Source organism: Eumetopias jubatus, unplaced genomic scaffold (assembly GCF_037043125.1).
Source record: "Eumetopias jubatus isolate StellerSeaLion01/CBP00866 unplaced genomic scaffold, mEumJub1_p1.0 scaffold_3, whole genome shotgun sequence".
In the NCBI taxonomy this organism is placed as follows: Eukaryota; Metazoa; Chordata; class Mammalia; order Carnivora; family Otariidae; genus Eumetopias; species Eumetopias jubatus.
The window spans coordinates 193,335,420-193,465,131 of record NW_028274809.1 but is presented as its reverse complement, the minus strand read 5'-3'; the positions used below and the strand labels follow the sequence as shown (position 1 = coordinate 193,465,131).

At 47.9% G+C, this 129,712-nt stretch overlaps 1 protein-coding gene across 1 annotated transcript; it reads left to right on the top strand.

The window, feature by feature from the left end:
- Positions 1–24,137: 24,137 nt before the first annotated feature.
- TUBGCP3 (tubulin gamma complex component 3) lies at positions 24,138–97,528 on the top strand. Its single transcript, XM_028087365.2, has 22 exons — positions 24,138–24,339; positions 34,931–35,038; positions 38,491–38,558; positions 42,743–42,820; positions 44,304–44,521; positions 46,670–46,842; positions 48,829–48,947; positions 49,587–49,712; positions 50,661–50,729; positions 51,067–51,199; positions 52,993–53,159; positions 66,185–66,295; positions 66,596–66,704; positions 69,696–69,885; positions 72,261–72,396; positions 73,057–73,125; positions 76,697–76,832; positions 85,544–85,632; positions 85,758–85,889; positions 89,699–89,839; positions 93,818–93,934; positions 96,414–97,528. Exons 1-22 carry the CDS (start codon positions 24,264–24,266, stop codon positions 96,570–96,572), a joined length of 2,724 nt encoding a protein of 907 aa, XP_027943166.1. The 5' UTR covers positions 24,138–24,263; the 3' UTR covers positions 96,573–97,528.
- Positions 97,529–129,712: the final 32,184 nt, after the last annotated feature.

Below are 129,712 nucleotides of genomic sequence, written 5' to 3'. Positions count from 1 at the left end.
CTTAGCAAAGCATAAAGGGAATAAACACATGGGTTCAGGTGAATGGTGGGGAGAGGTTTCCTCCAAGACAGGCTTGCTGGATCCAGGTGTCATGAAGGAGCAATTCCAGTAAGAATTGAAAGCCGAGAAAGACTCAGGGTCACCTTCCTCGAAGGACTTCCAAGGTAGGGTTGCTTTGTCCTGCCTGGGTCAGGGACATATTTCCTCCAAAGGAAAGAAAATGGGTCAGCGTGATTGTCAAGATCCTTCCTTGCCCTGTGATTCTATAGTTCCTCCGCCACTTGGACTCAGGAAGGTTCGACTCAGAGTGCATTTTGGAAAATTGAGATGTCCAGGTGGGCTCTGCCAGGTCTCGGATGCGATCTGTTTGCACATGTGGTTGCAGGTTGTTCAGATGGCAGAAGACGCACTGGATTTGGTCTCGTATCACACCCCAGCTTTGGAGTACACTGAGCCCAGCAGAGGACTTCAGGTCATCCAAGAAGGGATTGAAGATACATGCAGCACGCTCGCACACTCGAGGACAAGTCAGGTGAGGTCCCCGGGGAACTTGGGGGCACAGTTCCGGGCGCGGAGGGTGCAGGGCAAGCGCAGACGGAAGACTCGTCCACCGTAGCTGGCGCTTCTTGAGCAAAGTCGACTAGAAAGAGAGCATCATCAGGCTGGAGGTGAGAACTTTCAAGGGCAAGATGGAGTCCTGTAAAACCATGAAGATCAGAATAGAGTGGATAGACTGTTGACCCAGGATCTCTGAATCGGGGGAAACTTCCTTTCATTTGGAAGAGGCACATTTAGTACTTTTTGAAAGAGGCGTTTGCTTTCACGGTAAGTAAATTCATGAAACTCCCTATCCTATAATTAACAAGAGGGAGATTGAAAAGTCTTGAATCAGTGAATTGGTGGCCAAGACACAAAATGCAGTGAAGACAGAGGGGATTTGCAACCATCTAATGTCAGCAGTGAGGCCCGGCGCACCGGCCGCAAGGTGCCCTCAAACCGTCCTCGTGGGATGGGGCTGCGGGCTGGCAGCCGTCAGGCGCCCGTGACCGGGGAGCTGCCGCAGAGCCGGCCTCCACCAGCAAGGGCGCTGTGTGTGTATTTATGGCCCTTGGAGTCCTGGTCCGTTTGAAGCAGCAGCCATTTTCCAGTTATTGGTGTTAGGCCAAACAGGCGAATATCACTCGTCACTGAGGTTATCTCACAAGGCCAAATTAGGGGTACAGGTTCCTTTTCTTAGCCCCGTAAAGTGCCCCAGTATGCTTCCTCCTTGGCCCTTCCTCTGAATATTTATGACTTACGAATGGTCTCTCCCCTAAGTGCCTTTTGGATCATATTTAATCAGTACTCATTTACTTATTCATAGCGAACACTTATTGAATGGCAATATATCGGGATTGGGTTATAGGTATTAATAAAACGTGGCCTCTGTCCTCCAGGACTCACAGTCCACGGATAAATCACAGGAGCCGTGGGCCGGGGGTGGGGGATGCTGTGTGCAGAGGATGCTCTGGGCCCCTGAGACCCCGTCCACAGGCTGACAGAAGAGGGAGCCACTGAAGGAGACAAAAATGACAATCAGCCCGTTTCACAGAACGGGGGGGAGATGTTGCTCCTGACACAAGCCAAGAGCGTTTGTCCAGTGCGGGGACAGCTCGGGTTGGCCGAGAAGCGAACACAGGCTTCCAGGGGGGCAGCCGGGAGCCCGCACTCGCCTGGACAGCGCCAGCAGAGCGGCTGTGTGGGAGGCTGGGAGCAGGGTGAGTCTCACACACACCCACACCTCCGCTACGAAGCCTGTGGGTGGCTTGTGCCCTGGAGTGCGTGCCACGGCTCAACGGCCCAGCATCCTCCTGCTCAGACGTTCGGCATGCACGGTGCTGCGTGCTCTTCACGGCCTTACGAGGTCGACAGGGCAGCTCTTTCTCTCCCCAGTTTCCATGGGGGTGGCCCGCCATAAACCGAGAGTGCCAAATAAAAACAAGAAGCTCGCTGGCTATCACCTTAGCTGCATTTTGCATTTGTTTGCCCAGTTAAATATCAATGACCTACCCGAACATGGAAGGACGCCATGGGAAGGTATTTGAGCTTCACTTCACAGCCATCCCAGGGAGAGGAGTGGGCCTCCGAGGGACCTGAGAGGCGCACCTTGGGCCAGGGCCCTGGTGGGAGCTGGGAGGGTTCCATGGCTCCATGGGTGACACCCAGGGCCCCTGGACAGCAGGTGGATGAAGACGAGAAGCGTGCAGGTTCCTCTTTAGTGACATGAGTCAGAGAGTAGAACGGTAACCAAGAGTCAGGTGAGTGCAGGGCCCCATGAAGGAGAGAAGCAGCTCTTCCCCCGGGCCTGAGGTGGGCTGGGCACAGGGGGCACGGAGCGTCTCTGTGCTCTCCCCAGGGCTGAGGCTCCAATGCAGATTAACGTCAACTGCGGAGGTTGTGTAATCACCCAGCCTGGGCCCAAACCGTGGAGATCCTGACGGTGTTTGAGAGAACTCTTCAAGCCAGCACTTCAGAGCCGGGATTAAGACGCCGGCTGGCACCTTCTCAGGCGCTGCGGTGAGGATAACTTACGTACGGGTACACAATCAACTGTGCTTTCCGGCCTGTCGCTTTCACCTCCTTCTACAACATGTTTTTAAAGATTTTATTTATTTATTTGAGAGCGCAAGCACAAGCGGGGGGAGGGGCAGAGGCAGAGGGAGAAGCAGGCTCCCCGCTGAGCAGAGAGCCGGATGCGGGGCTCCATGTCTGCCTTCGGCTCTGGGATCATGACCTGAGCCGAAGGCAGACACTCAACCGGCTGAGCCACCCAGGTGCCCCCCACCTCCCTCTACAGTATTTAAACATATGACACTGGCTTCTCTTTTCCACCATCTCCCATATATTCTGCAAGAAACATGTCCTCAATTTCAGTGTTGTGACCTATGAGATCATTGCCGAAGAAAAGCATTTTTTTGACCATCATTTTATTTATTTTGCCAAAATGGCACTTTTGAGTCTATTGTTGGCAGGGAGTGCAGCATCATTTTTAAGCATTATCGCATTGTCGACATTGGCATTACGGAAACCTGATATAAAACACTCTTTCTATCCTGCTTCGATATTGATTTAGTATCAGAAGACCATTTTCTGTTCATCTCAACCAGATGGTAGGAAGAACGTGGGGTGGATATAGGATGCACATTTCCTAACAAGGTACTTCTCATCTAACCTAAAGTAAAAGACGTTTTCCTTTTGCTTGAAATATTTTGTTGTATTTTTTATATATAGAAAAGAGCATGTAACTGTGTTAAGAGATGGTAGGATTCTAAAGGATAAAAATAAATCTGAAGGACACATTTTGCCTATTTAATTTATGCGTATCCTTTATTTTCTCCAGTTTTATAATTGATAAATAGCATCGTGTGAGTTTAAGGTGTACAATGTGGTGATCTGATGTACGTTGCGAAATGCTTACCACATCAAGGTTAGTTAACACATTCACCACCTCACGTAGTTCCTATATTTTTGTGGGTGTATGGCAGGAACATGTAAGATCTCCCGCTTAGCAAAGTTCAAGTACTCGTTACGGTATTGTTGCCTGTGATCACCTTGTGGTGCGTTAGATCTCCAGAACTTATTCATCTTGTAGCTGAAGGTTTTTATCCTTTCACCATCTCCCCGTTTCCGTGACACCCCCAGCTCCTGATAACCACTAATCTACTCGTTTCTACAAGTTCAGACTTTTTTAGATTCCACAAATAAGTGAGATCATGCAATATGCAATATTTACTCTTCTCTGTCTGACTTACTTCACTTAGCATGATGACCTCCATGTTCATTCATGTTGTTGCAAATGGCAGGACTTCTTTCTTTTTCGTGGCTGAATAATATTCCATTGTGTATGTGAGTGTGTGTGTGTGTGTGTGTGTGTATATCCACCACATCGTCATTGTGCGTTCATCCACTGATGAGCACGGAGGCTGTTTCCACGTCTTGGTCATCGTGAAATGTCGCAATGAACATGGGGTGCAGATATCTCCTTGAGAGAGTGATTTCATTTCCATTGGAAATATACCCAGAAGTGGGATTGCTGGATCATATTGTAGTTTTATTTTGAATTTTCTGAGGCACCTCCACACTGTTTTCCAGAGCGGCTGCACCAGCTTGCATTCCCACCAACAGTGCACGAGGGATCCCCTTTCTCCGCATCCCCGCCAACACCTGTTGCCTCTTGTCTTTCTTATGATAGTCATTCAATAGGTGTGAAGTGATATCTCCTTATGGTTTCGATTTGCATCTCCCTGATGATGAGTGATGTTGAGCACCTTCTCATGTACCTGTTGGCCATCTGGATGTCGTCTGTGAAAAAAATGTCTATTCGCGTCCTTTGTCTATTTTTAAATCAGGTGATGATGATGATGATTCCTTGCTATTGAGTTGTACCAGTTCTTTGTATATTTTGGAATATTAATTGGTTATACTGGGCCCACAAAATCTTCCCTTCTCTGCTGTTTCTAGAGATAATTTTGTTATTTTCTTTAAATGTTTGGTGAAATTTTTCAGTGAAACCATCTGGGTCTGGATATTTCTTTTTTGAAACTTTAATGGCAAGTGGATTCTTTTTAAAAAGGTTATGTGCCTCTTCAAGTTATCTATTTCATTTTGGCTGAATTTTGGTAGTTTGTGGTTTTCAAAGAATTGGGCCTTTTCTTCCCAGTTTTTATGTGTAAGAATGGAAGCTGCTCACAGCGTTCCGTGGTTATCCTCTGATGACTGTAGAATCCGTAGTTTTCACCAGTTTCATACCTGATGTTGGTGACTGCAGCCTTTCCAGAAGTTTATCAATTTTTTTGATTTTTTTGAAGAAGTAACCGGCTTTGTGTTTCACTGATTTTCCCTGTGTTTCTTCTGCTTTTAGCTGTATTGATTTCTGCCTTTATCATGATTATTTTCTCCATTTTTCTTGCTTTGGATTATTTTGGCCCTATTTGTCTATTTTTTTGAGTTGGGAACTTACAGTGTTGATTTGACACTTATCTTCTGTTCTGAGGCGGGCACTTGGAGCTCTTCCCTTCCCCACCAGCACTTTTCTATCTGCCTCCCACAAGTTTTGATATGCTGCATGTTCGTTTTCATACAACTTTCCATATTTTCAAAATTTCTTTTGCACAGCCTCTTTGGCTCGTGGGTTATTTACAAGTGTGTTGTCTGGCTTCCACAGGTTGGAGATTATGCGGTGGACTTTCTGTTGTTACTGATTTCCAGTTTGATTCCATTGTGGTAGAGAACATGTTCTGTGATTTCAGTCCCGTTGAGCTGGTGACCTGGATTATTGCTTGTGTATCGTGGTGATTGAAAAGCATGTATAGTCTACTGTTGCTGAGGGCAGTGGTCTAAAAATACTAGCTCGGTTCTGTTGGTTGATGGGACTGTTTAGTTCCTGCACATCCTTCCTGATTTTCCCTCTACTGGCTCTGTCCACTTCACTGAGGAGGGTGTTGGAGTCTCCGACTTCAGTTTTGGATTTGGCTACCTATATCTATTTTTAGCTCTGTCGGTTTTTGCTTCATATATCTTGAAACTCTGTTTTTTGGTGTCTGCATATTTAGGATTATATATATTCTTGGTTGATGAATCCTTTGATTCATTATGTAATGTCCCTTCCTACCCTTAGTGATTTCTTTGTTCTGCAGTCTACTTTATCTAATATTAATAGAGCCTCTCCTGCTTTTTAAAATTAATGTTTTCATGGAATATCATTTTCCATTCTATTCTTTCCATCTACCTCTGTAATTACATTTGACTTGAACTTCTTACAGACAGTGTGTGATTGAACTGTGTTTTTATTTACTCTGATAATCTCTGTATTTAATTTAATTTTAATACTCGGTATTTAGGTCACTTACATTTAAGGTCATTATTGATTGTTAGGGCTTTGGTTTGCCATTTTATTATTTGTGTCTGCTCCTTCTGCTTCTTGTTCCTTTCTTTCTCTTTTCTTATGTTGGGTCACTTGAATATTCTTTAGAAATTAATTTTAATTTATTTTTAACTTTTTTTGGTGTATCACTTTGTACGGTTTTCTTAGTGTTCGCTCTAGCTGTTACAGTATGTATCTATCATCTATCTATCTAATCTATATATAGATACAGCATGTGTGTGGATACCTTGCATGTGTACTTGGATACACGTATAAATTATCTCAGGCTACTGCCATTATTTTTATCACTTCAAGTCAAGGGCTGGAATCTTGCTTCCATTTAGATTCTTTTACCTTCTCCATTAAAAAATATGATTGTTTTAAATCTTTCTTTTACATGTGTTGAATATCACGTCGGATGATGTTAGAATTTTTGCCTTAGCCATCAAATATTATTTAAGACATTTATGAAGTAAAGGATAGTTTGTTATATTTACCTCTATTATTACTATTACTCTTACTGTCCTGCTTTTCATACTGAAATTCTCAGTCTTCTTTTATCATTTTCTTTCCATTTGCAGAGTTTCCTTCAGCCATTCCTTAAGCTGGGTCTGCTGCCGATAACTTCCTTTAGTTTTTCTTTGTCTGTGAATGTTTTCATTTCCCCTTCATTCTTGAAAGATAGTTTTGCCAGGTGTAAGGTGTTAAATACCAAATATTCAACCGAGTTAATTTGGAGATCTAATTGGCTTTATTAAACGTTTCATGAATGGGGCAGCATCCCATCTGGCAAGTAGAGGGGAGCTCTGGGGATTTGTACAAATGGAGGGTTTTTATAGGAGGATAGGGCAAGAAAGTAACTAGCAAAAGAAAAGGATTATTCCAGGCAAAATCTTTTTTGGGGGGAAAAGGCAAGGGGTCCTATTGTGCAGATTACCTCATCTTCCTTGGAGGGGGATGGAGAGGCCAGGTGGCAGACTCACTGGCACCCATCAGAGAATTCTTGACTAAGACTACGTTCTGGGGGAGGAGAGGATTGGAACTGCAAATCCCATTAGATATTAAGCCCTGGTTTGGGGACGTGGCGCCATTTTCAGCCTGTGGTTTTCTCTTTAACAATTGCTGTGGTGGACGGTTTGCTCTCTCTCGGCTCTTCCTTTCTCTGGGCCTCCGCGGTTTCAGACATCGATTGTCACTCACATTGGTTCTTTTTAATAGGTTATGCGTCATTTCTCCTTTGTCTTTAAGAGGTTTTATTTTTATGTGGCTTGGTGTGGATTTTTTTTTTTTTAAGTTTATCCTGATTGGTGTTCACCTAGCTTCCTGAATCTGTAGGTTGATGTCTTTGGCCAAATTTGGGTAGTTTTCAACTATAAGTGCTTTTTTTCTTTTTTAGATTTTTTATTTATTTATTTGAGAGAGAGAGAATGAGATAGAGAGCACGAGAGGGAAGAGGGTCAGAGGGAGAAGCAGACTCCCCGCCGAGCAGGGAGCCCGATGTGGGACTCGATCCCAGGACTCCAGGATCATGACCTGAGCCGAAGGCAGTCGCCTAACCGACTGAGCCACCCAGGCGCCCTATAAGTGCTTTTTTTTAATCCCACGTTCTTTATTCTTCCCTTCTGGGACTCTGACAGTAGGAATGTCAGATCTTTGTTATTGTCCCACAGACCTTGAGGTTCTGTTCATCTTCTTCAGTCTATTTTCCCTCTGTTGTTCAGATTGGGTAAAAGTTATCCATCAGTCCTCAAGTTCACTGATACCGCTCCACTTTTGCGCTCCTTCAGCCTATGCTCATTTCTGTTATTGTATTTTTCAATCCTATAATTTCTACTTGGTCCTTTTTTAATATAATTTCTATTTCTTTGTTGAGATTTTCTATTCTTCTCATTTGTTTAAACCACTTATAATGGTTTCTTGAAGCATTTTTATTGTGGTTGCTTTGAAAACCTTGCCAGACAATTTTACTACCTGATTTATTTTGGTGTTTATGTGAGTTTTTTAGCTAAGATGCACCGGGAAGCTACTCAAATCAGAGGTTGAAAACTCTCAACAGAAGGAAGGAGGGGGAGGGACAGGAGCAGGGAGGGAATGTGGTTTGTTTTGCAGAATGGACAGCTCCAGCCAAGGAATTGCCTGGCTCCCTGTCTTACCTGATAACCCCCTGTGTGAGCCAGTCTGAGCGGGATTGGAACTGAGGACCTGCACAGAAGCCCCCCCAAGACATCCTGAAGCTGCCTTTAGTTCACTATAATACCAAGATCTCCTCCTGCGGGTGGAGTCTTCCACCACTTTTGAACAATGTATGCACCATCCTGTAGACAAACTCCCTGCCCCCACCCCCTAATACACTAAATAAAAGCCTCCCAAACTAACCCTGCAGGGAGACAGTGCTTTAAGAGCCATCTCCGTCTCCTTCCTTGTAACAAGTAACAAAAAGTTCTTTGCTCTGGACACTTCCTTGGGTTGTATTCAATTTGATGCACTCCAAGAGTTCGATTACAAGTTCATCCTCTCTCTCTTTTCTTAAATCACGTTGTTTTGTTTTTTGTTTTTCCTGCTTCTTGTTATGATAAGTGATTTGCACTTGTATCATGTGCATTTTGGATAATTTGTTAGAAGATTCTTGATCCCATTCAAGCCTCCTATTTGTTGGGTGGTCACTCTGGTTCTGTTCAGTATGCGGGGCCTGGCCCACTTTTGTGAGCTGCAATTCCAATGACAATTTAGTTTTGGGGGCTCTTTCAATGCAATTAAGGTCTGCTTCACAATCAGCAAGGCTCAAAATTTTAATAAGCATGAATTCACTTTTTAATTAGAAAAACGAAAACTCAGTATGGATGTGTATTTCATATCCCATGTGTGAGGATGGAGGGCACCAAGATCCAAGTGAACTCCAGAGTCAAAGTAATGACTAATGTAGCAGCGGTCTCTCCTGTGGCCAGGAAGGGAGGGTCCAAGTGAGCAGGTCAGTCTGACCTAACACCATGTAGCGCCAATTAGCTGGTATACAGCCTCTGTAGCCACTGAGTTAGGATGTGCCCATCTCAGACATGCTCCCCAGCATCTGAGAGGCGTTTGCTCAGCGGCCAGAGCTGGATTCAAAATTAGGGCTTCAGCCTACGAAGCTGGAATGTCCCTCTCAGGAAGGAAGATACATAGCAACACAATCCTAACAAATGAACTAATTAATGTTACACATGTAAAACATGGTTATAGAAGGTTTATATATGCGATCTCAGCAGCAACTCACGTTTCAAGTGGACAGTGATGCTCTAGAGGGTGGTTTGTGCATCACGTCGTTGAAACTATCTCTGCTCGCTGAGTCATGAATCTCTGCAGACCAGGCCTTTGCTCAGGGATTATTACTATTGAAATAATTTTATATATTTTGGCCTTTTGCTACTTTTCAATTTATCTTTGATTAAATTTTAATACATGAAATAATATAATTTTCACACACATGTAATGCTGAATTAGGCTTCATTTTAAAATAGATTCAGCATAATGAAATGAGTCTCTCTGCTGGTCTTTTAGTGTAATCCTGAAAAAATGCAAACACTGAAATCTACTAATAGACTTTCCATAGCCACTTTCATGGCTGTGATTTTCAAAAGCTCATCAGGTATTTTTAAACATTAGCTTGGTTGAAACCTTTCCAGATCTTGCAAGGGAAAGATGTTCTACATTAAGGACTAGAAAGCTGACAGTGGCAGAACTAACACATGCCCGGAGCCACATAGCCAGTGGTGGGCTTGAGGCCAGGCTTTCCCAAGAATTTTACCGGACCCTCTGCTGCCTCCTGCTTTCTCTTACCCTTGGCGGAATGGGACAGTCTTGCAAACATTCTGCAAACAAGACGGACTCTTCCAACAGTAGCTTTTCTCAGGAAGGCGAAGATTGTGGGCCAGTATAAAAGAGACTTATCTGTGGAATTATGAGAATTCTACTAATGATGTAATGCTTACTAGATTTATTCTGTAAAACCGGTTGATTCAACTAAACCTGCAGTTCCCCTCTCAGGTAGCAATTCAGCCGTCTGGCCTGCAGAGGGCAGCACGAGGCCGGCTCAAGGAGGATGCTCCGCGTGGTGACCAGCATCCCCAGGCCTCCTTGGCCACCTGAAGCCCATCTTGGGCCTTGAGGGGCACGGGTGTCCTGGCACCAGGAAGTCGTGCAGCGCCTAGCGACAGGGGGCAGTTCGGTCCTCTGTGTGTTTACAGAATGGAGGTGAGAAAATTCTGAACGGAATACACATTTTCTCAACTACTTTTTCCATCTGGAAATCCTGTCCATAATTGGGAGTGTGTTTTTTCTGCATCAAATATATTGAATGCTAGTTTCAAAAATATTTCTGACTGTATGTCCTGCAACAAGAATCCCAAATCATTTCCTGAGAGACACTCAACGCACACACACACAAAACATACAGAAATAGCAGCTTTGTGACATTGTAAAAGTCAATTGGTAAAGATTTTTTTAAATATACAATTCTATACAATTGTATATTACAATCTTACATTGAGATTTTTAATATACAATTTTATATTGCATTCTTAATCTCCTAATTTTTTGATAGTGTTAAAGTAAGAAGTATGAATGCATTTCATAGACCATTACTACTCAAATAAGGATTTTAAATTTAAATTCCAAGTTGTACCTTAAATTTCTGTTACAAAGGTACAATTAGGTAGTGAGCTGGTGAGCTGTAACAGAAAGACCATCAGCTTGGAAGACACATGAATTCTAGCCTCTGTTTGGCCATTTCCTGCTATGTGAGCTCGGGGGCAAAGCACAACTTCTCTGAGCCTCGGTCTCCTTATTTCTACAACAGAGACCATAGTTCCTGCATCAGGGAGGTCTGCTGAGGAAAATTGTCTCACTTATAACTCTCCATTATGAGTGTAAATATAATGAAAGGCAGATGCACGGTGTTATTTATAAGAGTTTAGTTTGTGTAGCATTTTATCCAGGATATTTATCTTCTCCATCCATGGTAGGACCAGGAAGCCACAATTTAGAGCATTTACGTGCCTTTGCAATAGTCACACAGATGGTCAATGGCAGAGCCAAGATCTACAGCTCTTCTCTGGCTCCAAATTCCGTTCCCTTTCTACCTCATGGTACTACCCAGTCAAATTTGTGAAGGGTCATATGGAGACATAAAGACTACAGTCATCCCCAAACCACACTAACTTTTAATAAGATTGGCTGAATGAGAAATTCAGCTTCATGGAAACATTTTTGGTAAAGACTTAGGGCAATTGTTCAATCCAAATTCTTGGCTTTACAAATAGGCTTTGCCAATGGTTTGGATCCAAAGCTATTTTAAAATGGCTTTAATGTTTCTTATATGTAATAAAGAAAAATTTGAAAACAAACTGGATGTCCAAGAATATGAAGAGGGAAATTAATAACATAAATTATGATGTATCCATTAGGACAGGTTATTATGCAGCCATTAATAGTCTGTATCCTGTTTGATGACAGAGAAAGACATGAAGTAGAATATTGAGTGAAATGGGAAGTCGCAGAAGAGTGTGTGTAGGATAATTCTAGGTGTATGTTCACACATGCACGTGGCGGAGAGGACTGGGTGTGTAGATACTGAACCATTTGTGGTGACTACACCTATGGGTGGGATCATGCCCCATCGTTATGAATTGGTGTTTTTTTCTGGTTTCTCAGTTTTTCAATGTACATTCTTATCTTGGAAACAGAAAAAAATTAATTATTTTTTATTATTTAAGTATAGTTGATATACAATGTAATACTAGTTTCAGGGGCACAACAATCCTACACATTACACAGTGCTCACCGCAATAAGTGTAGTCGCCGTCTGTTGTCATACAACGTTATTACATATGATTGAGTACATTCCCATGCTGTACTTTTCATCTCCATGACTCACTTATTTTATAACTGGAAGTTTGTACCCATTAATCCCTTTCACCTGTGTACCCATTCCCCCTTTGCAACAGCCAGTTTGTTCTCTATACTTATGGGTCTGTTTCTGGTTTTTGTTGGTTCATTTGTTTTGTTTTTGAGATTCCACATATAAGTGAAATCATGATATTTGCCTTTCTCTGGCTTATTTCACTTAGTATAATCTCTCTAGGTCCATCCATGTTGTCACAAATGACAAGATCTCATTCTTTTTTATGGCCGAGTAATATTCCGTTATATATATATATACACATACCACATCTTCTTTATCCATTCATCAATTGATGAACACTTGGGTTGCTTCAATATCTTGGCTATTATAAATAATGCTACAATAAACATAGGGGTGCATGTATCTTTTCAAATTAGTCGTTTCATTTTCTTTGGGTAAATGTCCAATAGTGGAATTACTGGGTCATATGATAATTATATTTTTAATTTTTTGAGGGACCTCCATACTGTTTTCCACAGTGGCTGCAGCAGCTTGCATTCCCACCAACAGTGCATGATGTTTCTCTTTTTCCCACATCCTCACAAACACCTGTTGTTTCTTTTCTTGATTCTAACCGTTCTGACAATTGTGAGGTGATATCTCACTGTGGTGTTTTTTTTTTTTAAGATTTTATTGATTCGAGAGAGAGAGCTAGAGAGAGCTCTCTCTGAATGGTGAGGAGGGGCAGAGGGAGAGGGAGAAGCAGACTCCCCGCTCAGCAGGGAGCCCGATGCGGCACTCGATCCCAGGACCCTGGGACCATGACCTGAGCTGAAGGCAGATGCCCAACCGAGTCACCTAGGCGCCCCCTCACCGTGGTTTTGATTTGCATTTCCCTGATGATCAGTGATGTTGAGCATCTTTTCATATATCTGTTGGCCATCCAGATGTTCTCTTTGGAGAAATGTCTATTTAGGTCTTCTGCCCATTTACCATCAGATTATTTGTGTTTTTTGTTCATCTGTTTTTTGGCAAGTGAGTTGTATCGTATCAGTTCTTTATATATTTTGAATACTAACACTTTTTTTAAAAAAAGATTTTATTTGTTTATTTGACAGAGAGACAGAGAGAGAGCATACAAGCAGGGGGAGGGGCAGAGGCAGAGGGAGAAGCCGGCTTCCCGCCGAGCAGGGAGCCCGATGCGGGGCTCGATCCCAGGACCCTGGGATCATGACCTGAGCCGAAGGCAGTCTCTTAATCAACTGAGCCGCCCAGGTGCCCTTGGATACCAGCTCTTTATTGGATAAGTCATTTGCAAATATCTTCTCCCATTCAGTAGGTTGGTTGTCTTTTCATTTTGTTGATCATTTCCTTCAGTGGGCAAAACCTTCTTATTTTGGTGTAGTCCCAATAGTTTATTTTTGCCTTTAATTTAATTAACTAGGTAATTAATTAAATGAATTAAAGATTAATTTTTAGAGAATTGTGTGTATATAACATTGCCAATAAAATCAAAACAATTTTGTAGGTGAATATATGGAGACAGTTTTTCAGACTAAAAGATGCCAAAGGAAAACCTTAGAAATGTAGAAAGACTGTGTGAGCTGAAAACAAGAGGCCTCAGAGCCCAGGGACTCTGGGTGGTGGGGGGGGGTGGGGAGGTGGGGGAGGTGGGGGAGATGGGGAGGTTGGAGAGGTGGTGGAGGAGGTGGGGGAGGTGGTGGGGGAGGTGGGGGAGGAGGTGGGGGAGGTGGTGGGGGAGGAGGTGGGGGAGGAGGTGGGGGAGGAGGTGGGGGAGGTGGTGGGGGAGGAGGTGGGGGAGGTGGTGGGGGAGGTGGTGGGGGAGGTGGGGGAGGAGGTGGGGGAGGAGGTGGGGGAGGTGGTGGGGGAGGAGGTGGGGGAGGTGGTGGGGGAGGAGGTGGGGGAGGTGGTGGGGGAGGAGGTGGGGGAGGTGGTGGGGGAGGTGGTGGGGGAGGAGGTGGGGGAGGTGGTGGGGGAGGAGGTGGGGGAGGTGGTGGGGGAGGTGGGGGAGAACCTAAGGAAACCCTGCAGGAATTAGAGCAGAGCATTGGAATTTGACTGGGTTTTCTTCACAGAGGAAGATGGGGAATCCTATTAGTTCATCACTAAAATGCTTTTGGGAATTCTGGAAATAGAGCTTAAGCAGTGGGCTTTTTACCGGGAAATCTGCTGTAGGTCAGAGAAGGTGGACAGTTGCACAGCTGAAATCAGAGTTGGGATGTCATCCTGGAGCAAGGCGAGCCAAACCCAATCCCCTGCAGGAAGCCGAAGCGGACCAAACACACTCCCCTCCCCTCCTTTCCTGCTTCCCTTGCCTGCCGTTCCCGTGACCTCTGACCCCATCCTGTATACCATAGATGAGGTGTGTTAAATTTGTGGATGTTATTAGCTTTTAAGATTGTTATGTTGACTTAATAGTTTCTGAATTTATAAACAAAGCAAAACAAACCTACCAAATATAGAGAATTAGTTATTAAGTAAAATTGTCAGGAGAGAACCAAGACCCAGTTTTGGATGGAGCGAACGGAAACAACCCACTTCCAATGCAAAGGGTAACATGCCAGTGCTTGGTGCTGAGGGTTCCCAAATCGGCGAAGCAGCAGGATAATGGCGAGGCGGGTCAGATTTCATGCGACATGATCATCGGGTTCTTCCAACGAGAATCAGAAATTAATAAAATACCGCAGTTTTGGTTTTCGGGTTAGAAAGAGGCTGGGGAGTTGACTGACTTGCCCTTGTCAGCAGCAGACGGGCCACTGCTGTCCGTGGCTCCGTGGCTCTGGGCGGTCATCGTTTTGAAACTGTGCAGGGTGGCTGTGTGGGGACCCCTGGTTGGGGGTCCCCACGCAGTTATCTTATATTTACCTTATGCACCAGGCATTCCTGCGGGCAAGGAACCGCGTGACAGGGTCGCTTGTGTAAATTAAAGTGTTGGTGTGTAAAACACAGGATGGGCATTTTCTTGGTTTGGCTTCTGTGTCTTGTATTGTGTAGACTTGCCTTTTCTAGACCAGCTGTGCCTTTAAGACTGCATCCAAGCTCCTGCTCTGTTCAAGGGCCGAAGGGCCGTGGTTGTGCCCGCCAGCCAGGGCTGCATTTAGCTGTTTTGTGAGGCCCAGCAAATTGGAGAATGTGACCGAGAACAAATGCTCTTCTCCCCTCTGCAGAGATGAACAGAGTTCTGCTGCCGCCAAGGGAATTTATAATAGATATTTATAGAAATAAATGAGCCGTCCAGTGATTCATGTGCTTCAAATCAATCACTGAGCACAAAGCTCCCTGATTCGAAATGCCTGGGAGGCCTCAGGCGGCCGCGGCGGCTCCTTGAAGAGCCTGCAGCTGAAGGTTTTGTGGCCGAGAGAGGCTCATCGCTGCATTATTAACTCGGGCGAAGCGTTTGTTCAAGCAAAAGGGGAATAAGCACTCTAATCATCCGGAAAACTAATTAACTTCTTTTTTTCAAAAGCCTTATCAGATTTCTCCTGTGCAGCTTTCCTTGAATTCCTCAGGACTGAAGGGCTGGAGACATTGCCGAGTGGTTATCGAAATAGAGTAAGCAGTCAAAAATGTCTTTGAAGCTGGGGCGCCTTTGTAGCCCTGAAAAGCAGCAGTCCCGGGGTCTTCAATGTGGACTTGAACTCTGGGTCTCCCCTAGCTGTGAACTTGGGCAAGTTATTTGTTACCTTCACATTGCAGCTTCCCTTCCGCCTCCGTGAAGCCGAGCCCAGGACTGGCTTGTGGGTTGTGGAGGTGAGCGACCGCACAGCCCCGGGCTCGCAGAGCTGTGCCCGGGCCACCCCAGCGCCCGTGCGGGAGTGAGGATGCACGCATGAGGTGGCTGGGGCGGCCCAGCGGAAGCCTGTGACCCCACCACTTCAAGGACACTGCATTCTCTGTGCACTGACCCCATGGGGCTTGGGGGTCATGAGTTTGGACAGAGCCCGTCTGGGTCCTAGAAGCTCAGCGCACTCACTGCACACATGGAACCCTGCCTTGGAGATCAAACCATGTTCTGAGGTGAGCCTGGCCAAGCAAGAGCTTTAGCTAAAGCTCTTTAGCAAAGCGGACCAGTCAGGCGGGCCAGACCCACTGTCACCTTCAGCCTGAAAGGTGCCGTCCTGTCTTTAATCTCTGAGGTAGGTTTAATCTTCCAAATACATCAGCCTGGTCCCCCCATCCCTTTCTTCTCTATGGCTCCCCATGAAGCTCATTTTAGAATTGCTCAGTCTTCCACCAAGATAATTCACCTATCCCCACCACACCCCCGGATGACAGAATGGCAACGTTCAACCCGTTTATGAGTAAAAAAGTCCGTGGAAAGAGCGCCATTACATGGGGAATTGTGAGGAGCAGCAAGAGAATTCTGTGCTCAGATGTTCCATCCCCATTATGAAAAGCCATTTATATTCCCTTTCTTACAGCGTTTTAAAATTAATTTAGAGTACGTTTAGAATCAAAGGAGCAACGTTCCAGTTGAACACCATCCTGAGAAATTTAATATGCTTCAAAAACTGTAAATATAGACCCAAGTAACAGGATAAAAGAACACAGGCAAAAACAATTCTAGGAAAGAGGGGAGTAGAGGTTCCTGCTAACGTGGAGAGAGGCAGACACAGTCTTCAATCCTAGTGATATTTATAGCAAAGCCTGTCAAATGTCAACCTTTGAAAATCAATTCCAATCTTTAAAAAGTGTAAGAAGAAACACTATGTGCACATAAAACAAGATAACAAAAGGACAGTGTCTCAAAAGACTTCTTGACTTCTAAAGTAATTTATCCATCTACTTACAATGGTTAAATGACATTTTCCTGAAATATATGAGTTTTCAAAGCCTAATTGGAGTTTCTTTCTGTTGATCTGATGTCAGAGCAATAAATCATTTTGATCTCAAAAAAGAAATGTGAATATCAGTTTATAAATTAATTGTAATTTGAAAGATTGTTCATGAGTTTCAGTCAATCAGGCATGAGAAGATCTGAGTAGCTGGGTTGGGTGCCGATAACCACATTAATCATAAGGCTTCCAATTTAGACAGCTTGAATGCATTTTTCCTACAATGTCAAATATGACATGAAAGAATAGAAAAGGACTTCACAGCTAGCTTATATCAGGGCGAAGGGAGACAGACCTGCCCTCCTCTTGTGGGGAGCAGCCTGCTCACAGGGGGCCAAGGGACCCCACGGAGACAGGCGGAAGCTGTGGGCCGCGGCATCCCGTACAGCCCTGCCTTGGACCAGGGCCCGTTTTACGGAAAAGATGAGACCGTGGTGCATGACCATGGAATGTATGGTCTCATCACAATCTCCCATCACCCAGGGCCCTGGACCCGTGTAAACTGTGGACTTCAGTTAATAACAGTGTGTCCATACTGTTCATGAGTTGTCACAGATATACCACGCTGATGCAAGATATTAATAGAAGGAGACACTGTGTGCCAGGGATGGTGCCTATGTGGGACTTCCGGTGCTCTCTACTCAATATTTTTATAAATCTAAAACGGTAGTACAAAACATGAAGTGTACCCGTTAATTTTTAAAAACTCACAATGATGAGGGAAAGTCAAAGGGAGACAGGAGCCAAGGGAAAGCGTTGTGACCGGTCAAGGCTGGAGCAACGTGAGCAAGAAAGGTAGTGTGGGACTGTAACCCAAAGCGTGAAATCCATAGCCATGAGCACATACTCACTGAAGTGAACTTAAATAAGTGGGGGAGAACACACAAATCTTGCATGTAGAACAATTTCGTATAGTTCACGTAGATGCACCATACTGAGGGATGTGGAGCGTGCACATGAAGAGAAAAAGACGGACTTTGCACGGGAGAAACTGGACCAACACGACCTCAGGCTCGCAGTCAAGGTCAACACCAGCAGTGAGGAGTCCGGTGGACAGAATGCATGCACGCAGCTTTGAGACTCGGAAACTAGAATTGTACCTGACATCTGCGGACCCAGGGCACTTAGACTCAATGTACTTTGTGAGATATTTTGGCTTAAATATACCATCTTCATATGTCTTCTCTTGTCCCCCTCCTGTTCTATGTTCATATTTATTTCTTTTTGTGGATGAAAATTTTTTATTCTATATTCTATTCTTTTTCAGTTTGGTAATCATCAATATATTCTTTATTTAGTGATTACTAGGTCCTTTATTAAATCTGATTTATTAAAGTCTGATCTAAATTAGTACTCTTGCCTCTGCAGGACATTTTGAAGACAGAACACTTTAAAGACTTATTTATTAATTTATTTGAGAGAGAGAGAGAGAGGAGGGAGAACAAGTAGGGGAGGGGCAGAGGCAGAGGGAGAAGCAGACCCCCCGCTGAGCAGGGAGCCTGATGCAGGGCTCCATCCCAGGACCCTGGGATCATGACCTGAGCCGAAGGCAGCCGCTTAACCAACTGAGCCACCCAGGCGGCCCTGGAGAATGCTTTAATTACATCTACTGCCTGGTTTATTTGGAAGGTCATTTTTGTTTGTTTGTTTCTCCAGTGCATCCTTTCATTCCTTCATTTGGATTATTTGAGTCCTGTGGAATTCCATTTTAATTTATTTGCTAATGAGAATATCTGTTCTAATTGCTTCAGGCAATCAAGGATTTCAAGGCCATTCTCTGCATACAGAGGGGAGGTTTTACACTCTGCTTTAGAAGGTCCAACTGGGGGCGCCTGAGTGGCTCTCTGCTCGGCGGGGAGTCTGCTTCTCCCTATGACTCTCTTCCCTCTCATGCTCTCTATCTCTCATTCTCTCCCTCTCAAATAAATAAAATCTTTAAAAAAAAAAAAAGGAAGGTCCAAGTGACTTGCAGTTTTACATTTACTCTAATGTCTCTGTCCCAAATCTCAGGGCCCCTCTTTTTCTCAATTAATGACCTGCCCTTAATAGAAGAGTCTTGGCAGGACTGCGTGTCCAACTTACGTGATAATTTACAACTTGAACAATTAAGTTTGGAGTCTGGTCCTCAGTTCTGACTACTTTTGCAAGTCCAAGAACAAGAGATTCCTTCAGTAGAGCGTGTGACTCTTGATCTTGGGGTTGTGAGTTCGAGCTCTATGTTGGGTGTGGAGATTACTTAAAGATAAATAAAAAAATCTTTAAAAAAGAGGGGCGCCTGGGTGGCTCAGTTGATTGGACATCCAACTGTTGGTTTCTGCTTGGGTCATGATCTCAGGGTTGTGAGATCAAGCCCCACTTTGGGCTCTGTGCTCAGAGCAGAGTCTGCTTGAGACTCTCTCCTTCTCCCTCTGCCCCTCCCCCCACTCCAGCACTCTCCCTCTCTCTCTCTTAATAAATAAAATCTTAAAAAAATAAAGGAATAAGCGCTTCCTCTTAGGGCTGCTACTGGAGCTCCCTGGCTCTCTGACTACACGTTAAGCTATACTCAGGCGTTCCAGACACACTCCCGTCCAGGCCGCCCACACTACCATCTCGGTATCATCACTGCTGCCAAAAGCTAGCTGACTACAGCAGCTCCTTGATTTCCCAGAGTCTTGCTTTCAGCCAGCGCTCTGTCAGGAGCAGCTACATAAATAATATAAACCCATTTTGTTGCTTCAACATGAATGGATTTCACCTTCAAAAAGATCCCAACAGAGGTGCCTGGGGGGCTCAGTCAGCTGGGCGTCTGACTCTTGCTTTTGGCTCAGGTCATGATCTTGGGGTCGTGAGATCAAGCCCCGTTGTCTGTGCTCAGCGTGGAGTCTGCTTGAGATTCTCTCTCTCCCTCTCCATCTGCCCCTTCCCCTGCACACTTTCTCTCTCTCCAATAAATGAAGAAATAAATCTTAAAAGAAATCCCAACTTATCTGAGCTCAGACATGGAGCAACCTAAGCCTGGAATTGCAGCGGAGGATCTCTTCTCTGGGATCATTCCTAGTAGCGAGAACTATAGAGTGAGGACGCGTCTGCAAAACAGAAACCACTCCAGCAATTTCAGCACAGGGGACCCAATACAGGGACTAGTTACATGGGGCTGGAGGAGGAGGTGAGGCACTCAGAGTAGCAAGTGCGGAAAGTGGCTACTTTTCATAGGGCTGAGGAGACAGTAAGAAGAGCTGATGTTACTGTATCCCCTGTTCTGGAATCTTCCAGCGGGAGTGAGCTCTGTGAGGAGAGTTGCTCAGGGGAGGTTGGAACATAAAGGAGGAGTAGGCTGGTAGCTGGTGTTGTTACAGAGGCTATCCAGCTGCTGGCATGGACAAGGCGAGGGCAGAGGCTCTAGGGCGAGACCTTTGGTCGTCTCCTTCTGACCTCCGGTTCCCTAGCAGGGAATCCTTTGGCTGAACCCACCAGGAGGCCAGCCGTCCCGGGAGCTGGCACGTCCACAGTGTTCTCTAGGATGCAGGGCAGACCAGGGCAGGGCAGGCAGTGGCTCTGAGAGCACACACAGGGGAGCCTCAGCCTGTCGGGTGTGCAGCCACCCTCGACCCCTCCAGGCAAGCAGCCCCAGTTGGTTAGGGAGCTCCCCTCCAGTCTTGTCCTTAGTGACCCCATGGCCTTTTAGTCCTATTCAGTTTTTAAAAAGTTCTGTCCGGGTCAATTCGAAGCTCTCATGTCAGATCCAGTCTGAAGCTCGTGGCTTTTCCCCACCCCTGTGCAGCCAGGCCTCACCAGCCTGAGGCGCCCGACGACGGGAGAGGGTGACGTTTGTCCTCTCTTCCTCCACCTCCCACTGCTCATTCTAACTCCCTGAATTGGAGTCCGGACAGGGGGTTCAGGACAGAGGTTAAACATCTTTGGTTAACTCCGCACATGGCCACTCTTGCTGTCAGGGGTCCTCACTGTCAGCCCCGAATGGCCATCGATGCCCTCTCTGTGTGGGCATCCTAGGCCAATCCTCTGGGGGACACACACATGACTTTCCCCGAGGGCTCCACGCAGGGGGTCTGGCCTCTGCAGTTTCCTGGCAGGACAGGTCCTGATGTCCCTGAAATTGCCTCAGGACCTCCAGAACCCCTCCCCCGATTCTCTGTGGTCAACTGCCCAGCCGTGGATGGACCTTCAGGATGCAGGTGCTTGGCTATGTCCTATTAATCCTGAAGCGGCAACTGCCTCCCATTTTCTGTGGCTTTCTTTAAAATGTAGGGTCCTCAGTTTAGTGTCCCAGTTGTCAATTCTTGGGACATCCTGTTATGTGCCCACTGATTGTGTTTCCATTTTCAAAGTGGAAAAAGGCCCATTCCTGTAAATTTCAGTGGCGGGGATGATTGTCAGCACCCCCCAGCACATGTCTGCTCTGCTGGGCCCGGAGTTCTCTAGTGTCCTTCCCTCTCTGTGCCTGGTCTGGGTGTTTGCGGCATTGCTGTCAGGACTGTGACCGGGTTCTGTTACCTCCGAACCCAGCAGGTGCAGCAGGACCGCTGGGAGGGTGGACAGCTAGCACCTCACCCCGCCCTATGACCCTGCACTTCTGCTCTGGGTGTGAGGTGCTGGCCTTCCAATGGCCTCACTCACGCTCTAGTCTGGCCCTTGCCTTGTGACTCTTCTGGTTTTCCTATTCCTAGAATTCCAATGGTAGAAGATGGTGTTAAATGTACGGCCAGGCCAATAGGGTTCCTTTAGGGCCTTGGCCCTTCTTTGGTGGACTCGGGTCAAGGTGTCACCTCCAGCGGGAAGCCTCAGGTGGCCAGGTTTGTAAGGCTTTGCTGTTCTCCTCCCGCCCGGGAAGGGAGGGGCTCGACTCTTCTCTTCCGCTCAGCTCACTAGCTTGTTGGAAGTTGCCTGTGTTTCTTGGGGTAGTTCAGGCCATCTGAGGATATAAACCCTTTTAATCTCAATTCGAAATTTTCAGGAAAGAAACAGGTTGGTCCAGAGTGGAGGACATGTTGCCCTGGGGCTGACTGTTGAAGCTCCTGGCTGCCAGATCTCTGACCAGTGGGTTTGTGGATTGGGTCCCTGTTCGGAGTGCCCGTGGCTCCTCCCTGCACCTGCTGTGAGCTTCCATAAGTGAGTTTAAAATGCCTTCTGTAACTGTCGATTTACCTTGCTCTCCCTAGGGCTTCCCCGGCCCTCCCGGTCCTCATCTGCCTGACGGGGTCTTCTGGTGACTAGTTTCCCGGGACTGGGGGAGAAGGGTCTGGGCTTAGGTGGCGGGCAGCCACAGAATGCTCTAATGAAAATCGAGAGAGTGTAGCAGGTGTCAGTGTCAGCCACGTGTTCAAATCATAAAACCTTGTACCCCTTTTACGCAGACTTCTTTCACCAAAAGTGTAACCAATAACATTAAAAAAAAAAAAAAGGACTATAAAGGTGCTCTTGGCACCGACCCAATCAGGGGCCGTCCTGACCTCCGGGACATGGGGGGACCTGGTCGGTCCGGACCCTCGGGCGGGGACATGGGGGCACCTGGTCGGTCCGGACCCGCTGGCGGGGACATGGGGGGACCTGGTCGGTCCGGACCCGCTGGCGGGGACGTGGGGGGACCTGGTCGGTCCGGACCCACTGGCGGGGACGTGGGGGCACCTGGTCGGTCCGGACCCGCTGGCGGGGACGTGGGGGCACCTGGTCGGTCCGGACCCTCGGGCGGGGACATGGGGGCACCTGGTCGGTCCGGACCCGCTGGCGGGGACGTGGGGGGACCTGGTCCGTCCGGACCCGCTGGCGGGGACGTGGGGGCACCTGGTCGGTCCGGACCCGCTGGCGGGGACGTGGGGGCACCTGGTCGGTCCGGACCCGCTGGCGGGGACGTGGGGGCACCTGGTCGGTCCGGACCCGCTGGCGGGGACGTGGGGGGACCTGGTCGGTCCGGACCCGCTGGCGGGGACGTGGGGGCACCTGGTCGGTCCGGACCCGCTGGCGGGGACGTGGGGGGACCTGGTCGGTCCGGACCCGCTGGCGGGGACGTGGGGGCACCTGGTCGGTCCGGACCCTCGGGCGGGGACGTGGGGGCACCTGGTCGGTCCGGACCCTCGGGCGGGGACGTGGGGGCACCTGGTCGGTCCGGACCCGCTGGAGGGGACGTGGGGGCACCTGGTCGGTCCGGACCCGCTGGCGGGGACGTGGGGGCACCTGGTCGGTCCGGACCCGCTGGCGGGGACGTGGGGGCACCTGGTCGGTCCGGACCCGCTGGCGGGGACGTGGGGGCACCTGGTCGGTCCGGACCCGCTGGCGGGGACGTGGGGGCACCTGGTCGGTCCGGACCCTCGGGCGGGGACGTGGGGGCACCTGGTCGGTCCGGACTCGCTGGCGGGGACGTGGGGGCACCTGGTCGGTCCGGACCCGCTGGCGGGGACGTGGGGGCACCTGGTCGGTCCGGACCCTCGGGCGGGGACGTGGGGGCACCTGGTCGGTCCGGACCCGCTGGCGGGGACGTGGGGGCACCTGGTCGGTCCGGACCCTCGGGCGGGGACGTGGGGGGACCTGGTCGGTCCGGACCCGCTGGCGGGGACGTGGGGGGACCTGGTCGGTCCGGACCCTCGGGCGGGGACGTGGGGGGACCTGGTCGGTCCGGACCCGCTGGCGGGGACGTGGGGGGACCTGGTCGGTCCGGACCCGCTGGCGGGGACGTGGGGGCACCTGGTCGGTCCGGACCCGCTGGCGGGGACGTGGGGGCACCTGGTCGGTCCGGACCCGCTGGCGGGGACATGGGGGCACCTGGTCGGTCCGGACCCTCGGGCGGGGACGTGGGGGCACCTGGTCGGTCCGGACCCGCTGGCGGGGACGTGGGGGCACCTGGTCGGTCCGGACCCGCTGGCGGGGACGTGGGGGCACCTGGTCGGTCCGGACCCGCTGGCGGGGACATGGGGGCACCTGGTCGGTCCGGACCCTCGGGCGGGGACGTGGGGGCACCTGGTCGGTCCGGACCCGCTGGCGGGGACGTGGGGGCACCTGGTCGGTCCGGACCCGCTGGCGGGGACGTGGGGGCACCTGGTCGGTCCGGACCCGCTGGCGGGGACGTGGGGGCACCTGGTCGGTCCGGACCCGCTGGCGGGGACGTGGGGGCACCTGGTCGGTCCGGACCCGCTGGCGGGGACGTGGGGGCACCTGGTCGGTCCGGACCCGCTGGCGGGGACGTGGGGGCACCTGGTCGGTCCGGACCCGCTGGCGGGGACGTGGGGGCACCTGGTCGGTCCGGACCCGCTGGCGGGGACGTGGGGGCACCTGGTCGGTCCGGACCCGCTGGCGGGGACGAGTGTGTCTGGGGGTCTGAGCACCGGGAGCATCGAGGGTAGCTAGAGCAGTGAGCGGCTGGGGCGCCGGTGCCGGAACCCTCCAAGCCTGGCGGCTGTGGTCCGGGGACCGCGCGCAGACGGAGCGGGGAGCTCTCGGGCCGGCGCACCCGTGCCCCAAGCGCCGGAAGAAGCGGAGCACTGTGGGAAGGCGCGCGGTTTCGGCGGGTTCCGTTAAAATGGCGGCCTCGTCGCCGGCGTTGCCCGCGGGGCCGTAGCCTGTCTGGGGCGTCGGGAACCTGCGGGCGGGCGAGGGCAGGCGCTCCGCAGGCTCCCCCGGGCCGCCCCGGGCGAGGATGGCGAGCCCGGACCAGAAGTCGCCGAACGTCCTGCTGCAGAACCTGTGCTGCCGGATCTTGGGCAGGAGCGAAGGTAGCGGGGCTGGGCCGGCGGCTCGGGGCACGTCCAGGAGGCCCGCCGTCCGCGTGAGGCCGCGGGGGCTCGCGGCCCCGGGCCAGGGCGGCCCCGGGCTACGCCCGCCCGCCTGCGGAGTGCTGCAGCCCCCGGGGCGGGGGCCGGGGGGCCGGGAGGGAGGCCGGGCCCTGGCGGGGCTGAGTCAGCGCTCCCGCGCGCCGCGGTCCAGGGGCTGAGGCCGGGGGCAGGCGGCGCGCCAGCGCGTCCGCCCTCTCGAGAGTCAGCGGGGCGACCGGGCAGGGCGCGGGCAGAGCGGTGGGCTGGGCCGGGCCACGCGGCTGGGACCGGGCTGAGGGTGGCGCGGCGAAGGGGGTGCCGGCTGGTGGCGAGCCGCACCCTCCTCCCTGCCGCTCGGCGGGGTCTGGCGGCTTCGAGCAGGGCGCGGAGGGCTGTGTACGACTGTTACCTGCTACGTCCTCCTTCTAAGGCCTGAGGGTTGCCCCTTGAACAAAGCTGCTCCTGGAGGGTTCGCCCTGCAAATACCGTTTCCCAAACCCGGCCCTGGACCGTGTGTCAAGACGTTATGTGCTCGCGGTGCCTTGAAAAATGGCACGGGCTGGCCCTCTGGGTGTGTGTTTGGGCGGAGAGGTGAGTTGGGGATGCACCGTGGAGGAGTTTGCTGGGTAATCGAAGGAACTGGGTTGCCGTTCCTTCACCACGATGTGGCAACAAAATTGTGCAGCTTTTGCTGGAAGACTCTAAACAAAATTACTTTTAAAATATTTAGACTAAATTTGGATCTTTCATGATTCATGACAAGGAGGTGCATAATTTATTTGATGCTCTGTGGTAAGGGTGAAGGGATAAAGATGGATTTTTTTTTGGCCTATTACGGGACACCAGCTCCACACAGTTCTTGCTCCATTTTACGAAGTTTAACTCTGTCACTTTGTTCAGCCGGCGGATCTGTGGGCTCGCCACCCCCAGGCACTAAGCCGGGTGCTGGTGATGCAGACAGACACAGACAAGCCGTTCCGCAGGGAATGTGCCTTCTGGTGGAGGAGACATGGCAAGGTAGATGTGTGTTAGCGGTAAAAGCCGAAATGAAGACAGGGTGGGGGGAGGGGAGGGGGAGGGAAGGCCTCCGAGGAGATGCTTAAAGAGAGCTGAGTGGCTGCGGGGGGGCCTGGGAGCGGCTCTGGGGAGGGGGACAAAGAGCTAAGCTTGTTGGTTATGACTCGCTCTGACGTCAGTGTTTTCATTGTACCGGCGGGTCCTCAGTTTCCACACCACCGTCTGTTCCCATTGTCACAGCTGGACTTTGAAGGCCATTTATTGTGAGGTAGCATGATGTTTCTCAATTAAAAAAATGTTTTTTAAAAAATTTGAGGGTCCTTTTGATTGTTTCATCCCTTCCAGGAGATTAAAGCACATTTGGTTAATTCTTTTTCTAATGTCATGTCACAGTTGGGCTTATACTTTTGTAATATTGCTTTCTCAGTGCTGTGGTATTGAGGAATAATTGGTACTTGTTGCTTTTTTTTTTTTTAACGTAAGCTCTCCGCTCATGTGGGGCTTGAATTCACGACCCTGAGATCGAGAGTTGCATGCTCTATGACAGCCAGCCAGGCTCCCTGAGACTTGTTACTTTTTTTTTTTTTTTTGAGAGAGAGAGAGCAAGCGAGCGAGCTAGGGGGAGCAGGGGAAGGGGCAAGAGAGGAAGAGAATCTCAAGCAGGCTCCCTGCTGGGCAGGGAGCCTGATGTGGACCTCCATCCCGGGACCCTGAGATCATGACCTGAGCCCTGAGCTGAAATCAAGAGTTGGACGCTTAACTAACTGAGCCACCCAGGCGCCCCTTGTTACTTTTAATAGGAGTTTCTTATGAATCAGTTTTTCATAAAGTATTTAAAATTTTTTTATAGTTGGCTTGAAGGGACCCTCAGAAACAAAGCACCTAACTCTAATGGTATGTGACATTTTTGTAAAGTTAGTATAACCATCATTTCTCAAGCTTTCCAGCCTGAGAATTTGCTTGAAATGCATACTGCTAGCCAGTGCCTGGAAAAGTCTCTCTATACCTCTGCCTCTCTCCCAGAGCACATTTTACTTATATCTTTAGATAGTCATTTCTGTCTTTGGAACAGTGTTCTTGGTATTACAGCGTTTCACCTCTGTCAGGGGCAACTTTCCTTTCCATACTTCGTAATCCTCTTTCTAACAAGAGATAACAAATACAGGAGCTTTTATTTGGTAAGTATTTCAACATAAATGCTTAGGTATGACGACAGTACGTGGTGCATTGAATTAAGATGATCGCCCTGATCTGTAGCAGCGCTGGGAGTGTGTCCTGAGCTGCAGTGCAGAGGAAGGAGTCTTGTCTTGCTGGCTCTTGAACCTCAAGTGGTACTGCTGTTGGTGTCATGATTTTCCAAAAACGGTGAGGAACTCTTGATGATGTTCCCAATAAGTTATGGTCTTCCCTTGATTATGTATACTTGGGGAAATCAGTATACATTAACTAGACATTAAAGCTTATGTTAAATGTATGTTGAAATGTGCACTAAATGTCTGTCAACATATTGAAATTTCAGAGTTTTAGGCTTCATTTTAAAGTTGTGCTTGGTGGGCTTATTGTTATTTTAAAATGAATTAATATATAAAAATCTTGGTTTAAATTTCTAATACAGTAAATATTGATAGATTTAACCTATATAAATAAACAAATCCTTTTAAGGATCCTCAATCCTGAGAGTGTAAAGGGGCCCTGAGACCAAACAGTTTGAGAACCACAGATCTAGAGCAATGTTTTTTGTTTTTTTGTCTTGGAGCATTGCTTTTCGTTCAGCTGGAGCTGTGCATTGGATCCCCTGTGGTCGGGGAGAACCAGATGGCAGGGTGGCGGTGGGCTCGCTGGTGGCCCAGCAGTGTATCTGTTGTGTCAGTAGGGTATCTTACTATAGCTAAGTCTTCACACCTTGTCACTTTGAATTGTTTACATGGGATGCTTACTCAGAATGAATCTTGTGGGCCCCGCCTGCAGAGATTCTGATTCTGTAGGGGTCGGTGGGAGCTTGGTACTTGCCACACTAGCATGCCGTCCCAGTGACCTGCGTCCGGAGGGACGCGGCGCCGCTGGCCCCAGAGCTCCACGGACCCCTGTGCTTTATTTTTTATTTTTATTTTTTTTTTAAGATTTTTTATTTATTTATTTGAGAGAGAGAGAATGAGAGATAGAGAGCACGAGAGGGAAGAGGGTCAGAGGGAGAAGCAGACTCCCCGCTGAGCAGGGAGCCCGATGTGGGACTCGATCCCGGGACTCCAGGATCATGACCTGAGCCGAAGGCAGTCGCTTAACCAACTGAGCCACCCAGGCGCCCGGACCCCTGTGCTTTAGCTGGCGTGTCGTCCCGGCCTGTAGGACAGCTGCGTTGTCTGCATGTGGAAGGAGCAGCGAGGCACAGACTCCGACCTTACCAGTCCGTTCACTGTCTGTCCCCGGCCACCTCGGGAAGCCCTCGAGAGCTCCCAGCTGCAGTGTTTGCACTCCCCTGAGCCGCGAGGATTTCGTGCATCTCTCCGTTCGGTTTTCTTTGATCTGAGTGTGTGTGGAACCCTTTTGGGATATAAAAGGCAGCAGTTGTTTAAAAACTCGTGGTCGCACGTCTCAGTGCTCTCGGAGCCTTCACAGTTGAGACCATGCATTCCCAGTGCATTTCTTGCCCTGGTGTCGCACCTCTTCCAGCCCCTCTTCTGCACTGCCGCCAGACGGTCCTTTCTAGAGAAGAAAGCTCATCACATCAGGTGAAGGAATTCATCTGTTTCCTACGTGTAATCTACAAGATGAAGAACAGATTATCTTGCTGAGAAGTCAAAAGCTGGGTGCTTTGTTGAGTTATGGTTTTAATGGCTGTGGTAGACATAACATGCATTGAAATGACATTTTCAGATTAATAATAATAATAAAAATAGCTAACGTTTTCCAAGTACTTGCCAGACACTGTGCTTGCACCGTGAGCTAGTGGATGTAGCTCCCAGTGATGCTGGACGGTTGGACTACTTACTATTATCCTCACCTTGTAGCTGAGGAGACAGACGTGCAGAGAGTAAGTAGTTTGCTCGCTGTCACTGAGCTAGTGAATTGCAGGGCCGGGATAGGAACCCACATCTCTGGTTCCAGAACCTGATGTCTTGAATTAATTCCTTCCTGTTCTTCTGTGTAGCATCTGCCAGCTTACTTCCCTGTGTGCTGAGTGGAGGCAGCACAGTGCTAGCCCTGCCTGTGGCACGGGCTCTCGCCTCCATCCTCACCTGGTTTTTCTGAACACCTGCTTGTTTCAGATCAGCACGGTGTCTGCTCTCTGGTACTCGTCCGATGCTGTATCCTTGAATCCGCTGGTGCCCGGTTCTCCTCAGAGAGATCTCAGAGGCTGGGCAGCAGAGCACTGGCTTCCCTTCCGGGCTCCCGACACCCAGGGCAGGTTGGAGGTGGGGACAGAATGCATTCCTCGGGTGTTTCGTGGTAAAAAAAAAACTTGAGTACTCTTCTTTTTTTTTTTTTTTTTTTAAGATTTTACCTATTTATTTGACAGAGAGAGACACAGCAAGACAGGGAACACAAGCAGGGGGAGGGGGAGAGGGAGAAGCAGGCTCCCCGCGGAGCAGGGAGCCCGATGCGGGGCTCGATCCCAGGACCCCGGGATCATGACCTGAGCCGAAGGCAGACGCTTAACGACTGAGCCACCCAGGCGCCCTGAATACTCTTTAAATCTTGGACTGAGCCAATCATTAAAGAGCTACAGCCTGGAACTCCTCACCTGGGTGTCAACGGAATGACTTTAGCTTTTATGATTTGGATTTTAGGACCCATTGGCGTTGGTGTCCTTTGAGAAACAGAGTACGCAGTAGTGCTCTGCATCTCCTCGTGTCCTTTCACGTGGCAGGCTCCTCCCCGTCAGAGGGCAGCTTCCTCAGAGAGGCCTTCCTTAAGCAGCCCATTTCACGAGGTCCTCCCCGTCATTTGCTGTCGTGGCGTCCTGCTCAGTTTTCTGAGCAGCTCTGACCACAGGCTAATCACCTTGTGCAGTTACTTGCCTCATTTTTCGGATTCTCACTAAGACTGCCTTGTTAACCACTATGCTCTGTTCTGCTCTTGGGCCCATGGTGTTTGGCATAGAGTAGGTGCTTAGGAATTATTCTTCCAATTACTGATTGAGCTTAGATGTACTCTAGAAACGGAATAGGATTTAGGGAGTATTAAACTAGAAATTTGTGGTCAACATTGTTTGATATTTCGCATTTTAATCTTTGATGGTTAGGCTCACTAAACAGAGAAAAATTGCCACTGTGAATTTAATAGTCTGTATTCTATGCAACTACCCCTGCAACTTAGGTGGGTTTTATTTAAAAATAGCAGATGGATTTTCAAATATTTGATATCAGCAAGAAAGATAGATGGCAAACTTGTTTGGCAAGGAGATGGGGAAATGGAAGGCGGCCGATGAGGCCGAGGTGAGATGCTGCACGGGACCACAGGTGCCTTGTGCAGAGACTGGGGCCGGGGGGGGTGGGGGGAGAGGGAGAGCTTGCTTCTGGTGTGGAGGAGGTTTGAGTGTTAGAAAAGTCAAAACTTGATGAAACTTTGGAGCAGAGATAGTAGTCTGATGTACTTGAATAGGTTGTTAGTAAACTAGTTTTTGTAGAACTCAGGATCATGGGAATCTAAAAGTATTTTTTAAGTAGAATAGTTTTACAGGTACCCCTTTGTAAGCAAGTAGTTTCCACTTCCACATTTTTTTTTCTTTAAGCAGGCTCCATGCCCAGTGTGGAGCCCAACGTGGGGCTCTAACTCACAACCCTGAGATCAAGAGTTGGACGCATAACCAACCAACTGAGCCACCCAGGCACCCCAATGCCACTTTTAATATGTATTTATAAAATTAATATTTACCACTTAGAAGACTTTAAAAGTGTGGAAAAGTATGAGGAAGAAAATTAAAACTACTCGCTAATGTTAGGGTTCCACAGAAACACTCTGATTATTTCTTTTTGCTTTTGGTTTCTTTTGCTTTTTACCCCCTTTGTATTCACCAAGTCCTGAACACATTCTGTGCTATATGCTTGCCTTGCATGTGTGTGTGTTTGGGTGTGCTTGAGATAGGAAGGCCATGTGAGAAGGTGACATTTAAATGGAGAACCAAGTGACATGGAAGGAGTCCTGGGAAGATGTGGGAGAAGACGGTCAAGGTTTGAGCTGGAAGCAGGTGTCGTGTGCTTAAGGACTGGCAAGACCGCAAAGCATGGCCAGTGCGTAGCCAGAGCAGCTGGGAGGTGAGAGGCAGGAGGTGCATTAGTGAAGTGACAAGGGACCGGGTCGGGTAGGCTGTCCTAGTGAGTTTGGATTTTATTCTGTGTGTGTTCGGAGGGTTCAAGCAGAGCGATGATACTATTTACGTTTTAAAAAAAGATCAGTCTGACTTGGATAATTTAAGGGGGCAAAAGTGGGAACTGGGTGACCAAGCTACCGAGGAGACACCTTGCAGGTGGATGGCAGCTGTGGAGTAAATACCTACAAGTCGGATTGCTAGGCAACACGGAAAGTGTATGCTTCGCTTTTAAAGAAACTGTCAGAATGTTTGGCAGAGCGCTTGTGCCGGCTTCATGCTCACCGGCCAGTGTGTGAGAAGAGCTCCCGAGCTCAGAGAGCTCCCCGCCTGGGTGGTGGCCGTCTGTTTTTATTGCAGCGGTTCAATAGAGGAATAATGGCGTCTCGTGGTTTTAAATTGTGTTTCCCTGATGAAGAATTTCATTGAGCATCTTGTCATGTGTTTCTTTGCTGTTCATCTTTGGTGAATTGTCTGTTGAAAACTTTTGTTTTCCTGGGGGGGGGAGTTTTTGGATTTTTCCCCCCTTTACTGCGTTTTGAGAGTTCTATTTATCTGGATTCAAGTCCTTTGTTGTGTTTTGCAGATGTTTTCTCAGTATTTTCATTCTCTTAACAGTGTCCTTTGCAGAGCAAAAGTTTTAATCTTGGATGGACTCCAGTGTGTCACATTTTTTAATGGTTCACGATTTTGGTATTTTACGTGAAAACTCTTTGTCTAACTCCAAATCACAAAGACTTCTTTGTGAAGACTTCTTCTTCTGTTGTTTTTTTTCCCCCTAAGAGTGTTGTAGGCTTCTGTTTTACGCTTACTGTGACATATTTGAGTTAATTTTTATATGTTATACGATGTGGGCTGAGATTCTTTTTTGAATTTACCGAAGAAACTGTTTTCCCCCCACATTTAAGTTGCTTTATTCTTTAAAGTTTTTAAAACAGAGCTTTAAAGATTTTATTTACTTATTTATTTGAGAGAGAGAGAGAGAGAGAGACAGAGAGAGCACGAGAGGGGAGAGGGTCAGAGGGAGAAGCAGGCTCCCCGCTGAGCCGGGAGCCCGATGTGGGACTCGACCCCAAGACAACAGGATCATGACCTAAGCTGAAGGCAGTCGCTTAACCAACTGAGCCATCCAGGTGCCCCTAAAACAGAGCTTTAAAAACATAATTTTTAAAAAAGATTTTATTTATTTACTTAAGAGTGAGCTGTGGGGGGTGGCAGTGCAGAGGGAGAAGGAGAGAGAGAATCTCAAGCAGACTCTGTGCTGAACGTGAATGCGACTCGGGGCTTGATCTCACGACCCTGAGTTCATGACCTGGCCCGAAATTAAGAGCTGCTTAACTGACTGAGCCACCCAGGCACCCCCGGAAACATTGATACCATGGCCCCATTCCAGATCAATAAATCATGATTGGTGAAAGATGGGGTTTAGAATCAGTATGCTTTATTTTAGAATGAGTACAGATTTACAGGAAAATTGCGACTATCAGAGAGAGTCCCCTTATACTCCACACCTTTCCTTTTATTAGTGTCTTACATTAGCATGGTATGATTCTTCCAGTGAGTGTATCTAAGGATGCATTCGCTACATACTTTCCTCAGATTTTCTCACTTAATTACCTGATGTCCCTTTACTCCTGTAGGGTTCTTTCAAGGGTACCGTGTTACCTTTAGCTGTCATGTCTCCTTGGGCTCCTGTTGGCTCTGATAGTTTCTCAGACTTCAAAAAATTATTATTTTCTTGATGACCTTGACAGTTTTTAGGATTAAAAGTTATTTTATAGAATGTCTCAGTAGGGATTTAGCTGGTGTTTTTTTTCCCTCGTGATTAGACTGTGGTTCTCTCTGTTTGGGAGGAAGGTCCCAGAGGCAGAGTGCCCTTCTCATCACCTGGTATCCAGGGCGTATCCTGTTAAGTCACTCATTACAGTGGTCACTGTGGTCTTGACCTTGATTACCTGGCTGAGGTGTGTTTGTCAGATGTCTCCTCTGCCTGGTGCTCTTCCCCATTTCCACGTTCTCCTCTCGAATGGGAAGACACTGAGTCACCCACACTTACAGGCTGGGTGTTACGGCATACCAGCTCCTTGAAGAGGGGCTATCCACAGAAGTTATTTAGCCTTCATTTTCAAAAATTTCTATGGGGTCAGCGGCAATATCACCTCTTTGATTCCTAAATTTGTGTCTGTCTTGTCTTGGTCGCAAATTTATGTTTCTCCATTCCATGGTTTTTTTTGTTTTGTTTTTTTAAGAACCGGCTTTTGGTTTCACTGATTTTGTTTTTCCTATTTTTAAGTTTCATTGATTTTTTTACTTTTGTCTTTATTTCCTAATGGTCTGAGTTTAGTTTGCTTTTCTTTTTCTAGATTTTATTCTGTAGGCTGATATTATTGACTTGAGACCCATCTTCCTTTTTAATAAAAGCATTTTATACTCTACATTTTTTCTCTAAACACTGCTTCCGCTGCGTCTCAAATATTTTAGTGTGTTGTATTTTCATTTTCATTCAGTTCAAGATTTTTTTTTTAAAGATTTTATTTATTTATTTATTTGACAGAGACGCAGCGAGAGAGGTAACACAAGCAAGGGGATTGGGAGAAGGAGAAGCAGGCTTCCCACCGAGCAGGGAGCCTGATGTGGGGCTCGATCCCAGGACGCTGGGATCATGACTTGAGCCGCAGGCAGACGCTTAATGACTGAGCCACCCAGGCGCACCTGTTCAAGATATTTTCTGATTTTCTTTGAGACTTTCTCTGGCCATCGTGTTATATAGTGTTATGTTGATTGCCTTCCAGATGGTTGAGGATTTTTCAGATATCATTCTATTACTGATTTCAGGTTTAATTCTGTTATTGGTAGAGAGCATACTTCGAATAATTTTAGTTATTTTGTATTTGATAAAGGTCGTTTTGTGACCCCCGGTGTAGTCTTTCCATGTGTATTTGAAAAAAATGTGCATTCTTTAATTGGTGAGCAGACGTTCTGTAAGCATCACTTAGGCTTGGCTGGGCTTGGCTTGTTGTTGGATGCTCAGGTCTGCATCCTTGCTCATTTTCTCTTCGCTTGTTTTTCCAGTGACCGGCAAAGGCACTTCTGCACATGGTGCCTGTGGGACTGTCTGGGGATTTTGTCTTGTTAATGGTTTTTGCCTGGTGTAGGTTGGGGTGCACCCTGCGGTGATGGTGCTTCAGTGGGAAGGTAGGGGTGTTGCTAGTGTTACCGTGTAGGAATATTGACTCCCAGTGTCTGGGAAGGAGGGCTGGGATCCGTAAGTTCAGTCTGCTGCTTTTACTTCATGTCCTTTGCTGACCTAGTGTCTCAGCCAGACCCTCTGTGATTTGCCTGGGTGAGGTCCTCCGTGGTTGTCTGGGTTGAATGGGAAGGGGTAGAGGGCCCAGGAGTCTGTTTTCCAGCCAGACTTCCCACCAGTCCTCTTCTGCCCCAGTTCATTCACGTCTTCCGTGCTGTGGTCTTTCCTCTTCTCCGGAGCCTCCCTGGGCTTCTGCAGAGGGAACTGAGTTTCTTGTTGGCATTTGTGTTGTGTGCCCCTTCCGCCCTCCCACGCGGACATTGAACTTCAAGTCTCACCGTCCTGAACCGGTTCCCACCAATCCATTTGCCTTCCAGCTTTTCACACTGGTTGACTTCCCTTTGGTGTGGTATCTGCCTTGTTTTCTTTGCCCTTGTGGGTTTCTGCTTTTGTAAAAACAAACACAAAATTCTTTATTCTCAGTTTAGTGAGGTTGTTGAAGGGAGTGGAGGCAGACATCCGTATTTAGGTCGTCCTCTCGATCCGAGGTGCAAACATGGTCTGTTAAGTTAGTTGGCTCACTTTGTTTCTCAATACCCTCTTTGATTTTCCATCTTTGTGGACGCCAGTCAGCCTTGGAGCTTCTTGGGAGTTCTCTGGAGCGGGTCTGTTTCTCACGGACTGTGTTCGGGCTGTGACTTTCCCTGCTCCTTTTTTTAGGATTATGAGCCCAGCTCATTGTCTCCTAGGATTCTTCAGACTGCAGACCTGTTACTGTCTCCCTTTCTTGTTTTATGGAACTGTATTTTTTTCATTCATTTGCTTTGGTTTCTTAATAGCTCCTCTGTCCCCTTGGTTGAAACCTTAGGAAGGTGGGAGGTAGATAGCTGTGCCCAGCCCACTGTCTCCGCCTGGAAACACGAGGTGATCAGAACTTACCCTGACTGGCAGTAATTTGCATCCTTCTGTTCACCTTGCAGCTGACGTAGCCCAGCAGTTCCAGTATGCTGTGCGAGTTATTGGCAGCAACTTCGCCCCAACTGTTGAAAGAGATGAATTTCTTGTAGCTGAAAAAATCAAGAAAGAACGTACGTATTTTTCTTTGGTGCTATGGTGTGTAGGATTCTTGAACTTGTGTACGTGCATATATATACACACGTGTGTGCACGTGTGGTTCCAGGCACAGTGTAATTACAGGTGCTGCTATGTGCATACAAAAACATATATTAAAAACACAGACAACTTGTGTCTTTTATTAGAACATAGTGCAAGAGGCTTGCTTTATTTTTTATTTTTTTCAAAGATTTATTTATTTATTTGAGGTAGAGAGCATGAGGGGAGGGCCAGAGGGAGAGGGAGAGAAGCAGACTCCCTGCTGAGCATGGAGCCTGACCTGGGGCTTGATCCCACGACCCTGAGATCAGGACCTGAGCCGAAATCAAGAGTGGGACACCTCACAGACGGAGCCACCCAGGCGCCCCGAGGCTTGTTTTAAATGCCATGTAGCAGCTTAATGTGAGATGGAGGACACGAAGGGCTTAGGTGAGTTCCTGTGTGTCTTGTGCTTTTTGCAGTATTTATTATGCACATTTTGACCAGATAGTGTAGACCATTCTCTTGGCAGTAAGCAGCTCAGTATTACTTCTGTTGATTGTCAACATCCAGACTTCTAGTACTTTAGAACTTGTGAACATTGTCATTCTCAGCTGGTACAGAAAGCTTTTCATTCATTAGCATGGGGTCACTGATGTGTTTGTTCTCTGATGGTGTGAGGTGGGGCTCTGCCGCCTCCCTGTACTCGGGACTGTCTGAGGGAGGGAGGCTTTGCACAGAAGGATCCATGTAGGAAAATTCGTCTCGTGCCAGTTGGAGGGTGGTTTTTCTCTGGAGGCCTGCTCCTCACAGCTCTCCGGGCTGTCCACACCCCGCTTCGGCTGCCAGCAAAGCAGGCCTTGCCGTGAAGGTCAGCGCGCTCTCCCTGCTAAGTCCTGGCTGTTAACTGCCCAGACAAGATGGGCTTCCGACTGGCCTGTGACTGTGTTGGCCAACCCATAATGATGCCTTCCAGGACTTCCCTTCTTCCCTTCTTGGAGGCATGGTCTCCAGCCCCCACTGTGCGTCCTTCACTGCGTCTGACCGGCGGTCTCTGCGTGCCATGCTGCGAGCTACGTAGCCCAGCTGGAGGGGAGGCGGCCTTGCTGGCCAGGCAGTGGTGCTCGACTACCTTGCCTTGGCTCTGTTAGGCCTCTGAGCAGTCAGCCCCGAACGACCTGTCCAATGGTGTTCTTGAGTGTGATGCATTATTTATGGGAGGGCCACGAATGGAGTATTTATCCTGCTATTAACCTCTAAAATCTTATTTTTATTTACATTTCTTGTCTATAAAACTGAACGTAATTACGAACACTACTCTTCTTGAATCCTGATGACTGTTACATCTTAGATTATTTTTGTATTTCAGACTTCAGAGTATCTCACATTTTGGATTATTAGTGACAACTCCAGCTGATAGGTACTATACTAACAGATCATTTCCTTTGCAAATTTACATTTCAAGGCCTCCTGGTAAGCATATTACGCATATGTGTAGTTGTTAAAAATAGTTTGTCACGGGCATTAAGGAGGGCACGTGATGCGATGAGCACTGGGTGTTGTACGCAACCGATGAATTATTGAACACTACATCCGAGACTAATGTACTACTTGCTGGCTAATTGAATTTAAATAAAGAAAACAGTTTGTCTAAACTCAGAGTCACAGGACTGGCAATGACCTTGTTGGAGTGGTTATTGCAAGGAAGTCTTGGGATTTCCTTTAAGAAGAAAGCTTTAGCCATGCATAGTTGAATTGTGTGTATCTTCTGCGTTTTTAAGGAGGCTTGCTGTGTATTGACACAGCGCGCTCTTCTGCTCTTCCCACCAGGTGTCCATCGCTTCTTTTGGGTGCCCCTCACTGTCAGCACCCCCTCGTAGTCCCCGGCTCTGCGGTGGCTCAGCTGCTGTCGGTGGGGTGTTACTGATGGTCCTCTCATGTAACGGTCTCCACTCACTTACTGTATTTCATTAGTTCTTAGATGCAAGTTTTACATTTTAATATTTTTGATATTTGATTACAGGCTTTGGTAGATTAGTTGTTGAATAACACAAAAATAATTTTCCATTTTATATGGCTGACTTAAAATATAAAATGCTAGTATGTTTTATACTGAAACAAATTACAAAACTCATCATGTGTGACAGAATTTTAACACCTAACGATTTCTTAATTTTTCACATTAGTGAGTGGGGTACATTGTAAGTAAAGATTTGTTTTGCAATCTGATAGATAAAACATCACTTTTTGGTGAATATTCTGTTTATTTTTATTTGTATTACTTTTTTATTGTCCCATGATTATTTTGCATGTATGAATTAGTGTCGGTCTCATTCTATAGAAAGAACATCTCTTGCTTAACTTGATGATTGTATTTATTTGGAGTATTTTTATATGTTTTAAAAGGAAGTAAGTTATATTAGACTTTAATTGCATTAGTTTAGTTGAACGCATTTTGTAACAATACATTTTTAAAGATTGCTTTACCTATCTGCATAGGATGACTTGATAGTGCAGATGCGATTGGGGTGATGAAACTTCTGGTATGTGGTTCATAAGATCAGAACATGATACCAAGACCCGTTCCTAGCTGATGTATATGGAAAAGTATTGGCCATCAAGCCAGTTATTGTCGTTCTGCAAATCAGTTGGAGCATTTAGAGCTAAGTGAACTTCGCTGATGACATTTTAAGAAACCAGTCCTGCTGCTGTTAGCTAATGGTGAAGAAGGTGGTGCCTCTTCTTCCGGGGCAGGGGTGGCTGGGTTCCTGTGAGAGGCCCGCGTGCACGGCTGGTGCGTGCAGTGTTGCAGGTGTGGGTGAGTGGGTCTCCTCCCTCAGGGCCCGGGCCCAGTGTGTAGCCTCATCCTTCATGGAACGGATCAGAGCATGGGCTCCTCGCGTGTTACTGTGGCTTTCGGGAAACTAGTGAGTTATAGTGCAGGCGTCTGAAGACGTTTACTAGTATTTGCTATCCATGTTCACAGAAATGCTTATTACAACATGTGGTTCCAAGTCAGGCTCTCATGAACGATAAAGGTTTTGGTTATTGCCCTTTGAATTTACCATTCCCACGGTATTTTTACTTTACATCTCTCCTTCCAGGCAGTCATTAATGAGTTAAGCCGGTTGTAGTGGGCCTCACTGGACTGCTTATTCATATTTGTAGATAGAATCTAAACGGTCCCATCATTTCTATTGTTTTGGCTAACTTTCTCATAAACTTTGATTCCAGCCTCATATTGTCCATATTTTACAAACGTCAGAGAGATGAAAGGCATTGGCCAAATTTGTAGAGCTAAAGTGTCACTTGTTGGTGAGTTATTTCGATTCTTAGGCTCAGGATTCTTTTCGGACGTCAGTTACCTGTTACCGTGGGTGAAACAGGATCATAAGAAGGATTTCAGTGTACATGGTTGACACACCCCTTTCCTTTTCTGACTTTTCAGTTGTACGGCAAAGACGAGAAGCGGACGCGGCGTTGTTTTCGGACCTGCACAGAAAGCTGCACTCACAGGTACTGCGTCCGCGGGGCGTGCGGCATCACACCCCTCCGGGGACTTGTGCTAGCACATCTCACTGTTCTACCTTGGGTAATGGGTTTTAATTGTAGATTGCGTTTGCTTTCTAAGAGTTTGTCAATATTAAAAGTCAGTTTTAGCTGGATTTAATGCCACATTGCTTAGAAAGACGAAGGAGGCCACATGGGGAAAGTCATCAGAATCATGGGCAGCTGAGTTTATAGTACGGAAGCTCCCTGTCCTCCCGGGGAGGAAGCACGCTGCTGGGAGTTCTGACTGCATGTGACATCGAGAGCTTGTCTTCTGGAAGCGCGCTAGTGCTCTGATATCAGGCCCTAATCGGTGCTCTCAAAGTGAATAAATGAAAAAAGATTTTGGATTTTGAACATTTTTTGCTTGGATGTTGATAACTTGCACACAAGTGATTTGTGTTTTTTTAACACCCCCTTTTTTTTTAATAGAAGACTCTGCCCTCCTGTACCCGAATAAACTAACTGAGTCATAGGGTGAGAGTTTTGTGAGTCTGACAGGACAGGAGCGTAGTTCATCTCGCTGTCTCCCCCTGTGTCATAGAGAAGAGAGATCCACAGAAGTTTCGTGCTTTGTTCATCAAGTACGCTGGTTTTTACTGAACTGTGCCTAAAGCTGGTACTAATTAAACTCTTTAAGTCTTTCTCTTTATTTCTAATTTAAAATGGTTGTTTTCCAAAATTTTGTTTGGAACACTGAATGCTTATTCCTAAACAGTGTTTTAGACAGCCAGCTTCCTAGCACAGACCCCCAAAACCAGCTTGGCTCATTGCGTGGCTGAAGCAGGATGAACGATATTAGGACACAATAGTATAACACTAGTAATTAAACTAATTAGAAAAACATGTGCAGAGTAACAGCCATCTTTTTTTAAAGATTTTATTTATTTGAGAGGGAGACAATGAGAGAGAGAGAGAACATGAGGGGGGGGTCAGAGGGAGAAGCAGATTCCCCGCTGAGTGGGGAGCCCGATGCGGGACTCGATCTCGGGGTCCCAGGATCATGACCTGAGCCGAAGGCAGTCGCCCAGCCCGCTGAGCCACCCAGGTGCCCCCAGCCATCCCATCTTTTTGCTAAGACATGTAGTTCCTGGTTTTGATGTTTTATCTTGTCTTCTCACTGAGGGCCCTTCTCGGCTGTGCGTCCTGTGAGGCATGGGCAGGACTTGGGAAGTGGGGGGAGTGATGGCGGGGAAGGGGACCCGGAATTCCTGGGCGGGGTCTGGCCTGCGGCCAACAGAGCTAGAGAGAGAGGGGTGGTGGGGGGAGGCCCGCAAGGGCATCGTGGTGCGGGCCGGGAGAAAGGGGCAGGCGGTGAGGGGGTGGCGTGGGGGTGTGGAGGGTCACAGGGCTGGGGGGTGGCTGGCCTGTGCGGGAGGTGACCGTGGTCGGGAGGGTTTGGATACTGGAAGAAGCGCTGTGTCGCCGGCACGGGTCGTAACTGCTTTACGAGGCTGCTTGTTCTGATGGGCCTCCAGATCTTCTGGTGCCCTGGTACGTTTGGGGTTTTATGTCGGAATCAGCGTTCTTGAGATTTCAGAATCTAAGATAACAGGGTCTGAAATGGTTTAGAAGCATCTGAAACATATGTGATGCTGGAGTTGTTTACCCTGCTTGCCCAGCAGACCCCCCCCCACCCTTCTGTGCCCGGCTCTGGGCTCTGAGGGGCTGAAGGCTGTGGGGGGCCACCCCTGCTTGGCTTCACCTGGAGCTGGCCGGGCACGGGCAGCGAGGCCCAGCTGCTCCACCCCTTCTGCCAGGTAGCGGTTTGTGCAGACAGCCTCCACCCCCCCCCGTGCCCTGCTCTCTGGCTCTGGGGATCCATGTCCTCCCCAGGCCCTCAGGCTCCTTGCTGGTCACTGTCCCTGTTTCGGTGCTGTGTGCACACCTCTGCACAGTCCCCACATCACACGCTCTTCAGGCTGTTCTTCTCTTAACAGAAATGGTGCCTCCTCCTTCATAGATGCCGTTTGCTGGGGTTTTGGTGCACAGTTTTATTCGCTTTTCCAATTTCCTCTGCTCTCCACCCTGTACGTTGTCATTTTTTCAAGCCAGAGCTGTGGGTCTAACCCAGGACTCCTGCTGCGCTGGTAACACTTGCGCTGTCTTCCCGAAGCCCGTGGGCATCCGTACCCGCTCTCCCCCGGGGACTGGTGGCTCGGTGCCCTCAGACCTGAAAGGAGCACTTTTGTATTTTCTTGTTTCATACTCCCAGGCGGCCGTTCACAGCCACCCGTGCACACCCCTGCTCTTTCCTCTGGGTTTTCCTTTTTGGTGAATGATGACATTGTCTATTGCCCAAAATTGGAAACCTGAGTGTCACATTGAGTCTGCCTCTCTCCCCACGTCCACTGTGTCCCCAAGTCTTGTGAAATGTTCCTCTCAGGCCTGCCTCTCATCTGTCCCCTTTGGAGTCAGGCAGACCTTGGCTCTGTGATGTAGTAAGTGACTAAGGTTTTCACCTTTGCTTCTGTCATTTGCGGAGCGGAGAGAATAAAGCCTGTGTCCCCGCGTGGTTGTGCCGGTGGCAGGAGGTGACGTGTGGAGGATGTCCCTCGCGGGCCTCCTGTAAGTGGCTGTGCTGTTAGCTGATTGCCCCTACCCTTCCAGGATATGGGATCTGGCGAGGAGCGGCCCTTTGCAGGCAGGCGGGTAGGCCCCAAGGGTCCCTGAGCCCTGGGAGCCCGTGAAGGTTGGGTGCATGCTGGGTCACCAAGTGCCCACCTCGCCCTAAGCTGTGTCCTCCGAAATGACTGCAGTTTCCTGTGCATCTCGTTTTGTCTCCTCTGCAGCCCAGCCTCCGGGGGACTGTTAGCAGGGAGAGTCAGGCGTTCAGAGGCTTCCCGCTGTCCCATTTCTTGGTCCCACACAGGAGACCCCTTTGTCTGATGGTTCACTCCATTTTCAGCATCCATGTTCCTGCCTGGCTTTAGCCAGGTTTTTCTGTCTTCAGTTACCTGGAAAGGCTGCGTCTGCTCCCTCCTCTGCATGTGCATCACCCATTCTTCTAGGAGACCCTGTCCTCTCTGGGGGTCCTTTCATAAGTGATGGGCCACTTGCGTGACCCCCCCGGCCCCCATGTCTGAGATGTCATGTATCCACCAAAGTGTATCTGCTCATCTGTCTCTTTGCCACCAGAGTGAGGACTCTGTCAGGGCTGGCGAGTTTATTATTTCTGGAAAATTAGGTGTAAATCAATTTTTTAAGTTAGACCATAAGTTAAATACCTGAGATGAGCTTTTTCTTTAAAAAAACTTTGAAGGCATATTTTATGTAATGAAGAACTTGTGTAAGGTAAATAACCTTCCCATAGTTTTGTAAATAAAGGTATTTATGTATTCTAGCTTGTGCATCCAAAAGTTAAGGCCATATGAATAGAGTAGAAATGCTCTGTAAATTTGGGAAAAAGTGTATTGAGGGTGGGGTGCTATTAATGGTTGTGAATCATGGTGGAGTGATAGACAAATGGAAATTAATGAAATCCATATGATAACCTTACGAAGAAACCGAGGGGTTACTTGTTCTGGCAACTCTTACTTCAGAACTTTGAGTTTAGGTATTTGTGATGCTGAGACTTACATTGTGTGCTTTAGAATTCCTTTTTTTTTCTTTCTATAATGCACTTTTATGGCCTAACTGGCACTTTGTTAAATGGGGGGAAGAGCATTCACCTGTTTTATGATGGCATTTTTCTTGTAATCACTAAGGAGGGCACGTACTGCATGGAGTACGAAAACAATGAATCGTGGAACACTACATCAAAAACTAATGATGTATTGTATGGTGACTAACATAACATAATATAAAATTAAAAAAAATAATCACTATGTTTAGGAAGTTGGTTATTCTAAGAATTATTTTAAGTGGGAATTGCTGTTCCGGAATCTGAAATAGGGTAATTCAAAAACATGTTCTCATTAGGGACTTTGGAGTTAGTTTTCAGGGGGTAATGATCTACTGAGATGTTATTTCCAGACTTCTAAGGGGTAGTGCTGTTTGCAATACCTGAAAAATGAGCACACTTAGAATTGTTACCATGTGAATTTTAAAAATTGTGTTTCTATTTTAGAAATAAGGATAATTTAGGAAAAAGGTAGATAAAACTGGAGAGTAGTGCAAACTTGTTCTTTTAATGTTTTCTTTTTAAACAGGGAGTTTTGAAAAATAAATGGTCAATTCTCTACCTCTTGCTAAGCCTTAGTGAAGATCCACGCAAGCAGCCGAACAAGGTGAGAGGCTCTGTTCTAGCAGCTTAGTGCCTTTTTCTTTTAAAGATTTATTTATTTATTTTAGAGAGAGCCTGCATTGGGAATGGGGTAGGGGAGAGGCAGAAGGAGAGGGAGAATCCCAAGCAGACTCCCCACTGAGCAGGGAACCCGACATGGGGCTCCATCTCACGACCATGCGATCATGACCTGAGCTGAAACCAAGAGTTGGATGCTTAACTGACTGAGCCACCCACGTGTTCAGTGCCTTTTTAAAGCACACGTAGTGTCTTGCTGGATCAACTATACCAAATTTTAATAGGAATTGGCTTCTGTACTTAAGAAAATAATAAGAAAAAAATAACTTGTCTAGTGTTTTTGGTAGTCATGGAAGGTCAAGAGATTTTCTTTTCTTTTTTTTTTTTTAAGATTTTATTTATTTATTTGTCAGAGAGAGAGAGAGAACACAAGCAGAGGGAGAGGGAGAAGCAGACTCCTCATCGGGCAAGGAGGAGCCCGATGTGGGGCTCGATCCTAGGACCCCGGGGTCATGACCTGAGCTGAAGGCAGATGCTTAACGACTGAGCCACCCAGGCGCCCCTCTTTCTTTCTTTAGACAGGGCGCTCACTGCTTTCCTTAAGATGTTTTCCGGAGTTACATTATTACCTCAGATATAACAGTGTCCCATGGAATAGAGCATAAAAACAGTTTTCACAGGTTACTAATAGGAGCACAATTGCATAATTCTATATGAGTTAGAGGACCTTTCAGGTTTTCTTGTGTCTTCCGATCTCATTACGAACGTTAATTACTGTTCTACCAGTGTGAACGTCATTGTCCCGCGGGCTCAGTCTCTGGCCCATGCGGTGTTGGGAAGAGCTTTCTGGCTGCTGTGAGCCCGGAGTGTCTCGTGTGAGGAGGTGCTCTACACAGAGACTTGCGCACCTCCAGGGGCAGGAGTGGGGTGCAGGAGGCCTGTTTATGTTGAAAGCCTCTGTCTGAGTAATGAGCCCTCTTTGATCTTAGAATAAAGCCATACTTGCAAAAATACTGGAGTAATTATTTGGGATTTAGTTTGCTTGGATTCTAAAGAATGTGTTTAGTTGTCAGACCATGTGGCAATTTTGGAGTTTAGAAAACTTTCTGAAACTTTACCAGTTCTGCCATATTTCAAAAGTATAACAAATTATTGAGTACAAAATCAATTATAGAAAAAATTAAAATCTGAATATTCATTATCTTTATTGATTTGGGAAGTGTTCTGTAATTTTATATCTCTCTATTTTCTTTTTTTTAAAGATTTTATTATTTTAGAGAGAGTGAGCACACAAGCAGGGGGAGGAAGAGAGAAAAGCAGACTCCGCACTGAGTGTGGAGCCCGACGCAGGGCTTAATCTTAGAGCCCTGAGGTCATGACCTGAACCAAAACCAAGAGCTGGACGCTTAACCAACTGAGCCACCCAGGTGCCCCTGTATCTTTGTATTCTTAATGGACTTCATTTTCAGGTTTCTAGCTACGCTGCGTTATTTGCTCAAGCGTTACCAAGAGATGCGCACTCGACTCCCTACTATTGTGCCAGGCCCCAGACTCTCCCGCTGAGCTACCAGGACCGCAGCTCCCAGTCGGCCCCGGGCACTGCCAGTGTGGGAAGCAGTGGCGTCAGCAGCCTAAGTGTGTACGCCATCAATGGCCCGGTCCCGACGCCACAGTCTCTCCTTCCAGGGTAAGTCCGGCTTGCACACACACATCATTTAACCGGTAGCAGCAGCAGAACCCCCAGGCTTCTGATGAGGTATTTGTGTGTTCACTGAAACTCTTCAGAGCTCCGTGTGCCGGGAATGTTCTAGGCACTGTATCCGACATGCTTCCTCTCAGGATTTTATTCTTTCCAAGAACTCGTGTTTCACGTGGGAACTCTTCCACTTCTAGTCATGGTTGACTCTAATGATTTTTGGTCTACTCGTACCCTGTTAATGCAAGAACATATTAGTAAAGGCCCTGGTTCAGAAATGTGACAGGATGGGCCTTCCATTTTGAGGTAACTGATTGACATTTCCCTTGCTGTATTCCCGTATTTATCTCTCAGTGAATATTGTCCCCTTCCCTGATGTGTTCTATTCTCTTTATTGAATTATTTAAAAAACAAGTAAACTAAAATAAAGCTGTGTTGTTCTCAAGTGCTGATGAGGTCTTCTTCAGACTGATAATTACGGTGCCGCGTAGTGATCGTGAATGAAGAGGAGGAACTCCAGGAATGCACGGTCAGCGTGCTGGCAGAGCGCATCATGTTTGCAGGAGATGCAGTTTGTGGTTGGGAATGAAGCAGCTGCTTTTACAGTAGTGGACTTGGAACTTTGCTTTTCTTTGTCTTTTTACATATTTCTGTGTGTAATCATGTTAAAGCTGACTGTCATAAAATGGGTATTTTTCCAGAAGACCAGTGTCTGTAGAGATTCATGGTCACGTGTGTTCCACACAAGCATAGCATCATAGGAAGTTCTCATGTGACGTAAATACAGTTGCATCACATTAGTAGAACCTTGAATGTATGCATCACACACGGGTTATAGATGCAGTCTGGTGTTCTAGAAAGACAGCAGAAGAGGTTCTAGAGAATTAATCTCTGACTTGTATTCTGGCTAAAAGAGTCAACAGACTTTGTCATTTTTGCCTTAGAATTTGAAATAATTGTTCTGATATTAAAAAAAAAAACTGTATAGAGAACTTTGAACTAAAGTGGTCCTTTAGAATTTTTCTCTTAAATTTAGAACTGTATTGAAAGTCATAGTTTAACAAGTACTATTGATGACTTTTTTTCCCCGTTGAAGATAGAAAAGAGAAAGGGCTGTTCTCCAGTTTCTGTTTTCCTTCTCACTTCATCGATGGGTGACAGATGGGCCCGCCAGTGTGGCACCCGGAGTAAATCAGTCTGCCCTGTGGAGGCTCGTTTGTGGGGTGCAGTCCTGGGAAGCGATATTTTTGTTGGAATTGTCAAAACATATGTCCTCAGAAATCAGCTTCAGGTTCTTAGAATTTCAAAGAGCAGCTTTTTTTTTTAGATCTTATTTGTTTGACAGAGAGAGAACACAGCAGGGGGAGGGGAAGGCAGAGGGAGAGGGAGAAGCAGGCTCCCCACTGAGCAGGGAGTCCAACATGGGGCTCAGTCCCAGGACTCGGGGATCATGACCTGAGCTGGAGGCAGATGCTTCACTGACCTACCCACCCAGGCGCCTCGCAAAGAGCAGCTTTGATATATTCTCCAAATCATCAAAAGCTGTCTTGACCTTTGTGCTTTTGCCTTCGACTTTACATTTTTTTGTACATTTGTACATTTTTTAAATTAATTGCAAATTATATTTCTTTTCCTATTGAGCACTGCAAATGCTGGGAGACAAGTGAGCATGCAGAAGAGGGGACAGCGCACCAGATTTTATTAATTTCTCTGGTCAGCAAATGCTGAGCGGGTGAAAGATGTTAAGTTTGAAGTTAAAATTGGTTGTGAATTTCAAAGTGGTTTTAGATGAGTAACGTATGTTATGTGTATGTAAAGAAAAGTCAAATAGGTTTTGATTTTTATGCTAAGAAATATGTGGGAGGTGCCAGTAAGAGCCCGAATGCCAGCTTAAAGGTCCCAAAGAGCCCTCGGACTGGTCGTTTGCTGGATTGGGGTAGGGTGACGTCACTCAGCTGGCGCAGGTCTCTAACATTACATCATCTAATGTGACATGAGCAGAGTTCCCAGCAGTGGTTTGTCCAGGTCTCTAACATTACATCATCTAATGTGGTGACATGAGCAGTTCCCAGCAGTGGTTTGTCTTCCAAGTGAGTGACTGGGTGTTCGGAGATACGAAGTGCTCTTCCCTTCTTTCAGACAGCCTCATCACGCTCCCGGAGTGGGGGACTGTCTTCGGCAGCAGCTGGGGTCACGCCTTGCATGGACTTTCACTGCAAGCCAGCCTTCTTCACAAGCCACTACCTCAAAAGGTCTCCCAAACGCTGTTTCTCGCAACACGACGAGACCAAGGAGGGAAGGGGATGCGGGTGGTGAGTAAAGACAGACTTTAACGTGGATTCTCTTTGCGTATATTTAGAATTTACGCTTCCCTTAAAGTGCGGATGAGGGCCCTTGTCTACAACTGCTGAGTGGTGGTGGTTCTCGTGATGAGAGGTTGGGACCCTAAGTGTGGTCTGACGTGCCTTGGAGGTCTGGCAGTGCCTGGGGCGCTGGAGAGATGCACTGAAGATTTCTTTGATGGCTAAGTGGGCACGTGGAGAGTCTTAAAGCTCCACTAGGTCCCAAAAGGAAGTTTGAGCTTCTTTCAAGAGGAGCCCTGTGAATAGCAGCGTTGGGAACATGAGCATCTGAGGATAGAGGAATGGGCTTTATTGTCGGCGCCTCATCTGCAGATTCTGAAATCCCTCTGGCTGCTGTCTGTGCTGACGTGGAAGGCGAGGGCCAGGGCTTTCTCGTGTGCACCTGGGAACACGGCCCAGAGCACGGAGCCCGGCCTGTGCGGCTGCACTTACCGCTTCTGTCTGCCCCGTAACATGGGACAGCTTGGGGGCGCTTTGGCTGGGGGGCTGGCATCCAGACAGGAAGAGTGCCCTTCTCTGCTCCTCTCTGTGTGACTCCTGATCTCTAGCCAGTGCCTTCAAGCCTGTGTAGTGTATAAAAGCTAACAGATAAAAAGACATCACATTGTACTTACCCATCCAGGAGAGCAGGAGAGGACGAGCAAAGCTAGAAAGAAGAGCAGGGTGAATAGGAGACATGCTGCAGTGGTAAATTTAAACCAGTCATGTCCGTAGTCACATGAAATGTATGTGGGTTAGACACTTCATTTAAAAGACATTTAAAAAATTCTCTTTAAACAGTTATGTACTGCTCAAAAGAGATGGATTCTAAATACAGAGACCCAAGTAGGTTGGAAGTAAATGGATCGAGAAATACATCTCGTAGACACTGACTGCAGGAAGACGGTGGCCGTGTCACTATCAAAGGAGACCGTGGTGGGAGTGTTGCCAGGGCCAGAGGGACGTTCAGAACAACGAAGGGGTCAGTTCTTCAGGAAGGGATAATATTCCTGAGTGTATACTCACCTGCTGACAGAGCTTCAGTCAGACAAAGGAAAACTAACAGCCCTACAGGGAACACAGACCCACAGTTACAGATGGATATTCCCACTTCTTTCTAAGTAATTGGTGGGAGAAAGTAGATAGACCAGTCCATAATGATAGGTAGGTAACATTTGAACAGTTCTACCAGCAGTTTGATGCAATTGATATTTATGGAATATTCTCTCCACGACTGAAATACAAACCTGGCCTCACCTTCTGACTCACTACCCTGGTTCTGGGAGGGCCAGCCTTGCCTGTATACTCATTACATTTTTCCTCCCACTGATAACTTGAATTTCTGAGCACTGCCTCCTTGTCATTGGGTGACACCTAAATTCCGACTTAGTTTGTTCCAAGGTTTATGGAAATCATAACTTTTCCACTCTATCCGCTCCTCTTCATGTGGTTGAGAGCGGACCTACATCTGTCTGTGTGCCGTGTTAACAACCCAGTTTTCCAAGTGCTGCCTTACGACATAGTTACCCATCCCTTCTGATTGATTAGTGCTGTTCTTTTTGTGCGTGTGTTGCTCCTTGATGGTGTATTAAGCCCCCACATACTGCTTTGTTTGTTCATTTATGTATTTTTTAAGGTTTTATTTTTAAGTAATCTCCACATCCAGTGTGGGGCTTGAACTCACGACCCCGAGATCAAGAGACGGACGCTCCACCAGCCATGCGCCCCACTGCCCTTTTTTTTTTTAAGACTTTTTGTATAAGAAATTACATGCTCTCCATATCCTTTTCAGAAAATTCTTGTTTCTTAGAACTTCATACTTTTTCCATCTTAGGCTCATTTTTTTTAGTTTTAAAATTTTGTCATACGTAACGTAAAACTAGCTGTGTCCTAAAATTTATTCCATCTTAAAATATGTTGTTTGGTAATTGCTCTCGTATAAAAACTGTCTTTCAGGTGCTGGGGAAGTGACCGAAGCAGCTCTCGTCAGAGACATTTTGTACGTCTTCCAGGGCATAGACGGCAAGAACATCAAGATGAGCAACACAGAGAACTGTTACAAAGTGGAGGCCAAGGTACAATGAGTAGCCCCTGTCAGACCTGCTTGAGCAGGAGAGACCGACGTCAGCCAGGCCCGCTGGCAGCTGTGACAGGGTGGGATTGGGGCACCGGGGCCCGCATCTCCAAAACTGGCTGTGCCGGTCGGGTGCGTGGTCAGGGCCCGCGGTCTGTTTGTGCTCGTGGCTCGCGGGCTCGTGTTTGGGCCCTTCTCCCCCTGCCTTCTGTGCCGTGGCGTCGAGAGGTGCCCGAGGGACGGGCACAGCGTGGCATCTTTGCTGTCGACACACAGTTCCAGATAAGGTGCCTCTGCTGTCCTGCTTTCACCTTCCAGAACCTCCTTTCCCACAGCCCCTTGTTGCTGTTGTGGCCTTCTGCAACTCCCAGCTGTTGGAAGAGGTGGCTGAGGGCACAGGCCCCCTGCCGCGCCGGGGGCGCCGCCAGTCACCCCTCAGGGTGGTGCCGCTTTTACCTCCCTTCCAGTGCCTGGTGCCTTTGTTTCCCAGAATCTCGTTTTGTCTTTATTGGTCGTGTATTAGTCACTTTTAGGTTCCGTGTTGGAACCTAAGAATTATACTGAAACTACAAATGATTGAGAAAAATAATAATTGAAATTCTAGTGTTAATTCTTAACTCTTAATATATTTATTTTTTAGGCAAACCTAAGTAAATCTTTGAGGGATACGACAGTCAGACTTGCGGAGTTGGGATGGTTACATAATAAAATCAGAAAATACACTGACCAGAGGAGTCTAGACCGTTCATTTGGACTTGTGGGCCAGGTACGTTCATCGTCACCAGGACATTTAGGACACCATTCATTTTGGGGAGTGCTTAGTCTACGTAAAGTCTTATTATGAAAGTAATTTTTAAAAAGAGGGTTCTTTTTAAATAAAGGAATTTTGATGGTAGAACACTGTAGCCATCGTGTCCACTTAGGAAAGTAGAGGCCACAGTGTGTGTCGACAGAGATGGCCGAACACTGCACGTCGTTCACGGTAGCTGTTGGTGGAGTGTGAACCCAGAAAAGGACGTAAATGCGTTAAAATAAACCTGCACGTGACGGGTCGTGTATCGCTTTAAAATATGCAGAAAAGCGTGGAGGCTGATGTTTAAAGAAAACAGGTTTTATCCTTTGCGGGTTCTTCCCACTGAGTATGCCTGGGTTTACATCCTAGAGTTCATTCTAGAAAGTTCTTGTCTCAGGACTATGTGAAGGTCTTTTTTACAGCTTGTGATTTGACACCTTTGCAGTATTTAAGATCACAGAGGTACGGTGAAGTTTTTAATAATGTGAGTGTGGAAAATGAACGGTAAAAACCGCAACAGTGAAAGATTGGGAGGAACTTGCATGGAGTTGCGAGTTCTTAAATTTTGCTAATTAAAAACATTAGCGAAACTTAGATTTTAACTCTGAAGATTTAGAAGGAATGTGATCTTAAAAAGACTATTGTCTAAAGTAAATTCACTTTGAGCTGTAATCTGTTTTGTTTTTTTTCTTCATTTCTTTTCTGCAAAGTTCGTGCTGAGGCATAACACCTCCCTGACATTGTTGACTGTAGATGTGGTGGTGGAGTCTGCGGAGGACCGTTTTGACAGGAGTGAGACCCCGCAGAGCGCCCAGAGCGCGGTGATGCACTGCGCCTGTGCGCTCCACGCGGGCCGACGTGTGAGGCCGTGTCTGGTGTGAGGACGGTGTTGCGCTTCATAATACCTACTTTTTCCTGCAGAGTTTTTGTGCTGCCTTGCATCAGGAGCTGAAAGAATACTACCGGTTGCTCTCTGTTTTACATTCCCAGGTAAACTTTGTATTTTAATTTCTTTGTGATTTGCAGTGTTACAAACTTGCGACTACATAGAATTTTTGTTTCTTCATAAATACTTTTAAAAGATAAAAATTTGTTTGCTAATAGTGTTTGTAAGGTCCGGATATCCGTGAAGTTTCGGTGTATTCCAGAGGCAAGTACTGCTCATTGCCGGGGTCCTGTCTCCCATGTAAACATATCACTAGTAGCTTGAAGGAGCTGCTCTTCTTTCAGAGGGGACATCTGCTTCACGTGCACGTTACGTGGATTAAGAAACAATGGACCTCTTTGGTGACTTGTACTTACACATTATGTCTTTACTGTTTCTCAGCTACAGTTAGAGGATGACCAGGGTGTGAATTTGGGCCTTGAGAGTAGCTTGACACTCCGGCGCCTGCTGGTTTGGACGTACGACCCCAAGATAAGACTGAAGACTCTCGCAGCCCTGGTGGACCACTGCCAAGGTTGTTCTGTTGTTCTGCGTCTCGTGGACCTGTTGTATTTCAGAGAGATTTTAGGGAATGTCATCTATGTTTATTTTTGTGCCTGCTCTCGTGTATCCTTTCGAATGACAGCCATAAGTATGCCAGTTACATCCAAGCTAATAGGTAACTTACAGGGGAAATAACCAGTTGCTAACACGGCCCCGTCTTTGTATTTGTGGAAGCTTAGTATTTCACTGAAATGAAGAAAGGAAAGGGTCTAGTTTTTCAGGATTTTGTGGTCCTCGGTGCTGTAACCATTCATCTCTCTGCCTCTTCTGTTTGTCTCTGACCTAGCAGCCTTTCCTGGGGGTTTCCCCCTCCCAAGATTATGGCCCATGTCTAGGCTCACCCGCTGTGTGTTCCATGCTATCAAGTGTGCACGTCCGGCTGAAGCCTCTCCTGGGGTCTTGGTCTGCGTTTCTACTTGTCTTCTGAACATTTTTCTCACTGTGCTACCTTGGCCAAGAACCTCTTTGTCTTTTCTCTTTGTCTGTAATGCTTGGCCACTGATAGCCTCCACGTCTTAGGGATTGTGAGGGCTGAGTGAGACGTGTGAGATGCTGGTGGTCAGCCGCTAGGTCACGGCCCCGTGTCTACTGCCATCCTCCAGCTGGGTGATCCAGGACCAGAACTCTAGTATGTCTGGATCTGACATCACCATGCCCTCCGTGCCCTGCCTCCCCCACCCCCTGGCACCTCCCCTCAAAAAGAGAAAGCAGTGGAACACCGTGAATAAGCGTGTCTGTTTTCTCGGATGCTGAGCACCCCCATGTGGGTTCCTACCAGACTGCTCCTCTGTCTTCCCCTTTCAGGGTTCACTTACCCCTCCAGTCCTGGGCCTCCTGCTCCTTCGGCTGTCTGACCTCTCTGCCCCTCCCTCAGGCACTTCGGAAGCATCTCATTCACATCAGATCACATCAGTCCTTCCCTAAAATCTTTCAGCAGTCTATTAACTTCCTGAATTCTTAACACCAACTTTTGTGTGCTTGTGTTTTTGGACCTGATTTTTGCCACTCCCAGGCCTTGCTGCTGAGCTGTGCCCCCAGGACACAGGGCCCTGTCGGGGTAGAGCCGGCTGCCTCACTGTAAGCCGTGGCCTGACCGGAGGGTGCAGCTGCTCCGCACATTGAGATAGCATATCACACCCGCAGAGAACAGGAGGGAGACAGAAAGCGGGAAAGTGCGAGTATTCTTCTGTAGAACTTTTATGGATATTTATTTGTATCTGGGAATGCAGTATCAAGTGTGAATCTTCTTTTTTTAAATTTTTTAAAGATTTTATTTATTTATTTGACAGACACACAGTGAGAAAGGGGATGCAAGCAGGGGCCGTGGGAGAGGGAGAAGCAGGCTTCCCGCGGAGCAGGGAGCCCGATGTGGGGCTCGATCCCAGGACCCTGGGATCATGACCTGAGCCGAAGGCAGATGCTTAACGACTGAGCCACCCAGGCGCCCCTCAAGTGTGAATCTTAATGTGTGTCTCAGTCAGAAAAGGTGAAAGTTCATTTTGTAGATTGAAGAGCGAGTCAGGGTTTTGCTCTTGAATAGCTCGGGAGTGGCCATGAGGAGGGAGGTGAGTGCCCCGCTCGGACTCGTGCAACCCGGGGCAGACCCTCGCGCTCCGGGCTCCTAGACATGCTGAGCACTGCTCCCAGGTCCAGAGTGATAGTAAGGAAACAGACACACTGTCTGCATTACTTGGCCATGCTGGGGAGTGTTGTGTTAACTGTGTCTGGGGAGTGTAACTTGGGTGTTTTCCGTGTGTCCCACAGGAAGGAAAGGGGGTGAGCTGGCCTCCGCTGTGCACGCGTACACGAAGACGGGAGACCCGTACGTGAGGTCGCTGGTGCAGCACATTCTCAGCTTGGTGTCCCATCCTGTGCTGAGCTTCCTTTACCGCTGGATCTACGACGGGGAGCTCGAGGACACTTACCATGAGGTAAGGAGTGCCCTTCCAGCCTCACACTGGGCTTCAGGAGGCGTGGGCGCCCGTGCTCTCTTGATCTTGTCTCAAAAAACAGTGATGGCTGTTTTCCCTTCACTGGGAAGGCCAGCACGCTTCCTTGAACGCCGTGCATGGTTTGTGCAGACCTGTGAAAGCCAGTTCCCTCTGAGCAGCAGAGCTGTGTGTGCTCAGTGCAAAATTATTATCCCAGTTTTAATGGTGGGAAACTCGGGAGGTTCCGTCCCCTGCCCGGGACTAGGTCTCCGTGTGCCTTCCCTCATTCTCGTGGGGAGTGTCACATGCTCTGTGGCTCTGCAAGATTTTACCACACGGACTAAACTTGGACTTCTCTGGTGCCAGCAATTTCAGTGGAGTATTTGTATGTGCCATGTACCCATAGAGACAGTTCTGCTGGAAGGCAGCGTATGTGTTCCTGAAGACCCTGTGCTCTGTGGAATCACACAGTAATCCACAGGTCCTCTGACACAGAGTGGGGGGGAGGGGGGCAGCACACTCACAACCCTTGTCAGTGACACTCAAAACAGGACAGGAGCCTCACAGAAGGTGTAGTATCGTTGACACACGTTAAGTGGTTACACCGTCCTTGTGTTCTGAGTGAATATGGCCTTTACCTTGAAGAAGCGTGCTGTGGGCCTGTGGCCGTGGGTGGGGGGGTGCTTACCTGCAGCGCAGCAGGGGGTTGTGGCCGTGGGTGCGCAGGATGGATGGATGCGACTAGTGGAGTGTGGGGTGTCTGCGATTTGTGCACCCCCTGTGCTGGGTTCCTGGTCTCCCTAGTTTCTCGTGGATGAACTTGATGGAAGCAGTCATGAAATTCGCGTTGTGCTCCCGTAGTTTCCTGATAGACCAGTCGTGCTGGAGCCAGTGGCTTTTAAAACAAGCATGGCCGCACAGACACATGAAAAAGTGCTCCACATCGCTCGGCATCAGGGAAATCCAAATCAAAACCTCCATGAGATATCAACTCACACCCGTCAGAATGGCTAAAATTAACAAGTCAGGAAACGACAGATGTTGGCGGGGATGCGGAGAAAGGGGAACCCTCCTACACTGTGGGTGGGAATGCAAGCTGGTGCAACCCCTCTGGAAAACAGTATGGAGGTTCCTGAAACAGTTGAAAATAGAGCTACCATATGATCCAGCAATTGCCCTACTGGGTATTTACCCCAAAGATACAAATGTAGGGATCCGAAGGGGTACGTGCACCCCAATGTTTAGAGCAGCAATGTCCACAATAGCCAAACTGTGGAAAGAGCCAAGATGTCCATCAACAGATGAATGGGTAAAGAAGAGGTGGTATATATACACAATGGAATATTATGCAGCCATCAAAAGGAATGAGATCTTGCCATTTGCAACGACGTGGATGGAACTGGAGGGTGTTATGCTGAGTGAAATAAGTCAATCAGAGAAAGACATGTATCATATGACCTCACTGATATGAGGAATTCTTAATCTCAGGAACATACTGAGGGTTGCTGGAGTGGTGGGGGGTGGGAGGGATGGGGTGGCTGGGTGATAGACATTGGGGAGGGTATGTGCGATGGTGAGCGCTGTGAATTGTGCGAGACTGTTGAATCACAGACCTGTACCTCTGAAACAAATAATGCAAGATATGTTAAGAAAAAAAAAAGAGGAAGATAGCAAGAGGGGAAGAATGAAGGGGAGTAGGTTGGAGGGGGAGACGAACCATGAGAGACTACGGACTCTGAGGAACAAACAGGTTCTAGAGGGGAGGGGGTGGGGGGATGGGTTAGCCTGGGGATGGGTATTAAAGAGGGCACGTTCTGCATGGAGCACTGGGTGTTGTGCACAAACAATGAATCATGGAACACTACATCAAAAACTAATGATGTATGGTGATTAACATAATAAAAAAAATTTTAAAGGAAAAAAAAAAGCATGGCCGCAGAGCCAACCGTAGGGGTTGGTTTTGAGGGGTGTTTTCGAAGCACTCAGTGGCATCTCCAGGTGCAGGTGTGGGTTGCTCATCGCGTCTTGTGGCTCCTTCCGTGGTGGTGTTACCATTGTCCTTTAGTGCTACACATACTAACGTGGACATCCCACTTTCTACGTAGCAGCTCTTCTGATGGAGGTTCTGGTCTTGGTAGTTGTAAACCTTTTGAACGTCCTTGAAAAGAACATCCTTTTTCATGCCTCCCTGTATATATTGACCAGTTTCTCTAAGGTCAGCACTGGGAGGTGGGATTGCTCGCTGTTGGGGAATGCATCCTTTAAATTTTGGTTCTGCCCTTTCCAGCTCTGGAATGGCCCTGCCGGTCCCCCCCCCCCCCCCCGTCGGCGCTCTGTGGCTCCTGCTGCTCCAGCCTGGTCAGCACTCGCTACTCCGTTCTTGGAAGGGTTTTACTCCACTGTGTGATGTGCAGCATCTCCTGTGATGTGTTTTACTGGTTACTAGGGAGATTGGCCAGCTTTTCGTGTTTATTGGTTATTTTTATTTTAATTGCTGTGCCTGTCCTTTGCCCATTTTCCCAGTGGATTTGTCTGTCTTTCTAGACTTGAATCATGGGATGGTTTTATACACTTGGATATCTTGTGTCTGTGATTGCATTTTTAAAATTATTTTTCTTTTAACTGTTTATTTTCACATTATTTCAGACTTAGGAAAAAGTTGTGAGAGTTGTACAGAGAGTCACAGATTCGATTGCTGACCCTCCCCCAACATTCCTTTTGCCACATCTACCGTATATACCACATTCCAGCGTGCAGCACCTAATGGGAAATAGATGCATTCCCAAATTCTTACTGAAATTGGACTTTATCTCATTCCCAAATAAAAGAGTCAAGATTTTCCTGGAATGACATTTAGAAATAAAAGATTTATATAGGAAAAAAAGTCAAGATTATAAAAAGATGAAAATTGCTCCTTTTTATTAATAAAACATTTGTATTCCACCTCCTTCCCCACCCAATAATTAATATGTAAATTATATGAATTTGGGTGATACTAACTTTGAATAGCTGCCAGTTGACTTGAACCTGATTTTCTTCAGAGGTTGGGGTAGGAATTGTTGTCTGGACCCTACTGGCATATATATTGCTACCAATTAAAAGTTAGAGCCACAGACTGGCTCATTATCTTTTTTAAATTTAGTACCTGATTTCTAACTTGTAATACTTTTGTCTTTTTTTCTTGAGAATAATTTGGTTTACATTTTCTAGCAATGAGGTTTTTCAAGTAGTCCTTAATTATACCACTAATTCATTGTATGCATTTGTGTTTTTAAAATAGTCCTTGAAAGGGGTGCCTGGGTGGCTCAGTTGGTTAAGCGACTGCCTTTGGCTCAGGTCATGATCCTGGAGTCCCGGGATCGAGTCCCGCATCGGGCTCCCTACTCGGCAGGGAGTCTTCTCCTCCCTCTGACCCTCTTCCCTCTCGTGCCCTCTCTCTCATTCTCTCTCTCTCAAATAAATAAATAAAATCTTTAAAAAAAAAAAAATAAAATAGTCCTTGAAAGTACCACCAGTTCTTTATTGATGGTCTGCTTTCTGTGTGATTTGTGCTTATTTATTTATTTTGTTGATACTAATTGTGGGACCGGAGAATTAATGGCAAATGTAGATAGAATCAGGCACAGACTTCCAAACTGATCTTCCTGTAGACTGTTTTCTTTACTATTTTTGAACAGGGATTCACTGCAGTAAGACAAAAACAAACTCTTTACGATTGGGATAGCTTACATTTGGGATGCTCATTTTGAAGAACTCTTGTGGCATAGAATATGTGTAAAACCAACTGTAGGTTTTGTTTATTTAAAGAAAAAAATACTAAATAAGCATTCCTGTCTGTTGAATACAATGTTAGGATTAGTAAAACTATCACTTCAGCTGATCTCAGATCTTGCGTCATTGGTAAAGTTTTTCTTAAATGTTTTTCTTTTTGTATAATTTCACACTTCTAGAAAAGTCAGAAGGACTGTACAAAACACTCCTCAGACTACCTGAATACTAACATTGTACTATAGTAGATTTATCTTTTTTTTTTTTTAAGGTTTTATATTTACTGATATTCTTCTTACTTGGGGTCTGAGTTTAGGGAAGGGCTTAGGATCCTCAGGATTGGTATATTTTTTATTTGCTAGTTACTTTGCTCAGCTAGTCCTTTATGCCCCAGAAGAGCTTGTCTGCTTTACTAGTTGTGCTGGTAGGATTTCTCGAAAATGAATCGTGACTGGTAGAGCTAAAAGGAATCCTTCTTGACATAAAGTATATTACCTTCTTTGCTTTGAGCCTTCCATGGTTAGTACTGTGATGCCAGTGGGCTCATACCACTGAGCAGTGGGTCTTGTTATAACCCGGCTGCTTTATCTCTGTTGGGTAGAGCTTAGGGGCTCAGGTTCTGGAGTGTGATGACTCAGCTTCAGTTTCTCATGGCTCTGTATCCTGGCAAGTACTTTGGCCTCTCTCAGTCTGCCCTTCCACATCTTTCCTGTGTGTGCCATAGTGGTGCCAATCTCATGGGGTTGTGCCGATGTGCCGGGGTTGAGTCAGGCACATGGTAAGCATGCTTATGTTATTTGCTCTTAATTAATTAAAGAAGAGCATTAGATAAAATTTGAATGCCCACTGGCCCTAAGATATCTGTGGCCCTTCTCTTATTTGTGGTGATCTTCGACTTCTTTGTTTTCCGTTGAACCATGCATTTATAAATGTTCATATAAGTCTTGGATTAATTTTGGGAAGATTCTCTTTGATTTACTCTAAATAATATATTTACCATAAGAATTTGGTTGTTTAGACAATTGTGTGTTTGATCCTTAGATGACTAAAATTCGGGTATTTTTGTCTCCAGTTCCTACGTTGGTTAATTTCCCCTTAGCTATGTAATGAGTTATAACTTAGTTGTGAAATCAGATTTCTTCAAGTGTATGGTTAACTGTAAGTAGCTCTATGTGAGCCTTATAACCGCGCTTTTAAAAGTAGTTTATTAGGGGACGCCTGGGTGGCTCACATGGTTAAGTGTCTGCCTTCGGCTCAGGTCATGATCCCAGGGTCCTGGGATCGAGCCCCACATCAGGCTCCTGGCTCAGCGGGGAGCCCGCTTCTCCCTCTCCCTCTGCCTCTCCCCCTGCTCGTGCTCTTTCTCTCTCTCTCTATCTCTGTGTCTCAAATGAATAAATAAAATCTTAAAAAAAAAAAGTTTATTAAATACCTGTATAAGGAAATGCTCCCATTCTGTGACCAAAGAAAGCACACAATGTAGATAAACAGAAATTGTAAAAAACGACCCAGGGAAGAAATTCTGGAGCTGAAAAGTACAGTAACTGAAATGGAAAAAAAAAATCGCTGGTATCTCCACACAGCAGATCTTGAAAAAAGAACAAAGTTGGAGGACTCACATGTCCTGATTTCACAACGTACTACAAGGCACAGCAATCTGAAGTGGTACTGGCATGAGTATAGGCCGGTAGATCGAGAGAGTAGAATTGAGAGTCCAGAAATCAATGCATTCATTTTTGTTCAGTTGGTTTTTAGCAGGTGCCCCGAGACCACTCAGTGAAGAAATAATAGTCTTTTCAGCAGGTGGTGCTGGGATAGCTGGCTATCCACACACAAAAGAATGAGTTTGGGCCTCAGTTGCATCCCACGTGTAAAAAGTAACTCAAAACAGACCTCACACCTAACGCTGTAATGCTTGTAGAATTGACAGAGGTGTAAATCTTCATGTCTCTGGGTTGGGCAGTGGTTTCTTAGATACGTCACCAAAGGTTAACAACAAAAGAAAGAGCTAAGTTGGATTTCATCAGAATTAAAAACTTACGTACATGAAAGGACATTATTGAGAAAGTAAAAAGAATAACCCACAGAATGGGAGAAAGTATTTGCAAATCATATATGTGGTAAGGGCCTAGCTTCCAGAATATATAAAGAACTATCACAACTCGAGCAAAATGATAAACACCCCAATTGAGAAATAGGCCAAGTCCAAAGTAGAGATTTTCCCAAAGAAGATCTACAAATGGCCTTTAATAATAAGCACAGGAAAAGATTCAAAACATTAGTCCTCAGGGAAATGTGAACTGAAACCACAGTTGGATACCGACGTATCACACTCATTGGGGTGGTATTAGAAGAACGAACAAGCCAGAACATAACAAGTGTTGGTGAAGACTCGGAGAAATTGGAACCTAATGCAGTGCTGGTGGGAATGGAGTAGTGTAGCCCCTGAGGAACAGAGCTGGCGGTTCCTTGGGAAGTTACACGCAGACCTGGCCGTTCCAAGTGTGTCCCCAAGAGAGGCCAGCACACCCATTCATTTACAACTTGTGCAGGAGCATCATAGAAGCGTTATTCATTGTCAGGATAGTCCAAAGTGGAAGTTGTGCCACTGTCTGTCAGCTAATGGGTGGTCAAGCAAAATGCAGTCTGTCCATGTCATAGAATACTCAGCCTTAAAAAGGAATGAAATTGTGATGCATGCTAGGATATGGGTGAATCTTGAAACCATTAGGCTGAGTAAAATAAGCCAGACACAAAAGGTCATATATTGTATGCTTTCGTTTACATGAAATGTGCAGAATAGGCAAATTCATAGAGACAGAGAGAAGATTAGTGCTGTCTGGGGTTAGGTGGGGAAGAGAGGGAGAGGGGAGGTCATTGCCTGAAGGGCTTCTCTGCAGGTGTTGAAGATGTTCTAGAATTCGATAGCGATGGTGGTTACACAACCTTGTGGAAAATACTAAAAACCACTGAATTCGCACTTTAAAGTGGTGACTGTATTATGTGAAGGGGAGCCAGTGGTATCTGGCTCCTAAGACTTAACTCCTTTGCTGAGTTGCTTCTGCCTTGCTGGTTTTGGAGATGTCCTTGATACCTACCATGTATTCAGCCGGCCTGAGTAGAGCCCGGTCGTTCTCAGTCTCGGTCCCTTTGGCTGCCCTTGGGAACCTCGTAGGGAGGTCTGACGTGGGCATGAGGAGGTTTGGGAGGCACAGCGAAGCCTGGGCTTCTCGGCAGCACCAGCCGGACTCAAGCAGGACATGTGCAGAGTGTGCCGTTAAGGTTGGGGTGAGGAGACGGAGATGAATCCAGAATGCCTCCGTGGTCCATACCCCCTGTCATTTGTAGAATCGCATCTTGGGAGTTTCTCTGGGTTGGGGGGGTAGTTAATCGTCAATGAAGAATAGGAAACACTGCGTACAAGAGAAATTACAAGGTACAGAACTTTGTTTAACTTTATGTAGTGTTTCCAGATTTAGTATTAAATTAGCAATGCAGTAATAGATGTATGTTTCAATTAACGCGTTCAGTAAGAAGGATTAGTGACTTTGAGATCTGTGCACCAACTTTCCACAGGGGATGTGAGAACATCTGATTCCTTCTGGTGACAAAGTCACGGGGACTGTAGTTTGTTCTTTGCATTTATAATGGAAGGAAGAACTAAATTTCAGACAAGTTAGTGCCAGTCGAAGTGTGATTCCCTTCCTTCCCTTCCACATTTATAGACCTGCCTTCCTGCATTCTGTGCTCATGGACCCCAGCTCCAGAACCCCCAGTTAGAACAAGACCCCCAAGAAAAGTTGTGGACTGGGCCTGCTGCTGTGGGTGGGAGCTAGTTTCCTGCAGAGTCAGCACAGGCGTGAGCGTGTACAGCAAGCTCTTCTCCTGCCTCGGGACGTGTGGAGTGCCGGTCAGGTGTGGGACCCGGAACTTTCTCTGCCCTTGCCTGTCCCTGCTGGAGCTCTTGGACCTTCCTTCTCTGACCCAGCTGCCCACTCCTCAGTGACTTTCTTGCACGAGGCTCCTACTGAGCAGGAGATCTCAGTCTCTTTGCTGCTGGCTCTCGAGAGCTCGTGTTACCTACAGTCTAGTTCTGTCCTTCCAGGAAGCTCCTTCCTGTACCAGGATTTACCGTGTTCCCTGGAAAGGCTGCTCTCTCGCTCTCCTGCTGCTGAGCAGTGGTCAGTGTCCTGCCTCAGCTGCTCTGGCTTTGGCTGTTTCGCAGCCCCAGAAGGAGTTTCTTTTTCTTTTACCAGAAATGCCAAGTGGCCTCCAAGCTTCACTGTTTCTGGTATAGAATCATTAAAAACTGCCACTGGGTCCACCAGTTGGGATTTTACTGTGAATTGTCACAAAAATGTAGGACCCTTTAGCCCAACCAGCAGGAACTGGTATCCAACTTGCATTTTGCTTATCCTCTGTTAGGAAGTGCAAAGGTGGATAAAAATAGAGCACTCTAAGAATTTATAGATATTGTAAATGATTAGAAAGTACTTTCAACATTTGGGAAGAAGTTTCTAATTATTTTTGGCTGTTGCAAAGTAGTACAAATGAAAACATTTGGTTTTCATTTTGTAACTAGTGCTACCTAGAGAAACTGTATCTATTAGGCCTTTAGTAGCTCACATGGGTTTTCTCCCTAGTGATTGAGGTGAGCAAATTATGCCAGTTTAAGGTAAGAACAAGATAGTTCAGTGTTTTTTTTTTTTCTTTCTTTCCCTTTCTTTTTTTTTTTTTTTAATAATTTATTTATTTGAGAGGGAGAGAGCCAGAGAGAGAGCACGAGTGGGAGACGGGGAGAGGGAGAAGCAGACTCCCCGCTGAGCAGAGCGCCCGATGCAGGGCTCGATCCCAGGACCCTGAGATCATGACCTGAGCCGAAGGCAGACTGAGCCACCCAGGCGCCCCAAGATAGTTCAGTGTTAATTTATTTTTATTTTTTGTCTTTTGGATAATTCTTGTCAACAGGTGAGGGGCTTCAACTAGGAGCAAGAAAAGAAGGGCAAAGGTAAAAGTAAGGTCTTTTGCTTTCAGAAAGTTCGAAAATTTTCAAACTTGCTTCACATGTTTACTTAGATGCTCTAAAACTGAAAATCTACGTCCTTGGATTGGAAGGTCAGTGAATGAACCAGAGAGAATGCAGTGACTGCTTTTCGAGATATCTGTGGATGCATTCAGCGCTCTTGTTACTCTGTTTCTTTTATACTTTTGCTAAGAATTATTGAATTTAAAAGTTTACCATATAAAATATCTGGCAGTTCTGTGCTCCACCCCTGATGCGCTCGGTGATGCACCCACTTACCTCGCACATTACCTTTCCCCGGCTCGGGTCCTCCCCCGTTGGGGCCCAGAGCCTCTCTCCCTGTCTCAGGGTGGCGGGGGTGGGGGCTCCTGGGAGTTGCCTGCCTGTTGACATTGGAGGTGAGGGTCTGTGTGTAATAATGGATCTGTTTCTTAGAAACTGTGCTGCTTGCTAAGAAAATTACCCTCTTCATTTCTGGTTTTAGTAGGGAGGCCTTGGCATTTGTCCAACAGTTAATGAGAATTCATGGTACAATTATGTTATATTTTTTTCTCAGTTCTTTCTGTGTTTGACACATGGTGAAAATTAAAGAACCTTGAGTGGAAAATGCATCAATGAAATAAAAGCAATTATGTTCTGGCCTTGGTTTTTTTCCCTCTATAACTATATATTTTTCAGAGGATTAATTAAATGCTAGGATGTACCTATTCCTTTCAGTGTTTGCTGGGAGATTGATTGCACGCTGCTTTGCCCTCAGATGAAGTGATGTTTTCATAATTTCTAAAGATAACTGAATTGTCTGAGTTTTTTATCTTTTAAAATAAATTGTCTTATTGCTCTTACTGATAAAAACCCGGCTACACTCCAACTATCAGGGTAAATTAGTGTGTTGTTTGTAGAAACTAGCTCTTCTCTTTTAAGTGAATAACTGATAAATACAGTTTATATGCAGTTCATCTAATCTTTTGAACGGTAGGCCACAGAGCAGTCGGGTGACCTTTCAGATTACTCATGGTGGGCTTACAGTGTTTTAAAAAATTTGTCAGGAATAATTGACATGTATCTTCAGGTGGTGATAGCTTAATTATAGTAGTACCGATTATCCCTCAAAGCTGTCACTAGTTATGTATTTAAAATGAGAAGGGGAATATAAATAAAAAAAAAATCTTAAAAAAAGATCAATAAATACCTTGGTAATTTCAATTTGTATCTAAAGATAAGAAATTTGAGTTGAAAATAGTGATCTCGTCCTCTTGGTCATAAAAATACTGGCCTTTATTCACATGTCTACTTACAAGGAGATGGGCTGTGTGTAATTCATACCACCTAAGCTAGGCCTGACTTAACGGGGATCAAATATAAGACCTTAACATCACTAAAAATCTTGTTTCTTTAAATATTTATCCTGGGGAGTAGATTTCCATGAACAGAAAAAAAAACTTTTTTCTCTGATTGCCTTGGAAAAGTGATGTTACTGAGAAGTTTTTTTGTTTTTTTGTTTTTTTGTTTTTTTTAACTGGCACCCTATGTTCCCTCATTGGTTTGAATTACTCAGTTCTTTTGGACAATATTTTTTCTGATTTAAAAATATTTACTAATTAAAAATTTTTGAGCATATTAACAGAAAGTTTATTAGTAATCCCATCATGAGCAGATAACCTGTTAATATTTTTGGTATATTTCTTTATGTGTGTATCAGATACTGTGCATACATGATATTTTGTAACCCTTTTTACTTTATTTTAATTTGAAGTAAATAATGAAAAAGAACTTTTCAACCTTCATTGAATATATTTCTGAAACATACTATTTTGCATTCCTGCTTAACCAAATAACGTGTTTTTTTAATAATGAAAACTTCATGGCATTAAATTTTACTATTCTGCACCAAGACTTTTGTAAAGCATGATCTCTGAAACTCCTGAATATCAGCACATAAAAGTGTATTTTGTGGATATATGCACTATTTTTTTCCTGGGAAGAAAATCTGTATTTTTTTTCACCTGGTTCTCAGAACGGTTTGTGTTAGTTAAGGATGAACTTTATTTAGTTTTAATGACTACATGATACTATTTTATAATTTGTTACATATTCCCTTGTCTTTAGACAAGTAGTAGTATATTGGAAGTGTAGTGTACTCTGACGAAAAATACCTTACTCTGGTAATGCAAGGATACTATTTTATTCATAATTTTTTCTTCTGTATTCACAAAGGAAACTGGCCTATACTTTCCATTTTGGGTATTATTTTTTTTTAAAGATTTATTTATGAGAGAGAGAAGGGGCAGAGGGAGAGGGAGAGAATCCTCAAGCAGACTCCGTGCTGAGCCTGGAGCCCGACACGAGGCTCGATCTCAGGACCCCAAGATCATGACCTGAGCTGAAATTGAGTCAGCCACTTAACCAACTGAGCCATCCAGGTGCCCATTTGGGGTATTATTTTTATCAGGTTTTGGTAGTGTTATATGAGACCCATAAAATAAACTGAAGCATTCTGTATATTTTTCTGTGGTCTAGAATACTTCAACATAAGAATGTCTTTTTTTTTTTTTTTTTTTAAGTTAAGTAGGCTCTGTGCCTTAGTGATAACATTTTACCTTTCTGGTTTCAAGTTCTCTCTTCTTGGGTTAATTTTGGTTATTTATGTTTTGCTAGGAAACCATTAATTTTGTATTGCTATATAATTACTAAAAATATTTTTAAAATTCTTTAAATACATTTCGTCCCTGTGGATACACTTTCCTTAGTGAGGGTTGTGTGTTGTTCACCTGGTTATTTGGAACTTGTGTCAGAATCACCAAAGAGGCACTTCAGATATGTTATGACTTAACTGGATTTTACAGTCCCGCTAGGGAGCCAAGTTGCCATGCGTAACATGGCCCGTGCCGAGTCTCAAACCATCCAGCTTCTAACTTAAGACACTACCAAGTACTGAGGTTGTGGTCCAAGTACCATTTAAAAGGAACCTGGGGCTCCTTGGAGGAGGGGCTGAGTCTAGGTCTAGGGAGAAAGGGAGATGAGCCTAGAGCATCTAGAAGCAAAGAAGACAACTCGGCTCAAGTCTAAAGGACTTCGCAGCTTGAAGAGGCTCTCGTCATCCCAGAGTGGGAACCCTGGAGTGCCAATAAGGATAACAAGTGTATGGATTGGAACACAGATGCACTTAACTCCAGGTTCATGATGATGAAACAAAGCCCACTGGTGACCACTGGAGGCTGGGAAATAAAGATGCTCTCAAATACCTCCTCAGCCTCTCTTGATCTAGTCAACTTTCCTCCCTTTTGATCTGTTGATATAATTAATAACAGTGAGAGTGTCTGATGAGGTGTCCTAGTTCAGAGGAAAAAAATGGCGCACCAACTGGCAAAATCTGGAATGAGCAAGGATGAGAACATGGAACGTGCTGCTTGTGGGAGTGTCAGTGGACATGGCTATTTGGAAAGGAAGTCTGGCATGTCTGTAAGAATTAAGACTTGGCTTTGACTGAGCAGCTCTATTTGAAATCGAGTTTATAGAGATGAAAGCATGATTCTGTTAGGACATCTGCCTGAAAAATGAGAGTGGCCTCGTTGTGGGAGCAGGTGAGCTGGAATCTAGCAATTTAGCTCTCCCTTAACACCCGTGCCATTTCTGTTGTCAGAGGTCAGGCTGGTCAGTGGAGTCAGAGAAGGTGAAGAGCACAGTGGACAGTGGAGAAGCTTCTGAGCAGGGGCGGTTCTTGGGAAGGTCACTTCCTGCAGCGCTCTTGGTAGAGGGGTGCTGCCCACTAGTATGTCCAGGTCTCTCTGGAGCCCTCAGTCCAGGAGCGGAGTATGTTAGCTTCGGCCCCTCTGAGTTCCAGACTTGGGGGCTCTGCAAGAGCAAGCCTGTGGAGGGCTGTACACGGGCAGGAGGGGGCAGCTCCCCTCTAGAGGCCTGCATGTTTTTACTGAGGGAGGAGAACTCCACCCTCTCACCCAGACCCTCGAAGTTACACAGCAGAGGGTTACCACTGATGCTCATCGTGAAGACTGTACATCTTCGGGAATTCTTCATTTAAAAAGTCTGGGACATATGTGATTCCATTTAGAGAGTGATGTATCCAAAATGCTTTTTAAGGCAAGTTTTGCTGTATAAAGGGCGAGTCTTCTGCATCTCGAGAGCTTTGCTCCCAGGGGGACTCCTTTGATGTTGCCGTTAGCAGATAGTTTGCCGCGAGGGTCGCTGTCTGACATGGCTGTGTCTCTGCTCTCAGTTTTTTGTAGCCTCCGACCCAGCGGTGAAGACAGACCGTCTGTGGCAGGACAAATATACCTTGCGAAAATCCATGATCCCCTCCTTCATCACGATGGACCAGTCCAGAAAGGCAAGGCCGGGAGACAGACTTGGGGCTTTGTATCTGCCTGCATCATGTGACAGAAGCAGTCTTCTTAAACACAGTGTTACTGCATTTTAGGATTAGGAGTGTGTATGAATTGAATACATTGACCTATTAATATGTGTTTGTTAATAATGTCTTTTCAGTTCCTAGAATTTACTTGATACTATGCCAGACATTCTTGTTCTTTAGTTTTTAATTAATAGTTTGTTGCTTATGAATATTTGTAGTAGTTGGATGACTAATCATTTTTATATAAAGGTAACTCTAGGCTATTTTCCTTTTCAGGTCCTTTTGATAGGAAAATCAATAAATTTCTTGCACCAGGTTTGTCATGACCAGACGCCCACTACAAAGATGATAGCAGTGACCAAGTCTGCAGACTCGCCCCAGGACGGTACGAGTGTGATGGTGATGGAGGGGCTGCCTGTGTATACTGCCTGAAGCCTTCGTCCAGTAGGATTGACTGATTTTCTGAATTGTTACCCAAAATACCTTAATACATAGTGTGATGTGTATGAGATATTACTATGCAAATTTTCCATTCCTTTTTTTATGTGGAGTTAAGTATTGGACGAGGTGTAGCTGTTTTATACTTAGTAATTTATATTGCTGTTTTCTTTAAATGCTGTAGCTCTGGTTTGCCGAGCTAAGAAAAGACAGATGTTGCTGATGGTGGCCGCAGCTATCCCAGAGGCTCATTCAGGGGTCAGCAGGGATTGACAAGTGTATTCGGAGTGCTGTGTTAGATTCCGCCTGCTCTAAACATTGTCTGGTTCCCTCCTTGGCTGCTGCCCTCTTCTGTTTCCCCCATCGGCTGCCCCCCCCACGCCCCCGTAATCCCACAGCGGTTTGTGTGTGGCCGACTTAACGTGTACAGCTTCCTGGTCTTGGCTGCGTTTGCTGCTCACGTGCTCGTTCTGACTCTGTGCGTGGGACAGCACGGCAGGTGTAGGCGAGACGGTTCGAACGGTTGTTCGTGGTGATAGCTGTGCCTTTGATGAAGAGAAACATGTACAGTAAAATGAAAGGAAGCGCTAAGTGAGACAGACCGTGTATGGTACTGTAGGGTCAGCTGTAGGCGCTGGGTGTACGCTAGCCGCAGACCTTATTCACCTGGCAGCACTAGACCTTTGTCCCTTGGGACTGTCCTCCCCTCAGCCCTGCAGCCACCAGCTCACTCCCCTGCTCTGAGTTGGATGGCTTCAGATTCCACACAGAAGTGATACCAGCCGGTATTTCCCTTAGCATAACGTTCTCCAGGTCCGTCAGCATTGCCACAGCGGAATTGCCTTCTTTTTAAAGGCTAAGTCATATTCCATTGTGTGCGTATTCCACATTTTCTTTAACCATTCATCTGTTGTTGGGTGCTTGGGCTGCTTCTGTATCTTGTGTATTATAAGTAATGCTGCGATGAACATAGGGTGCACGTATCTTTTCAAATTAGTCTTTTCATTTTCTTTGCGTAAATACCCACTAGTGGAATTACTGGATCATATGGTAGTTTTATTTTTAATTTTTTGAGGACACTCCAAAGTGTTTTCCACAGTGACTGCACCGGTTTGCCTTCTCACCAGCCATGCCCAAGGGCTCGGCTCCCCTTTTCTCTGCATCCTCGCCAACACCTGTTGTGTTTTTGATTCTGGCCATTCTGACAGTTGTGAGGTGCTGCCTTTCTGTGGTTTGATTTGCATTACCCTGATGATGAGTGGTGTTGAGCATCTGCTCATGTACCTTTTGGCCCAATTTGATTTTTAGTGTCTGAGAGGACTTGCTGGAGGAGGTCTCCAGAGTGTACTGGAAAAACTATACTGAAAATCCAGATGGAGGTCAGGGCCAGCTGTAGGGCTTTGGGAAGTGCCCGTGTCACCATGCTGGTTAAGGACAGGGCTCCGTGGCATCGAGGATGCTCCAGCTGTTGGGATCAGAGGCCTCTCCTCCCTGCCCCAAGTGTACTTAACACACACAATTTAGCCATACACGTTTTAGGAAGTATAGACCCCAGTTTAGTTCTTAGAATAAGAGAGAGATGAGGTCCAAGAACAGATTTTTGGGAAGTACCTATGTTTAAGATGTAGAACAAGGAAGAAGAGGCAGGAGAATTGTATGGACAGATTTTGACCTTTTCCTAGTGCCTAGAGAAGACAGCCAGCCCAGGGCACGGAGCGTGGTGCCCGTGCTCGCGTGGTGCTCGCGTGCAGGGGGCGTGGGGGATTGTGGCCGCTGCCGAGGTGCGTGGCCGTCCTCTTGGTTGCAGTGACCGCCCTGTGCCACGGCCCCCCATGCTGCTGCGGTCTGCAGGACGAGGGTTTCTTTGCTGCTAGGCTAGTAGTACGGTTGGGAAACTGAAAGACCGCAAACCTGGAAAGACTGCTAGGAACACAAAAGCAGGGGGAAAAAGTCGATTTTCTATTTCTTACATGTGAAAAATTTTGAATATTTGAAAGTGTGACTGAAGAATAAAGAGTCCAGTTTTACAAACAAGAGTGTGGGAGAGGCCTAACGCATTAGGGAAAAAGGAGTGTTGCGTGTATGGTGTCTGGCCACGCTGGGCTCGAGCTGGTTAGGGTTACACCTTTCCTCTGGAATGTAAATCCTCCGTGACTCAAGTTGTGGTTCAGTAAAAATGTTTCTGGGGGGTAATATTTACATTTTTAAAACTACACAGTTCAACAGAAGTACGCTCCCCACCCTCCACGGCCCCTTAAAATGTGGTCACGGTTAAAAAAAAAAAAATGTCACGGTACCACTCACACGTCATGCCCTCCTGTTACTGCGTCATCGGACTCCACCTTGGTGGAGAGCAGCGTGCGCTTCCTCACGCCGCACACCCGCGGTAACGCGTGGTCTCACGCTGCACACCCGCGGTAACGCGTGGTCTCACGCCGCACACCCGCGGTAATGCGTGGTCTGCGCACACCTGCAGTAACACGTGGTCTCACTCTTACAGCCAGGCTCGCAGTTGACAAAGCTCATACTCACATGTGCTATCCTGTGTCTTCTTCAGCCCGCTTCCCAAAGTGTCCTGTAGGTGCATGTGGGCACTTGAATGGTGACCCACCCTGCACTGTATTGCTCACCGGCGTGTTGGAGTGTGGTTTTGGGTTCGTCATACTGCAGAGGGTGACTTGACCTTGAGATCCAGCAAGTGCCAGACTGCTGTTGGGGCCCCTCTCCCAGGGGTGACTCCTGGACACACGGCTGCACGTCTGCGTCCTGGGGCTGGGGGCTCACTCACCTTCCCGAGCACACGCGCAGCCAGTTGGGTCTGCCACCGAGGCCATCGGGGGGTTTTGGCAATGGCTTTTATACGTAGGAGCCTTTTGTTTTCTCTTTATTAAAAGACAAATTACATACGTCTGTATATTTCTCCTTTTGTTCTTTGTAGCCGCAGATTTGTTCACAGATTTGGAGAACGCGTTCCGGGGGAAAATTGACGCCGCATACTTTGAGACCAGCAAGTACCTGCTGGACGTGCTGAACAAGAAGTACAGCCTGCTGGACCACATGCAGGCCGTCAGGCGGTACCTGCTGCTTGGCCAGGGCGACTTCATTCGGCACCTGATGGATTTGCTCAAGTAAGTCTTTGGGGCCCATGGGCACAGGGTCTTAAAGGGTAAATGGTTTAGAGGAAAACTTGTTGAGTTCTTGGAGAACATACTGGTAGGATGAAATTTGAAGAGATGAAGTTGTCCCTTTGTGCTCATTCTGTGCCTCGTTCCCAGAGGAGCCTGTGGGCCTGGGGAATGCCGTGGCGCCAACGGTCCAGTGTCCGAGGGGCGTGCAGGGGGATCACACTTGGTTCCAAAAAACCTATTGTTTCAGACTGAACTGTCCCCCATAGTTTTAGTTTAAATTGTTTCTTGGGAAAAAAACTCCCATAAAACAAATATTATCACTCTTTTGGTTTTGTTCTGGGACATTATTCATGGCATCTTCCCTTCTAGAATTAGCTGTGTCTTTCCCCTTCCCTCCCCTCTGTCCCAGAGCCTGTCCTGCTCCGGCTCTAGACAGACCCTCGGGATTCAACCCGGGCTCCCAGCTGGTGCTGGCGAGCGAGCGTACCGAGTGTGGGTGATTTTCACTCAGACGTGGAAGAATGGAGATCGGGGTTGTTTGATGTTCCCTTTAGAACACTTAAAAGTGCATTGTCTTCCAGCCTTGGCTGTGCAGTCGTGCGGTGGTTTTAGTGGCCCGGCACTCAGACTTCCTGAGGGAGCTGGTTGAGGTGGATCGCTGGGCCCACCCGCGGAGTGGCTCTGTCCCTCTGGGTGGAGCCAGGGATGTGCGTTTCTCCTGAGGGGCCTCCTTCAGACATAGGCCCGTGCCGTCCCTCTTCTACCCAGAAGTCCCATCTTCAGTGTGAAAGGAGCTAGTTTGGGACGTACACAGCGATGACTGACCTACACGCTCGTGCTCATGGGAAACTGTGTGGTCACCTTGAGCAGGGGTTGGTGATCTGCCAAATGGAAGTGCTTCGCTCCTGCACCCCAAGTAGAGAAGGGGCCTCTGGTGGGTTCAGTCCTGGTCGCAAGGTCAGGGCCTACTGGCAGCGTGGGTGGGGAAGAGTGTGAAGGAGAGGTGCCATCGGCCTAGATGGGAGTTCATGTGAGCGTGTGGAATGAGAGGTGCGGGGGTGCAGGTGGAGGTTGGCCAGGCCGTTCTTTCCGTTCAAGGCAAAATGCAGAGGTCCGTGGTCACATTATGGATCTGGTCACTTAGCTGACCTAACATATTTCCCTTATGCTAGGTTTTTATATTTGGAGCATCTCATAAGGCGTGTTTCAGGTTTATGGTTTTAAGAGGGGGGCCTGCCGCTGACCCCTGGCCTCAGATGTGTGAGTGATGGCGCTGAGGTCCTTCGTTTCTCTCTGCCCTGTGTTTTACTGCCCTGAAGGCTTGTAGCTGTGGAGCTTCCGTGCACACCTGGGGATGATTGGCAGGGGTTTTCCTGTCTTGATGAGAAATAGTTGAATACGTCACTGTGTAAACGTGAGGTATACAGCGTGATGGCTTGGTTTCCATCTGTTGTGTGGTGGAGACCACAGTCGGCTCAGCTGACGTCCCTTCTCGTATAGACACAAAAATGAAAAGAAAAACAGGAAACAAGGTTTTCTCCTTGTGAGGACTCCTAGGATTTGCTCTTACCAGCTGCCCTGAGTGTCACACGGGGTGTTGGCCACGTGGCACACTCCATCCCTTATGTCGGCAAGTGTGTACCGGCTGACCCCCCACCCCCAGCACACAGCCGTGCTCTCAACCGGGCCAGCTCTCAGCCATAGGAACGTCAGCTTTTCGTTAAGAAACCCCGACATTAGCAGCCCTGAAGAAGTGTTTGCTGATGATGCAGTAATTCTTAGCTGTTGCAATCATGACGCCCGCATACCTGGCTGCTCTGACGTGATGAGGGCCTCTCTTCCCAGCGGACCTGTGCGGGGTCACAGCAGTTCACATCACTGTAGGCCAGACTTAAGTTCAAAACTTCATTTTTAACATGTGTGGCACGTGTAAGTATTTTCAAGTTAAGTGGAATCAAAATTAATGTTTTCGAAATTTAAAGAACTGTTTTACTTGCCAGAATACTTGGTGAAATCCTACTGACAGTTAATTTTGTAAAACTTTTTTTTAAAAAAGATTTTATTTATTTATTAGAGAGAGAGGGAGTATGAGCAGGGGGAGGAGCAGAGGGAGAAGCAGACTCCCCCGCTGAGCAGGGAGCCTGATGTGGGACTCAATCCCAGGACCCCGGGATCATGACCTGAGCTGAAGGCAGATGGCTCACCATCTGAGCCACCCAGGCGCCCCTAATTTTGTGAAACTTATTCCCATATTGTAGTGGTTTCTTTCATCTTTTTAGTTTTTATAGTTTGAACCCTTTTTATGATTTTGAGTTTTACAAAGCTCATTAAGGATTCAAGTAACATTTTCTTTAATTTTTAAAAAATCTGTTAAGACCAGAACTTGTCCGTCCAGCAACGACTTTGTATCAACACAACCTGACTGGAATCCTTGAAACCGCCGTCAGAGCCACCAATGCCCAGTTTGATAGCCCCGAGATCCTCAAGAGACTGGACGTGAGGCTACTGGAGGTACCGTGTTCCTGCTCCTGCGTGGCAGTGAGCTCCTTGCTTGAGTGCATGTAGTCTAGCCTGGTGGGAGGGGATTTGTTGCCTGCATGGCCTGATCGTCGATGAGCATGCTGGGCGGGACCCTGGGCACACAACCCAAGTGCTCGCCACAGCGCCTGGCAGCGCACTATGGAGTAAATCTTACCCCTGTTACTGGTAATGTTGTAGGAGCCACAGGGATGATATATAATAATAATGCTTATCAAAATAATAACATTTATTGAAAATCGATGTGTTTCAGTTTGCTAGAAGATGGATTTTCTTTAGGGAGTGAGTATCAGAAACGTACGCTGCTTAGCTATGATGAAGGACCATTGGCAGGGTCCGTTGGGTTTTTAAAATGTTGACTTTTAAAGGATTTGGGACATAGAAGACTGAGTTTCTATTATAAAAATATAGTGACTAATTTTAAACGATTTTTTGGTACTCATTCAAAGTCTGCAGAGTGCCTCCTTGGTGGCTGTGGTTCCAGTGCTGAAGGTACGGGAGTTGACAAAAGATGCAGTTCTCACGTAGCTGACACTCAGAACTACTGAGCCTTTCTCTGGGGACTGGACAGGTCCTTTGGCAGTAAGCAGGGTACTGGCCGGAAAGCCTGCAGTGTTTTGTGTTTGTCCCCAGGTCTCTCCAGGTGACACCGGGTGGGACGTGTTCAGCCTGGACTACCACGTCGATGGGCCGATCGCAACGGTAAGGCGATGCTGTGTGATGGGACGCTGGCTGCAGCTCCTCACGTTGCCAGCCATTGTGTTGTTTTAGGACTGCCTATCTTTTCCAAGAGCTTCTAGAGAAAGCCATCACTTGACATCTAGGATAGACCCACCGAAAGAATACTGAAGCCAGAATTGTGTGTGTATTTTAGATGATCATTAATGAGTGCTGAAATGATCTATAATTTTAAGAATTCTTAAAAATACTCTTTGTTCCATCATAGGTTTCAGCAAGTACTTAATAAATCAATTGCTGATTGTGCTCTGTTGTTCTTAGACCATAGCAAGTAATTTGGGGTAGTTTGAAAGGAACCAGAAAGTGTATTTCAGGAGAGTCACGTTTTTGCTACTTAGATCAAATGTGATATTTAGCGTTCATTTAAACTGTCAGGGAATAGCTGTACTGTTGCATGGAGTGCGTTTGCTGCACTTAATGAACGTGCTGCTTCTTCCCAGCCGTCCCCACATGGGGGGAGACTGACCGTCGGCGTGTGTCTGCACTTAGCCTGCCCCTTCCCTCAGTGCTCACGCTTTTATTCAGACAGGAGTGAAGCCTCCTTCACCAGGAAGCTCTTTGGACTTACTCCAGTCATTCTATATCCGAAATATTGAAGGAGGACGGGCATTTCTTTTATTTATTTATTTATTATTTTTTTCATTTCTTTTAATTACTGGGGAAAATACTCCATTAAGGAGTGATATAATTCCTCTGAGATGAGTACCACCCCCGCCTGGGTGCTTTCACGGGGCCGCCCTCGCGCTGTACCCCCCGCGGGGTAACGGCAGCTCCTGGTGCACCTGCTTTTACACGCACATCCCCAGTGTTTAAACCTGACCAGGTCAAAGCCACCATAACTGCTCTCAAATTTAGTTTTTTGTCATATCCAAATTAGTTTTTTCTCCTTTGATTTCTATCCTAAGTGGTTTTAAATTCTTATTCCTTAAAATATTCTGTTCTCAGGCGCCTGGCTGGCTCAGTTGGTTAAGCGTCCAACTCTTGATTTCGGCTGAGGTCATGATCTCAGCGTCCTGAGTTCAAGCCCTGTGCTGGGCTCCATGCTAGGCATGGAGCCTGCTTTAAAAAAAAAAAATTCTGTACATGATTATTTAAATCAGGAACCTTCATGTTATCTATTTTGTTAATATTGAGTACACTGCATAAAATATACCATAGTAAAGGCAGTTCTATCTTCTTATTTCGAAGTATAAGTGCCTTGAGTACTAGGTAAATTGAACATGGTCCATACACATAGTTACTGAATTATTTCATGGTACTGCAGACCTTACTGGGCGTACACAGTAATGCAGGCACATCTTGTGTATGAACACTTGGTTATGCAGTATATTTTTCATATTTTAGATTTTTGAAAGCTGTAGTCAGAACAGTCAAGAATTTTATGTCACATATTTAAAGAACAAATTTAGGTTGTATCTCTAGCTATGGCTAACAAGTGTTGACTTCCATGCCAGCCCCAGCAGGTGGAGGGCATACCTTGAGGGCTCCTCTGGGAAGGGGAGCAGGGCCTTGGAACGCATCAGCAGGATGTGCTGGGGACATTGTGCGGGACGTGATGTCTTGCACATCTGGCCTTTGCTGTTTGGTCCTAGGGTTAGCCTATGTCCCGGCTTGTTATGTTTTCAGCTACATGGAATATTTTGTTGAAAGACCTACTTTTAGAGTCAAATTTTGGAAGAAAATGGATTTTCTGCTTTTTCCCCGGTTTAATTTACTGTATTATCTCTATTCCCTTTATGTTCGCATTAATTGAGATTGTCATTTTTGTAGAGAATTTAATTATAATGAGAACATATATTAGTCACATAATTTTATCTTCTATAACGTAGTATAATTTTAGCTTCTTACTAATTCTGTGAAGAAGGACATGGAGAGATTATCTCTAATCTTCTCACTTGGGTACTGGGTGGGTTAAAATCCATGGGTTTCTGTCCTTGATCTCCAGGGTATTAGATGAGGTGTCAGAAGCTTATTTAATTTTTCTGAACTTTATTCCATACAGGCAGTGAACTGAAAGACCAAATATGTGGCAAAACTAAACATGAAGGGTGTTTTCTCCTGTATAAATGCAGTGGGGTAGGAGTGTTTTCTCTGAAACAGTTACTGTTTTTAAAGAATTGGATTAAACTGGATGTTTGTAAATTTGGGTCACATTAAATGTGCTCTGGAAGCCTGGCACTGAAGGATCCCTTGAGAGAGCATTTGTGTAGCAGATTTCTTTAATTCACTTGTAAGTTGTTTTATCCTATCACCCTTTATTTCTATAATTGCATAAACAATAGTGTGGGCAGCAAAATAGATAATCCCCAAAACATTCATAGTTGATTTCAGAGCCCATTCAAAGCAGTTCCTAACCACTCCCATTTAGACATGCAGTCGTGAGTTAGTAATTAGACTTGCCAAATACTGGCACAAGAAGGCCTACAGAAGAATAGACAGGTAGTCCTTCTAACACGTGAGCAGTGCTGAGAATATACAAAATAAGAAGACAAGGTACAGCAGTCTACTACGAAGTGCTCAAATTGCAAGGGTCCAGTGATAAATGTCCTGTCTGGAGAAGGGGCCGGGGAGAGGCATGTGGCCTTTGTCCTTGAGGGCCAGGCGGGGTCTGGGCCAGAGAAGAGTGTGGGCTAGCTAGGGCATAAGGGGGTGATGTGAGGGAAGGCCCCAGGGTGAGGGGCCATGCTCCTGGAGGCCCAGAGCTGCTGGGTGGGCTGTTTCCAGTTGTTTGTGCTGCAGGCGGAGCGCTGGGCACACAGGAGATGCATCCCTTGCTCAAGGCATCTAGGAAAGGGCAAACGTGTGCCCACATCTGTTCTGCACACACACAGTAGTGTCAGAAACATGTTTTCATGGGACAGACGGACACTAGAAGATGCTCTGTGGCTCACCTGACATGCGTATTTGACTGGCCCCCATAGGAGGGAGGTGGGAGTGGAAGGAAGGCCTTGTCCCACCCCTGCCCACAGGGCTCATCCTCCTGGGATGGGACACTGCTGACCATTTGCAGTGAAATGGCTTCAAGAGCAAAACATACATACGTAAAAACAACCCAGAGACCTCTTTACAGGCTGGAGATCCTTCCAGGCCCACCCTCCGTGAGATTCAACAGCCTCACATCTCCCTTGGGGGGGATGGTAGAAAAAACTGCTACATAGCTGGAGCTGGAGTTAAGAGTCCACATGGTCGACCAAGGTTTAGGCTAGGTTTAAAAGTCCCAACACACCGCCTACTAGCTGTGTAACCTTAGGCCTCTGTTTCTCAGTCTATGAAATTGGTATAAAAATATCTACCTTTTATTACTGTGAATGCTTGACATGCTGCTTAACACACCATTAATCACTGTAGTTGAATATAATGATACTTTCCTAAAATGCATTAGTTGCTTAATACCACTTAGAATTTATTAGAGTTGATTGTGTGTTCTTTGGCTTCTTTTTTGCTTTAAAAAAAAAACAAGAAAGGTCAAGACCTGTCCTGGTAAGATCCTTCCATCGCAGAGTACTACCAACCTGTCTTGTGCTGTTCTTTTCAGGTGTTTACTCGAGAGTGTATGAGCCACTACCTGAGAGTATTTAACTTCCTTTGGAGGGCTAAGCGGATGGAATACATCCTCACCGACATTCGAAAGGGGCATATGTGCAATGCGAAGCTCCTGAGAAATATGCCAGGTAAACTCAACCACCGGGTGGTCAGGGGGGCCTGCGTCGCAGCCTGGCCTGGGCTTGCTAGCAACTTAGCCAACAGGGACATGTATTAAAGTCACCAAACTAAGAAGTGATGCATTTTTGTGCTTTTGGATTTGGTTTTTGTGAAAAGGCTCGTTTGTAATATTGCTAATCTTGATTTCTGTGCAAATCCGGAAGAAAATTGAGTCAAGTTAGATTATTTTAGATCATGAGGTTTCTTTCAGAGTTACATTCGTTTGCACTCTAGTGTTCACATATGGATTTTATTTTTTTAATTTTTAAGGAAAGAAAGCTGTTTAATAAATCACTGGTTCATTTAAAATTCACTTAGTGTTTTGATTAAAGTCTGTTTGGGAATTGCTTTAATGTTTGTTTTGGTTTGTAAACCAGGACATGGAAACATTTTGTAATATTATTTTACAATTACAAGCTGTAATAAAAATTCTCATGTCAGATAGCCAAGTTTATTTTAATGTTTTAAATATTGAATAATTTCAATTATGAATAATTTTGAAATCTTCATTTTGAAATTCATTTGTTTAAGACCTTTGAGAAAGTATTTCAACAATGTGTCTCTCAAGAGAAACAACACTGATAGATTCTTAATACTTTGGTGAAAGTGCTTATTGAAAAAGGAGCCATTGAGGGGCGCCTGGGCGGCTCAGATGGTTAAGCATCTGCCTTTGGCTCTGGTCATGATGCCAGGGCCCTGGGATGGAGCCCCATGTTGGACTCCCTGCTCAGTAGGGAGTCTGCTTCTCCCTCTGCCTCTGCCTCTCCCCTGCTTGTGCTCTCTCTCAAATAAATAAATACAAAATCTTAAAAAAAAAAAAAAAAAAAGAGCCATTGTTTGAAGACAGGCAGACGTGATCTCTCCACGTTTATTAGGTCAAGGCTGATCCTTAAGCAGCTCTCAGAGTTCCAGAATAATGACAACCCGGAAGCGGGGGTCGGTGTGTTGACAGACAGGATGGGCAGTTTGTTTTGGGCATCCCATGCTTTCTGTATTCACAGCTGGTCTTTTCTTCGGGATCAGGATGCCCTAATTCTCCTGGCCTCGCTTCCTCTGGACTCACTTTGTAGAAAATTAGTAATAAGGACCCTCTGACATAGCTGAAAAGTGAGAGCAAACATTTTCTTTTAACTACCATGATGGACATGGACAGGAAATACTGCCTTTGAGTATCTCTAGTACATGTGGGCTGCCTGGTAGAGGGGCTGCTTTGTGAAGGAGGGCAGAAGGCATCCGTCATTCAGAGGGCCTCACGGTCTCCTGGCTCTGCACCTGTCCCCCTTTCTCATGGTGTGTCTCAGGGTGACTCATGCCGTCTGCTGGGTGCGTGCTGTCAAGCTGTCCTGATTGCTGGCCTTGTGGCCTTCCCGGGGGGCATCCGGCGCTGTGGCCTGAGTGGTGCTGCGTCCCCATTCCTGCCCGATTCGGACCGACTCCGGGTAGTGCAGACACTCCGTCACGGTGCATCAGGGATGCGTCTGCGAAGTCTGGGCTCGGTAGCAGGTCCAGCTGTTCGCTGGTTGTGACACATTTCTGATTGCAGTATCCCCTCACCAGTGTCTGCATGAACTTGCTCTTCCTCTTGCACTGAGTAGTCAGCAAGCTCTGTTTTCCACTCGAAGGTCACAGACATCTGATCAGTTTTCTGTGTGTGGAAGAAGTAGGCTTTATCCTGTGTGACATTAATCATGCAAACATAACTTGGTGCCATTATGGAGAGCTCTGTGTTAGCCTCTTTCACTGACCCTTTCCTCGTCCCTGAAACTTCTAAAATATTTATGATAGCAGAATATTGCCTCATGCATATATATTTGTACCATTCTGTCCTTTCTCTTTGGTTGCATATGTATTCTTTTTTCCCCATGAATATAACTAATGCCATAAGCTTTTTGTAAGTATATATCTATTTGCGTCTAAATATTTCTTTAGATGGATTAGGGATGGAACAGCTGGGCTGACAGGTATGGATTCTGGTTTTACTTTATGTTTGCAAATGCTGTTGCTGATATTTCAGCTCTGGGTGCCGATGACTTTGGGAATGAGGTGCTGGTTCAGGGTGCGGCCGCACGAAGGCAGCCCCTCTGCCTGGCGGGAGGCTGTGTTGCTCTTGGTCAGTGAAAGTTGGGTACTGCCTTCAAACAGATTGTCCATTTATTTTAATTTTTAATGCTTTTTAAATGTTTAGTATAAACACTTTCTTTTGTCCTTTGTGTTTCTCTTTTCAGCAAACTTTTTTTGTTCATGTTTCTGTTGGGGTGTAATGTTCTTATTTTCAGTTATAAGGAATATCTTAAAGTTGTTAGTGTTCAGGCAACTTAATGAGCAGAAATCAACCAGCTACTTCGTTAGCTCTTGTTAATACAGCAAATTTAGAAACATCCCGCCAACCATAAATCTGAGGCAAAAACATGAAGATTATATAGTGCTCTTGTAAATCACCTTCGGAGTTTTTCCCTCATGTACAGTGTGGATAGCTGGCTTGGTCCATGCGTACAGTGTCGTTAATTATTACCCCAAATATCATTGCAGTAATATCTATTGAAATAATTTTTTTTGGAATAAATAGTTACACTTGAAAATTATTTGCTTAGTACAGGAGTTTTTGGTAGTCGTCTACCAGGATGTTGATGCCTGTTTTTATATATTTGTCTTTCAGCCAGACAAAAAAACAATTGTTGTTACAAAAATCATTTTAAGATTTGGGTTCTAGTGGTATGGAGTTTGTTGTTGTTGTTGTTGTTGGATTCAGTTAATGTAAAAAGTATCACAATTAGTGGCAACTAAATTTGTATTTCATATAACAGCTGACAAAACGAAATAAATACAGTTAAATGAGCTTGTATTCTTTCTCAACCTTTGTGTACTGGAGGGGAGAGAGGAATGGAGGCCCCTCTCCCCAGAGGAGTGGTATTAAAATGATCTCCTTTTTGGTCCTTATTAGGAATAAAAGTGAGCGTGGTGGAGGTGGGAGAGGTGGTCAGGCCCTTGCAGGAGACGCACCGCCACAGGGCTGCTGCCGCATTTTGCCCGTGTGACTGGCAACTGCTTTTCTTTCTTATAATAATAATGTTTATCTTACGAAAGACAGTGTTCTAGACTGCAGAAACAATAACTTAAAAAACGAGTAGACGTTTTTCTCTTTAAAGTCATCTCTTTGCGTATATGGATGAGTCGGCGCTCCTTGGTAATTAGATCTTTCTGAGGAGTTCCCAGTGCCGGACTGTTAAGCTGTGTGGTTCGCCCTCATCACAGATGCTGAGCGGCACTGCCCGGGTGAGTCTGCAGTCCTCCAGCATCACACTGTGGCCGCGAGCCCGCTTCCTTGTCTTCTGCCTCAGTTCCCTCATCTGGGAGCGGGGCAGTGACCGCAGCCCTTACTTCCTGGGGTTGTGGGGCCCCGTCTGTGTAGTGCACTTACCAGTGCGGCCTGGGGCTGGAGGGGGGCACCTTTGCAGGCGTCACTCCTAGCTGCCTGGCCATATGTTGGACAGCGGATGGCGTTTGCAGGAGGACCTTCGTGTTGGTTAGAGATTCCACAGACAGGAGGTTTGAAACATTCTGATTCTCACAACTTTGAACCCTTAGCCTTGAGAAATAAATCAGATGGGTAATTTGATCAAGTCACTTTTAAATATAGTAGCCTCAGTTATAAATACAGATTGAAGGAGGTGATTTGCAATTGTGAAGAAACTGTTTTAGGGTATATATTTTTTTAAGAAACTTTTTACAATTTTTAACAATCCTCCATGCTGTTGAAGGTGCATCTCCAGATGAGCAGGTGCTTCCTGCTGGAGATGCCTCCGCCGCGCAGTCAGGTCCTTGCAGAGCCTGCCGTCTGTTTCAGTCAGGCTTGACGTTCTCCCAGCACCCTCTAGAGGGCAGCACAGAATTACAGATGGACCTCACGCTTGGCTCCTGAACAAGCTGACGGAAGAACGGTCATTCTTGATTTTGTGTATGAAACTTTCTGCTGTGAAGGTAGCCCAGCAGGAGATGTATTGTGTTTATGTATTTATTGGACCCCAGTGCAAGTGTTGCTTTGCTTCTGGGATTCTTTCTTTGTAAGTCAACCATAAAAACACAAGCACTTCCATGTTAAGTGCGTTGTGATGTATTTTCAAGGTGCTGGGTAAAGAGATTCAAGGGGTGTTTCGGGTGTAAGTTAGATTTTTTTAGGAATTAATGGACCAGATAATCCCTTATGAATTCAGTCTGCTTATGAATTGGGTTCCTAGTCATTTGTTCGAGCGTGACCAGGGAGTGAGAAGTTCTGAGTCCAGCGTCTAGCATGTGAATTCTCGTGTGGGGAAGAGTTGCAGCATTATAGGGATTTCAGACTTCCATCATATGGGTCGTCAGGTTCCTTTCCTTTTTTAAAAAAATTTTATTATGTTAGTCACCATACATCGTTAGTTTTTTTTAAATTTTATTTTATTATGTTATTTTAATCACCATACATTACAACATTAGTTTTTGATGTAGTGTTCCATGATTCATTGTTTGTACATAACACCCAGTGCTCCACGCAGAACGTGCCCTCCTTAATGCCCATCACCGGGCTAACCCATCCCCCCACCCCCTCCCCTCTAGAACCCTCAGTTTGTTTCTCAGAGTCCGTCGTCTCTCATGGTTCGTCTCCCCAAACAGGTTCCTTTTCAATGGGCCGTGGTCACAGGTCCCTTTACTCAGAGGCTTCATTTTGGAAGACTGTCATTGAAGATGCTGTTCTTTATACTCATTTATATAAGAAAAGATGATTTTTCTAGATTAGGAAAATAAAGTACTTGGGAGTACTTTAGGCTATTAAAGGGAAGAATACTTTTGCTAATTTGCCTTGGTCAGGGAAGGCTTTGGAAAAGGATGTGAATTCAAATAGTCAAGACATAGATGAGTACACACCATCTGCTTTAATCTGGAGGATTGAAATCACTCATTCAGTGAGTAGTTGTTAAGCGCCTACTTTGTGCTGCCTGTTCTTGGTATCCGGTGACAGGCATGACAAATGGGGTCCCAGTGGGGCCCTATGAGGGGCAGGATGGACATTTAAACAAGAACTTAGAATGTACGGCGATGAGTTGTTTGATGTGGACGAGACCAGGTGCTCTAGGAACATGGAAAGGAGACACCTGGCAGATGTGGGTGCATACTGGGCTCCGCAGTGGTGTCCAAGGCTGCACCTGGACATGAGCATGTCGGTGAAGGGAAGAGTGTGGGGATGGGGAGGGTGGGCCAAGGGCCAGGCTTTCAGGGCCTCACAGGCTGGGTCTCAGGTCAGTCTGAATTCAGTGGCAGGGGGAGCCATGAGAGGGCTTGTACCAGGGAGTGGGGCATGCTCAGACTTGCATGGTTGTGAAAGTCACTCTGGCATCACTGAGGAAAATGGGTCTCAGAGGCAAGGTTGGAGGTCGGCAGAGGCGGTCGTGATCCTGTGGGAGGGTGGCTGTGGTGGACACAGCAGCCTGGGGTCGGGGAGACTGCATGGACTTGAGGGAGCTCTGGGGGCTGGGCTGGGTAATTGGGCTCTGTTTTGAGCTGGGGTTGGGGGGGGCATTCACCAGGCCCAGAGCCCTGGAGGAAGAGCACTTTGGGGGTAATGCTTCCGTTTCAGATACATTCATTTGAGATGTTTTTAAGAATATATGGGATGCATCTGTTGGGTTGGTCGGAAGCCCAAGACAGATCAGAACTAGAGATAAAGGTGTAAATGCAGTTTGTGTAGATGATCCTGGACGCCATGGAATCGATGAGATTGCCTCAAAATGGGGTGAAAAGAGAACAGGTCTTGCAGCAAAGAGCAGCAGAACAGGCCCTCCTAAAGGAGACGAGGAGAAACAACCAGAAAGGTGGGCAGTGGACCCGGAGAGGGAGGTCTCTCTGAAATCACGGGAGGAACGCTCCAGTATGGCGACAGTGCAGGAAACCAGCTAAGGTAGAGACTGGGGACTGACCCTAGCTGTCCCTTGTCTTTGGCAAAGGGCCAGGGCACATGGGACAGTCCGGGGGAGAGGACGAGAGCACGAGCAGAATGGGGGCTCAGAGTGCCCTGGAAGCTGCACAGCGGAGGAAGCACGAGCAGAATGGGGGCTCAGAGTGCCCTGGAAGCTGCACAGCGGAGGAAGCACGAGCAGAATGGGGGCTCAGAGTGCCCTGGAAGCTGCACAGCGGAGGAAGCACGAGCAGAATGGGGGCTCAGAGTGCCCTGGAAGCTGCACAGCGGAGGAAGCACGAGCAGAATGGGGGCTCAGAGTGCCCTGGAAGCTGCACAGCGGAGGAAGCACGAGCAGAATGGGGGCTCAGAGTGCCCTGGAAGCTGCACAGTGGAGGAAGCACGAGCAGAATGGGGGCTCAGAGTGCCCTGGAAGCTGCACAGCGGAGGAGAGCTTCCTGCCGAGGCCACGGCTCTTGGGGAGGGTGGAGGGGAGCTGGTGGATGGAGGGCTCCAGGTAGTGGCGGCTGGAAGCCGCTGTTTTGGAGTCAGGGAAAGAAGAGAGCTTCTGGTCAGCATGGAGGACCAGCTGAGGCTGAAAGCTGGGAATTTTAGGTTGGTTCCAACATGAGTCCAGGATAGTTTCTGTAGATGCTTCTGTTTTGTGTTCATTGAGCTGCATTTTCATCTCCATATGTGGGTGACATGAAAGATTATGGTAGATTAATGATGGGCAGTGGAGAGATTGTGCTCTGAAATAAATCCAAGATAATAAAGTGGAGTCGGTGACTTAGTCAGTGTTATCAAACTGTGTAAGTACCTGGCAGAAGTTCCTGGTTTATGAAGGATCTCGAAGATGAAATGTGAAAAATGTTAGCAAACTCATATAATGTGCAAGTAAAAACACATTGTCAGGTTGTGCTGGATTGTCTGTCAATGGGGCCTCAGTGGAAACACCCGAGAAGACTGCTGGATAGAGAGACCAGAGCAGGAACAGCACGCATGTTCATGGAATTGAGCTTTTCCTCTTGTGTACAGAACACTGACTAGGAGCTAGATGCTGAGACGAGCCACACAGATTTCTGTGCTTCTGTGACACACGGGGCCCCGGAGACAGCACCGAGAGGAGCCTGCTTTACCATCCTCATGCACGTCTGTCAGGATATGCCATGAGATCTACAGTTTTGTCAGCAATGTTCAACTCTCTGGTAGAAAAATGTGAGGATGGAGAAGTGTCAACTGCATAGATGCCTCACAAGGTGGAAGATAAACAGCTGATGGCATTCCCGTGAGTCCGAGTGAAGCAGCACATCTTAGGAAGCAGTCCGCGTGCACTGGAGGGGAGACTCAGAGACACGGGCTATTGCAGTGAGGCCTGGTGTCCTCATGGGTGTGGTTTGTGAAGGGGCAGGATGGATGGCGCACACCTGCGTGCGTGCTGGAGGCTTTAAATACACACAGCCTCTCCAGGGAAGACCACCTGGGCTTCGGGGGAAGGGTAGCACGGTCCCTGTCATCCCAGCTCTGGGCTGAGGCCCAAGATGGAGTTGTAAATGGCAGTCCTGACACTGTGATGTGGATGACTCCCACTTAGAACAGCATTCTGTGACGCTCTTTTATGCCAAAAGTAATTTAAATAGGCTTTGGGTATCAGGTGAGACACGTCAGCCCCCTTTGGTAGTTTTAGTAGGAAAAGTACATTCTTCATTTTGGGCTTATAGATGACATGGCAGCCCCTAACCTGTTCTTCCCGGGAGTATTTACGCCATCCAGGGATGCTGGGTTCCTGACGGTGGGGAAGGCGCCAGGGGGTTTGGAGTGTGTGCTCCTCCCCTGGGGTGGCCTCCTGCTCCGCGGGCCCAGTGGTGCGTGCTGAGCCAGGCCAGCAAAGCCCCCACGGGGCACTTCATCTGTTTTTAAAGTCTGTATTCCACTGTTCTGTCGTGTGTTTCTGTTTCACTTCCTTATTACTTTTAGGAAGGGACAAGAATGATTTCTCAAAGCACTGCATGCAGCAACGATTATTTACCTAAGGAGCTAATTAAAGGCATTTGGGGTGGCAGCAAAAATGCGTCCGGTCTGACCCACATTGAAATGTGCTTGTAAGCATTTCTGTCGTGAGCCCATCTGCTTGAGCCCCCTCCTCTACCGTGGTGTCCCCTGGCACTCTGGTAGGGTCTTTGAACGAAAAATTAAAAGTATGAGCAGAGAATGCCTGTTCTGTGGTGACCTCCAAGCCTTTTGGTGGTTTTATAATCTTGCAAAGAACAGGAGCAGAGTTGGGGCTCAGGCCCATCGCCCTCCTGGTTCCTGTTTCTCTCGGGTGGCAAGATCCCTTTTGGGCCGGCCCTCAAGGAAATGTCACTTTTGTCTCTAGATCGCTGGGAGTCGGGAAGTCTTGCCCAGCAGCCGACAGACGTGTTGTAAAGCCGCAGAACTGAGCGAATATTCACACTTGTACAATGAAATGTGTCGAAGTTTCAGATGCATTTGTTTTATTTAATGCCATTCCTTATCAGGTCCTTACGTTATATAAAATAAAATAACGCTACGTGATGAGACAGCTAAACCCTTGTGTAGCTCGAATGGCGTGGAAATTGATAATGGAAGGACTGTTTCCTATTTTAAGGGGTTAACAGTGGAAGCTAGTGGTGGTTTTTGAGAGAGAGATTGCAGACGTCCAGAAGGGGGAGGGTGTGGCGGTTTACGTGTGTCCCCGCAGCGTCTAACACCAGCTCTTCGGTTCTCTTGCAGAGTTCTCTGGGGTGCTGCACCACTGTCACATTCTGGCATCTGAGATGGTCCATTTCATTCACCAAATGCAGTATTACATTACATTTGAGGTACATTCAGAGCATCATTTGATGTTAGTTTAAATAAGTCCTGTCTTAAGCTTTTGTGTGGTGTATTTTGTCAAAGATGTGGGAAGACACGCTTTGTACCTGAGTGTCTCGTTGTTGTTTCCTAGGTGCTTGAATGTTCTTGGGATGAACTTTGGAACAAGGTGCAGCAGGCCCAAGACTTGGACCACATCATTGCGGCACACGAGGTCTTCCTGGACACCATCATCTCCCGCTGTCTGCTGGACACCGACTCCAGAGTAAGACCCATGTGCCGTTAGAAACAGAAACAATAATAGTCTTCTCCTCTTGGGCTCCTGCCACATGGGGTATCTTAGAAATTGCCTGATGCCCACATTACTAGTAACTAGGACTGTTTTATTAATAATTTGAAGTGCTGAGTGGACCGTTTCTGAGCAGAATTAGAACAAGAACATGCTCTGAAATGGTTATGAAAGTGGTAAAACATGTAATTGCACCATCCGTTTCCTCGGTGTAATAGTAGTGTTGTCTCGTGGGGCTCAGAAGACAGATGAACCACCGCGCTGGTTTCGTGTTGTGCACTGCGTAAACCAGGCAAGCAGTGCGAGGACACAGCAAATGGCCGCCCGTCTGTGAGTTCAGGAGGACGGCATGAGGACGTGCAGAGCGCTCCAGGCTGTCCCTTCGTGGCATTATCGAGGGACAGTGGTCTCTTCTGTGTTTGCCTTGGTTAAGTGAGTGTCTGGCTGTATGTGTTAGAAAATAGGCTGTTTGTCTAGAAAAACTGTAAGCATTCTGTGGCCCCAGCTTGTCACTAGTGTCGCTCCCGTGTAGACATCTGTTCTGAACGTTGCTGTTCCGTGTGGCCAAGCCTCGTGGAGTTCTGGTTTTATTCACACATCTGGGGAAGCAAGGAACACGTTGTTTTCAATTGAAACAAAGATACTGTGATGTAAGAGTCAAAATTTCATGTGCGTTTTTGACATTAACTGTGACTTCAAGTAAGTTTCTCTCTCACAAAGGGCTGCTTCTGCTTCTACCTGCACCCTCCTCAGGGGAAATGCGCTGTTTCACGGAGGGCGTTCATTTAGCGTATCTGGGTTTCCCAGTCGTGGCTGGGAAACACCTCTCTCGGTATGCCAAATTTTATTACTAAAACTGTCGCTCACATGTGCAAAAAATTGCTCAAAGATGCTTCTATATAGAAAGCTTTTATAAATATATGGAAACAATGGCACAAAAGTAATTTAAAACACTTTGGATATAATTAACAATTTAAGAAATGCGCACCTGCGGCCTTTTGGCCTTGGCCACGGTGAGTGAGCCTTGTCCGCGTCGGCTGAGCCCATAGCTGCAGTCTCTGTGAGCTGTCGGTCAGCACACACGTCCCCTGGAAGCAGTAGACGAGCCTCCTGTGCTGTCGGAGGCTCTCATGTAGTAACAAGTGGGACGCTGTTCCCTGGGGCTCTGCAGGCACCGCGCTGTCTCGTGTTAAGAGGGTGTGACACTCGTCTCATGTAGGTCTGTGAGAGGTAAATGGTGTAATTCACAGAAACCGTTTATCACGGTGCCTGATGCGTAAGTGTTTGCTGCCTCCATTTTTAAATGGTTCAGAGCCACAGTGTGTGTCTTACAGAGATTGAGCGTGGTTAGAGTCTGCTTTGTAGGAGACGGGAATTTGTGAGGATTAGGCCCACAGCTATGTCGGTCTCCCTGTGGGATGTAAGGAGCCGTCAGGGGCTGGCAGCGTTGGGGTTCAGCCACGTCCATGTGTGACAGTTCCGTACAAAACAGTCACACCTCTTGCCTCTAGAAAGTTTCCACTGATAGGAATAGAATCCAAGGAGGAACATTTTTGCCTATAGAACTGTTTTCTCGTGGTCATGGAATGCTTACGTGCGGTTGCCTGAGTCACCGCTTTGATGGAGTCACAGTGCTAAAGGCTTGGTAATCATTTTTGAAGTAGCCCCTTTGCTAATGGTTTTACTTTACTTTTATTTTTTTTTAAAGAATTTTTAATTTTTTATTAGAGCACACAAGCAGAGGGAGCGGCAGGCAGAGGGAGAAGCAGACTCCCTGCTGAGCAGGGAGCCCGATGCAGGACTGGATCCCAGGACCCCGGGATCACAACCTGAGCCGAAGGCAGATGCCCAACCATCTGAGCCACCCAGGCGCCCTGGTTTTACTTTTAATTTGGTGGTTTAAAATAATCACTAGAGGTTTTATTTTTTAAGGAACCCGGTATACAGAACAGATTCGAACCGTCTGTTCTTGACAGAAGTGAAGTGCATTTCGGTATCTCCCTTAGTAAGGAGACGAGGCTGTTGGCTGGGCACATAGTTTTGAAGGGGGGCTTGCGGCTGGGCGGCGGTGGCGCGCACACACGTGTGTGATCCTCATCTGGGCATTGCTGCCACGCTGCTGCGCACCGGAGCCGCCCTGGACGCACGTCCCCACTTCTCCTGCCTGAGCCGACTGCTGCCACAGCCTTTCCCGCCTTAGCTCGAAGCCAAAGCAGTCACCTTGTAGATGAATTAACTGCTCCAGAAATAGCAGTTCTTATTTGATTACAATAAAGAAACAGATTGGAAGAAATGAATCTTTTTAAAAAACAAATTAGACTTTTGTTTTGCTTTTTTCTTATTGAGTAAGACCCCTCTGAAAGAACAAGCAGCCTTGCGGTGAGCCCGGTGTTTGCCGTGAGTCCTGGGCCGCCTGACCCCAGCCGCAGCGGCCATGAGTTAGATTCGTGCCTGTGCCGACCCTTCGAAGGGACATGTTCGGGCAGGTGGAGTGCGTCCCCCACACAGGGGTGTGGGGATGGCGTTGCGCGTGTCCTCACTAGCCCTGGCGTCTTCCACCCGCAGTGAGCCGGGGTGCCTGTTCTCGCCAGCTCAGCTTCCTTGCTGCCTCCTATCTGTGAGCTTGGAGCCCCTCCTGTTTCTTTCTCTCTCTCCTGCTTCTCAGTAAAGTCCTGTCTTCTTTCTCCCATAACCTCTTGCCAATCTTTTCTGGGTTATCACTACCATAAATGTGTCTGCTTGGTTTGGAGGAATGCTATTCATTTCAGTACTTTGATTTTTTTATCCATTTTTTCTTTTTCATCCTAAGGGTTTCTAGATCTGCTTAGATCCTGTTTTTACAAGGAAAACCAGTTTTGTTTCTTTCTTTCCAGAGGGTCTGTTTTCTGCTTTTCCTTGCCTTGGGGTGTTAGCTGGGTCCGCCGGGAGCATGGGTAGGACTCCTTATCTCATCCCTAACATTAAAGAGATGTTTTATTCTTTCACCATTCACTATAATGTTTGCCAAGAGATCTCAAAGAATCTTTATCAAATTAAGGAGGTTCCTTGTAGTCCTAGTTTGTTTAGATGCTTCATAGAAGTCATGAGTGGCTGTTAAGTTTTAACACATGACTTTTTTTTCCTGTGATTTCAAAATCATCTTTTCTCCTCAAATTGTTAATGGGTTTTTTTTTTAAATCAAAGCTGGCAGAGGATAGAGTTGCCCTCATCCGTCCACGGAAGACCCTGCGTGTTTGCTGTGTGTCACGTGATTCCCACCCCCGCCGGTGGCACAGTTGTCTTTGTTTTGCTATGCCGCCTTGTGTGTATATCTGGCATTTTGCATGGATGTGTTTTTGATTTACATAAAAGATTTTTGCTACAGATCCCTTTCTCTTGCCCTCTCTCCACACTGCAGAACCAGGGAAGGGCGCTGTGCAGCACGTGTGGACAGAGAGCCAGCCGCAGCAGTGTGTTTCCAGGGTTAAACCATCCTTGCATTCCTATGCGATGCTGTTTTTTTTTTTGTTTTTTTTTTTTAAACACTGTGCTGAATTTGTTTTTTTATTATATTAAGAATCTTCTTTCTCATATCCTCCACGTCTGGTCTTGGTGTGTGTGGCACCAAAAAGTGAATAAAACAGACTTGCTTTCCGGTCCTTTCTGACACCTGCTGACAGCTCCGTGATGTGGGGCCGCACTGTGGCTCGTGAGGCCACTGTGAGGGGAGTTCAGTACATAGCAGTGGAGGCAAAGAGCACTTTGAGAATGTGAATTGATACCTTGTTTTATGGTCTCTTCCTCAGGCACTTTTAAATCAACTCAGAGCCGTGTTTGATCAGATCATTGAGCTTCAGAACACTCAGGACGCGATATACAGAGCGGCGCTGGAAGAGCTACAGAGACGGCTGCAGTTTGAAGAGAGGAAGAGACAGCATGAGGTGGAGGTATGGCTTTTCTACCAGTGGCATGTCAGCTCTAGTAGTGAGCTCATTGCCAGCGTCGTCACAAACACAAGTAGTCTTCCTGCTGATGTGTTCTTGGAGACGGTGCTCACGCCTGCATCTGGAGTCCTACGGAGGCGCTGACCTTTCCTCTTGGAGTGGTCACCCTCGCTGTCACTCTGTTGTGAGCATAAGGACAGCGTGCACTGGAATCCCGTGAGGAAGCCCGTGGGTGCTGGTGGCTCTGCAGACAGGTCCCAGCTCTGTGTCACCTGGTCACCTCCAGCTGGTGGACACATATGCACGTGGGGTAACCAGAGCTCTGCACTTGGGCTACTTTCAGTGACCTTCCTAAACCCATGACCTGGGTAGTGAAGATGTATTGAACAAGTTTGGCAATTTATGGGATCTCTTGTATTTGACATCGTCTCTGTAATTTTTACTTTTCTAAGGTGTTTATTCTTGGGATGCTGACAAATTATTTAAAGGATTGATTGATTGATTGATTTGGTGGTGGCGGGGGGGCGGGGAATCCCAAGCAGACTCCCTGCCAAGCGCGGAGCCTGATGTGGGGCTTGGTCCCACCATCCTAATAAGATCATGACTTGAGCTGAAATCAAGAGTCAGATGCTTAACCCACTGTGCCACCCAGCAAATTTTTTAGATAACACTGTTTGATTAGTTTTATTTTTACATGTTACTTTAAAACTTGTGTTAGGATCCTGTTCAGTTTGGAAAACTCACAACTGCTTAGAGCACATGCTGTCTCCTCAGGGTTTTTTGGAAACAGGAGGAGGGCTTGCTCCATTTGTATCGCTGAGAGTGGATGTGTGTTTGTGTGTGCGGCACGCCCAGGTGCCAGGCCAGCTGAAGGCTTCCCCTGACCGTGCTCACTGGCATTGTGAGTGGTTTGACTTCTCTAAGGCGTCCCCTCGTTGTACAGTGGGAGCAGTACTAAGTAAGACCCCATAGAGGGGCTCGCTGACTTGTGTGGGGCTTAGCTGTTATTTGGCATTTGGCAAGCGTACAGTAAAAGCTAGTCACTGCTGTGATTTTTAAAGCTACCCACAGCCCGAGAATCCACCCTTCTGGAGAATCACTAAACTACATAAAATCTATAAGAATCAGTCCTCCTGATTTTCACACTCTTCTAATAGCAGGGCGGCCGTTGTGGGACTCGCTGGTTCTCTCTGACTGTAAACCGTCCACGCCGGAGTGGAACAGGTCTCCTTAATGAGTCCTGATCATTCAGTGTGTTTCATTCCGATGCGCTCAGGGATGCCTTCGGACAGCTGGAACCTGGAACTGTATCTGAGAAGTTACTTAAATTCAGTGGGCAAAATAATTGAAAAGCAATCACTGAGATCTGGGGTCCATTGTAGTTTTAAAGAGACCATTCGAGAGGACTCATCCCCGAGCTCCAAAGCCCTGCGTGTGCTGTGAGGAGCCGGCGCCTTCTTCAGCCCCTGAGTGGACCCAGTCTTCCTGTCAGACGCGCTCCGTCCCCCCATGGTTGTCTGCCTCCTTTCCTCTTTCTCTTAGGTTTATAATGATATTTCCAGTTGAAGTTTAGGATTAAAGGGACTTTGTTTTCCTATCTTCTACATTGGAAATCCTGGTTTCTAATATTAGCAGACTGTTACTTGCTATCTGGCAGCCCCCGCCCTCCAGTGTACACAGATGTGCACACAGCTGTCCCCACACACGTTCCCCAGCAGGGTGGCAACGGTAGTTACTGAGCAGGATGCACACTAGTTGTGCACATCAGAATCCGGGTTGTAATGCACTTGGCATAATTACTCCCTTGAGGTTATGCCCCCAGCTCAGTATGCAAATTAATTGGTTTTGTTTTTTGCTTTTAACTTATAAAACAAAATTGAATTTAATCTTGTAAAATAGTTACCTGGTTCTAAAGTGAAATCTGTGGAACAGAGCATTTAGACAAGCCTGGCCTTTGTTGCTTCCTGCTCTGTGCTGGTCTACGTCACAAAGCCTGAAGACCGTGTCACTGAGTTGGGATGTATCAGAGGGTAGGACATTACAAACAGGCTTTGGTTCATCCCAAAAGTACAAAGTTCCTGTATCGTTCTGATGAAAATGTTGTAATTCGCCACATTTACAAACTAAAGGAGAAAATTACACGATCATCTCAATAGATGGATAAGATCATTTGATACTAAGGAGTATCTGATAGAAGGTTTGCTTGAAAGGCCTGAGTCAAAACTTCATGCTTAACGGTGCAGTGCTGGGACTGAGACCCAGGGCAATCAGCACTTCATTCAGTGCGGTGGTGGTGGTCCACCCGCCTTAGAAACCAAGACAAACAAATACAAGTGCAGACACGCAAGTGAGCTGTCTTTTTGGTGGTGGGGGGGGGGGGCGCCAAAAGTCATGGTTGTGGACATAGAAAATCCAAAATAATCTTAGGTAAGTTAACTACAATTAATAAGTGAATTTATCAAGGTAGTAGGAAACAAGGTCAATATGCAGAAATCACTTCTATTTCTATCGGCCACAAACAATTTAAAATTTTAAAATGCCTTTAAAAGAGCATTAAATGTAATAAAATATATGTAAGGTCCTTATACAGAACACTATGAAACAGGACTTGGCAACCGACGGTCTGCAGGCCAGGCCTGGCCTCCCATGTTGTCTCTGTAGATGGAGTTTTATTGGAGCAGCTGTGCCAGTGATTTCCACGTTGTCTGTGGTAGAGCTGAGGAACAGGATAGCTAGGTGGTTCGCAAACCCCAAAACACGTGCTCTCTGGCCCCTTACCGCTGTGTCACAGAGATCGCAAAGGGCCCCTTGAAAAGCAGAGGCGTAGACTGTATTCATGGATTGGGGAACTGATAGATTCAGCGCAATCCCAGTTTTAATCCCCAGCAGTTTTGGGGTTTTTTGTGGATTTAATTTTTTGAGGGGGATAGAAAATGATAAACTAATTATAAAATTTATGTGGAAATACACAGGGCATAGCTTCCAGTGAAGAGAATTTTGAACAAGAATAAATTAGACAATATACATTTTTAGTTGAGTATACATATACCCTCAAGATTCACAAAGTTACAGCAGTGAAAAGAATGGTGTTGCCTCAAACAAGGACAGTCATGGGAGCAGAGTAACGTCCAAAAACAGCCCTTCACGTGCTGGGATCATTTGTTCTCGACTGAGAATAGTGGGGAATGGAGCGTCGATAAATGGTGTTAGTCATCTGTATCTCGACCCTGCCTCGGATACACGCGACCACCATGAGGTGGGCTGTGAATCTGAACGTGAAAGGTAAAATGCTAAAGCTTCCAGAAGGTGACAGAAAGAAATCTGTAAAAGAAATTCGAGTTTTATGATTGTGTCACAACGAGACAATCTGTTGATAAAAAGGCAAGAACCCTATGCTAATTCCCATGTAGGCTGGCTGAAAAGGTGTGTAGTCAGACTTACCATTCCTTAAGAACCATCTTTTAAAAACAAAGTTGATGTATCTCCAGTACAAAAAGATCCACCATGTGTAGGAAGAATAATAGCAAGAAGCATTCCCACCAAAGTCAAGGGTTAATGGGCTCCAGTACTTTGAGCCCTCTGGTTCTGCTTTTATGTAGAAGGTCTGTGTTAGAAATGTGTCCCCAAAGATGGGAAGATGCAAGGCATTGCTTTTAGTAACTAAAGGCTGGTTAGCTCGTGACAAATGATCGAAAGTGTTACACGTTATGCAGTGTAGTACTGTAGGCATTAAAAACAAGGAGGGAGTTCTCTATGTGCTTGTGTGTTGATCGAAAGTATTTCTGAGGCATCTCATTAATTGGAGAAAGTAAGCGAGAGCACCGTTCCGCATCAGCAGAGTACAGCCAGAGTGTCAGAGCGTTTGGCAGCGCGAAGGGCATGACGAGCCTACATCTCCCCACCCTCCCCCTCCGGCCCAGCCCCACCTTGGCAGCTGCTTGTGCCCAGATTTAATTTAATGTGGTCCTTCCGATTCTCCAGGGCCGGTGGGGGGTGACAGCGGCAGAGGAGGAGGAGGAAAACAAGAGGATTCAAGAATTTCGAGACTCTATACCGAAAATGTGCTCGCAGCTGCGGATTTTGACACATTTCTACCAGGTGAGCGTTGGGGTGACCCCACGGTGTCCACATCCCACTGCTGTTTTTCTGCAGTTGACCGTTGCTGTCAGTATGATTAAAAAGGAGTCCTTTCAGCCCGCCCACCACCCACGGCGGGGCTCGATCTTGGCTCTGACCTTCCCCTGGACCCTGGGCTGACGGGGGCTGCTCTTCTGGGATGGTTGTGCTATTGTCGGCCATGGGCGGCAGCCCTGCGGGGACTGGGCAGAGCTGTGCGGCCGCAGAGTCCTGCGGGGGCCCGCGGTGAGGCAGGAGGGCGCGAAGGTGTGTGGGGAGCTGCTGTGGGGGCGCTGGGCATGCGAGGCGGCGGGTGCTTAACTCATGGCCCACAGACCCAGGAGGCTGTGAGCAGAACGGATACACAGAGGCCGTGTGCTCTGATTTTTGTGTCTGTGTTGTGTGTTTGGTTTCTGATTGTGTCCGTTTCTCAGTGTGATTTTAGTGATGGAAATACAGGTGAAAAGGTTTTATGAGGAATTTTTACATTCGGTTGCTGGTAACTGATTAGAAAGACAAATAAGCCTTGACGTTGAAACCTTTAAAAATTACGTTTCTGTGTGCGTATGTCTCCATGTGGTTCAAAATTTGAAATGAAACTACCTCCCTGTTCTATAGGCATCTGGTCTCCTTCCCAGGGTCCTCATACTTTCGATGGCTGTCTTCAGCATAACGTGGACGTGGGAGGACTTTGTCCCTTTCACAGGTGGTCTTCCTCTGACATGAGCTACCACAGCATGTTTGTTGAAAATGCTTCCTAAATGGTGGCAAAGATGGAATTACGTTCAGTGCAAAGATATCCTCACCGGACAGGTGTTTTGATAATGAAATATCTGCTAGACTCCGTGTTGTAAACACTGTATGTGTACATTTCTTAAAAATGAGTAGTAACGGTTAGTTTCATACTCTTGGTGAAGATAGTAGTATATCGGCAGCGGAGTAAAAAAGTGTGTGCTCATGCTCATTTCTGAAAGAGATAGGAATGGTTACACATTTTCCTGAGAGACTTAATACATTTAAAGATTTTATTTATTTGAGAGAGAGAGAGACAGGGAGAGATCATGAGCAGGGGAAGGGCAGGGGGAGAAGCAGGCTTCTCGCTGAGCAGGGAGCCCGACACGGGGCTCGATCCCAGGACCCTGAGATCATGACCTGAGCCGGAGGCGGACGCTCAACCGACTGAGCCCCCCCAGGCGCCCTGAGACTTAGTACATTTTTGAAAAGTAATCTTAATCTGTATAATCCCAGTTTTACTCAGATTACAGTCTTAATCTTCTTTCTAAATCATGGCCACTGGGATTTCTTTTCCTTAACAGAAAAAGTCCTTTTCTGTTCTCTTTGCATTATCGGTGCCCGAAACAGCAGGGGGTTAGCGGCTGCCATCACGTGCTGCTCATGAGCGGTCTCACCCGGAGTCCGCAGCTTGAGGACAGAAGTGTTGCCCGCAGTTCCCTGTAGTGAGTGCGCACATTGCCACCTGACAAGACGCCACTGCCGCTACGCTTAGCAGTAGAATTCCTTAGCAACTGTCTCATAAGACCTTGGTCTCCCAGAAGGACAGAGGTACCCACAGCATCGCAGCCTGTGCTTGGTCAGGCGTCAGTTCCCTTGTGTAACATACCTGAGTCTCTGGGAGCTCGGAGAGGGACCGAGATGCTTTTAGGCTTTGGAAGGACTGATGGGATGTGGTATTTCCGTGGCGACTTCTCTGCAGATGGGACGTTTTCCAGGTCTGCAAGTGCAGAGACAAACGTCACCTACTTTGGACAGCCACACACCTGCTGGCTGTGGCTCAGGAACCCGGCAGGGATGGGGGTGTGCTCAGAAGTGACGCAGCCCTGCAGAGAAGCAGCCAGTGTTTGTCGTATGAAAGTTGGAGTAAACTGCTGTCATGTCCCCTCGTCTCCACAAAGCCCCCTGAGAAGGAGGTGACGTGGCCGCACTCTGCCTGGTCTTCAGCAAGGCGACAGCCCACGTCCGCAAGGACCCAGGGACCCTGCGGTCATGCTTTAGAGGCATGTGGTTTCTCACGTGCTCCTTTGTGTTCCCGGGAGGGCTCTGTGGTTCAGTACTCCTAACTCAAGTGAGAGATGGAAAGTGGAACACTGGGTTTTATAGTTAAAAGAAAAAGAATAGGCTTTTTTTTAAACATCAGAAGCTTCGCTGTTTTGCTTATTCTTATAGAACTTAGGGCAAAAAGGAAGTTCTTTTAGGTAAAACGTATTGATTGTGCATTCGTGTTTCTGGACACGGGTATCTCTTCCTAACGTGGCTGCCATTGGCTCACTGAACTCGGCTCCTGGAGCAGCTGTCCTGCCTTTTGGACGCGCGTGGTGGCCGTTTATGGAGCTTGTTGATCCGGAAGGACAAACCGCCCAAATGAGGCTGCAGGGCCGAGGGCGGTGGTGTGTTTTGTGGAAGGCTCCCTTCTGAAGTGGATATTCCTTCTTCTTGTTTTTAGGGCATTGTGCAGCAGTTTTTGGTGCTGCTGACGACCAGCTCTGATGACAGTCTTCGGTTTCTTAGCTTCCGCTTGGACTTTAACGAGCATTATGAAGCCAGAGAGCCAAGGCTCCGTGTGTCTCTGGGCTCTCGAGGGCGGCGTGGCTCCCACACGTGAACCCTTCCCCGTCCTCACCAGGGAGGTGCGCACGCTGGGAACTGCATCACGAGACAAACATTCACATTTAAGTCCTCAAGGCCACTGGCATGCTGCGGACGTCCGCCGTTCCTGCCCACAAGTCCTTCAGTGTTTTTGATGGCATGGCGTCTGGTAGAATCAAAGTCATGTTTTTATACATTGGAGGTGAATATATTTGTAATATCACTAAGTTAAATAGGCTGGTTTGCACTATTCAAATTTATTTTTTAAAGTCTTCATATTTAAGAGATACCACACTTTGTTGAGGCTTCTTAAGCTCTCCATGATATAATTTATATTTGTCACTTTTTAAGAACTCACAGTTGCTTTTAGAGAAAATTAGAGTGAATGGATGTTCATCAGTTAAGATGGTAATGTCATTGCTATTTTTTTAACATCCTCCTTAGAGGCAGTTTTTGTTAGATAATCAAATTAAATTGAAACAGAATGTCCCTACTAAGAAAATATATAGAGCATTTTATTTTGGTTTGTAGTGTGTAAAATATTAACCTCTGTAAGAACGTTTATCCTTCTTTCAAAGTTTATCTTCTTTCAAAGTTTACATTTTTATATTTAATTTAGTCTTTCAGATAACTTCTAAACTAGTGTAGAACTAGTTTAATGGGGGGGGCATGAACAGAACACTGCAAGCCTTGATTTCTCCATCTGTAGGCTGAAGTGATATGTAAATACGATGACTAGAAAGTTAATGAACTATTTTATTTTCAAATTCTGATAAGCATTGGAAAGAAACTGACTTGAATAATGAAGATTTCCTTTCTCCTTGCCTATTTTTTCATTGTAAATATTTATATACTACTGACCAGATGTGGGGGAAACTTGTTTTTTGTAAAAATGTCATATCAAGTCACATAAATCTGCCTTTATGATGTTGCATAAGTGAAACTTAGAGAATTAAAAGCAGTTATCTTTCAGATGTATGGGTTCTTCCTTGAATGAATACTCTGCGAAGAGACCGAGTTCACCCGCCAGGGTCACAGTCCCGGCTGGCAGTCTGGCGTGAGGTGCGTTGGGGCATGAACTGTGCCGTTGGTGAAACCTGGGAAATGGACCGTGTGTGGCCTTTGGGTGGAGCCGGGGGTGGGGGCGGGGTACACTTCATTCAGCTGTCTGCTGTTCCCGTCCAAGTCCCTGTCCCACCAGAGGGGCGATTAGGAGCCCTGGCTCTGCAGAGATGGATTTGTGGTGAAGGCCAGAACTTTTTAGGATACCAGTTTAGTTTTAGTTTAAAAATTTGTAAAATTGGAAATGGGATGCAGGTTTCTCTACTGGAACATTTCCCAGAAGTGACGGTGTGTTGCGTACAGGTCCCCCTGCCCAATCCCCAAGTGGGCACACCTGGGCAGACTTGCCAGCCCAGACCAAGTAGAACAAAGTGGCAATCATGATCAACTCCTGCAGGGGCTTGTTTGCACGCCCCCAGACCCCAAAGTGACCCGTCTTGGGCTTTTTTTAGGACACAGCTTGCGGGCAGGCCCAGCTCAGCCCTGGAGGTGGGCTCTGAGGGGCGAGCACGGCCCCGGAGGGTGCTGAGCGCAGCCGCCCGCTGCAGACCCTATGCCAAGCTCTTCAGAAAGTGCAAATCCCCTCAGAACAGCTACTGATGGAGCTCTTCTGTAAAGCAGAGTGGCATAATGTGGACTTTGGAAGAGCAGGGGTCGCCTCTATCTCCCAGAGAAATTTCCCAAAGATTTTTGACCTTGGAGCCTGTTTTTATTATCTTTAAAGCATTTCTCCTTCAGTCCTCAGTAGAGACCACTCTGGAAAATGCTAATCCAGATTTGGGGACTGAAACTCCATTTTCACTTAAGAGCCATCACATAATTGGCCACGGTTTGTGGGTTATGGAGCTGCTCTCTGAGAGGGGTCTCCCAGTGGGGCCAGGAGGCCCTGGCGGGTCTCAGGACAGGGCTGTGGATCTGGCAGACGGAGATGGGGCCACAGAAGGGCCCGGGCAGCCCAGAGGGTGGTGTGTCCATCCAAGAGGCCTTTCAAGAGCTCGTTTCAGACCCCACTGGAGATGCCACATAAACGGGCAGGCCTGTCACAGAGCAGGGTCTCATCAGTGGTGAGTCGGGGCTCCCCACTTGGTGGTTGAGGTGGGAGGGCCTGTTGCAGGGGCGAATCATCTCTGGAGGCAGATGTTCTGGTGTGGCCCTGGGGGAATGATAATCATGCTAACCTTTCAGGTTGTCGTGAAAATCAGAGATCACTGTATGCACCTGGTCAGGCTCTTAGCAGGTTCTTTATAAACAGAGCTGTCATGTTTCTGGTGGACTGGGCAGCTCCTGCAAGCCCAGCTCAGCTTGCATGCCATTGAGGATGCCTCTTACTGCCCAGAAAGGTCTGGGACCGTGGCTGCAGGCACGGATCACCCCCAGTCAGGACTTACCTCCCTCAAGTCCTGTCAGGTTGACAGGCTTGACTGAAGAGGGGAGGGGGGGTCACCTCTCCCTCATGCGTCATACACACATGTCACCAGCAGAACTCATGGTGTCGTGAGTCACCCAGCCCTATGGAGAATGTGTCCTGGCTTGATAGGACGGAACGTACAGCCAACATGAACCAGAAAGCACTTTTATCAAATAACCACGGTCATGCTCAAGGTGGGTCCCAAGGCACAAAGTCTATGTGAAGTGTTGAGTGTTACCAGGGGAGGTCTCGTGGACCATGGAGCGGGCAGGTGGGCTAGTGGCCCGTGGTCAGTGCGGCTCCTCCTGGCTGGGACTGCTGGTGTGAATGCTGTGGCCACAAGCAGTGAGGACAAGCCTCCTACCTCAGTCATGCCAGAAGGCCAAGTGTAGCTGGCCTTGGTGGGCTAGAGGACACATTGCCTGCTCGGGTGCCATTTGCATGTAGGAGTTTGGAGTTCAGAAACAGCAGTATTTACAGGTGTGTGGAAATAGTCAGGTGAGTGCAGCTCCCATGTGAAAGGCAGAGCCGCTCAGTTCTGTGTCGGTGACTTGGGCGGAGTCGCTCGGGTCTGTGGGACTGTGACTCGGTGGGAAGATCACCGTCCGGAAGGAGTGATGGTCCTTCCCATGACCCTGCTCAGTTTCACCCATGTCCGATCACTGGACACTCTTTGGTGGGTAGGTTATAAACAACCGTTTCCTTTTCTACTCTGGTAATGACACTACTCAGATTTCTGAGTTCCAAGCTCATTTTTGTTTCTAGAAAATTGTGTTTTCATTTAGCGCTTTTAGGTTTGTTGGCATTAATTTTTATATAGATGCCTCTACAGTTACTGAAATACTTGTATTTCATTCCTGATATTGTTTTGTTTTGCGTTTTCTTCCTGTTCCTTTTACCAGTGTGATTATAGTTTATGCCTTTCAAGAATTATCTCTTGATATTATCATTTTACTATGTATAGATGCCATTTTTTGCTCTATAAATTACTGTTCTGTATTTAATACCCTCGTCTTTTTTGGTTTATTTTTTCCTAAATTGAATGCTTATGGAGTTTCTTTTTCCCATTGTGTTTCTGACTGAATCATTCTCTGCATCAACTTGAGTTACATCACAGGCCTTCATGGGGAGCATTTCCCATGTCCTTAATTCCTAACTAATCCGTGATTCTCTTATTTCCTTCTGACTGAATATAGTTACAGTTCAGAATGTCTAGGAAGTTTGCTTTTTTTTCCTCTCAATTTTTTTTTTCTGAAAAAGAATAATAGAAAAATACACAAATTCGTCAAACCATATATCAAAAAATATAACGTTACCGTGTATGAAACAGTAGGGCACAAGAACAGAAAGAAACCTCAACAGACTAGAACAAAGTACCCAAGAGCCAGTGCTCGTGGGTCTTTCGTGTTTGAAGGTTCACTTCAGAGGTCCGTGAACTGATTACTCAACAGATGCTTTGGGGTAAATGGCTTTGGGCAAACCGTTTGGAAAAAAATTTAAGAGCTTTACCTCCTACCACACAAGAAAACACATTTACTTATGGATGGCCATTCACATTGTTTCTGGTATTTGAGTGTATAAAGAAAGCTGCTGCGAACAGGTGTGTAAGAGTCTATGATAAATGCCTTCATTTCTCCGGTGACCAGGAGAGGGGATGGCCAGACTGTCTCCGGTAGGCTTACGACTGACTAGTCTTCAGAGACCGGCCGGCATGGTTAGCGAGTGGCGTGGTTAGCGCAGGTCACGCTCTTGTCCGCGCTTCCCCGAGTGCCCTCTCACTGCTGGAAGTCCTCACTGGGGCGCGGTGGCATCATTTCCCTGATGTCTGAGGACATCAAGCGTGTTTGCATAGGCTTATCTACCATGAAATCGTTTCTGCTAAAATATTTGCCCATGTTTTTTGGGTTGTTTTCTTACAGTTTTGAGAATTCTTTATATATCTGGATATAAGTTTTTTATCATATAGGTGATTTGTAAATGTTTTGTCCCAGTTTAAATCTTTTTAAAAAATTGGAGCATCCATCAGGCTCTATGCTCATCAGCATGGAGATTTTTATTTCAGCCCATGGTGTGGACAGAGTCTCCCACAGGTGCGGTTTGCAGGAAAAGGACTCCAGACAAATGAGTATGCGTAGAGACTCATAGCAAGGCTGATACTCCTTTTTTTTTGTCACTTTAACCACAAAATGAAACTTGCCAGGAGAAGTGGTATCTATGTATTAATCTGCAATTAGTCAAGAGTCATCGCCATGATTATAGTAGTTTTCAACTGTTGTCAACTTTAAATCATAGCTATTTGTTTAGAGCTGCCTGTCCATCACAGGGGGCTGTTGAGCACTTGAAATGTGCCTACTCTGAATTGAGATGCCCTCTAAGTGTAAAACACACTGCAAATTCCAAATATTTAGTATAAAAAAAGGAATGTAAAATAGCTCAATATTTTTTCATACCGTTACATGTTGAAATGATGTTTTGTATGTTTGCTTAAATAAAATATATTAAAATTAATTTTGCCTGTTTTTGATTTTTTTTCTTTTAATATTTCTACTAGAAAATTACAAATTACCTGTATTCTAGGATTCTGTTCAGGACACCACATGACATTTGGTTGTTATGTCTCCCTAGGCTCCTTCTGGCTGTGACAGCTTCTCAGGCTTTTTTCTATGATCTGGACAGTTTTGAGGAGTACAGGTCAGATATTTTATAGAATGCCCCTCGGTGGGGTTTTGTCTGATGTTTTTCTCATAATTAGATTGGGATTATAAGCTTTGGGGGGGAAGACCGCAGAAGTAAAGTGCCCTTCTCATCACATGGAATCCAGGGTGCACACTGCCAATGAGGCTTATCACCGTGGATGCTGACCCTGATCTCCTGGCTGAGATAGTTTTTCATCCTGTGCTCTTTAGGAGGAGGTCACTGTGTGCAGCCCACATTTAGGGGAAAGGAGTTATGCTCCACCTCCTTGAGGGGGAGCATCTACATAAATTATGTGAAATTCCTCTTCATGGGAGATTTGTCTCTTCCCATATTCCTGGCTAGAGATTAATCAGTATTACTTATCTTCCCAAATGAGCAGCTTTTGTTGTCATTGATTTTCTCTATTGTTTTCTGCTTTATATTTTATTGATTTCTACTCTGATCTTTATTATTTCTTTTCTTCTGCTTACTCTGAAGTTTTCTCTCTTTTTTTTCTTGAAATGGAAGGTAATTGATTTGAGATCTTTCTGTTGCATTTTACAAATTTTAGTATGTTCTTTCATTATTTTTTCAAAATACTTTCGGTTTCCCTTTTGGTTAATTCTTTGACCTAGGGGTTATTTAGAAGTTTGTTATTTGGTTTCCAAATTTTTATAGATTTTGCAGATACCTTTCTGTTACTGATTTATAGTGTAATCCCACTGTGGTCAGAGAACATACTTTATATGAGGTGAATCAATTTAAATTTATTGAGATTTGTTTTATGACCCTAGGTAGGGTGTATCTTGGTAAGTGTTCTGGGCACACATTAAAAGAGTGTTTATTCTACTGTTTTATGGTGTTCTATGAAGTCCTTTAGGATAAGGTTAAAGTCTTTTGCATTCTCACTAATTTTTGTCTCCTTTTCCTATTGATTGTTGAGAGAGGGTTGTAATCTTTTCACTATAATTATGAGTTTTTCTCTTTCTCCTTGCATTTCTCTCAGTTTTTGCTTTATGTATTTTGAAGCTCTGTTGTTAGGTTCATAAGTATTTAGGATTGTTCTTTTTCCTAGATGAATGGACCTCCTTTATCATTGTAAAGTGATCCTTGCAATCTCTAGTAATATTCTTTGCCTTGAAATATACTTTATCAACATTACAGTCACTCCAGCTTTTCTTTTATTATTTGAGAGAGAGTGTGTGAGCACAAGGGGTAGAGGGAGGCAGAAGGAGAGAGAAGCAGACTCCTTGCTGACCAGGGGACCTGATGCAAGGCTCAGTCCCAGGACCCCAGGAGCATGACCTGAGCCAAAAGCAGACACTTAGCCAACTGAGTCATCCAGGCGCCCCCAGCTTTCTTTTAATTTGTGTTAACATGGTATATCTTTTCCATTCCTTTATATTTAACATGTTTGTGGCTTTATATTTAAAGTGGATATCTTGCAGACAGCATATAGTTGGGTCGCACTTGAGTTTGTTGTCTTTTAATCCACTCAGTCTGTTACTTTTAACGTAGTTATTCATGCGGTTGGATTTAAGGCTACCATTTTGCTATTTGTTTTTCTTCACTGCTGAGACAAGACCCTGCTTTGTACTCAGTAGTTTTAAAGTTAGGTACTTCATTCAGCAAATAATTATTAAGCATTTATGATGTACCATTATCTATTTGCACTTTCAGAGTTATTAGAGAGGGAGAGCTTCCATTTCTGGCTAAGATGGAATCATAGAGACCAGACGTATTCTGCCTGATACAAACCAAACCAACCAAACACGACCAAAGAAATCAGACACCATGTCCCAGTGGAGACAATATACAGCTGGTAGTGGAGAATCATGATACCTCGTAGATTTGGCAAACAGATTAGGTGAGCCCTACAGGTAGTCTGCAATCTGCCATGCAGGAAGAGGGAACCTAGGCAGAGCATGGAAATTTCTCTAACTTCAGTGCAAGTGGTTGTCCTGGGAAGGCAGAGCAGCTAAAGTTTACAGGATGGAGTGTCAGAGATGTTAACTCTGGATTTATGAGTCTGGGACTCAGAGGAGAGGTCAGGGCTAGAGATAAGCATTTGGGGATCATCAACATACAAGGGGCATTTGAAGGCATGGGACTTAGATTACCAGGAAGAAGGTACAGAGAAGAAGATCCACGAGTCAGTCCGAAGTACTCCCAACATATAGAGGCTGAGCAGGTGCCTGGGAGTGTCGCGGAGGCCAAGAGAATGGTGTTGTAGGAAATCACGGTCAACTCTTGTGAATGCTGCTCAAAGGCAGACTTGGATTCTGATAAGAGAATTGATCATTGCATTTGGCAAGAAGATGATTTTGACAAGAGCTGTTTCATTGGAGTGCTGCTTTATCAGGTTTTTGTTTTTTGTTTTGAGAGAAGCAGCTTTTAGTGATACAGGGTTTTTTTCTATATAATTTCTACATATCAAGTTTATTTTTATTTTTTGTTTTTCAAAAGATTTTATTTGTTTGACAGAGAGAGTGAGCACAAGCAGGGAGAGTGGCAGGCAGAGGGAGAAACAGACTCCCCACGAAGCAGGGAGCCCGATGCGGGGGCTCGATTCCAGGACCCCGGGATCATGACCTGAGCCGAAAGCAGACGCTTCACTGACTGAGCCACCCAGGCACACCTCTCCATACCAAGTTTAAAGATTAATTATGAAGCCAGAAGCCATGTTCCTACCTCCTACTTTAAAATAGGAGCTTTTCTAATAATGTGGGAGCCTCCTTTGACTCTTCCTATTTCCTGCCTTCTCTGTAGATAAGTCATCCTGACTCCTGTCTGTCACCCCCTTTTCATTGTAATTTTGTCACCTGTGTTTGCATTGCCAACAATGACAGATTGTTGGTGGAATCTGTAATTCAGCATTTTATTCTCTTTTTTTTTTAAAGATGTATTTATTTGAGAGAGAAAGAGAGTGAGCAGGGGAAGCGGTAGGCAGAGGGAGAGGGAGAAGGAGGCTCAGGAGCCTGGTGCAGGGCTTGATCCCAGGACTCCGGGATTATGACCTGAGCCAAAGGCAGACCCTTCACTGGCTGAGCCACGCAGGTGTCCCACGTAATTCAGCATTTTGTATGTGAGGTCATATTGATACCCATAACATCAGTCTCATGTTGAGAACTGACACCTCCAGTTGTAACTGACGTTCACGTATTGCTCTGTATTATTCCAATTTTTGGACACACCACAATTTATTCAGCCATTTTATTGTTTGTGAGTGTTTGGATTGTCTGCAATTTTTAGCTATTACAAACATGGCCGGACTTCAACGCCAGTCTGGCTGCTGTGTGCTGGCATCTCATGCTTTAACTTCAGTTTCTTCCATTAATGAGGTTGGGTGTGTTTTCATGTGTTTACTCGCTATTGAGATTTCCCATGTGTGAATTGCTTGTTTCTATCTTTTGTACTTTTTGGAGAGTTTCTTACCATTCTGTTATTGATTTATGGGGGTCTCATATATTTTATACACTAGTCTTCTGTCCCAGATATTGCACATGTCTTTTCTCAGCTTCTCGTGTGCTCTTTCGGTGTTGTCTTTTCTTATTTTAAATTTCAGTATAGACCCATCTGTCAGTCTTTGTTTTATAAAAATGTTATATTAGCAAATGCTACATTTTGTTTAAGAAATATTTTCCTAACCCTGGAATCAGGGAAGATAAACACGTAATAGTTTTGTGTTTCACATTTTCTTTTTATTTTTCCTGGAGTAAATTTTTACAGATGGTATGAGGTGGGAATCTGATTCATTTATTTTCCACAAATGTGTTCAGTTTCAGGGCACCAATAATTGAGACGTCAGATCTAAAATATTAGTCTGTCATAATCCAAAAATTATATATTCATGGTTTTGTTCCATTGGTCAAATTGTTTCTCCTTGCATCAACACAAGATGGTCTTAATTTCTAGTTTTGTAATAGACAGTGATATCTCAAGGAAAATGCTTCAAACTTTTATTCTTAAAGAATTTCCTGGCTGGGGGCGCCTGGGTGGCTCAGTTGTTAGGTGTCTGCCTTCCACTCAGGTCATGGTCCCAGGGTCCTGGAATCAAGCCCCGCGTCGGGCTCCCTGCTCCGTGGGAAGCCTGCTTCTCCCTCTCCCACTCCCCCTGCTTGTGTTCCCTCTCTCGCTGTGTCTCTCTCTATCAAATAAATAAATAAAATCTTTAAAAAAAAAAAATCTCCTGGCTGTTTCTTACCTTTTTCCTTTCATGTAAATTTTAGGGTCCAGTCCCCAAAAAAGAATAAGGTTTTGATTAGGGTTGTACTGTCTATAAATCAGTTTGGAGAAAGGTTGACATATTTATAATGTTGATTATTTCAATCCATGAACATCGTATATCTCTCCATGTTTACTCTTGTCTTTCTTAATGCCTTTCAACATTCTATAAACTTTTCCATGATGAGTTAGCACAACTTTTGTTAGATTTATTCTTCGGGGCCTCACTGTAAAAATGTAATTGTATTTTTTTTTTCTTTTTTTTTTAATTTAAGATGGAAGTTTTACCTGTTACTGATACACAGAAACGCATTTAAGTTTTATATGTTGACTTTGTATCCAGAAGTCTTGCTAAGTTATCGTAGCAATTGTCCACTAACTGTAATAGCTTACCTGTAGCTTCACTGGATTTTCTATGTACTTGTGCTGGTTTCCCCCAGAAGCAGACAGCAAGGTGGAATTAGTTATGTGAGAGCTTTATTGGGAGAGATGCCAGAGAGGGACAATGGTGGGAAGGATCTGGTGGAGCTTGGTAAGGCCAGCTGGGCATGATTCAGGTCAGATCCTCATGGAAAAGGGCCGAGGGGAGGAAGGAAGGATAGGCAGAAGGGTCAGATTGCAGTGCAGTTCTGGGGAAGTTTGACAAAGCATCAGGGAGTTCCTGAGCCACAGTTACTCATTGGAGGGCTCCTGTATCCAAGGATGAGTCTGTGGTATCCCTGCAAGTCTGCTTGCAGGGAGTATGGCTTCCCCGTGAAGGCCGTGATGGATTTCAGAGCGTGTCATCTGGGGCTTCAGATCAGTGACATTCCCAGAGGTGATCTGAGATGCTCACAGCCCACAGATATGTTTGCTCAGACCTCTTTGGGGGACAGCTCAAAGGGAGGTGGTGAGTGGGGTGAGCCCACCCCTGTCACCATGTGCAAGCCAATGACTGGCCTTCCATTTTGAATTCTTCTCAGGCATCACTCTGACTGATGTTGGTTTCTTGCCATGTGGCCCAAACTTTCGTTCCTGGGTGAGGGCTCTGAATCTCTGCAGCCCTACCCTTGTAGGCCAGAGTTGCTGCCTTCCAAGGGGATGGCTGGAGAAGACCCTTTGGCGGCTGCTTTGATTCGTGGGCCTTGAATGACCGCGTTCTGGGATGTGCTTTTGGTTCAGGCGTGTCTTCGCAAGCTGTGCTGAAGAGCAAATAAGATGTTTTTCTAGATGTGTTTCCAGCCTGTGGTCTGCCCACTTTCCAAAAACAGCTCAAGCTCACGAGGTCGTGTCCTGCGCCCTGCAGTCGCTCGGGGTGTGGGAAGCCCTAGGTGAAGTCTGGAGAGCCTGTTCTGTGAGCTGTCCATGCCGGCCGGCCAGCAGGTGAAGCTGGGGTCTCTACTCTGAGCCTTCTACCCCTCTCCGAGGAGCAAGGGCTCTCACCCGGCTTGGGGGTCTAAGAACCTGTCGGATCAGTGGCCGGATGATGGTGCGTCTGCACACACCTCAGCATCACCCGGCAGGCGTGTGTGCAGGGGTGGTGGCTGCACCTAGGACTGTCCCGTCGGCGGCTCCTAGTGTGCAGAGGTCTTCTTACCCTGGCGCTCATTTGGCTGTAGTGGGCTCCCGGCGGGAAGGAAGGTTTCCAGCACCTGTCCGCTCAGACTTGCCCTGGGCAGCGCCCTGAGGTGTTTCCACGCCTCATAATCAGGCTGCAGGCCTAGAGCCTGTGAGCCTCACCCCAGCCTGTGGGGGCCGCCCAGCGGGACTGTGACCTGCATGGGGGTCCGGCGGGGCACGGGGGCCAGGTCCGGTAGGGCTCCTCCCTGGCTCCCACCGTACCCTGGCCGTCTGTGGGAAGGAGCCACCTGGGTGCTGCGGGGCTCCGGGTGGGAGGCAGAGAGGCGAAAATTACACACAGATCTCTGAGCTCCGAAAATATACCTCCGCTTTCCAGAAAATTGAGTCAAATGGTATGGAAGTTTGGCTAAGTGATTATGGATATTGTTCTGTGGACGTGTTGCCAGGTGTCTCTTCAAGAAGAGAAATAAATTTGTATTTCTCTGCCTTTATTCTGGGCTTAAGGTTTTAATAAAAATGCAGCGAGGGAATTCTGCATAGCAGCTTGTCTGGAGCTGAGATTCATGCTGCTGACAAGAGCCCCAGACTGTCTTGTCTCACACAGGCTCGTGGTGACCACCAACAGCCTTCGCCCACCACCCCAAGGGACACCGAGAGCACAGCAGTCCCCCATCCACCCCAGGGAGTGTGGGCCCAGCCCCTTCCTTCAGAGCACCCCTGCTGCTTGCCCTCCTGGTCCCAAGCCTGGGGCTGTATCACTGGAGGGGTCTGAGTCCCCTGCCCACTGGAACTTTGCGGGGGACGCGGAGGCAGGGGTGGCCTGTCTCAGCCTCCCCTCCCACCTGGCAGGTGTCCTACCATCTGGAAAGCTAGCTTCCCACCCCTCCTTGCTGCAGAGTCCAGTCCCTTCCCTTAGATGCACAGGATGGGAAGGGTGGAGCTGGGAGAAGGGTCCTAGCCTCCTGAGGCCGTGGCTGCAGGCCTGGGGTGGGGCCCCACGCATCAGACCCCTGGGCCCAGGAGCTCTGAGCAGTCTCCTCTCAAACCCAGAGGAGCTGCACACGAGACTTCAGGGAGGATTCCAGAAGGGGCGGGTGATGTGCTCCAGCCACGGGGACCCTGGTGACCTAGGCTGCCACAGGCGACATCTGAGAGTGCCCTGATAGAGGGCTGAGGGCGCCCCCGTTTCCCAGCCTGGTGGTCCCCAGTGTGGCTGGCGCACCCGGCAGATCCAGGAGATGGTCCACGGAGGGCGGGGAGGGCGTGCAGCAAAGAAGACAAGATGCAAACCCTTCAGTGTGAACACTTCAGCCACAGAAGGACGCTGGTGTCAGGGTGCGGCCCCACCCTGGTGGCTCAGGAGGGTGCTGTGGACGGAGACGTGGGCTGGCACTCGGGGGAGGGGGAGGATCTGTCCCTTCCTCTCTGTTGTGGCTGTTTGCAGGACTGACTCTGTATGCGGGACTCACTCCGCATGGGGGACTCACTCCACTCATGGGACTGACTCCGCATGCAGGACTCGCTCCATGTGTGGGACTCACTCCGCGTGCGGGACTCGCTCCGTGTGCGGGACTCGCTCTGTGTGCGCCACTCGCTCTGTGTGCGGGGCTTGCTCTGTGTGCGGGACTCGCTCCGTGTGCGGGGCTTGCTCTGTGTGCGGGACTCGCTGTGTGTGCGGGACTCGCACCGTGTGCGGGACTCGCACCGTGTGCGGGACTGACTCCGCCTGCGGGACTTGCTGCGCATCCTGCTTTCAGCCGTGCCCTTTGTCTTTGTCCTGCTTGGCTCCTGGTTCTCTGGTTTCTTCAGCGTCCTTGCCGGTGACTTCCTCAGATGTCGTCGTGCCTCAGACTCCCCTGGGCTGCAGTCACCCGCGTGCTGGCCGCGAATGCTGCCCGCAGGCGGCGGGCCCTCCACCCTGGTCCTGCCCCATCTTTCTTCTGCTTCGGCCCGGGCCGTTCGTGGGACTGCTCACTGTGTAGACGGCCTGCAGACGCGTCCTCCCTGACGCCGTGGGTCCCGTTCCTCACGTTTCCACGAGCTGTCTTCAGGGACAGCTCCTCGCTTTCCAGGGGACACATTTGTCATAGTAAAGTTTCTCTCTGAAACTCCAGTGACTGGAGTTTGGAAATGACTCCAGTCATTTCCAGGTTTGCTTCTATCAGCTATTTCTTTTTAATCTTTTTTTTTTACAAGATCTCCACACCAACGTGGGGCTTGACCCTGCGATCAAGAGGCACGCGCTCCAGCAACTGAGCCGGTGGGTGCCCCATCAACGATTTCTTGTTGCGGGGCACATTTGCTTGGGTTTTTTTGATGTGCCCTGTATTTTTTTTAATTGACACCAGAAGTCCATTTGTCTATAAGAACAGCAGAGACTAAGCAAGGTGACTGTGTGAAGCCGTGGGTGTGCCCTTGAACCAGACTGGGGTCCTTCTCCCACGTCCTTGGGCATCAAACCGGCACCACAGACCTTATATATATTCCAGTGGTGGTCACCCTGCAGCAAAGCTGGGGACAGAGCAGCAGACTTGGGAGCAAGTGATACACCGCACACAGGCGTCTTCTGAGTGTCCAGGGAGCAGGGGGTTGAGTCAGCCTGCTCTGTAGTTGAGCTGGGTGGGGGCTTCGTGGTCACTGGAGGTCGACTCCGGCCCCAGGGGCTTCAGATGATCAGGCTGCTCAGGGCGTGCTCTCTCTCTCGGGTCGAAGTGGCCACGGTCCATCTCTGTCCTGCTGCCTTGTCCTCAGGTGTCATCCCTCACCTGTCCCTGGGGAGCCCCCAGCCCTGCCCCTGGTGAGTGTCTCCCCTTCCCTCGGGGCAGGTGTGCTGTGCCTTTGGCTCGAGCTGCAACCGGCCCCCGAGAGCTGGGTCCCACTGGGCTCTGCTGCACCCTCGGTCTCAGCGGCCCTGGTTCCCGTATGTCTGCGGGGGCCTCTCAGCCTGTGCCATTCCCCCAGTTTCCCCCCACAAAGGATACCGGGTGCTGGGTCCAGAACTCATTCCACCTGGGTGTGTCCCTGCCTTCTGGGCACCCGGCGGCCTCATCCCCCCTTGCTCCGCGGAGGCTGCTCTCATTCCTGGGGTGGGAGCCCCATTTGCTGGTCACCTGCTGCGTCCTGCGTGGAAGCCATCAGTGCATTTTGCACAGAGATGGGCAGTGGAGTCTCCGTGTATTTCGCACAGAGATGGGAAGTGATCCTGAAAGTTCTGTGGCCCGGAGTTGGCTGGTTATCTCGGGGCCACAAGCGATACAGAGAGGCTGACCACTTACCGTCGGTACGTGGACATTGGCAGTGGTTTGTGGGTCGTGTCTGAGAGGGGGATACCCCGAAGTCCTGTGCTCCTGAGCAGGTATTTTCGGCAGTATTAAAACACTCAGCCCCTGTGAGGGAAAACCTCACTAATGATGTTTTGACAATGGTTCAGGAAGCAGCTACTTTTCAGAGGAGATGTGTCTGTGGAGAGCGCACTTGGGAAGGTGTTGAGGATGTTATGTTGTTTGGGGGGTTTGTTGCGAAGAATGATGTGTGTCACTTTTTTTTTTTTTAAGTTTAACTTTAAACACTCAGAAACACAATTTTTAAACTTGTTTTAAAATATCCCAAAGGGTTTTAGCAGATTGGACTTATTCATAAGAATCATTAAAATTCAACACCTTCTAATTAACCAGGAGCAGCACCTGACTGTGATCATGGAGTATAGAAACTTGTTGCCTAAATTTTAACAAAATCAGGCCGCATTGGTCGATGGGCTTGAGTAATGTGCAGTACAGTTTAGAAATCCAGCCAGTGATGCGCTTTCCAGCTTGACCTGTGTGTCTAGTGAGGAGTCTTTCCTCGGTCGTGATAGAAAAACCAGGAGTCAGAATTAGCTGGACTTAAACATCATCTCAAGTGGTTGGTGCCATGAAGCCTTAAACCCAGTGTTTCATAAATAAGGAGCCTATGCAAGCAGGGTACTCATTCAAATCATGATTTATACCATATTTTAGTAAAGCAAAAGTTGATACATTTAAAATTGTTTTAAAATAGCTTACTTCATCCTTATGCCATCCTTCTAAAATGTCTTCTTTTGTTCTATAACATGCATAATATGGTAACACTTATTTATACTTTGTAACTAAATGCACATGCTCATTGGGATTCATGCCTGAATTTTAAAATCCCAGTTGTCATTTTAAGAAGTTCAGAGATCACTATTTTAGGTCAGTTCTTAATTGCACTATTGGGAGAACTAGGGTAGTTCGGATTTGGGGGGATGTTGCAGATAATGTGTTGAGTTAGCACGTGATTCATTTTTGAACATGAATAGAACAGATGTGGAGTTGTCCCCATGGCCGCGTTTCCTTTGCTGACACACTGGAACTTGCTTGCAGGGATGAGGGCTGGGAGGACAGCCTCCTCCTGTAGCTGCTGGTACAGCAGACTCCAAAGCCCAGGGCTGCAGAGCTCGGACTGCCAGACGGCATCCCTGGAGGGCTGTGGAATCAGGCGGCTGGGCCTGCTGGCCAGAGTCCGGGGCCGGAAGCGTTCCGAGGGAGACGTGTGGACGGACGGGCGGTCAGTCATCCTCAGGCCTGGCTACCCCCCTGCCCTGCGGGGACAGAGGAGGGGGGCCTCCGACTGAGCGAGGTCTCTGAGCCTCGTGCACACGCCACATGCACACGCCATGTGCACACGCAATGCCCCTTGCGCTCCCACAGGCTCTGCATGCTCCCTTTGCCTGCGGCAGACCCGAGTGCGAGCCGGGCGGCCGGGCCGAGAAGCTGTCTCCCTTTCTTTGCCTCAGCATACAGGAAGAGAGTCATAGATCCGCCTCTGAGCCCCTATCGACTTTTGTGTATTTTGTATGTTCCTGGGACTGAAGACCTGGAGGAAAGGCCGTCAGATGGTGCGGGCTGGGGCCCAGGTGGTCAGTTGCCCGTGGCCAGTGTTCGGGTCCGTGTGACGAGCAGAGGGCACAGCGGAGTGGCGCTGGCTGGCTCCTCGGGGCTCTGGGAGGGGTGCCCAGACCTGCTGGCTGTCGTTAGCACAATGTGGGTCCTCACTGTGTGGGTAACGTCAGACTGACATTCCATCTCCAGGAGGGCAGTTTTTGTGTGTTTTAGTTTTTACAGGATTAAAAGATGAGGTCACGGGATAAGGCAGCTGTAGACCTCAGGTTAAGTGCCCCGTCGCTGGCCGCCTGGCTGACTGTCCCTCGGGGAGCTCGCCCCTCTGCTGTCCGTCAACGGGGGCAGCTCTGTCTTCATGTGCTGTGTTGCACAAATAGCCGATTTTAAATTCTCACTCCAGGAGCTAATACATATTTTTTCCATAATAATCTTCAACTATTTTTATTAATTTCCTCTGAAGAGGGAAGAGAAACCTTGCCTCGTGTCCAAGAGAGGATATAGCTCCTGGCCTTGCCCAAGCTGATGCATTATCAACGGTACCCTTAGCTCGCCTGCTTTATCTGCATGTCCTTGTTTAATATTTCATGCCCCGGTGGTGGCCTTTTGTGCCAGGATCCGTGCGTCTCTGAAATATCCATTCATCATGTCTCATTGTTGATGTTGTTACTCAGCGGGTTAACTGGCCACCCATGTCCAGGGAAGGAGGTCAGTCCCAATGAGGGGCTGCTGCCTGGCCACCCCCTCGGGGGCCCGTGCCCCGGGCTTAACCTCGAGTGAGCCCCGTGTGCTTGTCCCCCGCCGTGGACTGGATTCTCCGGGAAGCACGCTGCACAGGAGGGCACACACGCCTTGAGGGGCCAGGCCGGGGCACAGGGAGGCGCAGGTCGGCGGGGCAGCGGCTGAAGCCTGGCCGGGCCTGCTCGTTGACGAATCCTGTGGCCAGGCCCAGGGCCACCAGCTTCCTGATCAGTGCATCGTTCCAACAGCGGAGGCCGGTCTGCACGCACGGAGAGCCGGTAGCCATTCCTGGCCAGAGTCAGTGGTGCTCTTGCGGGGCCGCGGCCCCTGGCCACCACGGGGAGCACCTGTCTTCCTGAGGGACAGGGACAGAGGGGCAGTGGAAGGGGCCGGCGTATCTGCCTGCATCCCTGCTCGCTGCATCATTCTGCTGGTTTTGGCTCTTTCCCTGGGGGTGTGAGCCCAGTGCTCATTCCTGAGAGGCTGAGGCCCCGTAAACCACGCCCTTCTGCGGCCACATCGCTGCCCCGTCTGCCCTGGCCGCCCCGGGGGCACCTGCTGCGGCCCGTCTGGGTCCATGCTCTTCTGGCATGCCCGTTGCCGGCCTCCCGCTGCTGCGCAGTCTGGTTCTCCTGGTGGACGGCGGCGTCCCCTCTCGTGTGCTCCTCCCTGGACGCCGGGAGGTCAGAGGAGGCAGCCCCCGCTTGCAGCTGGACGCCGCACGTGGGAGCGGGCCTGCATGGGCGTCCCCTGGGGATTTGTGTGTCCTGCACGGTGGGGACTGCGCCGGTGGAATGCTGGGCCCTGAAGATCACTGCATCCTCTGCCACCTTATCTGGAAAAAAGGTCTGCAGGTGTAATTAAGGTTCCTGAGAGGAGATCATTCCGGATTATCTGGGTGGGTGTCCTCCTGAGACCCACATGGGCAGAGATGGGAGGAGATGTCGCCAGGAACCGAGGACCCCCATCAGCCGCCGGAAGCTGGAGAAGGCAGGGGAGGATCCTCCCCCCGGAGCCTGTGGGGGCCGTGTGGCCCTGCGGCCCCGAGATTTCAAACTCCTGGTCTCCAGGACCGTGAGAGAGTGCGATTCTGTTGTAAACCACCCGGGCTGTGCTTTGTTGTGGCCGCCCGAGGACGTTGACACAGGGACATACGACTCTTCCAAGGACGGAGCGGATGCCGAGAAGTTGGCTCTGCCGGGTACCTTCTCTTTGCCCCCACAGACCCGCTGCCCTCCCTGCTCGCCAGCCCCCAGCCCCTGAGCCACTGCCCTTCACGACCACGTGAAGCCGCGCCTGTGCCCTCGGCTTCCCATCCAGTTTGGCCGGGGGGGGGGGGGGCAGGTCCTGGGAGGCGGTGGGAGGGCGGGGGAGGCGGGCCAGCGGGTTCATGGCGCCATGTTCTCCCCCCCCCCCCCGCAGTGCTCACCTGCTCCTGGGGCTCGCAGCTGCTCCCCCTGCGGTAAGGGCTCCAGGCTCCCGCCAGCGCTCCTGCCTGTGGCTGCACTGACGTCCAGTCCAGGTTCACAGCCGTGGGGCATCTGTCCCGGGGCGGGGGGGGGGCGGAGCAGGAAAGTTCACAACTGAGGTCGCAGCCCGGGGTCCAAGTAGCCGGCGCGGGCCGCCGGGGCCTGCCCCCTCAGCTGCCTTCGTGGGGCAGTTTGGGATCAGCAGGTGCCCGAGGGCGGCTCAGGGTGGTGGCTGTCCGCCCTCTGAGCTGCGCGTCTCCTTCTTTGTCCCCGCGTCAGGATGCCCACCGTCCTGCTGCTCTGCCAGGGGCCCCGTGGCTTCTTCCCATGGCCGGTCTTCGTGAGATCCTCCCTTACGGGGGCAGGTCCCATCCGGCCTGTGGGCCCAAGCCTTCGCCTGCCTTCTCTTGGGGGCTTCTCTGCCGTTTCCAGGAGTTGGAAGCCACAGAAGCCCTGGGGCTCTGTTGGAATAATTGGGCATCACAGGGTCGCCCTGTCAGCCCAACCTTCTGAGCTTTTCTGTCACAGGTCATGGGCGGCCGATGCCACCTCCACCGTCGTGAGATGTCGCGCCTTGTGGTCGCCGACCACTTCGGTCCCCTGTGCGCCATCGCCCGGCCCGCACAGCCCGGCTCCGACCCCGGTTCATGAGGTTCCCGCCCCCGGGACTGCCCTTCCCGCGTGCCGAGTCCGGAAACCCAAGCAGCACAGCTGGGTAGCAGATCCCATTTAGTAAGTGAACAAGCCATTGTTTTTAGTATTGTCTTTAGGTCTGATTTCTCGTGCCTCCCTTCATTAGAGGTTTTCATTGTAGTCTCTCCCTCTCCACAAAGACCGTGGAATCTGCCCTGTTAATGTTGTAATTGAGCCCCTGCAAACACAGTGCCGGAGCGTCGGGGAAGTGTTTACTCTCAGCTGAACACACAGCACATGTTTGGTTGAATAAGATCCAACTGAAAGGCATAAATCAAGGGTTTAAAAATAGACCAGAGGATTGCGGAGCTTAGTCAATATACTAGTCAAGTGTCGAGGGACAAGAAAGACTGATGTTGTTGGTAAAACTCAATTTGTCCGTTTAAAGCGTTTCCCAGTGTTTGCAGCTCGGGGCTCACGGAAGCCCACGCAGGTCCCTGGGCGTCTGAAGACACCGACGCGCGAGGGAGACGAGACTGGGAAACGGTCCTCCTTGCTCAGAAGCCAGGCTCTGCTGCCATTGGTCCTTCTCATGTCCCTGAAGGGACAGGGCTGTGCCGGTCTCTGTGGTGTGGCCCCCAGCAGAGCCCAAGCGCCCGGGATGGCGCCCCCGTCCAGGAGGCCGGGGGAGCAGAGCAGAAGCATCGCTGCCCCAGAGCGCCACGATTAGCCCTTGCCCGAGCCTGGGGGGCGCCGAATGCGCCTGAAGGAGGGCTCAGTGGGTGCCTCTCCCCAAGGACTAGCTCAGAACCACACCCTAGGCACCTGCAATCAACAAACCAACAAGTATCTATTCTGATCATTCACGGATTTTTATTTTACATGTGAAAAAATTTGAACTAAGGTTTGCAGACATGGAAGAACTTACCCAAAGGTCACAGAAATACCCAAATTCAAATCCTGGCTCCTGTACTGGGCCTGTGGGGGGAGCAAGGATGACTGAGACCCAGGCCCCTGGGAGGGACGTCAGTCCCACTGAAGGTGCGGGGAGCAGGTGCGGTACTTGTAATAAGAAGGAGCCCGTGGGCACAGCCTGGTGACACAAAGTGGAACAGGGTCCTGGGGGACGGCTGGGCCAGACCACATGGGTGGGGCGGGGTGGGAGGGCGGCTGTGGGGGCATGCTCCAGGAGGAGGGGCTGCTGTCCTGTCTGAAGGAAGGACCCACCCCGAGCTCAGTGGCACACGGTTCATGGGCCAGAGGCCTCCGTCGGTGACTGAGTGGTGGAGGGGGGTGACACCACTTTCCATGTCCTCCCAGGGAGGAGCCAGGGAAGGAGTAGGGGAGGCATGGCCCTCCCCCCAGCCCCAGTCCAGCTGTGGCTCAGAGGCCGTCCTAGGGAAGGTCTTCTCTCCAGTGGCCTGGGGGGTCTGTCCCCCGTGTCTGCAGGACTCCTTGGACCAGCAAGTCAAGCTTGACCCCACTGTCAGCTGTGAAGACACTTGAAAACAGCACTGTGTCCCATGTGGTCTCAGTCCAGACTAAACATCACGAACCCTTTACCTGCTTCTCTACAGACATGACCTTGACTTCTTGTGCCCTCTTGTCGCCCTAAAGCATCCCCGGGCCTGCCTGTCCCCGTGGGTGGGGTGGGGAGACCGGGAAGGGGAAGGGAGCAGGGATGATGGCGCCAGCAAAGTGGGGCCTGTGCCTCAGGGCCTCAGAGCCCCTCTGCGGAGGAGCAATCTGGCTGGAGCCGAGCCGGAGCCGGGGCTTCTGTCCGTGGCTGGGGAGCCCAGTATGGAATGCTGAAGAAGCAACCTCCCACGAAAACACGGAGACTGGCAGGTAGCAGCTGCGGGAGGGGTCAGTCCCCCAGGCCCCCCATGGGCTTTGCTGTCAGCGTCCGGCTCTGTGATGTCCTCTGAGACACGAGGGAGGGAGACGCAGGGCAGGGAGCATGCTCAGCAGCTGGTCAGACACGGGCCTCCCCGCATTGCCACCCAAGGCCACATCCCGGGGTGGTCTGACCCCGCACGGGGCTTCCTGAGGCCCTTTCCCAGCTGACAGCCTTTTTGGTGACGAGGATGATGATGCAGAAAGTCACCAGAGTTTTGATGCTTTGCATTACAACTGCATCCGATCCAGAATCATGAATGGTCGAAATTCCCGTCTGCTGAGCCTCTTCTCTGTGCTCCAATCACAGGCTAAATGCTTTTAACAATCCCAGCCATCCTGCTGTTGGCCCATTTTGCAGATGAGGAGCTCAAGGCCTAGACAGGCTAACCGCCCTCTGTGCCAGTCACATGGACCCTAAGGGTGGGGCAGGGTCTCCCAGCCGGTCTGACTCCAAAACCCCACAGTCTCCTAAGACCTTCTCCCCATTAGCTCTGCCCGGGGCCCCTGCCGCTCGGCCTCTGCTATGAGCTTTGACTCCGGGGGCTGTGCTGTCCAGGCCCGCATCCGCCCACAAGCCATCTCCATGCCTGCTCCCGGGGAGGGTGTCTCAGTGGTCTGACCCGCTCGCTGGAGGGGGTTGGTGCTGGGGCTGAGGACATGCATCCTTTCCAGTGGAGGATGCCTGTCCAGGACAAGCCCTGGCCACTAGTGTCCTCTACACGGCCAAGTCCTAAGCTGGGGTAACTCCTGATGACGGGAGCCTCAACTGTGGAAGGGCAGGGTGGTGGTTGTTCTTTGACGAGCCACAGAGAGGCAGTGCAGGACAGAGATTGAGCCCCTGGCGCGGCCCCGGTCCATCAGGCTCAGCCCGGCCCCTGCATTCAGGGTGTTGGCAGTAGGGCAGACGCTGGCTGATTTTATGGGTTACTGGCTGGGCCATGGACGCGGACTTTTGGTCCAACACCAGTTGGGATGTGGCGGCAAAGGCGGTTCTTTATGTGAGAATAACAAGTAACTCAGAAGGATCTGAGTAAAGCAGGTGGCGCTGCATGGTGCTGGCGGGCCGTGCCATTCCATGGAACCCTTCAGAAGAACACTGAGTGTCCTAAATAAGAGGAATCCTGCCTCCAGATGGCCTCTGGGGTGGCACGCTCCGTTCCCTTCCCGGGCCTCCAGCCCAGCCTGCGGCGCTGCACACCCGACATGCCAGCCCCTGGATTGGGTGAGACCATTTCCTAAAATAATCTCTAACACACATCCTACTGATTCTGTTCCTCTGGGGAACCCTGACTCCCACAGGTAATGAAGTGTGGTAGCGTGTGTCCCTCGCAGGGTGACAGGGAGGATGGAGTGGGTGACGGTGATGGTGGGGGGATGGGGGTTGGGAGGACAGTGGGGGGGTGATATGAAGGGTGTGTGTGACAGCGGGGGTCGGGGGTGAAGGCGGGGTGTGTGTGTGTGTGCGTGAACGTAGTGTGTGTGTGTGACAATGGGGGTGTGACGGTGTGTGTGTGACAGTGGGGGGTGTGACGGTGTGTGTGTGACAGTGGGGTGTGTGATGGTGTGTGTGTGACAGTGGGGTGTGTGTCTGTGACCGTGGCATGTGTGACAGCGGGGTGTGTGATGGTGTGTGTGTGACAGCGGGGTGTGTGACGGTGTGTGTGTGACAGTGGGGTGTGTGTCTGTGACCGTGGCGTGTGTGACAGCGGGGTGTGTGATGGTGTGTGTGTGACAGCGGGGTGTGTGACGGTGTGTGTGTGACAGTGGGGGTGTGACGGTGTGTGTGTGACAGTGGGGGGTGTGTCTGTGACCGTGGTGTGTGTGACAGCGGGGTGTGTGACGGTGTGTGTGTGTGTGTGTGTGACAGTGGGGGGTGTGTCTGTGACCGTGGCGTGTGTGACGGTGTGTGTGTGTGTGTGTGTGTGTGTGACAGCGGGGTGTGTGACGTGTGTGTGTGTGTGTGTGTGAGACAGTGGGGGGTGTGACGGTGTGTGTGTGACCGTGGGGGGGGTGTCTGTGACCGTGGCGTGTGTGACAGCGGGGTGTGTGACGGTGTGTGTGTGACAGTGGGGTGTGTGTGTGACCGTGGCGTGTGTGACAGCGGGGTGTGTGACGGTGTGTGTGTGACAGTGGGGGTGTGACGGTGTGTGTGAGACAGTGGGGGGTGTGACTGTGTGTGTGTGTGAGACCGTGGGTGGGGCGCAACAGTGGGGGAGATGGTGTGTGTCCCTACAGGTCTGTTGGGTGGGCTGCTCGTGCAAATAGAAACCCTTTGGACGATGCCTGGCACATAGTTAGCCCTTGATGACGGGGAGGGGGTGTCAATTATTGTTAATTATGGCTATTTCCTCCAACTGGTTGTTTCCATGTCTCATCGTGGCCTCAGCTGATCCTTAGAACCTGTGAGTGGAGTGCCCTCGACTCCTGTTTTGAGTAGAAAACACCTGGGGTGAGGGCAGGATGGGCCATCGCCAAAGACCCGGGTGGCCCCGGGGCGGGTGGGGTGGTCCGGCCGCGGGGCCCCGGGCCCTGTCCTCCCTGCTGTCATTGTGCGCGTGGAGGGCGGACATGCCTGCGGCCCGTCTGCCGGGGGCGTCTGTAAAGTGCAGGGGTTCAGATGCACGCAAAGTGCATTCTGAGTTGAGAAACATCATGTGCCATCTTTACTGGAAAACATTTTCTAACAAATAATTTTCAAGTCTATTTGGCCACTTTAAAAAAGTAACGTCTTCTTTAAAAAGTGTTTTTTGGGCTTGCCACTTTCAGCCTCTTAAAGACTCAAATGGAACTTCTCGCTCTTTCCGTAAGATCGTGCCGCAGCTGTGTCTGTCGCGAGGGACAAACTGCCTCTGGGCCTTCGGGAGATATATTACGGATACAGGGGAGCAGGGACAGTGGCCCCGGGCATCCAGGGACACGGTAAGGGAAGCCTTGGAGCCTCCCGCAGGGCGGCTGCACAGCCTGGGAGCCGCCGGCCGCGTTGGTCATTTACCGTTAACGTAACTTAAACGTAAAATCTAGTTCTTTAGTCACATGGGCCACGTTCCCAGTGCTCAGGGCCTGAGCGGCTGGGGGTTCCGGCACCGGGTAGCGCCCGCGGAGAACATTTCCTTCAGGAAGATCTTCTCGTGGATGGTGCGGCTCCTAGCGGGCCCTCTATGCCCGTGGGCCAGACCTGACTTTATTTTGTAAAGACAGCTCTGTTGGGCACGGCCGCACCCGTTTATGAATTGTCTCTGGTGGAGCTGAGCTGCGGGAGGGGCCATATGACCTGCCAAGCCTAAAATACCTTCTATGCTATTTTCCAGGAAATGTCTGCTGAACTTGCTCCAGGGCTTGTTTCTGGGTAAGCTGGGCGTGTCTGCGAGCGTGGCCTGGTGCGGGCCCCACGGACTCCAGAGCACTGGCCTCGCGGGGGTACAACTGAGTGGACAAGTCTGAGACGTGCCATCGCAGGGACACGGTGGGGGTTCTGTGCAAACAGCTCAGGCTCAAGTCCCCGAGTGCACCGGGAGGGGGCGTGGGGACGGGGGGCCTCACGCGTGCACGCACGCACATGCACACGCGGATCGTGCGCATGTGGGTATGCGTGCGCTCCCTGTGGGGTGAGTGTGCGCCGGTGAGCGGCGGCTGCCTGGGGCTGCTTCCTTTTCCAAGGCGGACCGAGAGCTAGGCCCACACCAGAGCAGAAACGACCTTTTCCACAAGGGAAAGGCCACCAGGTTATTTTCCAGATGGTCGTGCCATGGGAATAGTGGGCCTCCCGGCTTTATTCCCGATCGCACCGGGAGGCAGATTCGTCTCTGCAGGGCTGTTTCTAGAAAATGCTCCAGAGGAGGGGAGGCTCACACTTGGAATCAAAGCGATGATGCTGCCCAACGCTGAGAGCGAAGTCCTCGGGAGCTGACAGGAGTGCCATCCCGTTGGGCTCAGGGCCAGCACAGGCTGTGAAGCGTTTGCTCCGTCACTTGCAGGTGGGGCTCTGTCCGCTGGGGAGCGGAGCTGCCAGGCCAGGGAGACAAAGGGGACCGCGACACCCCATCACGTCTCCCCGTGCAAAAGCCAGGGCATGGGGCACACGGGGGACACCTGTGCACAACAACAGCACCTTTTAAAAAAGTGGGTCTAACTGCAGAGCAGGTGCTCGTGTGTACAAATAAAGGTGTGCTGCTAGGTATTGGGTTAAGATGCTGGGAGACCCGGCATCTGAGCGGTGTCTGGGCTCTGCGAGTGACCGCCACAGCTATGTCCTCTCGAAGTTTTCCTTCTGCTTATCCCGAGTTTTAAGTCTCTCACCAAGGCCACTGTGGGGCGAGAGGACACCGCGGGTTCCTGGCCTCTGATGTGTGATTCTCGGAAGACGCAGGATTGAAATGTGTCCGTCTAAGCACAGCATAGGCCTGTGCTGCTGACTGTGGGACAGAGGCACCTTCCCCCGAGCCAGAGTGAGGAGAGAGGCAGATCGCGGACACAAGTTCCAGCACACGACTGTCGGCATTTGGTCTTGGTTTATGTTTTAGAGGTGTGACAGCCCGAGGCACCTCCTGGGGTAGCACAGCAGGCCGAAGCCCACGTGCTTTTGCTCTGGCAGGTTCCCCAGGATGGGCTGCTGCCCTCCAGGAACCTCCTTTTGAGGAACCAGTCTGAGACACAGTGTTAACCAGCTACCTCCTGGCACCTGCAAGGAAGGTGGGTTTTTGCTGCACTTAGGGGCTGAAGAGGGAAAACATCGGAGCAACCCCCAAGGGAACTATGCTTGCCGAGAGTGTCCCGGGAGCATCAGGAAGAGCACACGGGGCTCCATGTCATCTACAGCCATCCCAGCCCGTCTGCAGGGAGTCACACCTCAATGTCTGGCTGTCCACAGGCCCAGCACTGCGTGGATGTGGACACTACCGACCACAAACCAACATAGCGAGAGCAGTGATCAGCCATACCCTGAACTCTGTGTGGTTTAAAGTGTTAGTTTGTTGCCGACAGAGGGACTGAGGATCCTCTGAGCATCACACCATCCAGGCAATGCTGAGGGCATCTGCCCCAGAAGCAGAACACCAAGACAGGATGCAAGAACTGAAGGACCAGTGTGAGACTGGTGTCCACACCGCCTCGGCAAGGTGCTTTGCAGAAAGAAACTGCTTGATACCTTCATGGTGAAGGACTGTGTGCATGAAAGCCTTGCTGGCTAAGAGCTCAACCAGGGAGGAGGGATGGCAACTTAGCACGAGAATCACAAATAATTGTACCTGTTCATGATCTGGAGTTTCTCTTCCAGGCTTACGGGTTAGGTTACCTATTCGTAAACTACACATTGTTCATTCTGTAGTTTGGGTTTCTCAATCAAATCGTTTTGTCCTTATTTAGAATCCATGCCCATACTATTCAAAATAGATACCTAAATAAGGGTAAAATTCCTCGAGATAGCATTTTGATCAGAGTATGTACCTGGGGAACCATTTATATTTGTACCAGAAGAGGAGACAAAACTCCTCACCTGCTTCCTCAGAGTTCCTTCCGTACTTCTAAGGGGCTACTGCTAGTTAACAACAAATTTCCTGCATGTCGAATTGAATAGATTCTTTACTGTCTTTTTCATGTTAGTTTTGTCCCTCTCTTTTAATTTTCTTCACATCTTTAGGTTGGCACGCAGTAACAAAGGCAGGAGTCTGCCTTTCCTTCTTTCTTCGGGACACGTACTGAGCAGACACTGAAACACATCCAGCTGGGAGTCTGATAATTATACAACCTTAAGACCCTGGAAGCACGATGCCAAGTCTAGGGGGGCAGTTCCTAGATAAACTGGTCTGTGATGAATGGGGGACAGTGAACGATTCAAGGGAATATCCCCACTCCCCCCCAACTCTGGCAAGTAACTCAAAGTGCTTCTTCATGATAGCCAGTATCACTATTTTCAGATCAGAAAGACCACAAGTTATAAGAGGGAGTACTATTTTGTGCTGTTTTTCTAAATATAAAAATAAACAAGGCTTATAAATCTTTACCCATAATACTTTTTCTTTCATTTTCTCTCTTTACTGCCCAGGACAGTCAGTGTTTCTCAGAGGTCCACTTCTGGAAGAGGTAAGCTTGTTGGTAGTGGACCTATTATCCCACTGAAAACAACTGGGAAGCCTGTTTAAAATACAAGTGTGTACATTGGAAACATACTAAGAACTTGAGGGGTCAAGATTCCAGGGAGAAGGACAGTTCACTGGTGTGAGCTCTGTATTCTAAGCCCATCTTCCCTGGGGCGCCCGGGGGGCTCAGTCAGTTAAGCATCTGCCTTCGGCTCAGGTCATGATCTCAGGGTCCTGGGATGGAGCCCTGCTTTGGGCTTCCCTGCTCAGTGGGGAGCCTGCTTCTCCCTCTGCCCCTCACCCCATTTGTGCTCGCTCGCTCTCTCTCTCTCAAATAAAAAATAAATAAAATCTTTAAAAAAAAGTTATAAGCCCATCTTCCCCATGAGGCATTTGCTAATTCTTACACAATCACAGAGAGGCTGAGAAGCGGATCAGAAATCAGGCTCTAAGAGGCTTTCTGGAATTCCCCAGGGCTTCGAATACAAAATGTGAGTTCAAGGCTTCTGAAGCAGCCAGGACTTGGGTCAGATAGAAGGGATGTGCAGTGTAGTGAGTTTATACATCTGATCTGTTTGTGTCTCAAAGCATTCCTTAACTCCTCAGCTGTGCATGCAGAGATGAGGTGAGCAGAAGGTGGTAGCCAAGAGGCTGAGCGGCTAAGGAGAGATTTTAAAAGCAGTCTCATTGTATAAAACTAAAAATAAAATTCAAGGCCCTGTAAATTCTCTGGCTTAAATCAGAACTCCTGTAGAAATAAAGAATAAGAGAAATTGGAAATAGACCAGATCTCACAAAGACTGAACCCTAATGTTAAAACAACTCAAGATGATCATCTCTTATTCTAACTAGTTGCCAGAACTGAAGGCCCTTCAGAGTCCTTGCAGTATTTCACAACACAATGTCCAGCATTCAGTCAGAAAACACCAATCATACCAAGAGTCCAGGCAATAGAAATAGACTCCTAGATAACAACTTCAATATTGGAGTTATTGAATACAGATAAAAAATAACTATGACTAATATAATTCAATAAAATAGACAAGATGGCAAACTTCACAGAGAAGTGGAAGCCAGGAAATAGAATCAAATGGAAATTCTAGGATTCAAAACACAGTGATTGAAATTTTGTACAAAGTGGATGATTAGCCACGGCTGAAGAGAGTAAATTATCTGGAAGTAGGTCAGTAGAAAATATCTGGATAAAAGCCAAATAAAACAAAGAATGGAAAATAAAAAGAATCATAGGAAACATATGGAACACAGTAAAAAGACTTAACATGTAAATTGGGGAAGAAGGAAGAGAGAAATCATTCAGAACCATTATTGGAAAAAATAGACTAGAGTTTTGCAAAACTTACAAAAGAAATGAAGCCATAGATTCAAATATCACTATAAACCCCAGGCATAACAAATGCAATGGAATTCACCCAGGCATGTCATCAATCTGCTGAGATCAATAGACAGAAATTCTCTAAAATGCCAGAGGAGAAAAGGAGCAGCAAGAACACGGATGGAGACAGGAGACTTCTCAGTGGAAACTATGGAAGGCAGAAGACAATGGAAACACTGAAAGACAATAGCTGTGAACCCAGAATTCTATATTTAGTAAAAATATTCCTCAAAAATGAAGATAAGGACATTTTCGGACAAATAAAGGCCTGATAATATACCCAGCAGACTCACACTAAAATGCTAAAAGGAATTCTCTAGTCATAGGAATATCCTGTTAGCTGGAAGCATTAAACATGCACAATAGAATAAAGTATATGAGGAAGGGTAAGTATGTAACCGTATAAAACTGTAACTACAATTTCGGTGGCATTTAAAACATCTGTAGGATTAAAATCCATGATGAAAATAATACAAAAGATGATTAGTAAATGGGGTTAAATGTTTTGTCCTTGCATTTCCCAGGAAGTAGTAAAAGTGCTAATTTATTTTCGATTATAATAAGTATAGGATGCATATTGCAATTTCTAACAAAGCTGTGGAAGTAATATTTTAGAAAATGTATAATTAACAATCCAATAAAGGGAAAAATGGAATGAAAAAAATACTTCATTAACTCAAATAAGGTAACAAAGGAGAAAATTCAGGCGTGTGAGTCAAATAGAAAACAAATAGTAAGATAGTAGATATAAACCCAGCTGTATCACTAGTTACATTTAAGGTACATGGATTAAACAATTAAAAGGCAAAAAGATAGACTGAATTTCAAAAAATACATCCTTCTATATGCCTATATGCCTAAAGGGATATACATGAAATGTAATGCACAGAAAAGTTGGAAGTTACAGGATGGAAGATGGAAGATGGAAGATGACACGCCACGCAAGCATTAACCAAAAGAAAGTTAGTATAGTCATGTTTACTAATGTCAAACAGAGTAGATTGTAGGTAAGAAGAAATGCACAGATAAAGAGAAACGTGTCGCACAATAAAGGCTTCAATCCAACAGAAAGATAGAATAATTTAGTCTTTATGAACTTAATAATATAGCTTTGAAATATATAACGCAAAATTGACAGAACTATAAAAGAGCAAGCCCCTCACAATCAGAGTGGGGGACTTTAATGCACCACCTGTAGAAATTGACTGACCCAACAGAAAAAGATGAATCAGTAAGGAGAAAGTTTAAACCATAGAATGACTTTGTAGAACATGGCGCCCAACACCTGCGGAGTACACATTCCTCCCCAGGTTGAAATGGAAGAGTCACCAAGAATGGCCATGTTTGTCCATAAAGCAGCCCTTAATAAATTTCCAAAATTGAAACCATAGAATAAATCAGTATTTTTAAACTTTTTCTAACCCATAACACGTACCAGGGGATCACTGTGCCCAGAGTGGCTGTGCCCACGCTCATCCACCTGTGCTTCTCACCTTTGAAGGCTCCCATCTTCTCCGGGGACTCTGGACCCAGAGGGAGGCTCATTTCCAGCTCAGAGGCCTGTCCTTAACCAATTCATCACTTGGTTTTTGCTCATAATACTGGTATTTATGTTTTTGTTCATAAATTTAGTTCTCAGCTGTATTTTAAGCTCCTGAAAGGGCACTGTCCTCCTTTGTGGCACTCAGAGGTGGGCCTGGACACCGTGTGGCCCTCAGGAACATTGGGAGCCAGCGTCCGAGGCAGCTGGCTTGGACGCCGTCACTGACCGGAAACATTCTGATGGGCTCAAACTGTTCAATCATCACAATTTCAGCTTTTGAAAATCACTGTAATCAGGGATCCCATGAGAACGAGGGAGAGGAGTCAGGGTGGGGTGGGGGGAGTCTGGTCAATGATGTTTTTACATTTTGTTTTGTCAAAGCTCCCCTGGGGACAAACACTGTGAGGTCCTTTGGGACCAAGGATGCCATCAGCACACCTGGCGGGGAGATTCCCCCCAGGGACTGGCTCCATGAGGGGCCATGTGACGGTGAGTGATGAGAAAGGCCCCCAGCACCTCTGAGTGGAGACCCGTGGAGGGGACGCCTCCCTCCCAAGCACTGTGCTGAGGGCGCACTGACATTTCCTGCGTCAAATCACAAAGAACTCGAAGAATGTTTTGTGAGATTCAAGCACAAAACAGAAAAATTAGAACTATATGAACAAAACAAACCAAAAAAAACAAACAACACTTAGACATCCGTTTACTGCTGGAGGGGGCAGAGCGGTGGTTGGTGATGAAGAGGGAAAGGCTCAGGAATCAGGGGCACCTGTGTCCTGCTCTGCCACCGACCGGGCGACTCGGGAGTCGGGTGTCCTCTCTCTGCCTCCGGTTCCTCAGCTGGGATCACAGGGTTATGAAAGCCTCAACCCTCGGATCCCAATTCCCAGGCCTCCGTGCTACAGCTGACTTGATGACAACAAAGAGAAGAGAGGACTTTTGTTTCTCTTGAGAAGAGCGTGCAGCCAGCAATCACAAATAAAATGACTTAGTTTAAGTCAGTTTCCATCTGTGTTCTAGAACAAAATACCAATCCACCGCCAAAACTGTACCTCAGGGGAGAAGTTCTCTCCCCAGGCCTGTTCTCAGACGTGATCCGTGAACTCCACAGACCCGCCTTCCTGGGGAAAAGGCAATCTCATTGTGTCTTAAGTAGCTTCCTCCCAGCCTCACCTCATGAGTTAAGCAGAGGTATAACCTGTCCACAGTCAGAAGGGGTTTGGATAAGAAAGCTTGCTTCAAGATATGCTCTTGGTGGGTCCCTGGAGAGCTGCTCTGGGTCACCTTCCACACCCCAGAGACCCAGCCTGTGTTTCCATGTCCGGTACGCATTGTGGTGCAAGGACATCGCGTGTGTGTTTCATGCACGTGCGTGTGCACTCTGCAAGGTGCCCCCACGGGAGGGAGGTGTGCAGGGCTGACTCTGGTTCGTCATGACAGAATTCTCAAAAGCTGAGTTGAGCTTCCTCAAACCCTGTCCCGTTTGAAAAGATGAACCTCAAAAGGCTCTTCTTTCTCAGACTTGGTAATTTTTGTTTCTTTAGAAAAAAAAAAAAGACAAAGACAAAAAGAAACCCACACAACCCTCTAGCTTAACATTTAAATAGCTGAGCTCTACTTGGAATCGCACGAATAAAACACGTTTCCTTGTGCAGCATGGTTAACAACATGTGTACATATATGCTCTTTATTCCTGAGGGGCTGTGGGGTCTCACAAAGTCTGGATTTCCTATAGAGGGGGCTCCTTCAGAGCAGATGGCCGTGTTGACTGTCCTCTGCACCTCTTCAGAGCCTCCCCGTTCCCTTCCACTTACTGGAGAGAGTTTCCTGCTTGGAGAGAGGAGATTTCCTTGAGAAATTCGATGCGCTCTGCTTGCTCCCTTGAGCCTGCCTTTTGGACCCTCCCAGGGAGTCCTGCAGCCGCAGGAACTAGAGGATCGTGGAGCCAGCCTCCAGCGTCCCCGGTCTGTGGGCTGCAGTCTCAGGGGCTGTGGGGGCTGGACAGAGCTGCGGGAGGAGAAGGTCCTGGGCAGGGGTGGGGGGGCGCGGGATGAGCTTGCACGACGGACATCACCCTGCAGACGCGCAGAGGATGGTAGCGGACAAGACGGAAGCCGGAGAGGTGAGGGCTGACGGGGCAGTGTTCCTTGCCGGAGGGAGAAGGGGCAGGTGTGGGCTCGGGTGAGGTTGGCAGTGAGCCAGGTGGGGGAGAGAACTGGCAGCACCTTGGGGAGAGCACGGGGCCGTGACCCACACAGAGGCAGTCACAGAGAGAGGAGGACGGGGTGGGGGAGCAGCCTGCACCCTTTAATGCCTCCCTGCCGCTGCCTTCTGCCCGCAGACCCAGTGGGGGCTCCTCCGAGCTCTGCCGGCTGGGCTGGGGGGGGCCTCCTGCCCTCGGGGGCACCCGCTGTGGACCCACTCCTGTGACGTCGGGCTCCTGGAGGTCAAGGACCTTGGTCCTTCCTGTCCATGCACTGCTGGGGCCCCAGCCCTGGCCCTCGAGGAGTGTCCGCTGCCCGTCCCCCAGACATCCAGGCCCAGGGCCAGCCTGCAGGGGCTTCATCAGGTGGAAAGGCCCTGCCTTAGACATTGGCGCCATTGGAGACTTTATTGTTCTCACGACAGAACCCTCCAGTCCCAGGGAACCGGGAGTTTGGAGAAGCCTCTCACGAGGTCTGCCTAAAGCAGCAGAAATTGGCTGGATGTCAGTACGTCGGTGAATTTGCAGTGAACGGAGCAAACGCTAACCTCCCTTTCTACCTCCGATTATTGGGGGGAGTCCTGCTGGGGGGAGGTGCTGACCGGGGCTGGGGGGCTGGGATTTCAAGGCCCCGGGGCTGGCTCTGGCCCCGCAGCGTCCAAGTGGCTCCTGGCTGTGCTTGGTGACAACTCTCACAACCGGGAGGTCTCTAGTGACGTGTCTGGGACTCCATCCTGGCTGGCATTTACACAAAGGGCAAGACGGCAGGCTGGCCGCATTGAGCATGATCGGGGGCTTGGAGGAACAGGCGGCAAAGGAGGGGAGACCCAGAAGGGTCCCAACAGGCTGGAGCAGAGAGGTGACCTAACGGTGCCCTGGCATGTGGGCTCTGCGAGGGCAGGGCCGTCTGTGTCTGCGGTGTGAAATCCCGAGAGCTCTGAATGGTGCCCGGCCCATGGTAGGTGCTCAGTGGGCACTAGGTGAAGGTGGGCGAAGCTGGCCGGGTTTAAATGTTTGGTCCTGGATCTACCTGGATCTACAAGGAGCCAATGCGTGTGGCTCAGCGGTCACATTTACAAATCCTTGCAAGTCTTCATGAACACTAGCTTGAAGTTAGGGTGTGATGCGTCCCCAAAACCAGCCGGTCTTAGGGTGCACCACGGGGGTGTGGTAGGTAGAAGGCTGGAGGTGTTGATTTGAACCATCTATGTGACTACAGGGTCTACCTGGGAGTGGCTGGGAAGACAGGAGATGACTGGCCTGGAGAAGAGGCTCAGAGGTGTTCTGGAAAGTTCCAGGGAGAAGCATGGGGCCTGGACAGAAGCCACTAGGGGGAAATTTGTGGACCAACCTCAGTAACTAGGAAGTTGTCTTGA

What these genes read in the sequence shown, in the direction of transcription:
- TUBGCP3 (XM_028087365.2), top strand. Translation starts at nt 24,264, where the DNA reads ATGGCGAGCCCGGACCAGAAGTCGCCGAACGTCCTGCTGCAGAACCTG. An exon ending in ACAGAAAGCTGCACTCACAG is followed by an intron (nt 38,559 to 42,742) that starts GTACTGCGTCCG and finishes CTTTTTAAACAG; the next exon opens with GGAGTTTTGAAAAATAAATG. An exon ending in AGTATTACATTACATTTGAG is followed by an intron (nt 85,633 to 85,757) that starts GTACATTCAGAG and finishes GTTGTTTCCTAG; the next exon opens with GTGCTTGAATGTTCTTGGGA.